Raw genomic sequence first — 120,989 nt, 5'->3', positions numbered from 1 at the left:
AAATTGGCAAGAGTTCGTCACTGGATACCGTTCCTAGTTTTGGAAAAAGGAACACCAGGGCACAAGTCCCAGACCACCTAGGGGGTAGGCAGTGGTAAGAGTGCTGCAGAGAATTAGGCATTGGGAATGTTTGGGCAAAGGGGCTGTGTGGTAGACTAAGGGTTAAGGGATTATTACAGTCTGCAGAGTCCAGTATGCCTACAAAGTGTGTTCCTTAGGAGTTAAAGCTGTCTGTGATATGAGAGAAAGATGTTGGAGAGTCAAGGGGTGGTAGTGGTACTTGGCTCAAAGCAGTTGAGTGAGGCCATATAATGATGGTTGTGAGTTTGATCGGGACACACAAGCAGCATTCTCCAAAGTGGCCAGACATTGTTATTCCGTAGCTGATATGCTGTGTGGAGCTTAAGGTCTGAAATGAGATAGAGTGAACACGACGGGGACAGAGAAGTTGAGTCGGTGTCATGGGAGCGGGGGCTTTATGGAGGTAAGAACCTTTGATAATGTTGGATTTGCATCACATTTTCTTTTTCTATACCTAGATGCTGGGAGAGTGGGATGTACGCTCTTTTTGTTTGTGCCCACTGGGTGCCTGCTGACCAGGTCATAATACAGTTTGTCAGTGTCTCAGGTGTCTTGAATATAGAGTTAGAAGGATGCTTCCTGTGTATAGACGAGAGGTGGGTAGGATGGTCCAGATTTGTTTCTTGGAATTTGCAGGAACAATACGGCCAACCTCTCTAAGTTTCCGCCTACTTTTACAGTCATCTCCCATTTGGTAATAGAGAAACAGGCATGGGGGTAAGCCCTGGTGAAGGAGAAATGGATAAGGGAGTTAGAGAACTGAATCAGCCCTTGACAGCCTGATAGAGTAATTTCCTAGCCAGATCAGAATGGGCTGTTGGTTAGAGGTAGGAGTCTCTTGGACACTAAACATCCAAATGTGAGAGCTACCCCGGACAGGTGTAGATAAGGAGAGGAGAGAGAGCAAATTTATATATAAAAGGTTTTTGAATCATTTGTGCAGTGGCAGAAGTTGCTACAATTTGGGAGCGTGTAAAAATCAGGTGTTTCATCTTTGGCCATTGTGTTGTACTGATGGGCCATTTATACTGAGTCTGTGGAGTCGAAAGGGTCACAGAACAAACTCCACCAAAGTGAGTTTCATAAGCTCCAAACAGGAGCTGAAAGACAAGAAAGAAGCCCAGGAGGGCACAGAGAAGCTGTGAGACTTCCAGAAGGGAGCTGAGGGACGGGGTGGTGGTGGGGTGGGGACAAGGTCACAGGGGCCCAGAAGGGTTTAAAGAAGCTGTGGGACTTAGCAGGCAGTTCCTAGCATGGAGGAGGCAAGGAAATAGGAAAGATTCCAGTAGAGGGAGAGTAAGTGTCTTAGTAACTAGAAGAGTTGCCCACATGGTGGAGCCCTGGTGGGTGTAGCAGGCTCCAGAGACCAGAGAGAGGACACTTAAGTGCCTGAAGAATGGACTCTAGAATTTGGAATCAGATATTGTGGGTGGGAGAAGCCAGAAGAAATATGATCCCTACCCACCTTACGAGAGTCAGATCCACAACTTAGTTCAGAGCAGCCAAATTCCTTTGCTAGTTGGGAGGCACAGGTCAGAGCTATTAATCTGGTCTGTTGCATAGTGGTTTGGGCTGGGAGTGGTCACTAAAGCCGTGGGGTTTGGTGAGGCTGGTAAGGTGTTCTCCTACCCCAACAATAGGCAAGTGAGAGATGTGTCCCTCAAACTTCATCAGGACTGAGAAAAAGTGGCCCTGGTGTCCAGAAGGAAGGACATGGATCACCCGGATACTGTGCAGATTACCTAAGGCTCCCTGTCAGAAATGCCAGTGGTCATGCCACCCTCAGTCATCCATGGCCAGACCTAGGTCAGGTGGAGACAATCTGGGCTTGATGTCCTCAAGCCACAAGGGACACGAGAGCAGTTAACAGCCCAATAACCCTCTTGATGACACATTGGACATGGTCTGGGTGATTTATGAAGGTTCGGGTAGACACAGGCCCAGTGACCCTCCTAACCCCATTTGAAGCAGGGTCCTGAGGTCCTCAGGTTTTGGAAAGCAAAGGAGCCTGGGCAGTTGCTTGGACAACTAAGCCTGAAGCCACAAGAAGGGCTTTCTCATATCTTCATGGTACACCTTAAATAACACTGTCTATGGCATTAGGGGCTCCCTGTCTAGATGTTTAAGTTGGCCCTAAAAGCAAGAAAATAATGAAAGAAGTGGCACTTTAAGAGCAGGCTTAGAGACAGGCCAGGAGGCCATCGTCTGGACTTCACCTGCACGTGCCTGCTCCCAAATTAGCCTGCATTCCTTGGGTAGATTTTCGGTGAGAACCATATAGATGTCATGTAAAGTAAGGTTGTACAATTGGCTAATATGTTGGAATTCTTTAATAAGGGTGTAAGAATTAGCAGTATAGGACCCCAATCCTTTTCTATTTGAGTATTTGCTTAATAAATAGTGGACATGTACCCTGACCAACCACTCACCCCAGTGACTTCCTGAAAAGGGAGAACAGTGGCCAGGTTAGACCAAATAGGGGAGGTAAAGGGGGTCCCATGGCAAAATAGGAGAGAGTGGCAGTGAGATTAGGGTTAGTGGTAGGCTAACAGTAGGCAAGGAGGACTGATTTGGGTGGCCTGTCACTGAGACGGGAGAAAAGAACAAAGAGGATGGAGAGGAAGAGAAGGGACTGTGGGCAACGAGAGAGAGCCTGGGGAGCTTGTTAGTGTGACTGAAAATGGGAGGAATCATATGGTTTGGGCTTCCTAATTAGGAGTTGTCTGCTCCCCCCACCCCGCTGGTTGACTTATACCATGGTCACTTTTATCAAGGTGGGAAGGAGTAAAGTCACATGGCAAAACCCATCCTTTCCAACCATAGCAAAGATGGCTGGCAGTCATATGGCTGCCCCCATCCCGATGGGGGGGAGGGGCAGCTAAGATGACAGCAAACCACATGTGTTCTTTAAGATTACCTATGTGTAGATTTTTAATTATCAACCCTGGTGTTATGGATTTCAAGCTAATCCTTTTGTTAGGGATTTTACAGATTTTTAATCAAGCCCTGTATGCCTGCCACTTAGCTGACCCAGCTAAGATCAACAGTCACTCATTCTTCTGCAACTTCTGATCCCATTTTGCATGTGCTACATACTCACTTATTTGTCCCTTGTTTTTAAAAGCTGTAAACATTTCCTTAACTGAGTGGGTTGAGGGGTAAGAAAGGCCAATAGGTCTACCTTTCACACTGCAATGAGCCAAGGGATGAAACTCACAAATAGAAAACCAGAGAAGGAACATGAATACAACACTGTATTCTGTACCTAATGCTCCGAAAACATTTTGATGTTCGTAAAATCAATAGCCTATTTTTCAAGCCTACAATGTTTAAGTTACACATTCTCCTCCATGACTCTCCATCATTGTGACTCATGGGGCACATTTAAGTCTTCTTTGTATATATGGTCCATGTTTGTGCACACATATGAAGGTCAAAGTCTGATGCTGGGTGTCTTCCTATGTCACTCTCTACTTTATTTCTAAGGCAGCATCTGATTCTGTAAGACAGTCTGGACAGCAAGTGCAGAGTAGCCCTGGACTTGCCCTCCCAGCCCTGGGTTAGACACAAACCACAGCGCCCAGCTTCTATGTGAGTGCTGGGAATGTGAACCCAGGTCTTCATGCTTGCAAGGCAAACACTTTACTGACTGAGTCATTTCCCAAGGCTTCTCTTCTGAGAATTTGTTAGGTAAAGATTTCCACTTACTTTAATAAACAAGTCCCTAGTCATATTTGAGCAGAGGTTCTTTTCAAAACACATGTCACTAGAGAAAACAGGAGTTTAGAAATATCAGGTAAGAAACAGTGTCTATAAAAAAAAAAAAAAAACACCAGTAAGCAATATGGTAGCAAGAGGCACACTTTATTAAGCTTCCTATTAAGTTGTTGGGGATCATTTGCTGCTACAGTGCAAGTTACAACTCAAATGATATCAGGAACAATTAGGATACAAATCAAACATTTTCTGAGAGCAGCTTCTGTATCTTGATCACTAAATGGAATGGTTCTTCAGAAGAATAGTCCCTTACCCTATATATACAGAAGAAGAGAAAGTAAGGATGCCACAGTGGTATTTCTCAATGTAACCAACAAACAAAACACATTTTATAGTCAACTTTGTATATAGCATTGACATGTAAAAATTACAAATGAATTTGCAGTGAGCATTTGTAAAAGAACATTGCATTTAGGAGAATAAATTCATTTTGAATATGTCAAAAAAACCATTATAGAGTTCAACTGTTAACGGTGTCATAAGGAAATATACTACATAATCACATCTCACTATATAATCTCATCCCCAAAATAACACTCAATCCCTAAATGCTAAACCTGAATTTTAATACATGTAATTCCTTTGTTTCATTTCAGAGTCTATTTCTATGTATGCAGATAGAGTAGACTAGGAGAAATGCAAAGCTGGGGCCAAAGTGAGAATGCTGCATTTCACTAAATCTGCTACACACAATAAAATATGCACTTTCTATTCCAAAAATGTTCTGAGTACTTAGTGTCATTAGGAAAAAAGATGTAATTGCAATGGCAAGATATACATGACATCGTTATTTTAAACAAAATAGGTGAGAAAGTAGCCACTGGGAATGAGAGAACAGAATGCTGCTAATCAGGATTTCAGTGTAAATACAAATACTCGGAGTTGCTGTTTATAACAATATGCAGCTCCTGTTCAGAGCGGCAAACTCCCTCATTTCTGATAGTCCCTGAGAACAAAGTCTGCCAGGAGACCTCACATCTATAATGATGCTTCCTGACTGTCTTTCTCTCTTCTAACCTTGGATGATCACATGTCTGAGATCTTCAAGGTGTGTGCATACACTGTCCAGAATAAAGGTTTTAACATTAGAAGATCTTTGGATTAACTGCCCATGTGCATAATGATTACATGAATATCCATGTACCTTGGATTTATTTCCTAAAAAGAACAAAACTTGACTTTAATTTTTCTGTAAAGTATGAAAGCCTAACGTTCATGACAATTTTATGAGAAAACTATTCAGCTATTCAGAAACATGAACACAGGTTTGTTAAACAGGATCATTCGCCAAGTGACCTCAACCTAATAAAGGTCCTATACAACTCCCAACTTGCACCTCAGCAAAGTTACCACATCAAGTAGAAAGAAGTGTATACCCAATACAGTTAGAGTTCCTTTGGGAAAGGTAATAGTACAGTACTACCTTTCTCACCTCCCCCATGTGTGCTATCAATATTTTAAGTCTCTGGCATTAAAAAGCTGGTCACGAAGGATTAAGAGAAAGCACAGCTATTAAAAGGAGTCAAATAGCTTATTAAAATCTTAGACTACTCGTGCAATTTAGATACCTGCTTAAAACTAAAGAATAAAAAAAAAAAAAAAAAAAGAGGGTCTAATACAGACCAGGAAGGCCTTGAACTCCAACTCCAAACCCTTCTTCTTCTGCCTCCTCCACTGCCCCAGTACTGAGACTACAGGTGTGGCTACCACACCCTACATGCAGATTACTTTCCAATGTACACTAACTTGGCAGCTATGTTTTCTTTCTTTCTTTTTTTCCTTTTTTTTTCTTTTTTTGGTTTTACGAGACAGGGTTTCTCTGTATTGGGGGCTGTCAGTCCAGCCCGGCCTCGAACTCACAGAGATCCGCCTGCCTCTGCCTCCCGGGTGCTGGGATTAAAGGCGTGCGCCACCACCGCCCGGCAGCTATGTTTTCTTAGTGATCTTTAGGACCTGATTTTTAACAACCATGAAATGTGGGACTTTATGTGACTAAACCTGATTTTTATTTTAGAGGAAGGGTATAGCTGCAGCAAATGTGATCAAAATAAGCCCTTTCCAGATGAGCACAACTACTCTAAGTACCACAGCAACAAGACCTGAATTATAATGTTGAAACTAAAAATCAGACACACACTAAATGAGAAGTGAAAAGATCGTTTATGGGACAGAAACCTTGGCTCATGTCTTCTGGCTGTCATCATCTTCCACTTAGCCGCACCTAAAACACAAAGAACAAGTAACAAGCAACTTTGTTTTTTTTAAAGAGCAGGCAACAGCTTTGAAGGTATAAGATGAATTGTTTCTAGTGGAAATTAACTTATTAAGTAACTATAAAATGAAGTCATGAAAACCACCAGAAGCAAAGCATTAACTACTGAGTGAAAACAACTACAAAAGACTTGAATATGCAGCATACTAGCACCAAAATAAAGTAAATCATGGTGGGAAAAATCACTACTTATATCATTAAGGTGGTTGCTGCACCCGTGATGCCTTATTTAAAAGGCCTCACTCTACCTGCAGATGAAAATCACCTGGTATTTATTTTAGTTAAGTCTAACCATGAAGAGACGGGGTGTAGATTCATAGGTGGCTTATTATCTCATCTATCACCTTCCTGGCTGTGTAGTTCATTTCATGTCTTTATATGGAGCATAACCCACCAGGAGAATGCTGCTACTCTGATATTCCATTCTTGAATGCACCAAAATGTGCATGCTTGTTGTAATTAGGTGCCTGGGTGAATAAAAAAATCCCATTTACAATGTAAAAATAATATTTAACCCCCCAAAATTTTATCGTTCTCCATAATCTTCTGGAGATAAGCAGTAAATTTACCCACTCCCAAACAGAAAAGATTACATAGGACTTTGAAAATTCTCTTCTACCATATTAAAAATACAAATTCCTTTGTGTTGCAAAACCAAGCTGATTTACATGATTTTCTTTTAAATTGTTGCTAAATGTTTATCTACACATGCTGTCAGAAATAACCTTGTTAAGAAGGTGAAGCTGGTGTCTCAGCAAATCAGACCCCTTGGAGAAGGCGTCGAATGGCCTGTGCCCCGTTTTCCTTTTTCTCTTTCCGCACCATCAAAAGGAAAAGTGAGAAAATAGCAGAAACATTAGTTAAATCCTGAGTTATAACCCATAACCTACAGGAATAACCTCACTACACTGAAAGCTGACAAAATTTGCAGGACTTTTTATCTGGATGAAATAATTAAGATCCTAATTATTAAGAAAAATTTAAAAATCAGGCTAGACTAAGTTATATCTTTAGTAGGCAATAATTTCAGGAGAAAAACAAAGACTTTTTAACTATTTACAGTTTACCTGACTTACCAGCACTGAAGACAAAATCTTTTAAAAATGGCTACAAATGCCTTGTTCACAAAAGACTTTATTATCTAGTGATGCATACTGAGAACATACAGAAATCTGCACGGTCCACTTCCCATGCAATAGAACAATCTCCACTTTACAGTAAGTGAGTGTCAACTGTTTATGCAATAGACAACACTTTAAAGTCACATTTTAAAAGAAAAGCTTCATTTACAAAAGAAATAAAAGGTAAAGAAGCAATTACCGCTTTTAAAAAGCAGCTGCTTTGTTCAAGAGTGGAAGGTTTATGCCTGTATTGAAAGACAACATGATCACAAATAATGCAAACAATGAACAAATGAAAAACACTTTTACCATAAAGCAGTACACTTTCAAAATGACATACAAATAGTTAAAAATCTCATTATGTTGTCTATCTTTTAAATATGAGGACTTTCAGAAGTAGGCCTCAACATTTTAATTAGTAAATGAAAACTATGCAGTTTTTATGTCACTAAGAACTGTATTAACAAAATGTTTATAAAGTCTATAGCAAGTTGATTAAAAAAAAAAGTAAAGTTAATAAGAAACAGTACACTGAAGGCGCTCTATCCATCAAGCGCATTCGCTTCAAATTTTAAATGTGATGAACAGAACAGAAACTGTAACTATGCCACAGTCGCAATGCCAAAAATAAAACAAGATCAGTTATCACACATGCAGGAAATTCTGCCACAAAGCTATCCCTCATTTTCAATTATTCCAATAAAATAACATCTTAAAACACTGGTGATGTTGATGGTTTAGCTTACCTTCAGTGTACTGAATGTTGTACACAACCTGCTTTAAAAGAGGAGACATCCCTGCAGGCAGGCTCAAGAAGGAACAGACTCCCTTCGGCACTGACTACACCAAGGGCATGCTGCTGTGGCCTGCACACACACACCTAGGAAAACGTGAATATAAACAGCATTTATGCTGGCCATTGTATCTGAAGACCAAAATGAAGCCAAGTTTGCTAAAAACAAATCAACCACCCAGCACTGCTACTCATAACAGATGCTTTTGTCTTTTATGTGAACTGCAACCATATACATTAGCACTGTAATTTTGTGCAGTCTTAGCAATTAAAACATTTCTACAGTGAAATTTCACATAAGACACAAAACAGATTAACTAACATTTCTAAAAGAAATATCACCCTTGGTGTTAACTCAAATATATCATGCTTCCTCAAATTTGCTGCCGAAATATTTATAAGTTTATATACATTAATAATAAACTGCTGTGAAATTTCTTCAGTCTTTGTATTTAATTACTCAAACCCTTGGAGTTTCTTCATCTCGTTTAAATTTTTTCCTGGATGAATGCATGCTGCAGGGCCTGGTTGATGCTAATTCTCTTAGCTGGGTCCAACATTAGGATCTGGTCCAACAAGTCCTTTAGTTGGTGTACTTTTTTACGTTGATCTTCAGGAAGTCGCTGGCACCCAATCAAGTCAGCCAACAGGTCCTTAGTTGGATTAATGGTGCTCATGACAGTAACTTTCTCCTAAAAATAATTTTTACAATGCATAGCTCTAAATAGGTTACATGTATGTAAATGTAAATCAGACTTTGTCTATGAAAATATTGATATAAACAAGAACTTATGATTAATCATGGCTTTGATTAATATAGTTTTTTTTAATGTAGTTTCATCCTCCACAGCTTTTCAAAGAGCAATCAAGAAACTTAAATGGAAAAGACCCCCAATTAGCCACGAAAACGTAGTGAGTATCCGCTGCCTGAACTGTGCTTTCTCTAGTCTTATGCTTCAGTGGCAAGAGACAGTCTGAACCAGGTCAATACCAGGACACATTTCAGTGCTCTGACAAAGCAAGGGCTCGGGACTAGAGATCAAAAATCAGCAAATTATTACTTCATCCTGTAGGTTTTAGAAAGGCTGATATAGAATGTATTTCAGCAATGCTGGATAAGTGTGCTTAAGAGAGGAGGAAACTCAGGATATGATTTCATTCCTGGGAGTCTGTTGAGCAAAGGCACTGAGGTCTGCCGAAGCCCATGTGCTTCTCGGTCAAGAGTCAACTCACAGGGAGAAGGCAGAGTTCATGGAGAACTGGCTTGTAATTACAAAATTCAAAATATAGAAAATGTTCTCCAATAGCAATATAGAAGACACATGGGAAGTCAGACCAAGGAATCTAAGCTAGAGGTGGCAAAGGCCTACATATGGAAATGTCTTAAATCCCTTCACTGTTTTCATAGCCTGATGTGCTTTATTCAGGAATAGCATATTTTGTTGTCATTTTGAAATTAACCACAGCTCCACGCAGGACATGAATAATAAAGCATACAGTGTCAGGGATTTAGTGCAGTGGTAGATGTGAAACCCAATCTTAGTCCCCACACTGAAAAGACAAAATAGCAACAACCACAATGGCACTTAAGTCAGACTTACCCTCTCTGTTACTTTATCAACCTCTATGTACATGAAGTTCAGATTTTGGTCAAAATGTTGGTCTTTGAAAACACCTTTCCGAATCATCTACAAAATGGGGTGGGGAGAAGAAGCTTTAAAACTACTATAAAGCAGTCTGGCACAACACTACCAACTCTATGTAATTATTCACACAACATACTATTTAAGACTCTCCTTCTGGATCCCAGAAGCCCTTGTACCCAAAACCAAGAGTGCTAGCCAGTCTGCCATGCTTAGTTAGCTACCTTGTCTTACAATCAGCCCACTCCCTTACATGCTAACTAACTCATGTGCCACTCTTTTCATTACGTTCCTGTCTTTCATTCACTGTCTCACGGTTGCAATTCTTTCTCGTTAACGAAGGTGTCCTCCTCCTCCCATTACTGAAAAGGGAATTCCCTCTGATAGCTCTTGGCTGATCAGAACCATTAACTGAGACCCCAAAACAAGAAACGAGCTAAGGCATCACAACAGTCACCTACTCATGCCTCTGAGAGCTTTATTTTATAAGCTACAGTCTAGATGATAGTGTTGGGAGTCTCTTAAGTCTATTGGAAGGCATTTATCCTACCTTATTTGGCATCTTTCCTTTGAGATCCATGGCGAGCTTCAACATATGGTTATTAGTTTTGCCAGGAAATAAGATTTTTCCAGTATAGAGTTCATATAGGGTGCAACCTACAGACCACATGTCAATACCGTAGTCATAGCTTTTACCTATAACTAAAAACAAAATGGGGTTTTAATACATGAGGATAAGAACGAATGACTCCTTAACTTTGATTTCTAGTAATGGGGCACTAACTTAGCTTGGACTATAGCTACATCCATAATGTCTCAGTTTAGTTTCATGTTCTTTCCCACTAATTCTTAAGAGAAGAAACAAAAAACGCAAAACAAAAAATGCTAACACGTTTAAAAATGGGGTGGTGAGGAACTGGAAGGACAAGTGCAGATAGGTGCCTTCCTTCTCTTTCTCCTTCCACCTTTGCTGGAGGTGCTAGTCAACCTCAACCCAGGCAACAGGAAGAGAAAACCAAAGGTCCCACACAATCCATAAACGTGATAATCAGACCTTGAACAATCAAGAGCAGTCTTCTAAAGTCGAGGGTTTTCCACAACTGTTTTGCTACCCTTGCTCGACATGATCAAGACTCCTGTCACAACTACCTTCATTCCACCTGAGGAGGATGAACTTGCTATGGTTCCCTTCCTCATGAATGAACTGGTGCAGCTGCTGAAGTGCGATGGAAAACGGTGCTTAGACATTACACATGCTGCTTCCACCACAGAGGACGGCCCAGGTACAGGAACACTCTAAGAAACTTACTGATCTCCGGAGCACGGTAAAATCTACTGACAAGATAAGGCGTTATGTCATTATCTGCAACATGTGAAGCCGATCCAAAATCGCAAAGCTTTAAAATTGTCTTTGATTCATTAACCTGCAAAACATTTTTCAAGGAAGTTCAATTCATGCCAGGAATAATAATGCAAAGTAAAATAGTCTTTAAAAATTTGTATTACTCTTAGTACTGAGAACAAAAATCACTAGTTTAAAAAAATTCCTTTTCTATTATGCAAATTCATAATTATGAGCCACCATATGGTTGCTGGTAATTGAACTCAGGACCTCTGGAAAAGCAGTGAGTGCTCTTAACCTCTGAGCCATCTCTCCAGCATCAAGTTCCTAATTATGAAAAGGTGCTTTTAAGAATTCTATCACAACTAATGAGACTTTTTTTAAAGAAAACATGGTACATTTTATTTTACTTAATGGTATTTAGGATGGAGTCGGGCAATGAGATAAAAAAAATCTCACTTCATGAGGCAAAGCATTTCTAAGCTTCCCTTGAAAACCTAAAGTCAAGTTACTCTCTAAGAATGTTTATTAACAGAGAAAAATTTGACTAAGTCAACCACCAGCTGCCAGACAATTGCAATGGCAGTGAAAAGAGGATGATACACTCAACACTAAAATGATTGATTCTTCATCTGGCTACCTGGTTTACATCATCTTAAAATGCTATCACTTTTAAGTCTGAAAAGTACCAAACCCCAAACGTATCTGACAAAACTGCTAAACAAGAACTCTGCATTAGACATCTGTTATTGTCTCCTTAGTAATACTTCCACATACACAGTAACAGTGACATCTGCTGAGAAAGGCTGGAGCTGCTCCCATGACTTTGCCACTCATGGTCAGAAGCATGTGCCGGATTAACAAGTGACGATATCAAACTCCAGAGTCCCTTCCCCCCTTCAAAAGAGACACATACACATTCTGAGTTGGGACTTGAACTTGGCCTACTATTCCCATCCCCATGACAATTTATAATTTAACTGCTCTAGTACTCTTGGCAGGAAGGGGAGTTATCAAAGAATTAGTGCAACAGACTGGACTATCACTGGGACCACAGAATCGTGCTATAATAGTTTCTTCCCCAGAACCCAAGACAGAGTCTCTCTATGCAGCTCAGGATGGCCTGGAACTCACTCGTGTAGACCAGGTTGGTCTTCAATTCAAAGTCTGACTGCCTCTGCCTCTAAGTGCTGAGATTAAAGGTGTGAGCTACTAAAACTAGCCAAATACAAATAATTCTAAAGTATAACACAATATAAACACCAATTTTCTTTACTTTGGAGATCAGCAGAAAGTTATCTTAAAATGGTAAACACTTTTTTTTTATTTAAAAACAAAACAAAAGACCCAGCTACTGAGAAAGTTGTAACACCCAGAAAACACATGGAACTTTTTATTTAAAAACAAAACAAAATAGAAGACCCAGCTACTGAAAAAGTTGTAACACCCAGAAAACACATGGAACCATGTACCCGGGGAACTTCTGGGCTGGCTACAAAGCATTCCATGGTATCAGGACATCTACACTCACTTAGACAGTGAGGTTGCTACCTGGTGCTGGGAACAGCACAGAGCCCACATGTAGGCTAAGCATATGCCACTGTACCACCCCCTTCGGCACTGCCCCCTTTACTTTGCTATGCAACTTGTATTCCCTACCAGGGATGCTGCACATCAATCACACTGTGGCTAAAAGCACTGGATTGCCAGGAATGAAATCAGTTCTACGTGTTCTCTCAGAATTATTTTTCTTTTCAAGAAGGGATATTTAGTTCCCAAAATTAATGTGAAAATCTAAACTAACATTAAAAGGAAATGGACTTGCTAAAAAACAAAAAGCTAAGGTACTGCCAAACATCTTAACTGCAGGTGTTTGACATGTATGCCGTATTTCACAATTTTAAAAAGGTCAATATGAAGTAAAAAAATATAAAGTTGGCTACTTGATTTTTTAATCCATTTACAATATATCTACCATTTCACTAACTTCTCAGCAATTCCTCCCATTATAATAGACACATAATATGATACAATGAAACACAAACCAAGTATTAAGATAGAATGTGCATCATTATTAATGTAACAGACAGTGAGGAATTATTTTAAAATAGATGGTATACGTATGCCTCAGTGGGTAAAATGCTGACTTTACAAGTAAGAGGACCAGAGTTCAGACCCCAAGCACACATACAATATGAGAGTGGTGGTGAGCATTCACATTGTCAGCACTAGGACGGTGGACACAGGACATTCCCATTGGCTAACCTAGCTAATGGATAAGCTACAGATTTAGTGAGAGACTCCGTCTCCAAAAAAAAAAAAAAAAAAAGATGGAGAACAATAGAGGAAAGACATTCTATTCTGACCTTTGGCCTCTACATGCTCAGACAAGGGCACAGGTATCTTTATGCACACGTGTACATATTCATACACCACATACATATAATCACACAAAATATTTGTGAACTAAAAAGAGCTTCGAGGGCCATTAAACTTTATGAAATCCAGTTTTGGGGTATGGTACTGGAGAGCGAACTCAGGGTCTCATGCAAGCTGGGCAAGCACTCTACCCTACCTCTTAGCTACAACATCTCTGCCTAATCACAATCTCTTTAAGAAGCTACTTTGTCACATCTCAAACATGGATCCCAGTAAAGAAAATGTTATATATGTGACTTTTCCTGAGACATTATTCTAGAAGTGATTTTTAAAAAGTAATAAAAAACAAAAACAAAACAAAATAACAATGAAAACCTGGGGGTGCTAAGACTAGAGAGACAGTCCAATTGCTAAGAGCACTGACTTGTCCTTTCAGGAGCCGATGGGGGGGTGCTTGACTCCTAAAATCTACATGTCGGCCCACAACTGTCTATAATGTTAGTCCCCCAAAGGATCTGACACTTTATTCTGCCCTCTGTGAGCACAGAGTACATGCATGTACATACATACAGGCAAAACAAAAAGAAACATATGTTGTAAAACACATCACTGGCAGATAATCAAGCAATTCACCAAGTTGTGACTGTGCTTCAAACTATGATTACTACAGAAAGGTGAAGAAAGGAATCAACAAGGGAGAGGGATGCTTGTGCATTAGTGCTGCCACCCTGGCAATGTGTCTCCAAATTTCAAAAACATCAAACACACTGTGAAATCTGGTTACACTACAGCAGAAATCACTTAATAAGAGATGTCATGACTTCAAAGGCAGGCCTTTCAACACTGATACCTAGCTGGAGCTGAGCCTTACTGCTTGGGTTCCCAGAAGCCAGTTTCAATGGCAATAAAAAATAAAAGGCAGGAGACAAGTGTGGTAGGATGCGCTTGTAATCTCAGCATGAGATTTGGGGATCTGGGGGAAAAATAGTAAGTTTGAGATTGTATCTCAAAATATCAAACAAAACTAAACAGGCACCTTTTAAATTGAACTTCAAATAGCATTTCTTTAGTGTTCACAAGATCAGAGTACACTTCAACACAGTAATACTGCACAGCCTTCTTTAGCTATTAATGGAAATTATTACCACCATTCTTGGGATCACTGCATATTATAATTCCATCAATCAAATTTTTAAAAAGGGACAACACATTTCCTCCTCCCTCATACTTTTTATGAAATTCATACCTCAATTTCAAATGAAGATAAAATTTAGCAAAGTCAGTCATAATGGGATATTAGTATGCAGAATTATACGTTTTAAATGTTACTTTGAAGTAACAATAACCCTATTATTAGTTAGTAGGAAGAGATATGGACATACACACAAGATGACCTAGTTGCTTGACTTACCAGAATATTGTCTGGTTTGATATCTGCATGCAGGATGTTGCATCTTTTAAGGAGTTTCAATGCCAGGAACAATTGCTGACTGTATGATCTTACAGCCTTAATATGAAGACCAACATCCTTGCCATATTTCTTTAATACCTCTCGCAAATTCATACTTTAAGAAAACAAAAGAAAATGGGGTCAAAAATCAAATACAAAAAAAAAAAACCAATTTTAAGCATAAAGTAAAATCAAGTGAAAAATACAATTTATATAATTGTTTGAGAATTCTTAACCCTAATGCTTGATAAATATTTGGCACTGAGGTGGGAGAATAACAATATCCATAATACAGCTTTCAAATAAAGCTCAACTTTCAAAATAAACCAAGTAAGAGCTACTACACAGTAACTCCTACTTTACTTGAGAAAGGCCTCCCCTTGAAAATATAACTCAGAAGCCCTATTGCTGAAGGTAAAACTGGTATCTCTCCCCCCACTCCTAGTTCCATGCATCATAGACTGCTGACTTGGAGGGTACCTGAGGTTACTTACTGTCTGCCACAAAATACAGAAGTCACTTCATGTTTTACACATTGATAGTTTCAAGAAAATACAGTTAACAAAAAGAACCAGCAGGGAAAACCCTAAGCACTTCCCCAAATCTCCCCAGCATTTACCCAGAATGAGGTTGGTATAAGAGCGCTTGACTGCTTGGGTTTTGACACTTTACCTGAGAGGCTCAAATACAAGACAGAGGTGTTGCTTATGGTAAAAGTGTCTGAAGAGGCGCAAGCAATGAAACTTGTCATCAGGATCAGCATCATTAAGTTTTTTCAAGAACTCCAGTTCTTTTAAACCAGTCTTTTGCCTGCAATGAAAAAGAAAATTAGGATACAAGAATTTAGGAGTAACATCTGTAGACACAGCCTGATAAGCCATTGGTAACACACGTAAGTACATAAGTGTTACTTTTAACTTACTAAATTGCTTAAATCTTGGGACTGGAGTGATGCTCAGTGATTAAGAGCACTGGCTGTTCTTCCAGAGGACCCGGGTTCAACTGCCAGCACCCACATGGTAGCTCACAACTGTCTGCAATCCAGCTCAAAGTGAGTTAACACCCTCATGCAAATATAAATGCAGGCAAAACACCAATGCATATAAAATCAAAATTTTAAAAATTTAATCTCAAAATATCTTGGTAGAATTATTATTTTGGTTCTTTTAAGACTGTAATTGTTGAGCATGTCTTCTTAAGTATAATTTTGCTAGTGAAAATCTTGACTATAAATTGTCATAAGGTACATCTTAAGAATGACTACAGAATGACTACAGTACAGGTCAGACCTTCCCAAACAAATGTTATCTTTCTAAACTTAGGACAATTAAAGACTTCAACAAAAATCTTCAAGACTTCTAACATTTGAAGGCCAGTGAAAAGCTGACTCTACTACCAGTTCAGTGTGTGGTACAGATTTAAATATATGGGTATGGCAGTTACTTATGCTTATTAAAGAAAATAGCAAGAGATGAAGGACACAAATAATTCCTGTCAGTAGCTAATCAATCTGCTTTGATTTGCTGGCCGACATATGCTCAACAATCAATATAGTTTCACTTCTTCCTCCTACATTAAGTTGTCACAGAGATGGCATTAGGAGAGGGAGAAGGAGATCTAAAGACATACTGGTGCAGAGTAGGTTCTGAAATGAGTTCAGCACAATAATCCATGGTTCTACAACTCCCATGTAAAACATGGCTGTGAGTAAAGTCTACAGTCAGAAATCTCTTCTAAAAATTTTATTTAACTAAAGTTCATGTATTTTGTTGTTGTTGTTTTAGGTTCAGTTACTTACATGAGTTCATTGTTTCTGATGATCTTTACAGCCACTTCTTGATTGGCTCTTGCATTATCTCTGGCACGTACAACATTGCTGAACACACCTTGCCCAGTGTAGCCGTACACATTATAACGCTTATCTAGGACTTCCCCAATGTTCACACCTAAAACCGAATTTAAAAAAATAAGTCTTATTATAAAACCAAAATCAAGAAGTAGTTAACACACTGAAGGTTTTTTAAAAATTGGATCAAATCTCCACTGCTTCCGATACACAATGGAAAAACCAGTCACTGCCTCTGTTGTCCATTTATACAGAAAGTGAAAGCTACATGCTTATTTCAGACAACTTGAAGAGTTCTCGTGGTCCTATCAACTGCTGGCAACTTCATAAATGTGCTCAATGAAGTGTCTTTGGCTGTAGCACCACATGACAAATACTGTATGACTAGCACCTGAGTTCCTCTGTATGTTCTTCTCCTGACTTACAATGTAAAGATAGTCAAGTGTTAAACCCTCTCCTCTAGAGGATTCACTCATGGCTAAAAATATCTACACACAAATTTAAGCTTGCTTTAATTAATATGCAATGCTTCTGGGAATATAACAAAAGTTCTTATGCCATGACTGGTTGTGTCACACTTTTCTACTCAAGAGTTCAACAATGTGTGATTACACTGAGCAGTATGTGTTTATGAAATCGCACAATGAATTGTAAAGCTGATGAGGAATGCAAACTTACGGTAATAGCCTTCTGCATCTGTCCAATTATCTCTGAGGTTGGGATTCTCTTTGAAATCTTTCCCAATGCCAGCAGCCCGGAGACGAGCACTCTGAAATGAGGGATTCACATAAATGGTTATCAGGCAAATGTAAACTTCCTTAATAATGAAAATGGCAAAACTGACCATTTTATTAGATTCATTGATGGTTACTATTGCTTATATAAATTTTAGGTAGCCAAAGTATAATTACCAAAATGCCATATATTTTTTTAATAACAGGATTTCCAAAAGCTTTGGGGTATGATTAGGGCACTAAAAATGAAAATGAAAATCAGATCTGGTTTCCTTTAGCTGGTAAGACAGACTGGAGAAACCCCTATATACTTAATTCCATTAACTACCACAGTGTCCAACATTACCTACCGATTTCCATTTCTTTCTCTGCCTCCCTGTCCATGGAGACATTTGTACCCTTACCACACAGGCATGAAATGTAGTAATATTCACTGGCTGTACTAGGTTGAGCCTGTGTGGAAAATTAAAAATAACAACATCTATCTAGTATTTGTGAAGAACCCTATTCTATATTATTCTCTATAATACCAAGAAGGTCCTGCAATTAATGCTATGGTTTGGTTATTAAACACCCCCCACCCACACTCCCAAGTCTTTATGACAAAGGCTTTGGCTTCCCAGACTGGCACTACTGGAAGGCAGTGAAATTTTTTAAAGAGTTGACACCTAGTAGAAGTTCAAAGAAAAATTTGAGACCCAAAATCCTTCTCATTTTCTCCCCCTTTGTGACCATTTAGATGAGCAGTGTTACTTCCACCTGCTCCTGACATGATGTGCCCACTCATGGACCCAAAGCAGCAAGACTAACTGATTATAGACTAGAACCCAAATCAATCTTTTCTCTTTATAAATGAATTGTCCAGGTGTTTCATTAGAGTTAACAGAAAGGGAACAGAAGCATCACCTAGGTAAATGATGGGTGCTGATACTTCACTGGGGACAATATTCATTTCATCTTCTCTTAACTTATCTTCTAGTGTGCTTGTTGTGCTGTGGTCCATGTGATACATTACAGACTACTTAAGCCAATCATGTCTTCAGGGTCTCATATGCTGTTTATTGTCTCATTTTGATTTTTCTATAACATTTATCTTCTCTATTTCTTCTTACTAAGGCTTTGTATTTCTTTTATTTTTGGTTGTGAGCCTAGCCTTTAACGGCTGAGATATCCCTCCAGTCCAAGGCCTTGTATTTCTTAGAACCCTTGAAATACAAACTGAAAATGGTCCAAACTTTCAGGTCTATTTGTAGTAAAGAGTTTCAGTAAAAGGCACTGCTTAACATTAGAGGAAAACAAGAACAAAAACCCACAACAACAACAAACCAAACAAACAAAACAACCCCAACTAGTGACTAATGTCACTTAACCAACCCCGCATGGTATCTAACACATACATGTATTCCTGTTTATGTGATGAGGTGGGGTAAGTGTACACACACACACACACACACACACACACACACACACACACACACATATACACACACCAACCACATTTAGGCCTCTGGATAGGTGTGCAACTTTGGTAAAGTTCTCCAGTTCTGTCATACATCTTTTAAAAACTGACAAAGTTTTGGCCTCAGGGAGGAACAAAGCTAGTACATTTCAGTTCTGAGATGCTATTCACACAGCCTGTTCAGATGCTAATACTTCCTATGCTGTTAATGTGGACCTTATTTCTCTTTTTAACTGTTCATATGTACTAGTTAAACAAACCTTTTCCTAAGTCACTGACTTAAAATTACTCACATCAAAATAAGCAGCAAACATATCATCAGATTCTGTAAACATATCAGGCGCCAAAAGCTTCTTCTGAGATGAACCTTAAATGAAATATGCATTAATACTTGAGAAATAAAAACAGAAATTAAAATCTGAGTCCACAAAAAATCATTAGTATTAATCAAACTTCTTTTCCTTCTTTCACATTGACTTTCAACCAATAATTCAATTAAGAAGCAGCTTGTTACACTTGGTATAAAAATCCACTGCTACAAGTACACACCAGAAAGACTAACATCAACTTTTGCCACTGCCAATTTAAATAAATAAGTTAACAGCTACTACATGATGATTTGGGGTTAAACTGGAGTTATCCTTAAAATTTTCTTATTTAAATACCTCAAAGGCTTAACCTCCTCCTTTGGACAGAAACAGATCAGCATCCATCAGTTTATAATTTGCCCCTAAAATATCTAATAATTTAGAAAGCTATATAAGAAATAAGAAATACAATAGTTTTACACCCAACTCATAGTAAGGGAAACCTAAATAAAAACTACCATTAGGTACAAGTGCTTATGAAGGACAGTGGGTAAAATTTCAGAAGAAAATACTATATTAATAAGACCTTGGCTAAATAAATACCCAGATGTGGTTTATGGGATGGTAAGTGGATGGTAAGTTCACATAACTTGCAAGCTGCAAGAGAATTTAACAACATACAGCAAGAACGCACTCAAATAATCTACTCCTGATCCAGTAATCACACTTCTTACATTAAAGTAATACTAGAGAAATGAAAACAGAAACGAAAACCAAGTCAACAGAAAAACAAGTAGTATTAACCAAACTTCTTTTACTTCCAGCGCACTGGCTTTCCAAGAAACTATTCCAAAACTCTGTGGTTTAGCACTGAAAAGAACCTGATGTACAGTTAATGCTACTAAGTTGGTACACATCTGTCAGATGGCTGAATAAAATAGACATCCTGGACAAGAAAAGAGAATCAGGAGTCCTTGTCATGCCAGCACCACAGCTGCATGCACTGGGGAGACAGACAGGTGGGCTCCTTGGCCAGCCAGGCTGGTCTACTCAGCAAGTTCCCAGCCAGTGAAGGTTCATGTCTCAAGAAAGGTGAATGGGGCCTGAGAAATAAAATCTGGGGTGGTCCTCTGGCCTGCACATGCAACCCCTACCATATATACACAAAATAAGCTAAAAAGCATATTGTAGAGCATTACTTAAGCAGAGCATTACTTAAGCACAATAATCCTACTCCCTTTTATTTTCCCTCATATCTAATCATTTAAGGTTATACAGCTTAAACTGCAGAGAAAGGTATCATTAAGACTCTAACTCACCATTATTCTGTTCAACTGTCATTAGGTTATGCTTGGCTTTTACTGAGGCCTCAAACGTGTCAACATTCTCCCGCTCATATTCTTTTACATCAGCAGCCACCCGCTCCAAGATGTCATCTGGAGAAGGCGAACGTGATCTCGTACTGCTCTGGGGGCTGCTCGGCTCCGATGGCACGGATATGTTGCTATCTTCAGCAAGATATTTATATTTCTGTAATAACAATAGACACATAAGCTTCATTAAGACCAATTATCTAACTATATTACTTCCAACAAGCTGTTGCATTAAGACACTGGGAGTCACGCAAATATAAAACAACAAAGGCATCCACACCTGGCTTTCATCAGTTGCACAATCCCTACAAAATTCCAAATTTTACAAACTCTGAAAAGTATTTGTGTTTGGTGTACATTCACCAGGTGGTAAAACCTGATCATATGAAATTCTATTTATCATTGTTCTTTATCCTCTGGTATAACTACGCATGTAACTCATTTTAGAAATACTAATGTCTTGGTTACAGGATCTGTTTAAGTCCCTCAGAGGGTTCTAAGTGATATGCACAAATGTACACTATGCTACTGTTTTAACATTCAAAAATGTCTAAGTTTTGAAGCCCATCTGGCAAGAGTTGCAGTTAAGGGGTTGTGAATTGGGCTAAGAACAAAACAGATTCAACCAAGTTTTCAAGGGTATAAGCTTACTACTTTACTAGAGTGCCACTAAAAACCTTACAGGTCTGCCCTGCTTCCTCTGCAGTTAAGACCCTTTCCTTGGCTTCATGCCTCACCATTTGCTACATGTGGGTAGGTGAGCTGCCCTTATCTTTGTCCTTTGAGAAGGCACTTTATGAGGATTGTTGTCCCTAACTGTTCCAGTGGCTATACCAGGCTTTCGTCTCAGAATAGTCAAGGACATGTGGCTTATCTTTCAAAGTGCCAAAGTCTATGAAAGACTTTTTAAAAATTATTTATTTTATGCGTATTGGTGTTTGTTTTACTTGCATGTATGCCTGTGTGAGAGTGTCAGGTCCCCTGGAAATGACAGTTGTGAGCTGCCATGTGAGTACTGCGAATAGAACCTGGGTCCTTTGGAAGAACAGTCAGTGCTCTTAACCACTGAGCCATCTTTCCAGCCCCACTTCATGACTTTTGAGATCTGTGTAGAATACTTTTCTTATCCAACTTTCACAAAAAAAAAAAAACAAAAACAATTATGGGCTGGAAATCAAATTCAATCTCCAAACCAAACCCACACATGGAGAGAACCAACTCCTTCCAAAGTATCCACATCATCATACTCATGTCATGATTCGTGTACACACACACACACACACAACACACACACACATCAAAGCAAGATTGCAATTATAAACCTTGCCATTATCTTGTTAGACACTAAAGTGCTTTTTGTATAATAATATATCATTGATTTGGCAAAATGAACTTACCATTTATCCTACACTATAAGAATTTTCATGTTTGTTAAAAAAGAATACTTTAAATTCTCATATTTTATAAGAAGTTTACAATTCTATGTAAAACAAAGAGCAACATGACTGCAAGTCTCACAAACGTGTAAGCTCTTCTAGTGCCATGGTTACTGCCACTACTCCCCTTCTTTGCTCCACTGAAAACCTTTCTTCTGAGTACCAAACACTACAGGAACATCCCATACCTGCACAATCGCCTGCCTCTGTATCCTCCTCTGTTCTATCAGAGCTTCTTCATCCTCTTCCTCTACATCAAAATCTTCAAGGCTTTAAAAAAAAGATTTTCATACAATTTTTTTGCAGATTCCAAAACCATTAACTTGCACATTTTAAAATCAAAGTTAGAGCCACAGTCTATTCATCACTGCCGATCTGTCTCTCAGCACCTGATGGAAGCCTAGCAAGCTTTACCCTCACCTTGTTCATGGCACCAACACTAGAAATGAGAGATCTCTACATAAGCTTAGAGAAGGGTTTTTTTCCTGATCTGATCTGAGTTTTCTCATCTCTAAATAAAAGCTGGAGCAGGTAGGCTGTTATTTTTTTCTGGATCACAGAAAGCTCGAGGAAGTTTCTGGTCTATTTCCAAAATTTCAAAAATGCAAGGAGTCTGTGGTGCCCCCTGCAAATCCAGCAGAAACCAACATGAAAAACAAAAAAGTATACATCTGCTGGGTGATGGTGGCACATGCCTTTAATCTCGGAAGTGGCAGACAGATCTCTGAGTTCAAGGCCATCCTGGTCTACAAGGTGAAGTTTCAGGATAGCCAGGAGTATACAGAGAAACTCTGTCTCAAAAAACCAAAAACAAATAAATAAATAAGTAAATAAAAGTAGTATACATGCAAACACTTGACTCTTCATCAGAAAAGCGAGGCTCAATGCCCAACACTATTTCAACTGTTCACCCATATGCTCTTCAAGGGCCTCCCCAATCTTTATCACCGCCTCAGCGCAGTGCTGTCCTTTTAATTCTTAGTGTCTGCTGAGCAGTTTGTGACCCTAAAAAGTACACTGTAACTATGTCAGGCTCTATGCAGAACTCTCTTTCCAAATCCTCAGTCAGAGAACCAATTGGGACTTCTTAACCCAAGCACTACTGACTTGGGGGAAATGGTTAGTTTTGTGAGATGGAATTAGCCTGTGTATTGCAGGATCTACTATCTCTGGCCTTCTTTTTTTTTTTTTTTTTTTTTTTTTTTTCGAGACAGGGTTTCTCTGTGGCTTTGGAGGCTGTCCTGGAACTCACTCTGTAAACCAGGCTGGCCTCGAACACACAGAGATCCGCCTGCCTCTGCCTCCCAAGTGCTGGGATTAAAGGCGTGAGCCACCAACGCCCGGTTTATCTCTGGCCTTCTAACACCAGGTACAACCAAATGTTTCCAGACAGGAACAAATGTCTCCAAGGACACAGGAAGTACTATTGAGAAATACTCACTAAATTAGCTTTGATTTGGAGACAGTGTATTTAGAAACTCGCATTTTAAAACATTTTTAATACTTGAGAAAATTTAGTCATTCAAGTGTTTATCGTATTGTAACAGACACACTATCAACTAGTCCAAGTGAAAAGCAAACATGTAACATAAACTGAAAAGTCTAAATTTGTACAGACCCCTAAACTGGTCTGTTCTTTCTAATAAAAACAAAAGGAAGACTCAATAAAATGATGGCCCGATATGCAATTCAAGTCTAGACAAAACAGACCCCCTAAAATCAGAAGTGTTACCCTATGCCATAAGCCTACCTAATAACCACAGATGGTTAGCTTCTGCATGAAATTACGGATTCACTTATGTCATTTAGGTAGAAACTACAGATCACCAGCACATCAATTTTCCTATACTAGAACATGAAATGGGCATGGTTCCATTCTTACTTATCATCAGATGAAGACTCTTGCTCAACTTTCATTCCTTCAGAGAGGCTTCCTTTAAATTTGTCTTCCTTTACTTTGCTTCTGCTCCGCCTCCTATGGCCACCCCTTGATCGAGACCTTCTTCTCAAGCGTGACCTGCTCCTTCGACTCCTATCTCTATTTGAAGGAGAAAAAAGGGACAAGTTGTTAATGTATCAATTAAAGAAGGACTTTGAACTCTATACTCAATTGTAGTGTGAGCCCATTTGTCTCCAAAAGCTAGTCTATTAAAGAAAGGTGCACAGGCATGGTGGCACACCATAACCCCAGCACTAGGGAAGAGTCTGTGAGGACTAGGAATTGCAAGACACAGAGTCATTAAAAATTTGGTTTTAAAGATTTGTGTTTGTGAGGGCCTATGTGTGTGTGTGTGTGTGTGTGTGTGTGTGTGTGTGTGTACAACTGCTACCCACAGAGGCCTAAAAGGGCATTTGGTCTCCTGGAACTAGAGTTACAGACAACAGTGAGTCACCACGTGGGTGTTGGGAACCAAATCCAGGTCATCTGCTAGAGCAGCAAGTGTTCTTGAGGAATCTCTCTAATCCCTCACTTAAATATTTAAACAATTAAAATATAGTTAATACTTGTCAGATTAATTTTTTCCTCATAAATATGGAATTAAACTCAACAGAAACAAATACTTGTGCTTCTTGTTTCTTTGGTTGTTCTCTGGAGAGTGTGCTAGTCAAGCACTCTACTACTGAGCTACACTACCAGTACTCTCACAGCAAAGTTGTGACTCATGGGCTATTGTTCTCTACTGGATGTATGGATATATTATCTTGTATGTAGATAAGTGTGTGAAGGTATAAGAATGCAGAGACTGAAGCAGGATGTCTTTCTCTATTGTCCTCCATTTTACTTTCTAGAGACAGGGTCTCACAATGACCTAGAAACTTGACTTTTTAGCTAAAGTGTCCAGTGCTCGGCACCCTCCCGACTCTCCCCCAAATGCCAGTCATCGGCACAGGTGGCCATGCTCAGCTTTTTATCTGAGTGCCGGGGGATGTGAACTCAGGTATTCATGCTGTATCCACTGAGCCGTCTCTCCAGCTACACACTTATTAATACAGTAAAAATGGCATTCTTTTTGGTCTCAATCACACTTGTTCTCTAAGCTGTTTATGCCAGCTATGCTTATTTTAAACTGTATTGCTAATTATGTCAACTTCAAAAGTAAGAGTTTTCTGTGAAACCTAAGTTGAAACTCCAAGGACAGAACACACAGATGGTTGCTAGAGTCAAAGGAGATGCTGATTACCAAGAGGTAAAATCATCTTTTCCTAGACTGTGGTGACTAAATGTGCCTGTCACAACTTGTAACTTTACACACACCAAAAAGGGTGTATCACTTTATGAAGTCTTAAAAACTATTTACACTGGCATGTGTGCATGTCGAACAAGCATATGGATGGAGGTCAGAAAACAACTCTCAAGAGCTGTTTCTCAGTTGACATGCTCCAGTATCTGGGGATTAACTTAGGCTTTGTGCAAGCCTACCCTCTACCCCATTGGCCTAGTTATGTTTCAAGAAAACCAACTTAAAGGCTCACTACTACTCATTAGGTACAGGAAAGACAAACATGCATAAGTCTAATGTGAGCCTAAGGCTTTCTTTTGAAATATTAATCTATTTTTTTATAATGGAGTGGTAAGGTTGTGATCCACCATGTGGGTCATGTGGGTGCTAGGAACCAAATCCAAGTCTTCTGCAAAAGTATCGAGGGCTCTTACCAATGAACCATCTCTCCAGTCCAGCTCACTGTACTTACAGAGGACCTAGGTTCAGTTCTCAGCACCCACATCAGGAAGCCCACAACTTGCCATAATTTAATTGCCTGTAACTCCAGTCCCAAGAGATCCAATGCCCTATGGCCATCTAGGACACCTGCACACATGAAAAGATGACACTACAAACAGAAAATGGACCCACAACTGAGAAGATAAGAGAGCTGCCAGAGAGGATGGCAGCAGGAATGCCACCTGCCCTAGTCTGCTCAGGAAGGAGATCACAGCAATTATACACATTGACAGCTCAGAACCTAGGCAAAAGCAAAAACCTCATATGAACAGAAGCACTTTGACCATGTATTTTCATTTCTAGGAATATAGCTTAAAAAAGTCAATCATCAGAAACATGTAAGCCTTTGGTGTATAATCTTTCTAAACTATATTCAAACAACATTAAAAATCTGACAAAAAATGTTCATTCATGCATAAGTTCAGGTTAATGTATGCATGGATTTCAAGTCTTTTTGATTAGCCTATAAATAATGCATTTTATATAAAATGGTTTCTAATAGTGAGTTGAGATGTTTTAAGTCAGAAAATCCTAATCAGAAACCAAGTTATTCATACAAACTTTTTTTTAAGGTCTTGCTAGTTTAAAAAAAATCCTTATCAGCTGGGCAGTGGTGGCACATGCCTTTAATCCAGCATTTCAGGGGCAGAGACAGGAGGATCTCTGTGAGTTCCAGACCAGTCTGGTCTACAAAGCTACACAGAGAAACCCTATCTTGAAAAACAAAACAAAAATTCATTATCAATTTTAAAGATTCCTTTTGTTATGTGTGCCTTTATACCATGTGCACGCAGGTAGGCAGAAGTGGGCATTGGATCCCTTGGAGATGGAGTTACATGTTTTGATCATGTGACATGGATGTTGGGACCCATATTTGGATCTTCTGGATGGGCAGCTAAGCCATCTCCCTAGCCCATTAAATGACTTACATAAATTTCAAAGGAAATTGAACTAAGGAAAATGGTGTGTAGTACCACATGCTAGCAGAAGGTGGCTATGGGATCACAAATTAAAATGTTTCAGAGAAAAATGATTCTGTGGGACAACCTGCCAATACAACTAACTTAAATTTCAAAAAGAGCCAAAGGTTAGCGAATTATTTGTCCATCATATTTACCTTCTCCGAGGAGATCTGCTTCTTCTTCTTGGAGACCTGCTGCGTCTCAATGGAGAACGAGATCTCCTTCTAATGGGAGACCTACTTCTTCTTCGGGTTGGAGACCACCTATTGATGGGGCTGGCATCTTTTGATCGTTCACATCTACTGAGAATATCATCTCGAGGTCGCGTTCTTAAGGGGAACAAATGCAAGTTAAGAGAAAACAAGAACAAACTAAAAGAATCCTTTTGACATGTAAAGAGCATAAGATTCACAAACTTAATGAGGGCAACTCTGATTAACTTACTTTGAATTATCATTTAAAGTCATATGATCCCATTGGCATTATGGTGTTACAGAAGGCATACAATGAAAGTATTTCCTATGACCTCAGAATATAAAAATTTAAAGCTATTCATGTTAAAAAGAAACTAATTTTGGATGTACAACTCAAAGGAAATTTATCTAAATGGGTTATAATATCCTATTTTCTCATTTTGAAGTGTCTACATATTGATATTTCTGTGGTTAAGAAATCTTTTGTTTGTTCATTGTATGTATGTGTGCATGCCTGTGCCTTGGCATAGGTGTGAAGTCAGTGTTAACTTGAACTTTCTAAGATACAACTGTACACATAACAAGACTGGGCAAATTCACTTGTGATTATACTACAAAGAAGCTTCAAATGTAACCAACAGACATCTCTGCACACAACAGTGAAAAATAAATCCATTCAATGTTCATGAGCAAAATATGGAACAGTTACACTGGAACTTATTGAAGTTATAAAATATAAAAAAATGAACCTACATACTGTCACCAAAGCATTTCCCCAAAAACGGTATACCATAAGTACTTTGATATAAATTACAAAATTCCATTTGTAAGAAAACGCTTATATTTAACTATAATATGCATATGAAGTAAGCAGGCAGGATATAAACTTATGCGAGAGACTGTAGAGGAATAGGGAGGCCAAGAAGTTACATGCTTCTGCATTATTTGGCCTTTTCTTCAGCCTATATCTTTTACAATTAAAAAAAAAGGGGGTGCTATGAATATACAATATGTTTGGTCTTCTATAAAACTTTCAGTTTCCTACTGAACTAAAAGCAAACTGGGATGACTAAAACACTTCAGATAAAGATGATCAATAAAACTAACAGCCTCAAAGCTGAGTGCTGAAGGAACGGGAGATTCGAGTATTTTTCATATAAGGCTACTTAGAAGTGAAGAGCAACGAATCTATTAAGATGGCTCTTCGAAAACACTCTTGAAAGTTCTCAGAACGTGATGATTCGAACTTCAAGATTAATTTAGTTACACTGAACACATTAATATCAATAGAAATGAACTAGAATTCATATCATCTTTACAAGCCAACATCTTTTTAATAAACCTAACACCTATGGCAATTTCATAATGCACAATTCCTATATACACAATAGTTAGTTTCTAAAAAGCCTCTTCCATTTTCTCCAAATTTAGTTCTATGATCCTAATAAATTATTTCTTTGATTATATACTATACTGACTTAGGCCTGTAAACCCAGCAGTTAGGAAGCTGGAGAACATTAAGCCCAAGGCCAGTCACAGCTACATCATGAGCTCATACATCAACAACCCCCAAAATGTGTTCATAGAGGACCCCCACTGAGCTAAGATAATCCCATGCCGATATAATAAATTGCTTGAATTTAAATGGTTGACTGAACAAATTAGAGGCTAAATTAAGCCAAGAGTTTGAAAGAAATGGTCAAACTATTACTATCAAACACTCCAGTGTTAATACATTAAAATTATGAAACTCATCGCCATGTCATTTAAAATTATCTTCACACTATATTTTTTCCTCTAAAATATAAAGCACTATTAAAAGCTTGACTGTTTTATGAATAAGTTACCTTGGAGAAGAAAGTCGTCTCCTCTCTGGCTCTCTTCGTTTTCTTTCTAAGGATCGGCTCTTAGCCCTTCTACCTGGAGACAGAGTTCGAGAAGGTGATTTGCTCTGCTTAGATCTTCTGTCATTGAGAAGTGGAGACCTACTTCTTCTTGACTTGTCCCGCTGTTTTGGAGACAAACTTCTTCTTTTAGGACTACGGCCAGGTCTTCTACTAGGTGACCTATTTTCCTTCCCAGAAGAGGCATCTTTTGAAGGAGATTTAATTGGCTTCTTTTCTTTCTCAATTTCAGACCGTTTTGACTTTCTCTCTTTGGATCTTGACCTTCTGTCTTTGGATTTATCTCTTAAGTCAACTGGGGACCTGGATTTTTTAGATCGATCTCGGCTTCTCTCATTTACAATGGGAGATTTCTTCCTATCTTTTATTTTACCTTTATCTTCAATCTTAAGCTTCTCATCAGTAGGAGATCTGGCCTTCCCAATTTTTTCTTGGGAACGCCGTCTAAGGGGAGGGGACTTTGATTTTCTTGCTTGGTCTTGAGACTTGCTTCTTTTGGAAGGACTTGTGGATTTTCTCCTCTCCTTGGACTTACTCCTGTTTGCTTTCTCTCTCACTAGGTCAACAGTTCCCTTGCTTTTCCTTTTGTCTGACCTGTGTCTAGTCCGTTCTTTGGATCTGCTCTTACTTCGTTTTTTTGCACTATTTTTGTTGTCCGTAATTTCAAGTTTTCCCCGTGTACTGGAAGACCTGGTACTGGACCTATTTCCATTTCTTGCCTTTTCATGAATCTCTCCTTCTTCTTCGGAGCCAGACTCATAGCCTTGTAAAATGAGCCCCATTCCAGACTGAACTTTTCCCTCCATTAACTCATTATCAAGCTCAGCTTTAATCAAGGCTCTCTGTTTTTCCAAGTCTTCCAGCAAAGCTAAATCATCAAGTTTAGTTCTTTTTGCAGGCGACAGGCCTTCTTTGTCAGAAGCATCTATAACTTCTTTTCTTTTGTGTTTCTTATGCTTATGCTTATGTTTGTGTTTTTTATCCCTATCTTCTTCTGAGGAATGTTTATGTTTCTTATGTTTACTTCTATGTTTATGCTTCTTTTTTTTGTGACGACTGTGTTTATTTTGAGATTGGTCTTCTGATACTTCTCCATTTTCTTCATTCACACTCTTTTCAGAATTATCAGCATCATCCATTCTATAAATGTATGAAACATATTTTACAATCACAGTATTTATCCAGTTAAAACAATTATCAGTTATAACAATAGTAATGAAAAAATCATTTAACTGAAATGAAATCCAAAGCAGCAATAATAAAATCCCATTAATTTTAGTTACACAGAAGCTCCAATAATTTGATTTCAACCCAGCATTTCCCACAAAACTTAAAACAAAAGGCCCACTTTCTCTTTTACATACTGGGAAGCTCATCTCTTCAACTTGATACTCACAAAACTTGGTGTCTCTACAATAAGACTAGTTAGCAGTTTACTTGTTGTGAACACATCTCACCTAATCACCCCTCTTGAAAAAAAAAAAAAAACTCAAGGATTAATACTGAATGCTCCAAATAAGCAGTCGGTAACAATATAAACAAATCCCCATGGCTAAGACTTCGGAGAACTACAGGAGTAACGACTCCTGGTTTGTAGCTCCCTAGCTACAACCACAAGGAAAGACATTCTGGAGGTCAACAGTAATCTAATACCAGAAACTTTGCAGGATTTGATTCAGTATTTGTAGTGCAAATTATTCACTCTCTGAATTTCAAATAGAAACTGTTATCCCAAATTATGTTCCTATCACAGATGGATGCAAAAAAGAATGAACTAAGGGATATTCTGTGTTTTAAATGCTTTGAGTTTTACTGATAGTTTATGACTCTCAACTTATCAAGACTAAGTGTTCAGTAATTCCAGATTACTAGCCTAGCCACTGTTAATTCAAAACATTCTAAGTGAAATAACATGTTGAATGTACCAATCCTACCAAATGTCATAGCTCTGACAAGCAGCAAACATGTAAGTTCTCCCTCTGAAGGCACACCACCACTGCTGCCTACAAGATGGGATCCAAGGGCAAATTTGAGATAGTCTTGGGTTCAGCCTACCACACTAATTTGGAGGAAGACATAGTTCACCTGCCTCCAAATGACATATTTCTGGTGCTTTTGAGTAAGTTTTTTTGTTTGTTTTTTACAAAGGAAGAATCATGAATCTATGTATCAGTCTCTGAACATTTTTAAATGACCTACTACTATATGTAGATTTTTCAGCAAGGAGAACAAAAAAAATAAAATGTGCAAGGACATATTTGCCTCCCTCAAGGAGAGCACAGCCCAGTGGGAAAAACCACCACACAAACAACCATAAAACATTAGAGAAGAACCAACATCAAAAGACACAAACAAGGGGGTCTTGAACACAGAAGGATCACCTAAACCCATTTTTGAGAACAGACAAGAAGGGTGTTTTGTTGAACACAGGGCTAAGGAGGTGTGTGTGTATGTGTGTGGGGAATCCAATTCATTTATTAAGTGGGCATATTAAAGAAAAGATGTTAACTGAGAAGGATGTGGGCTAAAGACTAAAGATGCAGTAAGAGTATTCTAGAGTGAGCAAAGAATGGTGAGAAATGGCACCTGGAATACAGAAAGCGGGCAGCACAAGCACATCATGTAGAGAAAACCACACTCAGATGGCTGTGTCAGTGCACAACCCTATGAAAGACTCTGATCTAACAGAGGCCAAGATCTCAAGTGAAACACCTCTGGATGACAATATGTATGTGATTCTATAAGTGTCTGAGACAGAAGGAAAGGTCCACTGAGAACCCAAAGGCACAGAAACAGCAAGGTTAAAGTGCTGGCTTGGCTGTTCAGAAAAGCATGGCCATTTCTGGAGATTGCAGCAGGATGTGGGCACATCATAGTCTTGCCCTCTGGCAGGCCTCAGTTTCCTATAACTTGGTAGCAAGGGGCAAGGGAGACAGAATATATTTGAGTGAGAAACTATCAGTTGACAACAACAAAGGCTTGGAAAACATACAGCCGTTACATGGTATCAATAAAAGGAACCCTGAAATCTAAAACTTCAATTTCTGATAAGGTATTAAAGAGATATGCAGAGAAAACTGTCCTTTACGGTCACATTTCAATGTGGGCCAATTTCTTGCTAGTAGAGTATGAGGCGATACCGGCCAAATATAGTATGGTTCCTGAATCACAAATTTTTTCCATGAATCTTGACTGATTAGGGGGAAAAGCTCAAGAAAAATTACACTAATCTTTTTAAAGATAAAACATTCATTTTAAATGTAAGTATCCATAGTAAAGAATTTTAGTCACAAAAGTAACCATAAGTCACATGACACAAAATGCTCTTAAAATTAAAGTAAGCAGTCCCCAAGCTAGACTGCTGCAGTTAAACTTGGCTTCACTACTGTGCTAGTAGTGAGGATTTGGCAAGGATCCCTGCCCCTGCCCCTGCCCCTGCCACGGGCTTTCTCTATGTAGCCTTGGCTGTCCTGGAACTTACTTTGTAGACCAGGTTGGCCTCAAACTCAGAGATCCACCTGCTTCTGTGTGTCCAGTACTGGGACTAGGGTTTGGCAAGTTTACGGTGTCTGCAATTTCAGATGGGGGAAAACAACTGTACCTACCCAAAAAGATATTAAACCCTTAATTACAACAGAGTTTAGCATGAACTGACCGCTCAAAAGAAAGATATCATTGTATACATATTAGACAATTATACCTATGCAAACATACCCTGTCTGTGGAGATGACTGGGTAGTTATTGAAGGAATACCATCAAAAGGGGATGCTTCTAGAATCAAACCACCTGACTCAAGGTGCTGTCCCAACATAACACCGCTATTGTAACCCTGGGAAAGGCGCTCCTCTAATGCCATTTTCCTCAGCTATGAAAACTGGAAAAATCAGTAACACAGACAAATCACAGGTTTGTGCGACAACCACACACAAACTTGTGATTGAAATATGGTCACAGTAATTATATAAGAGCCTTACTTTTGCTTCCTTAGCAAAGAGTGCTTTTCAGAAGATTCTATGTGCACACATATTACTCCTTGGTACTTAATATGCAATACCTAAGTGATTCAAATCCTCCACACACACACACACAAAAAAAATCATGAGTTTTTTTTTTAATGGTGGAAATAGAATATTAAGCATAGCATTTAACTTTAGGTATGAAATAAGTTCCATTAGAAATAATGACATTAGGAGCTGGAGAGATGGCTCAGCAGTTAAGTGCACTAGTTACTCTTCCAGAGGTCCTGAGTTCAATTCCCAGCAACCACATGATTGCTCACAACCATTTATAATGAGATCTGGTGCCCTCTTCTGGCCTGAAGGCAGACATGCAGGCAGAATACTATACTTAATAAAATCTTTTTAAAAAATGACATTATCTAGCTTTAAAAAGAAATCTACAATTTTACAAATTACAGTTTCCTGATTTTTAAGAAATGTTACCTTGGGATAAACAATGTTAACTAAAATAATCCTATATACCCATACAACAGACTTCTATCTTCTTCAGTTGATCTTTCCAAACAAACTTCAGAAAACAAGCGTTATAGTTTATAGTTCCAAGGGCACTTCAGTGGTAGAGCACCTAACATATGTCAGACTTTGGAATTACAACAGTACCACAAGAAATGGGTATATAAATAAAGTGGCAAAAACAGCTTTCATTATCAACAGCTTTCTCCTAAAGCTTAGTAAAAGGCTGCTGGTTAAGAAAACTGGTTTACATGGACAACAGAGACACATAAATCTATTTCTTTACATTTGCATTTTACAATGTAACAAATGAATGTACATCAACATTTACAACGAGTATATTTTAAAACAAGTATTTTCTAATAACCTATAAGGACTGGTTAACATTTACTCACATTACCCAACATCAAAGCTCAATCTAAAACACAGGGGGTTCAGCAGTTTGCTCATTTGTTTTACCCTGTAAGCAGCCTAGGTCTTTGGAAGATCTGGCACAATAAATACAAAACAACATGAAGTCACTAATTACCAAGCATTGTTATTTTTAATATTTTTTAATAATGCAACCCAGGCTGGCTTGGGACTTTGATTCCTCCTGCCTCAGATCTCCAAGTTCTAGGATTATAAGCATGCACCATCATAAGCAGCTCAAAGTCAGCTCTGTCTGAGACAGGGTCTCACTATATACCCCTAGCTGACTTGAAACTAGGAGAACTGCCTCCCTAAAGGCAGAATTAAAGATATGTAACATCATGTCTAGTTAGCGTCAGATTTTTATTTTCTTTTTAACAATTTTTTGGCTTTTCAAGACAGGGTTTTTGTATAGGCCTGGGCTATCCTGAAACTCACTTTGTAGTCCAGGCTGGCCTCGAACTAAAGATTGCTTCCAGAGTGCTAAGGTTAAAAGTGGGCACCACCACTGCCCAGCTAAGGATAGTCATAATTTATTTTGGAAGGACTCAACTTATCCATTAGAGGCAAGCAATCTAGAAAACTATTTTTTAAAAGGACAATCATTAAAAAATATATTAATGTTGAGCAAAGTGAATGTAAAGAGAGTAGTTAAGTGACTTTCTCTTACAGACTGAAATACTTTTAAAGCAGAATTGATGTACCTGTTAGAATGGATCCCAAAGACCAATTAGTTACAGACCTGTCTTCTGCCCTATTTTCTAAATCATGATTTAGAAATTAAATTTTAATGAATTAAAACATAACATCAAAAATACATCTTAGCTGGGAATGGTGGGCATGCTTGGGAGGCTGGCCTGAAGGACATAGGCAATCCTCATGGGAGTTGGGTGCATCTCTGTGGTAAAGTGCTTACTTAGGCTAGCATATGTGAGGTTCTGAGCTCACTCCTAGTACCAGACCCTTCTCAATTATCCCAGGCTGAGAATGTGGCTCAGGGGTAAAGTACTTTTTCATTAACATGTGCAAAAGGGCTCTGAGTTTGATCCTTACTTCCTCTTCGAACCCTAAAAGGATCTTTCTGGGACACTAGCAAAAACTTATTTCAAGCCTAAGGGCAAATGAGAAGAGAGTCACGGTACAACCATCAGAAGAGGGTCTTTAAAACCAGATTGCACAATTAAAACATGTGCATCACAGTGTGATCTTGAGCAAACTATTTCTCCAGGTTAGTTTCACCACCCATAACAGCAATAACAGTATCTACCTCAACAGTATTGTTACAAGAATTAATGAGCTACTATTTGAGTGATTTGAATAGTACTAATGACTGCAAATAGTTTTGTTTTAATGAACTACAAGAAGCTGACAAACACACAGGCCATTACAACAAAAGCCCTTTGAGCCTTTGAGGAATTTTTAAACTCTGTAATACATGTATTCTTTATTTTTTTTTAATTTTGAACAGCTTCCCTGTAACTACAAGCTATTCAGTGTAACTACAAGCCATTTAGACACTGTTCGAGCACTATGGTCAGCAACACACATAGTGCCTGCTTTCATATCAAATTGTCACTTCATTAATTACTTTCAAATTAGTGAAAATAGAACACAGAAAAAAACATTCCACTTGCAAAATTTCTGTGGAGGAAGGGAGGGTAAACTAAAACTATCACCAGTATTATGTGCAGTTGCCAGAGCCTAAACAAATGTATGTTTATAACTATAGTATTATTTAAACATGCAAATGTAATAGAGTTGAATCATTCTGAAAATGAACTCTTCCCTCAAATTAAATAAATGGACTTAATTCTAGGAACTTTTCAGATTACTACAACACTCAGCTATACAGCCGAAGACATCCTTTGTACTGAACTGACATCCTGTAACTGCCACACCATGAACTCTGTGAGACAACAAGCTATGTCTACATAAAACCCTGTCTGTTTTCTGCTAAGCCAAAATGTCATAACAAAGCCTACTTAATACAAACAAACAAACAACAAAAAACCGCTGAACTCTCTGTCAAGCTGAGTAAAGCAAATGACAGGGGAACCCAAGACTAGACTCTGAGCAAAGAAGTCAAGTTATTTGATAGCAAAAGTTGTCCTCTATTACAAGTTGCTGGAGACGGTATCAAACGCTTTTCTAAGAAGGCTGGAAACACTAGATAAATGCAGATGTAAGAGGCGGGGGATGCTGTCGCAACACTGTCTTCAATGCCATTCTCTTTTAAGTTAAGCTTTCCTAGGATAAACATGAGAAGAGAAAAAACCACTAGTCTTTGCCTATTCAAGAATGTGTTGTTCACTTGGTCTCAACTTCCACATTAGCTTAATTATAAACAAAGCGTAGTACTGAAAGTAGCAATAATTCCCAATACTTCCCCCATGTGTCTTCTTCCTACAGGGATATAAACTAAGGCAAAAATTGTCAGGCCTCAAAACCCAGGCAGTCTACCTTCCCTTTGCCTCAAGTTTGAAAGTTGGAGATAAGCTGCCAATGGGCAGAGATCTACCGGGTTGTGGTGAGAGTGATAAGAGGGCGAAGGACTTTGCCAGCAAAGACAATTTCCGGTACAATCGAAAAGTGTGACCCTAGCACCTCCGTCTCTGCTTTTGCCGTCAGCAGGACCGCAGGGTAGTGTATGCATTAGGAAAGTGGGGCTTGGCCTGCCAGCCGCTAGAGCCCCTCGGGTGCCCCACGCGGGGGTTGCAGAGGGTTGAGACCAGAGAGCTCCACCGTCCCCGGGGGAGGAGCGGGAAGGCACGACCTCGGGGCTGCGGCGGCCGCCACGCGAACTGGACCTGTAGAGGCCGCTCGTGCCACCGCCTCCCGGGGCAACGACGCGCAGCAGGCCGCGCTGCTGGCGCCCCAACAGCCGCGGCCCCTGGGCAGCAAAGCCGGGGCCGCTCCTACGCCTCCCTCCGCACCAGCCGCGGCGCGCGGAGAGGCAAAGTTTGGCTGTCGCCGTTAGGCCTGAACTTTCCCGCCCGTCACGCAGGTCGCCGGAGCCTTCCGTCCGGCGGCCCGCGGGCCCGGCTCCGAGCCCCCGCACCGTCCACTTACTCCGGCTGCTCCCGCAGCGACGGGGGCTCCGCGGCGGCCATCTTGAACTTCGCGACTTCTCCGCCGCGCTGGCGGCGGCTCCGCGAACCGTGGACGCCAGGGGAAGCGGAGGAATAAGAGAAAAGCAGCCGCGCATGTGCAAAGCACGTAGAGAAAAGCGGCGCTCCGAGTCCGCGCTAAGAATCCGGATAGAAAAACCCTACGTCCGGGGGCGGGACGCGGAGGGCCTTGATGTAATTTCCGGAACCAGTGGGCGGAACCAGCGGAGATGAAGGCCTCTCTGACTTGAGCCACGGTCCGTATGGAAACTGTTTGCGCGGAGAGACTTGCGGGAGTGAGGGGTGCGGTGCTGGTCCTGAGCGTGCATTGCTGGGAGCTGATTCTCCTTGGGGCCCCGAAGCGGGTGAAAGCACCTCCGTGCCTTTTATTGCTGCTGATTAACCGAAAGCCTTTAACCCGCCCGAGTGTACCCCAGGTCCCCTTTTGACCTCCTGTTCTTTGTGGTGTGCTTTACTTGGGAACTAAGCCTTCCTATTTTTGGAAGGGATAAGTAGGGGGTAAATAATGGACGCTTATACCGAACTGTAACCAATTTCAGATTTACATAAATCATTCTTCAAAAAGCAGAATAAAGCCGTCTAAAGAATTTTTGCAAAAATTTCCTTTGAAGATTTTTCCCCTCTCACTACGTTCATTTCCATGCTATTATCCATTTGGGGGCAAGACAGAGAAGTGTAAGACATTCCAAATTGTTACTGTTAACAGTTAGTAAAGGTGAATCAGAGACATTAGCTTAATCGCTCAGGAAACGTTTACAAAGTGACAGACAGGCCAGACAGTTCCTCGGACGTTTTCCGCCTCGAGAGCCCTGGTGTCGGAACGCCCTCTACCGCAGCCACAGTTTCCGCGGACGGGGCGGAAGTGAACGCTCGGAGGCCGAGTCAGCTTCCCGGAAGTCTTTGGCCTGCTAGAAAGACGCATGCGTGCTTGCGTCCTGGGCAAAGCGTGGGCGTGTTCAAAGCGGGCCGCGGCGGTTGCTGCCTTCCTACTGCGGCGGGCTGGTCTAGGCGGGCCTTGCCGGTTCCGGGCTCCTGCCCAACGCGTCTGTCCCGGCCCGCACCTCTCCTCTGCCGGCAACGTCAGCGGAGATTGCGTCTGTGCTGTGCGCGTCCTTGCGGCCCCTAGGTTTCCTCCAGTAGAGGTCCGTCCTGTGGACACTGGAGACGGACAGCGCTCGGCACTCCGCCCGTAGACAATGCAGAAAGTTGAGGCTTTGGAGGCAAGCTCGTCTTTGTGAACGCTTCATCTTTTCCTACCGTCTGTGCTTGCTTCAAGTATTATTCTAAACGAGATGCCGATTCCTGAAATAATTAGGAAATACCTTTTAAGTTTATTCCTGTGGAAAGCTATTAAACTCGTACCTTCTAAAAGACACAGTAGTTATTAATCCCCGTAAGCTCTTAATAGGCTCATTATGACAGACTACCCACAAATTACGAGCATCGTGAAATCCTTTGATTCTTGCAGTTTCCAGGTGTCTTTGAGGAATGTAGAACGTCACTTGGAACAGCGCTTGAGTTTGGAGCTTTGTGGGAAGACGCCGAACTGATGTTAACTTGCATGAAGCGTCATGCCTGTCTTAATTTGACTTTTTGTTGTTGTTTTGGTACAATTATGAGAACGGGGCAAACGCAAAGAATAAATCGCCCTCCATTACCCACATTGAACCAACAAGAATATGTTGGTTTATTTTTACCCTTTTGCTATGTGAAATATATTTTCTCTCTCTTCGTGCACACAATGTCGTAGTTTTACTCATGTAACAGTTCTCAATGTTTATGTTATTCTGGTTTGACAAACATCTTGACATTGTTGTCCTTGTTACTAAGTGTCTAGATTGTATCCACTTTGCACAATTATAATATGAAGAGAAACAGCTAGAACAGTGTTTAGAAAAAAGCAAGGGGGCTGGCGAGGTGGTTCGGTTGGAAAGGATGCCTGCCAAGAGACCTGAGAAACTAGATTCAACATCCAGACCCCCTCATGAATTGTCTTCTGACCTCTATTCATGCGCACACAAAATAAGATTAATAGAATTTTTTTAAATGTAGAATTTATGTCAGTAAAAGGCTTCATCATTCACCGTGCAACTAAGAATAGCTCATCTTTTTATTTTTCTAGTTTTACCAATCAATAATATGGGGATAATAGTTCTCGTTGTAGAAAAATGAAATAATAAAATTATTTCTTGTGTGATATATTTTAGTGACATATGATTAATTTCTATATTCTATGTGTAAGTACTATCATTGCATGGTAACTCCACTAAAAAAAAACACTTAGAAAGTCTGTATTTCCTACTGGTGACTGCACAAAACACCCAAATCATCCAGCCCCAAGCTTTACCCTTCCTTGTCCTTTATGTACAACAATCACATCCTGGTTGACACACTTTGATTAACAAGAACAGTAAGGAAGATAGGTGAGTACATTTAGGGACTTCCCTGGATTCTGGAACCCAGGACTAGGTTTTTGATGGATTAGGTCCATGCTCCCATTTTGGCAGGTGTTGGAACCTGTGTGCTAGGTTCTAAAGTCAGAATGGTGCCTCCAATGTGGGTTGTGCTAAGGTCTGAGAGCCTGTTACCAAACTATATGTAAGGGATTTGATGGCTTTTCTTGTTTTGGTGTAACAAATGTTGGAATTACAAATTGATATCTTTACATTAAGAAATAATTAATTGTAACCTTTTCACCCATGATTATTCATGTTTAAGAATATCCTTTCTCAGATTTATGCACATGTGTATTATGGTTTTCAAACTAGAATTATAAATTTGGTTTAGTAGTTTGCTAAGGATAGTGAAGATGAAATTATGCTGGAAACTAGGGCATGATGGCATATGCATCTAATCCAGCACTCAGAAGGCAGAGGCAGGCAGATGTCTATGAGTTTGAGGCCACCCTGGTCTGCATAATTCCAAGACTATGTATAGAGAGACCCAGTTGAAAGGGAGAGAGAGAGAGTGGGGTGGTGTTAAAGATGTGGGGATAAATCTATAAAGAGAGCTGGTAGAATGTGGATTTCATTACAAATTTACTGCATGGAGTAACCTGGGGATCACAGAGTAACATGAGTAAATTTGTTAGAGAAGATTTACTTGGGATCTGGGTCACCTCAATGAAGAAGTAATCTAATTCTGGTAATCTCACTGAGATGGTGATCACTTAGATTGGTGTGAGAGTCGTAATGTGGTTGGATGGAGATAAATTTTGAAAGGACAGGTTATAGGATTTACCAATGTATTGGATGTAGGAAAAAGAAAGCCACTTAGAAGCGTTTTGCTTTCTGAGTGATAATTCAGTGATAAAGTACATGGGTAGCTTATATAAGGCCCTGGGTTCTAAGCTCAGTACTGCATTTTCAAAACTGTGTTAGCTTGGGCAGTGACCCTTAGTATTCAACAGCAATGCAAGAAAGGAAGAGCAGGTTCTGGATGCATGGATGGGGTGGGGAGGAATTTAGTTCTAGTCTTTTTATACCCTCAGAATAAAACATATATACATTGAGATGGCTTGCTTTTTCATGTAACAGTAATTTTTACTTAATTTTAGTTTCAGTAAGCATTTTTGTCCTTGTTACAAGGTATCTAGGGCTTTCCATGCTGGAGTTACTAATTTAGTTCCAGTGAGCCATGCAAATGATAGACACACTAAACAATACATATATTTATTATAATTATTGCTTTTACATCTTTTAAAGAAATGAGAGAACTAGCTGGGTGGTGGTGGCCCACACCTTTAATCCCAGTACTTGGGAGGTAGAGACAGGCAGATCTCTGTGAGTTCAAGGCCAGCTCTGGACTACAGAGTGAGCTCCAGGACATGTTCCAAAGTTACAGAGAAACCCTGTCTCAAAGAGGAAAAAAAAAAGAAATGGGAGAACTGAAGATGGCAATTTTTGTTGTTGTTGTTATGTTAACTTTATCCTCTAAGATTCTGTTTTGTTTCCTGTGAAATTCAGTTTGCCATCTGAGGTAATTTCTTTTTTTCTTTTTTCTTTTTTCAAAACAGAGTTTCTCTGTATGGCTTTGGAGACTGTCCTGGACTCACTTTGTAGTACAGGCTGGCCTCGAACTCACAGAGATCTGCCTGCCTCTGCCTCCTGAGTGCTGGGATTAAAGGCATGCGCCACCAACGCTCAGCTCATCTGAGGTGATTTCTAAAGCTTTGTTCTGCTCTGCTCTGTATCAATTTCATCCTGGTTGGAGGTGTGGTGAAATATTGTTTATGATTTATTAAAGCTTGCGTGAGGTAGGCAGCCATTGTTGGACTAGCTGGACCATAGCCTGTAAGCCACTCTGATAAATCCTCTTTACTTACATACTATCTGTTCTGTTCCTCTGGAGAACCCAAATACTGTGTTCAAATATATTCCTGCAGTTATCTCTTGTGTGACTTGTCTCTTTCTGACCTTGCCTTGTTCCAGACTATTCTCCATCCAGAAACCAGATTCCACTGCCAAAGCACAATGAGATCATGTCATCCTCTAGCCCTGCCCCCAGAACAGTAATACTTCAAATAAAGTCAAACTTGCTAGCATGCCTTGTCAGGGCCTTGATGATTTTAGCTCTGTCAATGTTCCAGTCTCAACTTTCAGCCACAGAATTCAAAGAAACATGAATGTGTACTTATGGTAATCCTAAATTTGCTATACTTTTTCTTCCTTGGAGTCCTACAGTTTTTCATATTTTTCTTAAGCAAATTTATCATAGCTACTACAACTCATTCTTCAGACACTGTCTTAAACATCATTTCCATGTCTTAAACATCAGTTCCATGCCTTCCTGATATGCATGTGGACCTATCTTTCCTATACTTTCTTTAAAACAATTGGTTGTTTTCCTGGGCTGTTTCACCGGGCTGTAGCCAGAGTCATCAGTTAAAAAGATTTATGTTAATTTTGATTGGCACCTGGATAATATTTAGGATCACTATGGAAACAGGTCTCAAGACATGCCTATAAAAAATGGTTAATTAAGGTGGGAAAACCCACCCTAAATGTGGGTAGATCCATTCCAGGAGCTGGAGTCCTTCGCTGAATAAAAATGAGAAAACAAGCTGAGCACAAACATCTATCTCCCTCTGGTTCCTGGCTGCATGATGCAATGTGATCAGCTGCCTCAGATTCCTGCTGCCATTCCTGTCCCACGATTAACCCTTCCTTCTATGCTTAATTCCTTAAGTTGCTTTTGTTAGATATTTTGTCACAGAAACAAGTAGAGAAAGATTTATTTTGACTAATCTCATGGATTTCACGATGCAGTCTTCGGCTCCTTGTTCTTGGGTGTTTGGTAAGGCAGAACATTAGGATGGAGGGGGTGTGCTATAACAGAGCTGCTCAGTGGGGAGAGGCGGACAAGGGATGGGCAAGAGCAAGATGTAGCCGCCAAGGCCCCTTCCATCACCTGGGCCCTGTCTCTTAAGTTTCTACTGCCTCCAATCAACCCATCTAATTGTGAACAGGTTAGTCCTTTGATGAAGTTGAGCATCTTTAGGATTCAGTCACTTCCCCAAAACTCTTAGCTAGCATCCAAGTCTTTTGCGCATGGTTTGGAGTGACATTTTAGCAGTATTTCCACTTGTATGTTTATTTCTGTCTTACTAGACTACAAATGAATTTGACATTAAACCATATCTCTTCTATTATTCTGTATGTAGGTTCTGACAATACTGAACACAGCAATAGGTATCCATGAAGTACATTCGATGAAACCATGGAAGAAGAGAAGAACCTTGGTTACATGATGTCATTGAAAACGTGGAGGACTAAATTTCATTTTATCTGCATATGAAACTTAAAAAGGATAAAAAATCAAAAGAAAAGAAAGTAGGAAGGAGATATGAGTAGCAAGCAAAGCTCTTGAAGGAGGTGACAGACAGGTGCAGGACCCAAGACATAGTTTTGGTGATTATCCAGCAAGTTCTTGCTTGTTTTTGTTTTTTGTTGTAACTACCTATGTAGATTTTTTTTTTAGTTTTACGAGACTGGGTTTCTCTGTATTGTTTTGGAGGCTGTCTGTCCAGCCCAGCCTCGAACTCACAGAGATCCGCCTGCCTCTGCCTCCCAAGTGCTGGGATTAAAGGCGTGCACCACCACCGCCCGGCCCTATGTAGATATTTCATAGATGTTTTTTTGATAACTGGTTAGGCCTGCTCATTTCAAAGTTCAGGCTATCTGATCTTCCCTAAGAGAGATGATAGCCACAGCTAACAGACTAAAGACAACTGGAAAACCCTCAACCATCATTTTCACTATTTATTAGATTTCAGCTTTTAATAGGATAATGAATGGTGCTCAAAACAAAATATTAAACTGAAGTTTTAGATAATATTAATTTCTACCTTCCTGTATATAAACTGGCTACATGATGTAATTTAATGTAGTATCAAGTAAATGTGATGACTTGTATGAATTTATGTGCTACAAAGATTTTTAAGATTTATATTTCTATTTTATGTGTATGGGTGTTTGTTTGCACATATGTATGGGTACGTTGTGCTCATGGAATGCTGATGGAGACCGGAAGAGGATGTTGGATCCCCTGGACATCGAGCTATAGATGGTTGTGAGCTGCCACATGGATGCTGGGAACCCAACCTGGAATCAAAGAGGATACCAGAAAATGGAAAGATCTCCCATGCTCTTGGATTGGTAGGATCAACATAATAAAAATGACAATCTTGCCAAAAGCAGTCTACAGATTCAATGCAATCCCTATCAAAATTGGTATTGGCACAAAAATAGACAGGTAGACCAATGGAACCGAAATGAAAACCCTGATTTTAACCCACACACCTATGAACACTTGATTTTTGACAAAGAAACTAAAATTATACAATGGAAAAAGAAAGAATCTTCAACAAATGGTGCTGGCATAACTGGGTATTGGCCTGCAGAAGACTTCAGATAGATCCATGTCTATCGCCTTGCACAAAACTTAAGTCTCAATGGATCAAAGATATCAACATAAATCCAACCACACTGAAACTCTTAGAAGAGAAAGTGGGAGATACTCTTCAACGAGTTGGTACAGGAGACCGCTTCCTGAACACAACACCAGTAGCACAGACACTGAGATGGACAATTAACAAATGGGACCTCCTGAAACTAAGAAGCTTCTGTAAGGCAAAGGACACAGTCAACAAGACAAAAAGGCAATCCACAGAATGGGAAAAGATATTCACTAACCCCACATCTGACAGAGGGCTGATCTCCAAAATTTACAAAGAACTCAAGAAGATATTCTCAAAAACACCAAAGGATCCAATTAAAAAGTGGGGTACAGAACAAGAGAGTTCTCAATAGGGGAGTCTAAAATGGCTGAGAGACGCTTGAGAAAGTGCTCAACATCCTTAGCCATTAGGGAAATGCAAATCAAAGCAACTCTGAGATACCATCTTACTCCTGTCAGAATAGCAAAAATAAAAAACACTGAAGACAATTTATGCTGGAGAGGATGTGGAGAGAGAGGAACACTCCTCAAGAGCAGCACATACTCTTAACCGCTGTTCCATTTTACCAGTCCCAGCAAAGATTATTTTATGGAGTGATTACTTATTTAAGTAAATATCAAATGTCAGTGAAGTTTACAGCTGTGTTCTACAAACACTCATCACAACCCTCATATGTCTTAAGTGCATTGTTACCTAAAGCTAAAATGAGCTAGACTATGTCAGCTAAGGCAAATGAGCCCAGTTACTGGTTGGAGCATCCCGGTATCTACATGCATCCATCAGAGGGCAGTAAAGGACCGGTGTGATTTTGTTCTTATCACGTAATCTCAGCAGCCATTGGCCCATTTTGTAAAAATGAAAATATTCAAAGAGAAGGGGAAAGCATAATACACAAATACCATTTTTCTTCATCCCTGGGTTGTCTTACATGGTCTATTGTAGGTTTTATTATTTCCTGAGGACTGAGATATCAGCTAATCTGTTGATTAAATGTTTGGTCCTGAGTCAGTAGTCAGGGTTTGAATTCTGGAAGAATGATTTAAGGGCTTTGAAATATGGAAGATTACTTGTGCTTTCTGAGACTGTCAATCTGGGGTAGACACTTTTTACTTTAGGAAATCTCCCCTTGTAATCCTGTAAAGAAAAGAATAGGCTGTTAACTCTGTGATAACTTGTATTTTTTTAGCTATGTCACATACATCTATATACTGACCAATTTGCTCATGTGTCTCCAAAGCTCATAAAATAAATACATGTGAGTACTCTATTAATTAATGTATTATATCAAATGGCATGTCTTAATTTGGGCACATTTTTAAAGTTTCTAAATGAATACATAAAAAATAATATTGAAGGTTTGTGTCACCGTCTTTTGTTTTGTTTTTGTTTTTTCAAGACAGGATCTCACTATGTAGCTCTGCCTGGTCTTGAACTCACAGAGATCCTCCTGCCTCTGCCACCCAAATGCTGGGATTAAAAGCATCCGCCACTATGTCCAGCTTTGTTTCACCTTCTTTTAATTCTCAGAAATTGATTGTGGTAATTGGAGTGTCTCCTGAAAGTTGCTACATTGCCTTTGTTAAGCTTTCTTATTGTTTCCTTTAACTGTACAGTTTTATTGATTAAATTCTCTTTTTCAACCTGTTGTGCTTATATTTCTACTAGCCATTTACCTTCCTATCAATAATCAGTATCTCATCTTCTCCAACTTGCAAAGAAGATGCTTAATGTAGCCAGGTTTCTTTTTCCATCTTTTCTTTACAATAAAACTATTTTAAGAAACCTTTAATCTGAAATTGTTATTAGTTTTAATTTTCATCTTTAAAAATCATACTTCAAGTTGTACACAGAGGTAGATATTCATAACCTTAGGTTTAGAACAGATTCCTGTTAACAATCCACACAGGCCTTCGTGAACACACTCACATTAACAATCTCTTCAGGCCCTTGTTGACACACTCACAATATCAATCCACACACACCCTTGTTGTCACACTCACGTTAACAATCCACACAGGCCCTTGCTGACACACTCACGTTAACAATCCACACAGGCCCTTGCTGACACACTCACGTTAACAATCCACACAGGCCCTTGCTGACACACTCACGTTAACAATCCACACAGGCCCTTGCTGACACACTCACGTTAACAATCCACACAGGCCCTTGCTGACACACTCACGTTAACAATCCACACAGGCCCTTGCTGACACACTCACGTTAACAATCCACACAGGCCCTTGCTGACACACTCACGTTAACAATCCACACAGGCCCTTGCTGACACACTCACGTTAACAATCCACACAGGCCCTTGCTGACACACTCACGTTAACAATCCACACAGGCCCTTGCTGACACACTCACGTTAACAATCCACACAGGCCCTTGCTGACACACTCACGTTAACAATCCACACAGGCCTTTGCTTATCTTTCACTTTAGCACTGGTTGGTTATCCGTGAAAGTGCTGACACATTCAACTTTTCAGTCTTGCTGCTTACCATCTTTGCCCCTTTATTCTTTTCCTTTTTGCCATTATTCCTTTGACTTACAGGACTTATCTTTATCTGTTTCCTAAAGTATTATTAGTTTAAATCTTTTGTTCTTTTTTTAACAGAATTATTCTATATGTAATCTTCTAAGATTTTATGATATTTTGGATACCATGCTATGGTGTGAATATGCCAGGATATATTTTCCATTCTTCTACTAATAGATACTTAAATCATTTCTAGGTTATTATGGCTTTCTGCTGTGCTTAAGTTAAGTGATAATTTCTTTTGGGCTTGAAGCCAAATGATAATTTCCATGTATGTTCAGTCAAATATGTATGTATAAATAGTACTAAATACTTCCCAGAAGTGTTGCTATCATTTTTAGACTCTCCTGGAGTCTAAAACTCTCCTGGAAAGGCTAGGAGATTCAACAGTCAGCATCTTCTGTACCATTTGATATTCTCATTTGAAAGAGGGTTAAAAAATTACCTTATATTTGTCTTCACTAATACTTTTTTGCCACTAGCAAGGTTTATTCTTGCCTATTGTTCTTTTTTGCCTGTTCTTTATTAATTTTGAAATCTTTGAATATTGATATTAGTTATCAGTCATGTTGATTCTAAATGAGTATTTGTTTGGAAGTTTTAAAAGGTACCATGCAAATGTATTTTAATGAACAACAAAGTTTTTTATTTGAATAATCATGACAGTTAAAAGGGTGTTGTAACTCAAAACTCAAAAGAAATCCCAGCACTTTGGAAACTGAAGCAGGAAGATTACTGTGAGTTCAAATTCAGGCTGGGCTATACAGAACTTCCAGGCTTGGTGGGCTACAGTGTGAGATCCTGTCTCAAAGTGGGGGTACGGTAATAACAATTACAATAACAATGGTTAATCTTGAGTGTTGACTTCATTGGATTGCACTTCATTGGATTGTGAGACACCTAAGAGAGTACTGAAGCTCACCTTCTGAGTGTGTCTGATAGAGTGTCTCCAAGGGTCACTAGATCATGAGGGCTCTTATCTAAACAAAGTTTAATCCAGTAATAGGTTCAAAGTCAGGGTGGTCTACTTTTGCCAGCAGCCAGTACCAAAGCAACCTCTTTTACATTTCTTCTTGTGAGAAAGTGTGTGGATGAGAGAAAGAAAGAGAAAGAGAAAGAGAGAGAGAGAGAGAGAGAGAGAGAGAGAGAGAGAGAGAGAGAGAGAGAGAGAGAGAGAGAGAGAGAGAGAACAAGCTCATTATATAGCTCTGGCTGGCCTGGAACTTACTGTGTAGGTTAGGCTAGCCTCAATCAAATTCACAGAGGCCCACCTGCTTCTTTTTCCCAAGTCCTGGCATTAAAGGTCTGCATCACCACTCCCAGCTAGGATGTATAGCTCTCACTTAACTATATAAGGGAATCACTGATACATGTTAGGGTTTTCAAAACAGACACTTAAGTTTGGTGTATAATATTGAGTTTAGGAATCAACACTTTAAAAGAAAGGTTGAAGAAGTAGGGTCCAAGAAGAGGAGTTATGATGCTGACCCAACAGTGTCTCCCTAGAGTGTTGTTGGTTATATTTACTCTTTGCTCTTGGGGTCCAGCCATCCAGCTCCCAAACAGATCACACAGAGGCTTATTCTTATTTATGAATGTTGGGCCTTAGCTTGGCTTATTTCTAGGCAACTTTTCTTTCTTTCTTTCTTTCTTTCTTTCTTTCTTTTTTTTTTTTTGAGACAGTGCTTCACTGTGTAGCTTTGTAGATCAGGCTGCCTTTGACTCACAGAGATCCGTCTGCCTCTGCCTCTTAAGTGCTGGGATTAAAGGTGTGAGCTACTACCCGGTTTAGCCAACTTTTTTAACTTAAATTATCCCATCTTTACCTTTCTCTATTTCTGTATATCTTTTCTTTCCTTCTTATTCTGTGGCTTGTTATGGAGCTGGGTGGCTATCCCCTGACATCATCCTCCTTTTCTTGTTCTTCAATCTTCTCCCAGATTTCTCCTTCTATTCTCTCTGCCTGCCAACCCCACCTATCCTTTATCCTGCCTTGCTATTGACTATTTAGCTCCTTATTAAACCAATCAGGTGTTTTACACAGGCAAAGTAACGCAGCTTCATAGAGTTAAACAAAGACAACATAAAAGAATGCAACACACCTTTGCATCATTAAACAAATGTTCCACAGCATAAACAAATATAGCACATCTTTAACTAATGTTCTACAACACTAAAGTTTATATTTCTTGGTACTATTGTTCTATATCCAGCTCAAATGGTCCTGTCTTTATGCCCACTCCATGATCAGTTACAGATGTGGGCTGGCCTAAGCAAGTTACATTGAACCCAGTGTTTCTGGGCATGCCTGTTTTGTGCTATGGTAACAGAATATCACAGACTGAATAATTTCTATGAATACAGATTCATTTTAGAGAATGGGAAGTCCAAGGACAAGGGACTACACCTAATGACAGCCTTTGTGCTGTGTTTCCCCCATGATACAAAAAGAAAACATGAAGGTGGAAGGAATCAGAAGATTGAACTGGCAGCCAGGAGCACTGTTTCAACCAACGTTAATCCATTCACAAGGGTGGATCCATCATGACCAACGTACTTCCCTTTTAGTCCCAACTTCCAACTCCGTTTCTTGGGGAATATGCTTTCAACACATGCTTTTGGGAGGGGCACCTTCAAACTGTAACAGCAGCTTCTGTGTCTGCCATGATCCACTCTGAACTTCACCTGGACGTCTTCTGTTTTCATTCCTTTTGTTTTTAGTATGCTTTCAGTATCTTGTCTACAATCACCACCATAACTTCTGCTTTCTTAACTATAAAATGGAGGAACTACAACTCACTTACATTTTGTGATAATGATAATATGCATTCCTATCAAGGATATCTGACAAACAAAGCTTTCTAAATTCCTAGGCTCTCATGTATCTGTACAAAATGCCTCAGATCTTATGCTAAATGGTCCTTACCCATGACTCAAAAGTCTCTAACAAAGTGTCCCACAGTACTCAGAGTAACTGAGTGTACTAGAGATGTTCATTGGTTCAAAATCCATTTCAACCTAGCTATGGTTGTAAGATACAAAGATAATTTTTCACCAGATTACTTTCAATACTGTGATCCTTCAGAAGGGTCTTACTATGTAGTTCAAGTTGGTTTTGAACTCATGATCCTTTGCCTTAGTCTCTCAAGTACTGGGATTATATGTGTGCACTACTATGCCCACCTGTGATGGTTATTTCTTCATATTCTTTTTTTTATTAAACATGTCTTATTTTTATGTGTCTGTGTGTTTGCCTGCATGAGTTTATGAAAACATTATGTGTGCAGGAACCTATGGGGGCCAGGTGAGGCATCAAATCCCCTGGGCTGATGTGGGTGCGGTGAATTGAACCCAGGTCCTCTGCAAGAACAGTAAACACTCTTAACCCCTGAGCAATCTCTCCATTCTTATTTATTTCTATTCTAAAACATCTGTTTTGTAAGTGTAAGCTAGAAAATTAGTTGGTTCAGCCATCTCTATCTTAGATGGGAAATCATGAAATGCTAACAAAGGTGATTTTCTTCTTTTGTATTCCTTATAGTTTATAGAGCTGTTTCCTTCACTTGTGTCTACTTTGTGCACCATCTTTCTTAGAAATTCATGGAGCCTATTCCTATTTCAAAACCATTCTGTTTTCTGTTCATATGCACAGAGCCCTCTTTTTCAACATGGTTCACACCTCTGGATCTCAGGCTTAGCTCAAGGACTCCTTGTCAGGGACCATCCAGTCTGAAGTTGCCTTCCACTCATAACTTACAAACATCGAATTGCCCCGTTTCATTTCCCTTTCACTACTTATGACTATACAGTATATAACTGCTTCTTTTTTAAATTAAGTTTTTACAAGTTTGTATAAAAGAATGAGTTTTATGATTACATTTTCATACTTCTATCATTATTCACTTTCCCTGTTATTTCTTTCTTTTAATAATTGGCCACTAAATTAGGTGTAAGTAGTAAAACACCAGGAATCTTGTCTATTTTTTATTAGCAGATGTTTCCTAGCATCTGATAATACTTAGCATGGCAGGAGTATGATAAAAAATTTTTATTAATTTCAACATGTGAGTCTATACTTTAGCTTCTTTGATAAAAAAGCCTTATATTTTTACATGAATTTATGCAAGTCCTAATTGTTTTCAGTTATATATATACATACTAAGAAAGAGCTATGTCCATTGTAGGACTACTCCTGTTTCAACCATAATCTAACCTTTATTTAGGATTTAAATGTGTCCAATAGATAGGAACTGGATCTACACACTAAATAATTCTCCTTATAATAATTTGAGGGCCAACAAGATGGCTCAGCAGATAAAGGTGCTTGCCTCATAAGTCTGATGGCTTGAGTTTGATCCCCAGATCCCCACAGTAGAAGGGGAGAATCAATTCCTGAGAGTTAGCCTCTGACCTCAGCACATGTACCATGGCATGAATACACCCTTCACCCCAATAATGATAATAATCTTAAAAGAAAATTTTAGACATTTGGTTCGTTTCCACGGTTGTGAACAAACATTTAATTTAATAGAATAAAAGAATCTTGCACACACCAAAAGCAAAGACTGCATCTTAGAGAGACATTTCTTTCTGTTTTGGAAAGGAATCCCTGCCAGCTTCTATCTGTCTTAATGATGCTGAGTTTGGAACTCCTGGTTTCCTGTGTTTTCTGGGCTTTGCAGATCTGTTTAAGATCTGTGTTTTTGGAGGGAACATTTCCATGGTTACACTCGTCTCTTCTTTCACCCTTGAAAAAACAAGAGCAAGTAGAATGCCCAGTTACAGATCACCACTAAACAGATGTCTTTCTATCTGCCCACACATGACATTTTGGGGCAAGTTCCATTTCCATGAGTTTATTCCCTCCAATGCTTCTTTTAAATGAAGCAAGACTTAGGTTGCTTTAGGCAAATTAAACAGGCAATGGTCTATGTTATATAAATAGCCTGAACTCATGTAGAATAGATTTAGAGGTATGGTATATGAAGGGAGAGATTGTTTGGGAAGCAGGACTAAATTATAACTCCAGGCAACAAACACAAATGTGTGGAGAATTAATTCTGTGTTCAGAAAAACTATCCTGCGTTTAAAAATGGTGTTCAGTATTTTAAATATAATCTCATGTTAAACTGCTAAAGTAAGCATGTGCGTTTTCACCCCTGTAAAGCAGTTCCTTGTATCTGAATGTTGTTTACTGCTGCTCCACCTAATCTGGTTGCAGAGTGTGCACAGTCAAATCCATACATTTCTTCCATGAGCATTGCAGAACATTTGCATAGATATTTTTGAGTTTACTCTCATTAACTAATTCCAAGATTTATTAGGGGGAAGAGGTAACAAATACTCACATGGAAAGGAATGACCAAGGAAATAATTTTAAAATTAAACTTTAGGGACATATATATATATATATATACACACACACATATATACATTTACATACATATGTATATATGTCCCTAAAGTTTAATTTACATACCAAATGTTGTGTATATAGAAATTAAATCATATGCATTTATAGATATTAAAATTAAATTATATACAAATAAAATTAAATTATATGCATATTAAAAACTTTAGGTAAATATTATATACAATATATTTATATGGATATATAGATTCATATATATGTGAAGATATATACATATATATGTATATATTCCTTAAAGCAAATGTGAGAAAAATGGCAACCTTATAACTCTGGCTGCCTGGAATGCACTGTGTAGAACAGGCTAGATCTGAACTCACAGATATCTAGCTACCTGCCTCTGCCTCCTGAGTACTTGAATTAGAGGCCTGTATTTTCATGCCCAGCCTTGGCTCATATTTTGAGGGAATATGGTCCATCATATGGGAAGGCATTGGGGCAATCATTTCCATGACTGTGAGAGGGTGTGGCTCTGATTCCCCACCTCCTCATGTCTTTGCAGATTTGAAAGTACAAACCAGACAGAAAGCAGGAACAAGGTGTAACTATTCAGGCCATTCCCCTCTGGCCTACTTTCTCCCATAAAATTCCATTTCCTACCCATTCTAAACCACCACAAACAGCCCCACCATCTGGGGACCATTCAAACATGAATCTACCGGAACATGTCTCATTCAAACCATGAAGACTCAAGTGTGAACACTGTCAACAATTTTAATACTGAAGCTTTAAGGTCTCCAATGAAATTTAAAGTTGTGTGTTGGAGAGAGGATGACTTCTTGTCTTTGCATGGTAACAAAAGCTAGCCTATTATCACAATGGCCACAAGAAAAAGAATTCATATGGGTTTTATGTTCTCTACATGCTCCATTATTCTCTTATAAAATGTGATACCGTGTCCTTGGGCTCTTAAAAAGGACAGATATTTAGAAGGAAAGATTGGTGTAGATACTTGGACTTTGAAAATATTTACCTCAGTGATCCACTGGCTGTATTTATTATTCTACAGTGTTGACAACAGCAGTGTTGCTAATCATTTGTCACATTTATACTTTCAGGAACATAATATGTTTAATTAGTTCCTTTGAAAGGTATAATAGCATTATTTTGATTGAGCATGAATTTCACTTCAACAAACTCAGTAAGGAAAAACATTTTTTAATGAAGAAACCAGTGAGCACTTTATGGGCTAATGAATAGGATGAATCTTTCAGTTTCTTAGATGCAGAAAGCCTCAACCTTGAACTCTTGATACATTAGGAAAAGCTACTGATATGCAACATGACCTAATTCTTAGCAATGTTTAATAATCCTCCCTACCATGCCTGCCTTCCTTCCTTCCTTCTTTCCTTCCTTCCTTCCTTCCTTTTCTTTTTCTTTCTTTCCAAGACAAGGTCTTGCTATGTACCCTTGGCTGGCCTGAAACTCCCCAGATATACCATACTGGCCCGGCACTCATAGAAATCAGCTTGCTTCTGCCTCCTGCTGATGGGATTAAAGAAATACACCATGCCCAGTGGAGTTTAATAATCTCTTGATGGAGGTTGTAAATAATGTGGGCTTTCTAAGCTGTTATGCAACTAAAATATGTCTCATGACCAAATCTCATCTCTTGATGTGATCCATTGAATAAAATACAAGGCAGTTGCCTCCAAAGCCCTTCTATTTATTGTATTCCTAGTTCATCTTCTCATCTTGATTCTTTTTGCTCTCTTATACCATCCTCCTACCCAGGAAAGATCGTTTATTTGGGGCTTAGCCCTACAAAGCATAGTACAGAAAAACAAGTAAATACGCAGAGGAGAGGCTGCTGGGGTGCGATTGGTTCACGGAAGGTTCAGGCACTGCTCAGAGTGGTCTGTGATGCTGACATCATATGTCAACCCTGCCTGGCAAGCTCCAGTCTGTGGAAACTGATCTGTGCTGCTGTCCTCGGTGCTTCACTTTAGGACCAAATGATGAGGAATATTCAATCTGAAGAGTCACTCATATTTTATAAAATTGTGAGTACAATTTTTAAATGAGCATACTGTAGGGGCACATATAAATGGGATACACTTCAGAGGGCAGAGCCAACACAGTAACCCAGCAAATGCTACTTGAAGATTAACTTTGTAGATGACTTTTGGTCCCCTCAAAACACTTAATATTCATTTTATAAGTGCCCCTCCCCCTGCATGCTGGAAAACTCTTTACCACTGAGCTATATCTCCTGTCCTCTCTATTGTAACATTTTTATTCGTTTATATATTTACTTATGCCTTGCCTTAATCTTAGTCATTCTATCTCTGTCCCCTGAGAGCTGGGTAACTGGTGTGTGCCACCATGCTTGGCTGATAATTCCATTTTTTAAAATGTCATAGAGCTAGCATGGTAGTTCATGCTTTTATTCCCAGCACTGGGGATACAGAGGCAGGCAGATATCTGGTTGAATCTACATAGTAAATTTCAGTCCAGCCAGGGCTACATGGTAAGACCCTGTCTCTCTATATATTTGTATACTGCTCTTGGAAAAGTTCAGTTCATTTAATGGTCTGGAAGTCCAGCTCCCTGGCCACTACACAGGGTAACTCAGAGAATGCTTCTCAAGAGTGGGGATTGAAAGATTTCTATAACTTTGCACACAATCTAAGGGTCATTTTTTATTCTTCTTTAATTCTAATTCTCTCGTCCTAATTGTCTATGATTTCTTACATTCTTCATTCTTCTACATCCTTATTCTTATTTCTCTCCATTCTGCATTCTTATCCCTCCACCACTACAAAATCTCAAGCATATACAAATCCATTCATTAGCAACTTGCTAATTAAAAAAAAAACCTACAAGGCAAATTCTTAGGGACTCAGGCATTCTTTGAAGATAGGTAGCAAAACTTGGCTAGTTTGTGGCCTACTGCCACTGTAGCTGTGAGGAGGTTCCAGCCATTTCTAAAAGGGGTCGCTACAGGTTACAAACGGAGAAAACTAAACCATTGATAGATCTAAGGAAAAGGCAAAGAATACATACACTATTTACAATTCTTAAGTGTGGTCAATGATATCTGGACACAGTCAGTAAATAGCCTTTTCTTATCACCTGAATCTCAAGACCTAAACAAAAACAGTTAGCCTACTGAATCTAAAGTCCTGCATCAAAAACTGTTACAAAGTGTTAATTGCTATTTTGAGACAGAGCAGAGGGCTCCAGCAAAGGAAACTTAGAGCAACATAGGTGCTATTGATCTCTTGAAGGACTATGATATAACAAGGCCAGACACATGCAATACCACCCTAATTCACCATAAATCTTCAAATAATTTATATTTAACAAGGCCAGACACCTGCAATACCACCCTAATTCACCATAAATCTTCAAATAATCTATATCTAACAAGGCCAGACACCTGCAATTCTGCTCTGTGAAAGTTCCTCCTATGATCACTCCACAAGGACATTCTGTCTGGCCCATTTGCCCTGTCAGTCAGGCTATTGACAGAGAACAGGCTTCAAAGTTTCTCACCATAATATGGGACAAAGACTGGACTACGACAGCTTGCTTTATATAGTGTAGAGAGAAAGAATCTTCCTGACCATCCCCAAATATATGTACCCATAAAATTGGGATGTCATCATGAGATTACATGTACACATTATTTGAAGACACATGGTAATGGGGAGGTATCATAGCTGTTATTGTACAAGTGAAATTACAGATGAAAGCAACAGTTTTCAGAGTCAGTGACCCTGTAGGCCTTGCCTGGCAGGGTTTCTCCAACAGAAACTGTCTGGTGGGTTGATATCTGAATTATAAACTGCTGTGAGCTGTAATTTGCATCATGGCCCACAATAGTTCGTGACAAATGCTCCTAACAAGTTCCCTCTCCCATGTTAGGCCCCTCACAGCCACCTGTGACACCAGCTTCAGGGAGATTAAAAACCTTTGGCCTCCACTGGCATCTGCATTTATGTGCACATACCTCCCCCCCATAATTAAAAATTAGAGTGAATGACTAAATACGTTTTTTCTGTTCAAAGCAGATAGATACTTTCATTTCTTTTAAGTGAAAATTGATTCAAGAGCTGTAGAGTTTTCGTGCAAATTTAACAAAGGTACCCATTCTCTCCCTGCTATGCAAAGAGCTCAGCTGGATTCAGACACAGCCTTCCTGGGATGAGCATGTTCACGTGTACCACCCCTAATACAGTATTTCACTAGCAAAACAATTCAAACATCAGCCTTCAAGCTTGCAAGGCAAGTACTTTATCCACTTAGCCATCTCCTTGACCCCAAATAATTTTTTTTCTAAAGTAATTTCTTGCTTGTTGGGACCTTAGTATTTTCCCTGAGTCTATGGTGTTATTTCTGGCTTTATAAGCTTATTTTCTACAGCCTTGCTACTCAACGTGGGGTAAATAGGGGCAGTGTTGATCCTTTTATGACTATCCGAATCAGACAAGCCTCCTAGTGCCTTCAGCACAGTATATGTGACACACACTGTTCTGTGCCGCTTGCAGGAAAATAGTGGAAAACATATATATACCAGTATAAGCTCAAAATCCAAACAGGAAGGGGATTCCTAAACAATTACTTTTTTGTTTGTTTTGAGACAAGGTCTCACTCTGTAATTCAGGCTGGCCTGGAACTTCATATGTACACTAGGCTGAACTTAAACTCACAGAGCTCCCTCTGCCTGGATCTAAGACCAACACCTCCAAAACAGTACTCAGTATATCACAGTCATTTACAGATATGTAGAGTTGCAAAACCTTCAAATTGCTCAGTGCAAATTCTAGATGAGCTGAATTAGGGTGGCATGGTCGTTTCTTGTTCCAGCTTTCACTGTGAACATCTGCTTGCTATTCTGTACCATGTTTCCCATTTTTGTTCCTCTTGTGGCATTTCACTATTTCTAGTGGGCCTCCAACATCATGCTGAGGTGCTGGTTGCTGTTTTCCAGTACAGGAAGATTGCAGCATGTCTGACAGATGTGTTTGATAAACCTCTTCAGGCAAAAGTTTAGAGCTATGACAACAAACTCAATGTCAATGACTCAACAGCATGGAAATTCTCGGAACAGGAAAAGGAAATGAACTTCATTTGAAGCCCATTCAGCAGGTGCTAATATGACATCAACACAGTACAATGAAACTAGGGGAAGGACAGAAAAGCAGCTTAATTTGTACATTCGTGAGATGGTTTCTGATTTTATCAAAAGAGGGCTGGGGATGTAGCTCAGTGGTAAAGTGCTTGCTTTACATGAATAACAATATGTATATCTGCATATGTTAATGTATACATATGTATGTATTATGATTAATATTGCCAACTTTGCAGGATCTAGAATCATTTAGGAGGTACGTCCCTTGACATACCTATGAGGGATTGTGTAGATTAGATTAGTTGAATCAGGAAGACCCACCTTAATGGTGAGTAGCCCTGGTCAATGGGATGGGATCCTGGATTGAATAAAAATAAAAAAGGAAGCGGATTACTTTCTTTGATTCCTGATGATGCACACATGTGGTCAGCTGCCTCAAGCTTCTGCTGCCATGGCTTCCCAGACATAATGGATTAATAGATTGTATGGATTAATTGATTAATTTGTACACTATAAGATGAAGATTACCATATATGAGATAGGGATGCCGTAGGTATTTGTATTGGGGAGAAATCACTTACATGAGAAACTGATAACCCAGGGTCATCGCTCCAAGCCTCCAGTCTCCGCTGCCCTTCAAGACCTGACCAGAACCCTGAGAGAGAGATCACCTCCCCATCCTCAGGCCTATATCCCACATGCCCCAAATGGGCATGGTCAGCACCACAGGTGCCTAGTAAGATCTCTCCCTATAATTCCCCTTTTAGGACAAAGATGGCAAAAATCAAGTATGCGCTAGGAGAAGGAAAAGTATGAACATACTCCCTCAAGATCTATAGCCAGTAAAACAACCAGAGCAAATGGCAAGAACTACATCTTCAGTTCTAGGGTAAAGACATAACAGAGATTACTATAAAGCTGTTCTAAGCTGGAAAGTTTAAGTCTTGTACCTAATATTTCTATCTAGGGAGAGAGAACAATAATTGTGACAGTCTAATCTTCAACCTCATCAAAGACCTTAGAAAGATGATAACAATACTAGAGTAGGCAGGAAGCCCAGGTGAGCAACTTCCAAAGGTGCATCAAAGACAGAGACAGCAGGCTACCTGGACAGTCACCCAAAGTCTCACAGCAGTGTAGAGGCAACCAGCTTTGGCTAAGGCCTAGAGTATCAGACTGACCAACACAGAAGCAGGGAGGTAGAAAGGTTGTCTTACCCTAACTTGGCAGGGCTCAGCAGTCTTCTAAATTATCTCCTGCAAGCACAGTAGGACAGCATGTCCAAAGTCAGCAGTGGAAGTGGGGGCCAGTTCTTTGCCCAAGAGGCCATTAGCTGAGGAGAGAATAGACTCCAGAAGGAGTGGCATCGGTGCCCAACATTTTCTCTGGAATAGCTTGGTGGTGTCAGGAGCAATTGTGTCTCATGTCAACAGAGTACTATTATCAAAACATTTAAATGCCATGTTCTGCAGGTCCATGAAGTGTTTAAAGATCAAAATCTATGTCTGAGTAATCTCATAGATATAAGAATGTGGGTGAAAATATCTGTAATTCTCTGGAGCCTAGTTGTACAAAGGTTTAAGCTTCCTAAATAATTTAGTGAGGACCAAGATTACAGCAATATAACTATATATACATATATGTGAATCTCTAAAACAGAGGTAGAGTTGAAGTGTCTTAATCAGAGGTAGAATTATATAGTGCAAAATGATAGAGATATACTAAATTATGCCATTACACAAAATATCTTAAACATATGTAAAAGGATATATACATAGAATATGATAAGGATATTTGTGCACCAAATATCATAAATAGAAAGAAATCATAAAGGGAACCCTTTTCCTTGAGAGAAGCCTTCCCGCCAGCCTGGTTCCAGAGCCGCATCAGTCCCAAATAAACACACAGGAGGCTATATTAATTATGAAGCTGTTGGCCTTGCTTATTTCTTACTGGCAAGCTCTGACTTAAGTAATTACCCCATAATTGTTAATCTATGTATGTCTCTTACCAGAGAATAGTTCCGGGCTTCCTACCCCATGGCGTTACATCTTGACTCTCTGTGTTTCTCCTTCCCAGAGTCCTCCTGGACTCCTAGTCCCACCTATCTAGATTCTTATTGGCCCAACAGTGCTTTATTGACATAATCACAGGACTTCCCACATCAACCTTATACAGTATGGCAAATGTAATATACAAATTAATAAAGAAAAGAATACAACTTGATCGTAGAAGTTACATCATATGAGGATCTATAACAATATAAGTTGTTTGTAGTTAATAATTACTAAGGTAAATCACAAGAAGATATATTAATCTACCTATAAATCTACCTATATCACATCTTAACCATACCTTTCCCATTCATACCCTAAACTTATCTAAAAGAGATACCTGAGTCTGAACACCTCCTTCCAAACCCAACCCTAAAAAACTGAAAATCAACCCTTAGTGTTAACAGTAGGGAAAAGTGGCATTGTATTCTTAGAATTACTTCCTGCTGAAATGGGACAATGATAGCCTCATGGGATCCTGTAGGAAGAAAGTTTTAGAGTAATGAACGTCTGGAGAGGACTAGCTGTAACATTTGTACCTAGCGGAAGATGTTTGACTGAAGTTCTTATCTGATGCTCTGACCAGACTATAATAATAGGGTGCACCATTTCAACTAACTAGCCTGGAATTGTATAGAGCAATATAGTTCCAAACCAGTTTTGGGGCATCAAATTGGATCAAGTGGAATTGATGAAGTGTGGCCCTATTTTCTTTCCAGAGAGTTCAAAGATTGCTGTTAGGAAATTCTTTGTTCACTATGGAGGACTTAAACATTAATATCAACACAGAAATTTCAACTTTTATAGGTATGCATAATGGACTGAGAAAGGCAGCAATAAGGAAGATAATAAATATGAGGGAAATTATGCTTTCAGAAAAAGGTCTGAGTTTAGACAAATGACAGTCCCTAGATTTTGTTTTCTTCTGTCTTACATCAATTCGCTTCTTGATATAATACAGAAACTCTGAATTTTATTTTAACAATATGCTTGTATTTAGAGGATGAAAGCCAAATTCAACTCCAACGAATTGATATAAGTGAATTGGAACTAAACGGGTATTAGGAAGTGAAGAGAAATAGATTTTTATATTGATATAGTTCCAGAGTTTACCACATGTCAGGTTCTCCTTTGATGGTTCTGTTTGGATAGCTGTCCTCTCTTCTTTAGGCATCTACACGTTCAGTGTCTTTTTGCTTTTTGGAGATAGGTTTTTCTGTTAAGACAAGAATAAAACACCCCCACCTTCCTTTGTGAGGTCTCTATACAACTTGTGGGATATACCTTGGTAGATGACCTGTCATTTCTCCTCATCAAGAGGTTTCTCCTGTTCTAAATGAACCCTGATCAACTTTGATGGTATCCAAAACACTTCTTCTCCTGTGGAAACAAAGGCAAAACCCCTACCCCAATGTAACACATATCCTGGTTTCCATACAAAGGTCAATACTTTCTTGAAGTACACCAGCTGATTTAGTTCAGAAGTTTTTTCTATTGGCCAGTGTCTTTCTGAAGCTGTTTATTCTTTCTCATTAACATTAAGAAAGTTTGATGTTAGTAAAGCATTATGTAATCTGTGTTTGGAGGTCCTTGTTCCCCCTACCTGTTTATACAGCATTTGTTTTAAAGTGCTATTAGATCTCTCAACCACTGCTTGTCCTGTAGGATTGTGTGGTATATCAGTTATGCGCTTTATGTTATAATATTTAAAAACTGTTCCAATTTGTGTGCTGGAACATTGTTTTTATTCATGCAGGTATACACATAATGGCCATTACCTCTAATAAGAGTGTGATAACAGAATCAGCCTGTAGGGGAGATCTCACATACCACCCATTGGAGGCATGGACAGAGGGACATGGGAAAGGCCAGAGATATAAGAGGGAGAGAAAGGAAAAGCTGTCTCTTGGATCCTGGCCGAGGCTCAGAGACCATAGAGCTCTGAACTGGCTTCTGATGTAAGTGATTGCTCTCTCTAAATAAATATCTTAGACCCTCCTTTCCCAATATTTGTTGCGTGGATCAGTTCCATCTTCATCAGCCTTTTCAGAGCTAAGAGCAGTGGTTCAAGAGCATTGAAACCACGAAAATGTGTCTATTGTATGGTGCACGTATTTTAATTTTCCAAATTCAGCAAAGTGAAACATATTCATTTGCCAAATTTCATTTCTATGTATACCTTTGGGATTACTACATGCTAGTAATGGAGTTTGGTTATGGAATGAACAAGTAGGACATTTCTTTACTATTTCCTTGGTTTAGTACCAAGTGATGGAAAGATCCTTTATTATCATTATCTTTCCATAAGAAGGAAATTTCCTCATTAGTTAAAGGTACTATAATTTCTGCTGGGTCCCTTCCTGTCAGTTGACAAAGTTTTATTTGCCCTTTAAAATCAAATCAGAGGTCTTTTTTATATATGTTTTTAGTTTTTTTATTCTGTTTATATGGTAGAAATATCCATTCTAATATGATATCTTCCCTCTGCATCAGAATCCCTGAAGGGTATTCTCTAGATGGTAATATAACCTGAATACAGTCTAGTTCTGTATCTACACGGTCCACATGTGCTTCCAGTATTCTTTTTTCTACCCATTCTAATTCCTTTTCAGCTTCAATTGACAAAATTCATGGACTATTTAAGTCCTTGTCCCCTTTTAGGCCATTTTTAAGTTTTTCAAATCATTCCCTTCTACTCCAATAATAGTCTGTAGCTGAGAAATCTCTCCCAGCAATTTTTGAATATCATTATGAGTCTGGTAACAATGTCTCCTGATCTTTACTTTTTGTGGTCTAATTTTTTGTAGACCTATTTTATAACCTAAATAATTGATAGAACCTCCTTGTAATTTTTCGGCAGCAATCTGTAAACCCCAGTGAGGTAAAACTTCCTTTATGTCTCAAACATCTTTACTAATGTTCCTTCCTTAAAATCAGCCAACAATATATCATCCATATAGTGGTAAATTATGGACTGTGGAAATTGTTTACAAATTGTTTCCAAAGGTTTTTGCATGAAATATTGGCACAGGGTGAGACTATTTAACATTCCCTGTGACAGGTCCTTCCATTGATATCTCTTAACCAGCTGAGAATTTTTGTAAGTAGGCCATGAATGCAAAAATTTCCCCATCTTTTTCTTGTAAAGGTATAGTGAAGAAGCAATCTTTTAAATCAATGACTATAATAGGTCATTATTTATTATCAGAGAAGGCAAGGGCATCCCATATTGTAGAGAGCCCATTGGCTGAATTACTTTATTGATGGCTCTCAGGTCTGTAAGCATTCTCCATTTACCAAATGTCTTTTTGATAACAAATACAGGAGAATTCCAAGGGCTAGTAGCTTCTTTGATATGTCCAGAATTTAGCTGTTCCTGAACCAGCTTTCCTAAAGCCTCTAGCTTCTCAGAGGTCATCAACCCTACCCAGACAGGTTCATTTGTTAGCCATTTTAAGGGTAGGGCTTTTGGTTCCTTTGTAAGTCTGGTACTTACATTCTGTTAATATACAGCCTGGATAGTTGGTATCTGTTTTCTATAGTGCCTTATGGCTTCATCACCTCACTAAACTCAAATGTGGGGGCACTGGGTGAACTTAACTTCCCCAAGTCCCGTGAATATCTAACTTCTGACACAAGATACAGGATGAAGATTGCCATATATGGGATAGGGATATTGTAGGTATTTTTATTTAGGAGAAATCACTTACATGAGAAATTAATAACCCAGGGTCAGCTCTCCTAGCATCGAGTCTCTGCTGCTCTCCAGTACCTGACTGGAAACCCAAGAGAGAGATCGTCTCCCCCTCCTCAGGCCTATATCCCACACACCTCATATGCACCTGTGGCCATGCCCAAACTGGTATGGTCAGTGCCACAGGTGCCTAATAAGATCTCTCCCTATAGTACACTCAAACAAACTCTTTCTTAAGTGATTTTTGGTTTTTGGTTTTTTTCTGAGACATGGTCTCTATATATAGCCTTGGCTATCCTGCCTCACTCTGCAGACCAGGCTGGTCTCAGACTCACAGAGATACACCTGCTTCTGTCTTCCAGATGGCATTAAAGGTGTGTGCTACCACCACCCAGCCTTAAGTTTTTTTGTCAGGTATTTTGGTGCAACAATGAGACAATGCTAACTAACTAACTGACTGACTGGACCAGAAAGCCAAAGAAGTTTATAGTCATGAGACTGCTAAACCTTTCTTGCTCATCCTGGTTGGCTCCCACATTTCAAAAGGTGTTATGACATTGAATTTTCTGGAAAGGTATAACATCATATTAAGAGCTGGGGAAGAACTTGAAGCAGGGTCAGGTAGGCCTTGAACTCACAATCTTCCTGCCTCAACTTTTTGAATACTAGGATTACAAGAGCTGGATCTAGGTTCAGCTTTCTGACAAGAGATTTTACTTAATAATCACTGCTACCCAACTCCTGGAACTAAAGATCGCTATTCCTGGAGATGAGGCTGCTATTAAGAAAAAAATGGCTCCTTCAGCCTCTCTTGCAGATGATCTGTCCTGGCTCAGTCTTTCCATTGCCATACTTTGCCTACATTGTGCTTTTGTCCAGACTGAGGGTGGCATGCAGAGACTGTGACAGGTCTTTGCAAGGGAGAGCAACTTTTCCTCTAACTTCATAGATTCAGTGTCCACAATCCCACAAATTTGACTACTAAACAGATGAACAAGAGAAAATGAGCATGCATTTTGCTTTATGTTCATATTGAAAATTTTACATATACCTATGTGTATTATTCAGGGCTCTCTAGAGTCATAGAACTTATGAAATAAAATTTTCTCTCTCTCTATGTGTGTGGTTTGTATGTATGTGTGTGGGTGTATATAGGAATTTGTTGGAATGACTTATAGGTTGCAATCCAACAATGGTGTTAGCTGTGAACAGGAAGTCCAACAGCCTAGTAGTTTCTCAGTTCCATGAGAATATGTGTTTCAGCTGATCTTATGTATATTCTGGAATCCCAAAGAAGTAGGTCCCAATGCCAGTGGAGGAATGGGCATGCTGACAGGACAAGGGCAAGCAGCTAAAGACTGAACAAACCCTTCCTTTTACATTGTCCGTATGTTGGCTTCCAGTGGAAGGTGTGGCCCAGATTAAAGGTGTGTCTTCCCACCCTCAAGATCCAAATTAAAGGTATGTGCCATCCTACCTCAAAATCTAGATCAAAAGCCTGCGCCTTCCAGCCTCAAGTTCCTGATCACAGGTGTGCCCTCCATCCCTGGATTGTGGCTCATTCCAGATATCATCAAATTGACAACCAAGAATAGCCATCACAATGATATTCTCAGAGAAGGAAGTAAAGACCATAAAATGTGGTAAGATATCGGAGTCTATATGTACCATTCTAAAAAAGGATGATACATGTGTAGGGAAATAGCAAAACAGTAGGCATCTGTAAGTGGTAAATATGTGGTGAAAAGCAATGATATGTAAAGGCAATTTGATAAGGTTCATTCACGTGAATTTAGGCTTGTCCTACTGATAGACTTATCTTCTCTTTGGGATGTGGACAAGGAAAGGGTGATCCTTTATTCATTTTATTGCTTATTTTTCCATGTGCATGGGCACATGTGTATATGGAAACATATACATGTGAGTGTGTGTTTATGTAGAAGCCTAAGGTCAGGAATAATTCTTGATGACTTATCCACATTATTCATTGAGGCAGGCTCTCAATCAAACCAGAACTCACCAATATGACTACAATATCACTGCTCTTGCTAGACAGCTTGCTCTGAGGATTCCCATTTCTGCTTTCCAAGGCAGGACTTACAGGCAGATCAACATACCCTCTGTCTTAGTTAGGGTTTCTATTGATGTGAAAAAATGTTGGGCCTAAAAAAGGTTCAGATGTGAGACCCAGTGTAAGCTCCTGAGCCTGGCTATGGTTTGGCGACCTGTCTCTGACCTGTAGCCTTCACATGGGGGTGACTCAGCCAGACCTGATGTAAGATTGTCCCCACCTAGCTACCTGCCAGCTTGGTGGAATATTATTGGCCATTACTCCTCAAGTCACCTTACCCCATCCTAAGATTCCCATTCCCTACCTCAACCCTATATAAGTTCACACCTGCTGAAATGAATTGAGGTCCTGCTTCAACAGACTCCCGACTCAGTGTGTATTCCCCTACACACACACCTGGTAACTAATGGGGGGAGGGTCTGAGTAGTCCACACTCACCATCCTGCTCAGCCCTGGGAAGAGACAGGCTGGACTGGCCCTTCCCCCACTCTACCTGCTGGAGGACCCCGCAAAGACACCATTTAATTGAGATGGATGGCTTACAGTTCAGAGGTTTAGTCTATTATCATCACAGCAGTGAGCATGGTGGCTGGGAGTACGGCAGCATACAGGCAGCATACAGGTGCTGGAGTGGGAGCTGAGAGTTCTTATATTTTGATGCGCAGGCAACAGGAAGTGGTCTGAGACACTGGACAGTTTCTTGAGCATATATGAGACCTCAAAGCCTGTTTCCACAGTGACACATTTCCTCCAACAAAACCACACCCACTCCAACAAGGCCACATATTTTAATAGTTCCACTCCCTTAAGGGGGGCATTTTCTTTCAAACCACCATGCCCACCAAGCATTTATATGGGTTTTGAGGATCTGAACTCAAGTGCTCATACTTACCTTGCAAGCTCTTTAATGGCTGAGCTATTTTGCTAGCCAAAGTCTCTTTCACAGAGGGAAACGTATGATCTAAATTTAGGCAGAGAGTGGGAGGGTAGGAAGTTTCATGGTGGCTGCTGTTTCTCAATTCTCATCAGCAGACTACCCTGTGTCAAAGCTGCATAATTTGGATGTCATACTTTCATCTTATTGGAGAGGATCCTATTTCTTTCAGCAGTTACTTTTCTTCCTGTCAGGCAGAGACCTCCCATTAGTCCTCTTCATAACATGGGAGTCATGTTGTGAGTGCGCTCTCTTGTGGCCTAAGTCTCCTTAATGGCACTGGTGAGAAGAGAAGGCCCCTTTCCTTGTAAGGTCTATGGCCATAAGATGTATTCATGCCTCATAGTGAGCAATCCTCTGGAAGTAGTTGAGGTTCAAGTCAGTCCTTCCAAGGAAGGTCTCTGAATTACTGCATCCCACCCTTAATCCCCAAGGACTGTGTTGATTATCCTTTGGGCTTTATCTTTTGACCTAGTTGAGTGGAAACCTTCTACCTTACCTCTACAGCCTTCATGGTCCTTGTACTAAAAGCAGAATCTCTTTTCTAAAGTAACATGTTCTTAGAATTAAATTGTGAGGTCAAGGCATTTTTAAGATATATAAATCGGATTAATACAGCAATATTTATAATCAAAGGTCTGTTAGCAGCTGTTGCTCTTTCCTCGGCAATCAAACAATTTAAAGACAACACAAAAACATACAGTAGCCAGACTCTTTGTATATTTTCCATCTTTATGTGGCTTTTTTTATTACTCCATTTCTTTACTTTTTTTTTTTTTTGGTTTTTTGAGATAGGGTTTCTCTGTGTATTTTTGGCTGCCCTAGAACTCACTCTGTACACCAGGTTGGTCTTGAAATCACAGAGATCTGCTTGCCTTTGCCTCCCAAGTGCTGAGATTAAAGGTGTGTGCCACCACACCCTGCTACTCTATTTCTTTTGTATGGACTTTCTCTACCCTTCTTTTCTATCCCAAGCCTACACATTTTTTAAACACACTGTAAACCCTTTAGAGGCTTTTCTTCATCTGAATCAGTCTTTACTGTATGTCTTATCTGCTATAGCATGGCTAAAGCGGCAGCTGGGCCCATTATATTCCTTGGCTTTCTTAGAGTAGTTTTGCTGCTGACGCTGAGTCAGGAAGCCTCTCTTAAAAGAGCTGCGAGCCTCTGTTTGCCTCTAGCAAACAGAGCCCTCCTGAGAAAATGCTGCTACCAAGAAACCGTGCTTGTCTCTGTTCTTTTGTGTTTAAAATCCCTTTTTAAGTTTTTGTCAGGTTTTACATGGAAATTCTCGCTCGTGTGTGGGTGCCATTTTGTAGGCTGTGGTTCTGTTCCACGTGGTCCCGCTACCCAATCAGGCCCAAACACATACACTGAAACTTCTATTAGTTATAACTGTTTGGCAAACAGCTCAGGTTTCTTACTGACTAGCTCTCTCTTAATTATTAACCCCAAACTATTAATCCACGCATTTCTACATGGCCTTATCTTACCAGAGAATGAGCAGCATATCCTATCTTCCCGGTATCTACATGACATCTACATGGCATCTCCTTGGCAGCTCCTCTCTGTGTCCTCTCCCCAGAGTTCCCCTCATCTTGTAGCCCCACCTATATTTCCTGCCTGGCTACTGACCAATCAGTGTTTTATTCATCAACCAATAAGAGAAACATATACCCAGAAGGACATCCCCCATCAACTGCAGCTCAACTCAACTCAGCTGCACCCTAGCTCAACCCTGTAACCACACCTCCCAATTTGACTACGTGGGCCGGCAGCTCTTCAGCTGTGTTCCTTAAAATTTAACCACTATATCAGCTCTCTGCCTCTGCCTCCAGTAAAGCCTCTTTGAACTTCTTGAACTCTGCTGTGCATCTGTAGCCCTTTTGAAGCCATTCTGTACTCTACATGCATAAAACTATAATTACTGCGTGGTGTCTAATGTATGATCTGAGGGTTCATAGAGTAATTAATATAGGAATAAAAGAGACCATGTTTGCCAATGGCCTTCAGCCATTGGCATCTACCTCTGGGGGGCCAGCCTCTAGAACCACAGGGCTTTGACAGGAATCCACAGAATTGGTGAGACTAAACTTTTCTCTCTGAGATAGGTAAGGGAAAAAGGCACTCACAAACTCTTTATTGATGATTTCCTTCTTTATTCTCTTCTTTCTTTATTCTCTCTCTCATTATTCTCTCTCTTTATTCTTTCTCTCTTTATTCTCTCTCTTCTTTACACTCTCTCTGCATCCTCTCACGTTTTTTTTTTCACAGCTTTTATATCCCAACAGAATCTTCCAGGAAGTGAAAGAGTCAAAACACTTGCATTTCATTTCTGAAGTGAATGATTGTATGTAGAAACATGTTTTCATCTCCATTACAAGATTAAACATTTTATGTATTACAGGTAAAAAACAAATTATTTCAAGAGCGCACATATGTTCATACCCAAGCAACTTGTTATAGATTAACCATGTGGGCAAGCAAGGTGTTCTTGTCAGGTCTTTTACTGGCAGGCTGCATTTTGCAGTTACAAACAAAGGGTCAATTATTTTATTTAGTTATCTTGAAAGGTAATTTTATAAAGAATCTTAAAGGAATCACAAACCTAAACTTTCATATATGAAAAAGAATCATTCAGCTCTACTTTAAATCTTTTGAGTACATATCCATTCACACATATATACATACATACATATCAGGAAATTGAGGGCAGAAATGGGTATAAGGAACTAATCATCACCTTTGGTCATCAACCAAGCCTAGCAAGGAGAATAAATCTGCCAGTAATAATTAGACTGTTTCATTCTTGTCCCCTGACCTTAAAGAGCTTCACATTTAACTATGTGCCTTTCTAAAAATTTAGATTGTTTTTTTTTTTGGGTTTTCACCTCAAAGTTATTTAACAAAAACATCTCAGTCTAACTTTGTTATTTTCAAACCTTTGTTTCAGCTGTGATGCACTCTGATACCTGTGAACACATCTCCAGACATTAAGGTTGAAAGAATTTAAACTAGCTGGGCTACTGGGACTCCATTGTTAATCTTTAACTTGAGCTACAATCCATGTAGCTCCTTAGGTGAAACTCACAGACCTGGATTGTGAAACATATCCTTGTATTTATTTTTATTCATAAAAACTCTGTATAAATTATCATTATTATTATCAAATTAGTAGAATTTAGGGAGGTGTCATCTTCTTGATAGTCCACAGGTAAAAATGCCCAGTATAAGGGGATGTTTCCAAGAGATAAGCACACTATACTACAGGCAGTGGAGACCTCCCCACATCCACTCACACCATGCTCGATACCAGAGAAAGAGAGCTGCAGCAATCATGCAAAGGCACAGCAGAAGCCAAAGACATTCAGGGTCTGTGTAGTGAGATATCCACCCTGCCCGCACAGGTAGCACTGACCACAGGTCACAGGTGCAGATGTGATGGGGTGAGTTTAGGTCTGGGTTTGGGACAGGTTGCTTCCAGTCAGGTCACAGAGGGAGTCTGGGTGAATCCTTGGAGCTGGAACTTGTTTTGTTCACCTGCTTCTTGTGTAAGTGCATTCTCCCTGAATAACCTTCACTTAACCTGTACTGAGTCTAGTGAATCTTGATTCCCACACAATAGGTCTGCAGTCCCATGGTCTTGCCTAAACGAGATTGGCCCATCAGATAATTCCCTTCTGGTGGGAACTTCAATTGTAATTCTGGTGGGAACTTCAATTGTAATTCACTGCTCCTCTGACATGGCCACTGGGAAATCCCATTAGAAAGGATCCTATTTCTTCAAACAGATACTATTCTTTCTGCTAGGCAGAGACCTCACATTAGTCCTCTTCATAACATGGGGTCATGTTGTAAGTGGGCTCTTGTGTGGCGAAAGCCTCCTCCTTGATAGCAGTGCTGGGAAGACAAGGCCAAACTTTCTAGAGAAGTTGGGAGTGCTTGTCAAATTGCTACCACAGAAACTGACATAGTTTATGAATTTACCATCATTCAGCACATTCAGACATCTTGCAAAGAAATCAATTTATTCACTGTTTCTGGATTGGCCGCCCCAGTGCCATTTTCAATCATTTAGTGACCCTGTTGCCTGACTCTCATTTTTCTTTATCTCAAAAGGAATTAAAATTTATCAACAAACAACTAGCTTTTGACCTGTTAATTGTAGTGTGTTTACACCTTCATAAGCCAGTGTTGTGGGACAAAACCTCAGATCCTTTATAGGTTACCAGGTTCCTGGGGTTACCAGTTTCTACCACCAGCAGTAAAGGCAGTCCTTCCAGCTCTGATTTACATTTGCTGGGTTGGGTTCACTACTCATAGACTCGCTTGTGATCCATTAAATCTCCGCCAGTCCAGGTTCATAAATGGGCACTGTTCTTACTGTTACTATCATTGAACTGGCAATGCAATTCTAGGCTTTATGAGAGATGCAAAGGGCCCCATAATTCTTAGCAATGAATAGATGAATTATGTTATGGATACAGACACTTACTATAAAGTTACAGGTTTTATAGTAAGTATTAGGAAACAAGAAGAGGCAGTAGGCCACAGTCCCACAGGCATCTATATTTGTGAACATGTGAGTCTATGACAAAGAAAGTACTATATAATAGTGATAAGAACCCAGGAAGATAGTAATAGGTGTTGATTATCTCTGTGTGTAACAAAGTGTAGCCTTAGTGTGTAAATCAACTGTAAGCTAACTTGGAAGTATGTTCTTGTAACAGCTCACTCTCTGCCAATCATAATAGTCTAGCTCCAGCCAACCACAGGCTACCAATTGACTATACCATGTCCATATAGGGCAAGTGTTGACTATAGCCAAACAGTTATTTTGTTAAATCATTTCTTTTCCTCAGACTATAAATATAACCAAATGGGAGGAATTCCGAACCAGTTACGTTCCGGATTGCTGCCCCAGAAATGTTTGTGCTAAAATAAGCTTCCTTAAATTTAACTCAGATTTGTCTCTATCAATGAGCTCATCAATGGGAAAGGTGGTAAGCTCAAAGACATCATTGCAAACATCTCTAATCAGAAAAGAGGGAAAGAACAGAGGGCAGAGAGCTGATATTTTAAAACCAGAGAGCAATGAAAAGAATGGGTAGCATATACATCATGGGACCAGCAAAGGGCAAGAAATTGGTAGAAGTGATGAGCTGTAAGAGTATGAGTATTATCAGAAATAACAGCTGAGGGCTTCCTACATTTAATAATAAGCACCACACCACAGAGCCCACAAGACAGGAAGCAGAAAAAATAAAAAGTATATACATGTAGGTTTGTTCTGAAGAAGCAGAAGAAAATCAAAGAGAAAGGGAAAACCTCAAAAGGAGCCAGAGGAAAAAAAGACAGATTATCTACAAGGATGAGGATGAAAATTACATCAGATTTCTCCAAGGAAACCATGGAAGGAAGGACAAAACCTATTGTTATGGCCATATTTCCATTACTAAAAAGAAAAAGCCTATGATTTTGACCTTTCCAAAAAGAAGAGGTCAACTTTGGCTTAGTTGTGGACGTCCAGCCTGCCCCTCACCAGACCCATTGCTCTTGGGTCTGTGGTGAGATATCATGTCAGGGCAGGAATAAGCAGCAGAGCAAAACCACTCACTTCAAGGTAGAACAGTAACAAAGAAAGGGAAGAAGGCTCCACAACCTGCTGAGGTTACACCGCCAATGACCACGATAAATAAGTATGCCCACTGTAATATCATCATGCCAGTTACATTCAGGCATCATTGTGAAACAAGCTACTCAGGAAAGGAACTGAGCTACTTTGGGGTGTATGCAAGCTAAGCCACTTAAAAGTTAAGAAAAAAATTCAAGCTAGAAATGCAAAAGAACTAAGGCATTGTGTGGACTCTAATTTTAACACAGGAAGTATTAAATGCCACAGTCCTCATAGATAATGCCCTTTGGTTTCCTATTTTCTTACTTTCTAGAATGTAGAGGATTCTTGAGATAAGGAGAGAGAGAATCACTGTGAATTATTGCTAACCATGATTAACTCTTTTCTAATTTCCTTTTCAAAATAACATTTGTGTGTGTGCGTGTGTGTATGTACATGAGAGCATGTGTGTGGAGGTCAGAGAACAATTTACATCATGTAGAGGTTCAGACCTGGCAGCAAGCACAATTACTCTATAGTCCATTTCAGCAGGCTCACACTTCTCTTCCATCTTTGGCCTCTTAAAGACCTACTATTAGGGAATCCCAGTCACCGACAAAATCCCTAGCTGGGCTATAGCCCCTTGAATCTGGAATGCTGATATTTTGTGACCCAAAAGACTTTGTTCCTTTTGTATTTTTCTTTAGATTTCCCCCTGTACCCTTGTCTATTTTGCTTTTCTCCCCTCTGATTTTCCTTTTTCTTATTTTGTAAACAAACAAAACAAAAACACGAAACAAAAAAATTCTATCCTTCACTCTTACACTTTTTTGCTTTTTATTGTTTTTTAAAAATTCTTTTACTTCTTGGTTTTCCTTAATGAATTTTGCCTTTAAAATTTTTACTGTATTTTGTTTTTCATTTGTTAGTATTATTATTATAACTAAACAATTATAGCCACAATACTTAGCTGAGGGAAATACAATATAATAATGATTGAATGTGACATTGAGACCACAGACTGGAGGGAGCTGTTGTAAAGTGCAGTGTTTTGGTATGTGATTAAAGTTGTCTTGAAGCCTTGAGTAGGAAAGGACCCTCACAGGCTTATGCTTGCTTGTTTTTTTTCATTTGTTTGTTTGTGCTCTTTAACTTACTGTGAGGCTCATTTATTGAACACTTCATCCCCAACTCGTGGCATAAGTTTTGAAAATAGTGAAAAAAAAACACTTTTTTTGGGGGGGTGACTTTCCAGAGGCAGTGGGGTCACTAGGAACCTGCAAGGTTGGTGCTGAGGAGACAATGTCCTCCAGGCTCACAAAGCCACAGAAGTCTGTCTGTTGAATTTCAAAGAGCACCCTAGACAGGCTAGAGACTGTGTCAATCAGTAAACTTCAAGTGTATTTTCCTGGGTGGGTGTTTTGTTTTGTTGTTGTTTGTCCCCCTCCCCACGTGGCATGAGACTCAATATCAGGAGGAAACTTATTAAATTCATAAAAACGTTGACATCAGATAACACTGGCCTGAATGACACAGGATTTAAAAATCAAATGGTAAATCAATAATGTGGGGCAAACAAGGACATAGAACATACCGGACTTATGGGAAGTAGTTCTAAGAAGGATGTCTATCCTAACAAGCAGATAGTTAAGAAGCAAAGAGATCACAGATAGTGACTGTTGAACCTCAAAGGGTAAGTGTATATCTCAGTGCTAGAACATTTGAGGCTGCAGGTCTGGTCCCCAAATTGAGAGTATCAAGTCAAATGTCAGTCAAAAACTCCAAGGATCAAGAAAACAAAGAATGAAGAAAGTCCAAATGTGTAGGGAATAAGAAATATCAGCATAGATATAAATGAAATAGAGACTAACATGACAGGTTTTTTTTTTAAGATTGAACGGTTCAGAAAGATGGAAACATTAACAAACTTTGAGTTCAAGAGTAAAAGAGAAGATAAGTAAATGAAATCAGAAATGAAAGCCAGCAGAGGAATATGAGAAACTATGGACAGTGGTGTGCCAACAAGCTGGACCATCCAGAATGGAAACATTCTGGGTAATAATAACTTACACAAATACTAAACAGATTAAAATCAGTTAAAGACATTGGATCTGATATACGTTCCCCACCCCAAAAGTAATCTCAGCACTTGGTGACTTTACTGTTGTATTATTCCTCCTCAAACCCTTCTAAAATATTAAAGAGGACAAAATATTTTCCAAGTCATTTATAAGGCCAGCATTATTCTGGTACCAATTATAAACAAGGACTCTATGAAAAAGGACAATTACTGATCAATATTTCCGGTGAATACAAATGCAAAAATTTTCAGCAAAAGGCCAGCACTAAATTCAACAGTACCGGAAAAAGGCTGTCACCAGGATCAATTGCATTATGCCCATGATTCAAGGATGGCTCGAGTACACAGATCAATAAATGTGGCTGTGCCACATCAATCAAGTGAAGCATGAAGCCACATAATCTTATTAATAGATGCAGAAAAATCACTTGGCAAAATTTAACAACTTTTTAGGGCGATGTATTTTGAATGTGGGCTGAAGAGATGGCTCTGGGGCTAAGAGCAGTTGCTACGCTTGCAGAAGTAAAAACTACTTCTACTCTTGGTTCCAAACATCCTCATAGCAGTTCACAACAAGATCTGTAACTCCAGTTCCAGGGGATCCAATAAGCTATTCTGGACTCTTCAGATACTAGGTATACATGTGATACACACACACACACACACACACACACACACACACACACACACACACACAGGCAAACACACAAATAAAATAAAAAAACTTTAAAAAAATTGAAAGTCAAACCAGGCATGGTGTGCCTTTAATCCCAGCACATAGGAGGTAGAGTTCAAGGTCATCCAGGTTTACAAAGCGAGTTTCAGGATTGCCGGAACTTTTACATAGAAACAATTTTAAAACAAAACAAAAACAATTTAAAATTGAATGCATGAGGTAAAGAAGGAACATATCCCAATGATGATGGGGGGGAAAATGTTGATGAATAAAGCACTGTTGGTCTATAGGGAAGCAAGATAGACGGGACTAGGAGTCGAGGAGGATTCTGGGAAACAGAAGCACAGTCAGTTACGATGTAGGATGCCAGAGGAGTAAGAGATCCGGACCCTTTTTCCGGTAAGGGAAGACCACATAGAAATACTCAGATTAGCAGTTATGGGTTAATATTTAAGTAAGAGCTAGACAACAAGAAATCAAGCAATGTCCAATAGCTTCATAATTAATACAGCGTCCTGTGTGCTATTTGGGGGCTAACGTGGCAACAGGACCCAAGTGGCTGGAGGGAAGACGACATGTTACATAACACAATTAAGACCCTATGTAAATTCATACATAATTAGCTAACATCTGGTGCTGTACTCAGTAGTGAAAAGGGTAAAGCTTTGATTATCCAGTCAGGGGGTATACAATGACACCCCCAACTGGCCAATTCTACATTACACTGGGTTCCTAGCCAGGAAGTTAGACAAGAAAATTTTAAAAAATGTTCACATTAGAAAGGAATATGTTAAGTCATTTCTATTTGCACATGACATGTGCTGTAACCTACAGGCTCCACCAAAATCTGCTAGAACCAATACACAAATCAGATAAGATTGCAGAATATAAAAATCAATGTTTAAAAATATGTAAATAAATATGATTTCCATATACTAACTATGAACTATTCAAAACATTTCTCACCTAGACTAACATTAAAAATTAATATACTTAGGAGTGAATTTATCCAAAGATGCTTTATACAAAAACTATACTAATAAAAGAAATCAAATACCCTAATTAATGAAAAAAGACATTCCATGTTCAGAGATTAGAAAAATAACTGTTGTTAAGATGACCTATAGATGTAATGCAATCTCCATCAAAATGTCAATAATACGTTTCACAGAAATAGGAAATAAAATCCTAAAATTCACATGACCCACAATAGACCTTGAATAGACTAAGCAATACTAAGCGAATAGAACAAAGTTGGAGGTGTCATGTATACTGGTCCTCAAATCTGCTACAAAGTCATCATGATCAAAACAATATGGTACTTGCATAGAACCAGACACACAACAGTAACTGAATGTCCATCCTAAGTCAGATCACATTTAACAAGATACCAAAAGGGGACAGTACAGAAAGAAGAGTTTTCTCAGTAAATGATGCTAAGAAAACTTGGGTATCTACTTGCTAAGGAGTAAAATTGGATCCTTATCTTACACCATGTGCAAAAATCAACTCAAAGTGAATTAATAATGTAAGATCTAAAAGTCTAAAAGTTCTGAAAGGAAAAGCTTTTTTTTTTTTTTTTTTTTTTTTTTTACGAGGCAGGGTTTCTCTGTATTGTTTTGGAGGCTATCAGTCCAGCCCAGCCTCGAACTCACAGAGATCCGCCTGCCTCTGCCTCCTGAGTGCTGGGATTAAAGGCGTGCACCACCACCGCCCGGCAAGGAAAAGCTTTTTGACATAACTCTTTGTGATAGAGTTTTAGTAAGGACAATAAATACTCAAGACAACAAAAACAAAAAGAGGCAAACGTTACTATATCCTGGGGAAAAAAGAAAAAGAAAACCTTTCACACAGTGTCTTAGTTAGGGTTTCTATTGCTGTGAAGAGACACCATGGCAACTTTTATAAAGTAAAACATTTAACTGGGGTGGCAGCTTACAGTTTCAGAGGTTTAGTCCATTAATATCATGGCAGGGAGCATGGTGGCATGTAGATATGGTGCTGGAGTAGTAGCTAAGCAGGCAACAGGAAGTTGACTGAGGCACTGGGTGATATCCTGAGCATAGGAAACCTGAAAACCCACCCCTACAGTGACACACTTCCTCCAACAAATCCATACCCACTCCAGCAAAGCCATACCTCCTAATAGTGCCATTTCCTATGAGATCGTGGGGCCAATTAAATTCAAACTACCACACACAGCAAAAGGAAGCTGTCAGGACAATGAAAGGCACTTTCCAGATTGGGAGAAAATGCTTGCAAACCAGTATCTTATAGGGGGCTAACAGAAACAAGTCAATATTATAATGACATTTTTACCTCATACCTGTTAGCATGGTATAATGATTATCTAAATTATTCTATTAATAAAAACTCAGGAGTCAGATATGGGATAAATCTGATTGATCAGAGAAATGGAGGAACAGCAACCAGGGATCTCCTCTCTTTCTCCTTCCCCTCTCCAAAAGGCCCTCGTGTATTTTTCTAAACCCCTCCATATTAATTCTGTGTCTCTCTGCATGTCCTGAGTCCTCCAAAACTGCTATGGCTAATTTTGGTGAGCTAGTAGCTTGTTCTGCCCCATGACTCAAGGTAAGCTTTATTGGTAGCCTTGAGAGTATCAGTGTGTGATAAAATATTTCCTCTTTTTTCTCTAAATAAAAAGGGAAGGTTTTAACTATATACAACAAGAACAATTATCAGGTAAAAATTCATTCATAATGTCCAGCCCATTAGTATTTGACAATTCAGAGAAAATATTCCATTTTCTATCCTATCTTGGTGAGCTCAAATTTTTGCATCTAATTTACTTTCTTTCAAAACTACAGAAAATTGTAGCTATAGCTATCTAGTCTTCGACACCAGCAGAGATCCGAGAAGGATATAATATTACAGAGTAAATGGGAAGTGCAGAGCAAGCAACTTCCAAAACTATAGAAGTGATAGAGATATCTAGCTGCCTGGACAGTCACCCCAAGGGTTCTCTGCATCTGCTAGTAAAAAGGTAGCAGGTTCACTGCCCTGGTGTGGTTTAATAATGCCACATTGGATGCCAGATGTAACGATGATCTAAATTATTCTATTACTATTGAAAACTTTGGAGTCAGATATTGGGATAAGAAGCTGAATGATCAGAGAAGTAGCAGAGAAGTGACCGGTGACCTCCTGTCCCTCTCTTTCTTCAATCCAAAAGGGCCCATGTACCTTTCTAAGCCACTCCATACTACTTCCCATGTCTCTCTATATGTCCCGGGTCCTCTAAAATGTTTATGGCTAATTTGATCAATAAGTAGTTAGCTTCACCCTCTGATTCGGGGCAAAGTTTATTGCAAGTCTCAGGAGTGTCAGTGTGCCATCAGAATCACAACAATATGGGTTCTTATCAAGACAAGAGGCACTAAGTGTTGAGAGGGATTGGAGAAAAGGTGCCCTCTTCCTGTTGGTGGGAATGTATGTTGTTGCAGTCAATGTAGAAAACAGTACAAAGGTTCTTAATTTAGTAGAACTGCCAGCTGACCTGGCAGTCTGGGTTTATACTAGCAGTGAATAAAGTCAACACCTCATAGAGATATCTATGGATGAATGGATAAAGCTTTTTCCGGCATGTGCACACACACATAGTTCAATATTATTCAGCCTTCACATGGAATTTACCCAGACTGTTCCAGTCCCAAGAACATTAAAAAAAATTTCCTTCAAAGTCTCTGTCCTGACTCTGTGACAGGGAGAAGAGAAGAAAAACAGAACAGCCCAGGAAAGACACTTTGTGCTTGAGAACAACAAGGACATAAATTATTTCCCATCAAGGTAACAAAGCACAAGTTGTTTAACTCTCCGAGACCCCCCATTTTTTCTTAATTTGTTTGCTATCTTTAAGCTTTTGTTGAAACTTTATGTATTTTAGAATTTGTAAGTTCATTGGTATGATTTAAAGGGGATGTATAGATAATCTTAATTCTTAATTTGCTATAACATACTATATATATAACTCGAATTCAACTCCTGTTTAGGAAAAGGGCATGTGTCTGATATGTTCACCTTGGAGTGCCATGTGACTTGCCACTATCGTGACTGATGACATAGGCTAAAGGCCCCTGAGACAAGGCATTCTTCTTGGAGGCTGAGCACTAAGGTTGTGTGTGATGTGCTGGTGAGGGAGAATCAGTTAGTTCTCCACCAGGAGCAGCTCAGATGCTCCCCAGTCACCTCCCTCCCTCCTGCGACAGTGATGCTGTGTATCTTGCAGCAGATAAGGAATACCACAAGCAAACATGAGTTTCTCTGTGTTTCTGTCAAAACAGACCTTAGGTTCAAAGGAATGGTTAGATTAAAGCAGCAAGGTTGGTAAGAAATAAAAGGGCTTGCTCCTGGGTAAGAGACTGCCAAGGTGACCAGAAAACAAGGGCAGGGCTTTGGGAAACAAGTCTGTCTTGTCAGGGTCTCCCACAAAGCACACACCACCTTCAACACCATTGAGACACTATTACCTTCTCACACATTCTTTCTTTCACAGTGCCGCCACTTTGTGCACACGTGTTCATTCTCTCACTTGTGGGTTTGTGGGGGGGGGTGTATTCATATATGCGCATGCGTGGAGGCTGTTGGCTGACATTCAATGTCTCTCCCAATTGTTCTCCACTTTATTTATGAGACAGTGTCTCTCACTGAGCCCAAAGATTCCCAGTCAGCTGGACTGACTGATTCGGTACACCCCAGAATCCTCCAGTCTCCCCCCTCCCACCCTAGTAATGGGCACTGGGAATCCTAACTCAGGTCCGCGTGCTTCAGCAACTAACACCATCCACTGAACTTTTTCTTCATGTCCCTGCCATCCCTTAAACAGGTCTTTATACAGAAAGTCTCCACCAGGAGTCAGAGGGAGAGATCATTTTTTTGAGCAGGGGAAAGCAGTTTTTCTTCAATGATCCTTAACAAACCCAGATACTGCCACTTCCTCCTTTTCATATGATATTCTATCCCTGAAGAGGGACAATTGTGATGCTTCCCTTTTGATAGGTATTGGATCCGGGCAATGCAAAGCAGAGCACTCCCAGGTGATTCTCAGGAAGGCAAGAGGGAGCATGCCCCATGACTGGTCTATGGGCTGCATCTTAAACAGCTTGTGGGTGGTCTTTCTCAGGGGCTGGGTGGAGCTTCCAAACACCTGTCTTGTGTGTGAATGGAGAGAGAGAGACAGAGACAGAGAGAGACAGAGACAAAGAGAGAGACACAGAGAGACAGAGAGAGAAAAGGACATGACTGCTCCTAGGTAAAGTGGAGGAGAGAGTTTATTGTAGATAAAAGGGAGAGATAGTCAGAGACAGGGACAACTGAGAGAGCCCACAGTGGGCATGACCAGACTGAATTGGGCCTTGTGGGGAAAGGGGGAGGAAGAGAGGAGAGAGGGAAACCAGGTGCAGCAGCCAGGAAGCCAAAGGTACATAGGGAACAGAAAATCAAAATATCTGGATTATATAGGGAAGAGCCTCTAGGGGATGGGCAATTGAGTCCCTGGGCAGGGGAATTCAGGGTAGAAAGCAGGGCATTCAAGTGTACCCTGTAACAGGCACTGAGGGCTGCTGGGAGAACTGGCCCGAAGGCCTGCTTTGATATATTAAATAGGCACCTCAGCCATTTGTCCGGGGTTTGAAACTTCACAGTGTGTTAGAGAAAAGGGAGGAGGGGTCTGAAACTGATTAGGAGGGGGCTATCCTCTGTGGCCTGCTGGGCTGTATACTTCCTACTGCCTAATGGCATCAAGTAGAGCGAGGCCTGCTTATGTGTACCAGTGGCTCTAGGGACTCTAGAGGCTGAGACAAGAGGGTTGCTTGAACCTAGGCGCTCAAAAGGGAAGTGGGGGTGGGGAATATGGAATAGTGGTTAGCTGTGGAACTAGAAAATCATTTATATAGACTTTACATTAATTTACATATCAACCTCTCTTAATCAACTCAAATATTCTTCTATGAATTCAACCAATTAGAGCAGCTAACCAGTGTTGCAGTCCAACCAAGCACAGAGAGCTTTGCACACACAAAATTCTGAATAGATTTGCAAAGTCATAACCATGGAATCGCAAATCAGCTTAGGCCATTCACAAATGCAGCCGGCAGCAGCTGTTTCTCAGTCCTAATGTGAGCTCTCTCTCTCTCTCTCTCCCTCCCTCTCTCCTCTTAACTAAGAGCCTCATGAATGCTAATCAAGTAATCAAGCAGTCCCCAAATTGAACTACATTCTCAGCCCTGCTGCAGTAATATCTCAACTAATGAATTCCAGGAAAAGTTGTTCCTTTGTAACAGCTGAGTGTTCAACTACTTTTTTTTTTTTACACAGTTCATTCATAGGACATTTGAGAAAAGACAAAATTAAATGGGATGGAAAATGACCGGTGATGTTAAGGGTGCTCCAAAGGGTGTCACAGAGAATGCTGGGGGTGAAGAAACTGTGGTGGTGGTGGATACATGATTTTGTAAACTTGTCAAAACCCAGAGCACCATATAAAAATTTCACTCTATATAAATTTTAAAAATTCATCAGGATTTTATCACCAATAGAAACCCCAAGAAAAGTCCTTGTCCACAGAATTAGGGATATAGTTCAGCCTGCAAGATGTTTGCTGTGAAGGCTGAGAACCTCAGTTTGGATCCTCAGCTGCCACATAAAAGCTAAGTGTGACAGCATATGCCTGTAACCCCAATGTTGTGGGGATAGAGATAAGTAGACCTCAGGGCCTCTGACCACTAAGTCTACCCAAAACGATGAGTCCCAGGTTCAGTCACAGGTGTGTCCCCCAAACTAAGGTGTGTAATGATGGGAGAGACACATGACAGTGACTTCTACACATGAACATATACCTGCTCACGCATGTGCACATGTACATATGCATACTAGATGAGGCCTTGCCTATTTTCTCCTGTATTGTTCTCTTCACACCTCAAAGCATCTTCTATGATGACTTTTTCTCTTTCCTAGCAACTATAGCAAACTATAGTTTCTGCATAACTTGCCTTTTGCCTCCTGACTTACTGACATTACTATACCTCAAATTTTCATAAAGAAAGGAAGAAAAAATGAAAAGAACATTGTATTTTAAGATAGTGACCAATTGACACAGTGAGAAATACATGTCTTGACCTCAAAGTGACATGATATGGCATCAGATTGCTCTTGGTTTACTGACTGGTACCAGCAGTGACAGCAAGATACCATGGGGTAAATTCCTCCTATTGAGTGGTGCTTAAGTCATAGCTGCTGGTTGCCCCAAGATAGTAATGCTATTAATGCACCATTGGGGATATCTTTCTATGCTGCTTATTGTTGTGGTTCATAGGCATTTCACTTCCTAGAATGATACAGGCCTGCATAGTGCTGTGGTTCCAGGGTTTGTCTCCATTAAAACTCAATCTGCAGCTCAGGTCCTCAATTCACATGCCAACATAGTTGGAGCTGAAACTTTTAAGAACTGGGATTAGATGAAGTCACAGGAGGGGAACCCCAGGATGAGGTTTAGTGGCTTTCAAAGTTGTTCTCACTCACATGATACGGCAGTGCTTGGATAATGTCTAAGTGTGTCCTCCAAAGTTTCATGGGTTGAAATCTTGTTCCTCAGCCTGTCACTATTAAGAGGTGTGGGATCATTAAAAGAATCCAAACAAATGGTCATTAGGAAAACTGTTCTTGGAACATAAATCTCCCAGAACTCCAGTGACTCTTTGGATTCCCATCTCAATGTATAATCTGTTACATTCAAACAAGTTCCCACCATGATGCTAAATATCTGGAACTCTGTCCTATTAGGCTGTTCCAGATTAGGAGCCCCATTGGGACTATAATACGCCAGGGGGAATTTTGGCTAGAGATCAGTTTACGACCTGCCTCATGGTTGATCTACATAAGGCTGCCTTAAAACCAATAAACTATGAAAAGCTTCTAGATGTAATTCAGGACAAAAAGGAAAATCCCTCTCAGTTCCTAGAATGCCTTACACAGGCCTTCCTATAGTACACTAACCTAGACCCTGAGGGGACAGAGGGAAGACAACTCCTTATGACATATTTTTTTCGTCAGAGCTATCCTGACATTAGAACTAAGCTTAAGCATCTAGAATTGAAACCCTTAACTCCACAGGCAAAGGCTCTAAGAGTGGCCTTCAAGGTATACCATGGGAGAGATAACAAGGCCCTTAAGCACAAATACCAGATGCTAGCCAAGGCCGTCTGACTGGTCTCACAGTCTACCCAGGATCCCTTGCCCTCCAGGGCTCGAGGACCGCAGCGTCCATGTTTCAAATGTGGTCAGGAAGGGCGTTGGGCCTGGGTTTGCCCTAATCCCTGTGTGCCTCCCAAACCATGTCCAAAATGCCACGAAGAGGGCCACTGGTCAGTGGCAGGAGGACATCAGATACAGCCCTCTAGCTGACTTCCTAGCCCTGGCCATGGACGATGATGATGAGTGAAGGGTCCCGGGCTCTCATGACTCCATCGCTGTCATCTCTGACAGGGAGCCCTGAGTAGACATTAAGGTATCAGGGCCACCCATCTCCTTCCTTTTGGACACCAGTGCCACATACTCAGTCCTGAGGGAGTTTTGGGGACCCACCTCTTCTTCTCATCTCCCTATTGTTGTGATGGGGGACAGCCTTACCTAACTCATCAGACTCCACCACTCATTTGCATTTTCAGAGGAATTCCCCTCACTCATTCCTTTTTTTGGTTATACCGACTTGTCCTGTGCCCTTTCTGTGGAGGGATCTTTTAGCAAAGGTGGGAGCTTCTATTTCTTTTGCTCCTTACATCTGCCTAACTCCTAGCCACTCACCACTCACCCTATGGGTTCCAGTATGTCGTTTCTTCTACCAGCCTCTCAGGTAGACCCCAAAGTCTGGGCCACCCAAAACCCTTCTGTAGCTCAGCACCATCCCCCCATTGCCATTCAGTTACCGGACCCCTCTAGGTACATCACTCAAGTCCAGTACTCACTCCCACTCTAGAGCCTTACTCCTATTATCTCTGACCTCCTAAGGAAAAAGTTATTTCATCCCACATCCTCTCCCTTTAAAACCCCTATACTGGCAGTTAAAAAGCCTAATGGGACTTATCTCCTGGTTCAAGACCTCTGGCTCATTAATTTTGCAGTGGGCCCCCTCCATCCTGTGGTACCTAATCCTTACACACTCCTCTCGACTATCCCCTCAGGGACCTCTCATTTCTCAGTTTTGGATCTCAAGGATGCCTTTTTCTCTATACCCCTTGGCACTGAGTCTCAAAATATCTTGGCTTTCACCTGGACTGACCCTGACACTCATGCCTCTACACAGCTCACCTGGACCTTTCTACCTCTGGGCTTCTGGGACAGCCCACACTTATTTGGCCAGGCTCTGGCTTCTGACCTGCTCTGTCTGTCTCTCCCCAAATCTAAGTTCATATAATACAGAGATGATACTTTACTTTGCAGCCAGTCCTTAGAAGTTAGCCAGACTGACACCTCCGCTCTCCTAAATTTCCTGTCCTGCAGGGGTTATAGAGTCTCACCTTCCAAGGTCCAACTGTCCGCTCCTCAGGTCACCTATTTGGAACTAACCATCACCCCAACTCACAAAACTATTACCTTAGACAGGCAACACCTAATCCAGTTGCTCTTACAGTTCCTTCTACTAAAAAGGAGATTTCATCATTTCTAGGAATAGCTGACTTCTTGAGCTCCTGGATCCCCTCCTACTCTTTCCTTGCTCATCCCTATATGAGGCAGCTCTTGGTTCTCCATATGGAGCCCTGTTACTGAGCCCTTTCAGAAACTCACACAGGTTCTTCCCCAGGCCCCAAGCCTTCATCTTGCAGACCTAACTCATCCTTTCTCCCTCTATGTAGCAGAAAAGAAGGGGCACGCCCTTGGAGCTCTAGTGTGGGAACACCAGACCTTGAGCAGAGACCCACTTCCCCTTCTGCCTGGGAGTAGGCAGCTGTAAGACAATGTTTACTAAAAACATGTTTACTAAAAACAATACAATGCCCTGGGGCAATAAGTTCCTGGAAAAGGCCTGCCCACAGAAACCACCCTGACCTCGACCTTGTCCAAAGACTAACCGCCTCTTCTGACACGCCCAGATCAGTTTTTGGTGTCAGAGAGAACCAGCCAGGGTAGAGGAGAGAGCAGAAGCTTCTCTGGTGGGAGCTTTTCTTAGGAAGTTTTCTTGAACCTTTTTGGGGCCTGCTTAAAGTTTTCTTTACATCGTTGAACAAGTCTCTGTGTTGTCAATCCCCGACACCCTCCGCACCTTCTCGGACACAGGCCGCGCAGCAGACACGACAATTGGAGGTCCTACCGAGATCGTGAAAGCGAGGTAAGTGGACTGGGTCGTCCCTTTTGCCAGCCAGGGACAGATGGAGGAAAATAGGAAAATAAACAATGGGAAATAGTCCCTGGAAGTTTAAATTACAGTATCACGTAAAAAAAGTTGCTTGAAGAACAGGGGACTACAACCATGGCAGGCTTTTTAAAATGGATTGAACGAGGGAGCCCATGGTTCATTAGTGGGGAAGGCTTAAATGTCCCAGATTGGGAGGATGTTTGCTATGATATTCAGAGAGCCGGGTGTTGGTGGCATACGCCTTTAATTCCAACACTCGAGAGGCAGAGATAGGAAGGAATGAGGCCATCCTGGTCTATAGAGCAAGTTCCAGGACAGCCTCCAAAAGTATAGAGAGAAACCCAGTCTCAAAAAAGAAATGAAAAAAAAAGGGTAAAATAAGAAATAAAATAAAAAATCTCCAGTCTTTCGCCTGATCCACTGAGGTCAGGAAAGTAAAGGGGAACTGAGAGATCTAAAAGGCTAGCCAGTAAGGCTATGTGGATGTGTTAAAAAGGGGTACCAAGCTAGGGGTACCGGATTAAATCTCCAGGCCTTCGCCTGACAAAGGTCAGGAAAGTAAGGGGACCCTGAGAGATTGCCCTCAGATGGGGGGTGGATTGGATTAAATCTCCAGGCCTTCGCCTGACAAAGGTCAGGAAAGTAAGGGGACCCTGAGAGATTGCCCTCAGTTGGAGGGGGGATTGGATTAAATCTCTAGGCCTTAGCCTGACACTAAGGTCGGGGAAAAAGGGGAACCCAGAGATTGCCCTCAATTGGAGGGTGGATTGTGTAAATCTTAAGGCTTTTTGCATGAGGGAACATCCTGGGTTGAAAGTTGGATTGAAAATGGGTGAATAGCCGGGCGTTGGCAGCACACGCCTTTAATCCCAGTACTCGGGAGACACAGGCAGGCAGATCTCTTGAGTTCAAGGCCAGCCTGGTTTACAGAGCAAGTTCCAAGACAGCCTCCAAATAATACAGAGAAAAAAAAATTGGTAACAAGCTGGGCGGTGGTGGCACACGCCTTTAATCCCAGCACTTGGGAGGCAGAGGCAGGCGTATCTCTGTGAGTTCGAGGCCAGGCTGGACTGACAGCCTCAAACAATACAGAGAAACCCTGACTTAAAAAAAAATGGGTGAAAAAAAATTTGTAACAGTAAAGAGGTACTGGTATTAAGTAAAGAAAGAAAAAGACAAAGGTATATAGAATGGAAATTTTTGTTTACATTTAAGTTCTATTTTGTGAGTCATCTCTAAAAACTTTTGGCCAAAAGCTTGGCCTCTCCACCTTGCATCTACAGTTACAAGGAGTAGGTACGGCTGTACCCCATGACTGTAGCTCAAATGGAGGAATGATAAAGAACATACAGGACTTTTTAACCTTTTAGTTCAAGGATTGGCTGGAGTTGTTCTTTTACATAGATTTCAATTAAGGAAGCTTCATTGCAACAGACTAATCATGACCTAGGGAAAAAGGATGACTGAAAGATGCATGTATGTTCTGAATGTATGGTGTGGCCACACCGGTATGTATGAAATGTGATTGTGAATGCGTGAGTGTGAACTGCTTATATGATTAAAAGGATACTTAAATCCCTTCAAAAATAGTTAAGAAGCTACCTAGATTGCTTTAAATATAGCCAAAAGGAACATCCAGCCAGTCTGTTAATGTTTTAACAGAAAAATTTAAGATGCAAATGAGGCCTTGTCAGCTAGTGAGAGCTCTACAGGTTAGATTGGGAAAGACTGCTCACAGACTTCAAATAATTTTCAAAAGTTATTTGGACACAGTATAGTTTACAATCTTTGAGTGATTTTCAGAAGTTTTTGGGAAATATTTAATGGATATGTCCTTTTTAATGGGCATCTACAAATAATCTAAGTAGTAATCCCAATTTACCTAGATAGTCAACCAAGGAGGGTAGACAAATCCTTCTACTATTATGGTCCAGCTTCAACAGTTCAAAAAAATTTTTTTAGAAAATAAAAAAGGGGGAATAATGTCCCCAGTCCCCATATGACTCATCAAATAATACACTCCTCATTTAAAAATTTTATAATGTGAATGCCAGTGAGCTTCAGACAGATTCTGGCATGATGGAACTTGAGCAACCATTGCTCAGGTCAAATGGAGACATCCATGCACTAAACAGTGGAGAAGACCCTAATTTGGGGTCGAGGGCATGTTTGTGTTTTCTTGTAGGAAAAGAATAAAAGCTTCGGCATGGAGCAGAGAAAAACTGGACCTGAGACCATGGGAGCCTACCTAAGCCAGTTTGAGTGAGATCTCCTAAATCAGTGTTCCTGACCCTTGCTGTCATCGAATCTAGAGCCCAAGAAAGAAAGAAAACAGTCGGTTCGAGATTTCCAGTTTCTCAACAGACCTGCTGCATCAACCTTCCGGACCCATGAGTTTTCATCGTGAAGCCAATAGAGAAAAAAGGACCCATTTAAAACATTTGGACATTGGTATGGACTGTGATGAGGGGCAAAAGCCTCTTTTCAGTAATTGAACAGGACATGGTCACTTGAAATATCAGACTTGATGGTTCCTGTTTCTGGAATCACGACTAGGCCAGTGTATTTTTCTAGAGAGATGCAACTTGTCCTAATGCGACAAAAAGGAGACTTTGACTCAAGTCGCATAATCAGCTGACGTTAAATCAACAAACTGCATCACCACAGGAACAAATTGGTGCTCTGTGGATAGTGCAACAAGCCTATTGTTCATATTTTTCATAATGCTACATGTGTAACATCAATGATTGTACCTAATGTATCTGTGCAAGTGCACTTTCTAAATGCTTTCCTGAGCAGATCTTGGAACAATTGTAACTTTATCAAATTGTAAATGTAAATCACATGCGGGTTACCCTTGTAACAGAATGTAAATCACGTGCATGTTACCCTTGTAACAGATGAAGGCTGGTAGAATGTTATGGCCCAGATCTGGTGATGAGTACGGTGATGGAGAGGCTCTATGTCAATGGGGGTCCTGAAAATGGTGGCAGTGGCAGTAGGCATTCTGGCTTTATGCTGAGCTCAAACGTGCCTTGTTCCAGAGGCAAGAGATCCGTAACCAAGTATTGCTTAGCTTAGCCCATGGCAATCCAGATAGCCATGAAGGTTGGTTACAGATGATTTAAAGTTGGGGCGCTCTGTTGACGGGCAACCTGTGGGGAAGACCCCTCCCGCCTAAGACGGGTTCAAGGTCCCCCAAGGACGGGAAAGGGAGGGTGACCCTACTTGACCTAAGCCAGGAGTGCCTCATTTAAAAATAAAAAGGGGTGAATTGTGGGAACACCAGACCTTGAGCAGAGACCCACTTCCCCTTCTGCCTGGGAGTAGGTAGCTGTAAGACAATGTTTACTAAAAACATGTTTACTAAAAACAATACAATGCCCTGGGGCAATAAGTTCCTGGAAAAGGCCTGCCCACAGAAACCACCCTGACCTCGACCTTGTCCAAAGACTAACCGCCTCTTCTGACACGCCCAGATCAGTTTTTGGTGTCAGAGAGAACCAGCCAGGGTAGAGGAGAGAGCAGAAGCTTCTCTGGTGGGAGCTTTTCTTAGGAAGTTTTCTTGAACCTTTTTGGGGCCTGCTTAAAGTTTTCTTTACATCGTTGAACAAGTCTCTGTGTTGTCAATCCCCGACACCCTCCGCACCTTCTCGGACACAGGCCGCGCAGCAGACGTGACACTCTAGGTCACCAGCTGGGACCTTCCTTTGCACCCATAGCGTATCTGTCAAAGAAACCAGACCTAACTCCCCAAGGGTGGGCACACGTGGCTTTAGCAGCTGCCGAGCTCCTTATGCATGAGTCAAAGAAGCTAACCTTTGCGTCACCCATCACTGTCTTTTCCCATCACAACCCGTCTCATCTCCTAACTTACAGAGGCTTACAGACTCTGCCTCCTTCCCGAGGTCTTTCTCTGCAGGTGGAGCTGGTAGAGGATGCCACCCTTACCTTCCAATCCTGCCCGCCCCTCGATATCTCAAATCTTCTACCTCTGCCTAACACTAACTATTCTCCATCTCATTCCTGCATTGAAACCTTAGAGGAACTATTGCCCCATCATTCCTGCATTGAAACCTTGAAGGAACTATTGCCCCATTCTTCACACACACAGGAGGGCACACTACCTCAGGCCACTTATACGTGGCACACAGATGGCAGCTCCTTTTCACACGAGGGGACCCGCAGAGCAGGCTACAGCATAGTATCAGATACCAGGATGGTGGAGGCATGAGCACTCCCTGCCTACACTACCAACCAGCAGACTGAATTAATAGCTCTCACCTGTGCCTTCCATTAGCACAGGGACATTTCCTAAATGTTTACACAGACTCCAAATGTGCTTTTCATATCCTCCTGTCCCACGCTGCTATCTGGAAAGAGTGCGGGCTACTTACTACAAAAGGAGGATCCATAGCTGACTCAGGTTATATTATGGCCGTGCTAAAGACCTCCCACCTCCCCAAAGCTATAGGGATCATTCACTGCCGGTCTCATCAGACTGACAGCTCCATCATCTCTAGGGGCAACAACCGGACTGATGAAGCAGCTAGGGCTGCAGCCCTCCGAGACCCAGATCTACCTCACCCACCACAGGAGTTCATACACTACAACCCATGTCCTCACAGTCACCTCCTGACACTCGACAAATCCTGTCCTATCTACACCAGCTCGTCCACCCCAACAGTAAAGCTCTCTCAGTTTGTCAAGGCTCACCTGCAGCCCACTTCTGAGGACTTACATTTCTTTAAAACCATCATTGCCTCTTGTAAAACCTATCAGATGTCAGACTCTAACTCCAGGTATTATAGTCCCACTTTTCCCAGCCACCAGACCAGGGGCTTTGTCCCAGGGGCTGACCGGCAACTTGACTTTACCCACATGCCCACATTCGGATGAGTCAAATATCTCCTGGTACTAGTTGATACCTTCTCAGGGTGGGTAGAAGTGTTTCCAACCACTAACAAAGAGGCCCAGACAGTCTCTGACATCCTTCTCGGGGAAATTATTCCCCAGTTTGGTATTCCAGCTGCTCTTCAGTCAGACAATGGTCCTGAGTTTACCTCTCAGATCTCCCAAACCCTATCTAAAGCTCTCAACATTCCTTGGCATTTTCATATTCCATATCATCATCCCCAGTCCTCAGGGAAGGTAGAGCCAACTAACCGTTCTTTAAAAAATGTTCTTGTTGCCGGGCGGTGGTGGCACATGCCTCTAATCCCAGCACTTGGGAGACAGAGGCAGGCCTATCTCTGTGAGTTCAAGACCAGCCTGGTTTATAAAAGGTAGTTCCAGGACAGCCTCCAAAGTCACAGAGAAACTCTATCTCAAAAAACCAAAATAGAAAAAAAATGTTCTTGTTAAAATGCCATAGGAACTTCACCTTGACTGGCTAAAGCTCTTGCCTCTGGCTCTTTTCAAGCTCATGGCTCTCCTCAAATGACCCCTTTTCATCTCACCCTTTGAACTCAGGTATGGGCAGCCAGCTCTAACACCTGACCTCTCATCTAAACTCTCACCTCCCCCTGACCACCTGCTTACATCCTTACTTCATCATCTTTGTTCCCTCCTATGGGACTTTACTGATTACTCCCTACCTCAATCATGTGCCAGCCCCTGTACATCCCCAATTAATATCGGGGATCAAGTCCTTCTGTCTCTTCCAGACCAATGCCCCTTGCCCCTGTCCCCTAAATGTCAGGGTCCCTTCAAAGTGATTCTTGTCACTCCAACAGCTGCTAAGCTTGAGGACCTTCCCCCACTGGATTCACCCCTCATATACAGCTACTGCAACAGGACCTTGTTCCTTTAAGCCTCGGAAGACACTGGAACCAACTACTTTGCCTCCCATTTCAGAAGAATAAGGCTCCACTCCTACAACCACACTCTGCCAGACTGGGTACCCCATATGCTTTTCTTCCTGTCCTCAGGCTGATTAAATTCTCCTGTTTCTAATTACACCCTGCTCATCAATCTCCAATGTATCCCACAATAACTCATTTAAAACTTCTAATCCAACCGATTGTTGTTATAGGAATGCCAGCCGAAAGCCACAGATCTAGAGACACAAAGACCACCAAACATCTGTGCCTCCTCAGTAAAGGTAACCAGAAAAATCCTGGTTGACAGCCTAGATGACAATGAAACAACAAGCTAATAAGCTATTAATCCATTTCTAACAGAGTACTAAACACCAAACAATATGATCAAAATTACAAGCTCAAAATTACAGTGCTTTTTATTGTACTAAAAATATCTGTCAGCTTTAAATGTTAATACTGTCAGCCAAGTTGTCTCTAACATAAATGTGCTGATAGTGTGTCTAATACGATTTCACAAATTCAAAGGATTCTTGTAAGTTCCAGGGAGCTGAATTGGACCCATCCAAACAGGTCAGATTCACTCCAGATATTATTCAATATCACCCTGGTCCCCGGACTCCCTTCCCTCATCTTGGGACCCCTCAGGAACCCCTCCTTCATCTTACAATCCTCCCCTCAAGTACCAGGACCTTATAAAAAATTTTTTTCTAAACCTAACCTTGTCCTCTACTCTGCTAACATCTTGCAGGATCTGCAGAGATGCCAGAGTTCCAAACAGCCAGGACTGTGATGGAGCAACCAGCTACTCCAGGACATGGCAACACCCCAGCTTTCTCAGATCCCCTGAAGATGGTCAATGCCCCCCAGGTCAACAGGAAGCAGTCTTGAGAACTGGATGCCCTTATTCCCTAACTTGCCACGCCCATATCCCCACCCTTTTAAAAATAATAATAAGAGGTGAGATTGTTGGAACTAAACACCATGCTGACCCCTGTTCCCTGACAACAGGTGGGGCATGCACAGTGATGTGGCTACGTCATCACTACCTGGTTAGGGGGCTCAGTGCGCATTTGAGCTTCCCCTTTTTAGCTTGCACCTTCACACACACACCCCACCCCCCCCCCCCCCCACCCCCCCCACCCCCGCTTCAACTGGCCAACCCCTAACACCTCTTTTTTCCCCTTCTACCAATAAACTCCAAGTGGGTTTGTTGACTCAAGGTTTGTTCTTCATTACCAGTCGCTGCAGCAAAAAAAAAACAACAGCTATAGATACAAGAGAGAGAGAGAGAGAGAGAGAGAGAGAATTACAATAATTGGCTAGGCAGTACTAACCAGTGATTGATAAGCCTGCTTAGCCTACTCCAGTAAGTGTTAGGGTCCATGAGAACTCCCTAAAAGACCACTGATATATTCAGCAAGGGCATTTTTATTATACCATACGCATGTGTAGTAAGACACACCTGTACAAAATGGTAACCACCTTGAGAGGGATGAGTAACCTCATTTTAAGCACAGCTACAAAAATTTTAAAAGCAGTGTGGCCATTCTACTTATGATTGGTTTATCCAAGTGGCAATCATATTAGTACATTTCCAATTAGCTAGGGATAGCAGGGGTGAGCTAAGGCTATAGTTTTTCCATTCTTGGACACGTCCCAGGCTTTGTCCTTGTTAGGTTATCACCTGGAGGGGAGGGTGGCCCAGGCCTAGTAGCTGAAGGAACTGAGGCCTAGTTCTTAACTGAGTTATTAGGGGCTTGTCATGATATTTGTCTGGCCCTTTCTAAGAGGAATAGCTGCAGAATGACTCCTATGGTGGCATCTGTGTGGGTACTAGGATCCCAGGTTTGGAGCCCAATGAAAACAGTGCTCAACACAAAAGGAAAAAGAGGAGGAACTTCATTAACAAAATGTCAGACTTAGCTACACCTGAGATTATTTGTTTCAGTTAGGGTTTCTATTGCTGCAATGAAACGCCATGACCCAAAAGCAAGTTGGGGAGGAGAGGATTTATTTGACTTACACTTCAGCATTGCTGTTCATTGCTGAAGGAAGTCAGGACAGGAACTCAAACATGGCAGGATCCCAGAAGCAGGAGCTGATGCAGAGGTCATAGAGGGGAGCTGTAGCTCTTGTAGCTCTTGGCCCACTCAGCCCACCTTCTTATAGAACCAGAACCACCTGTCCAGGATGGCACCACCCACCATGGACTGGGCCCTCCATCATTGATAACTAATTGAGAAAATACCTTACAGCTGGATCTTATGCAGACATTTCTTCAACTGAGGCTCCTTCTTCTCTGATGACTCTAGCTTGTGTCAAGTTGACACACAAAACCAGCCAGTACAATTACTAAGTGTAAATATTGAGACCCCCTATAGTCTTCAAAAAAATTAATATGAAAGAGGGAAAATAGGTATGATAAATTTAATTAAAATTTTCTTATAATCTTACATAGCATCCAGAGACCTAAAATAGCCTGCATTGGGCATAGAAACTTTAAAACAATGAGTGATAAATTCAAATTAAATTACGTCATTGGCAATTACAAGTTAATTTGATAAATGGGCCCCACAGGCTCTTAGTTAAAATAGTAAATATTGTCCAATGTTAATTAAAATGGCCTGTAGTAATTAAAGCTTATTACCTAATATCTAATTAAAAGGAAATGGTTATCCTACTGCTTACCTGTTTAGTAGCCCCAATTTTTGTTTTGCTAGTTCTTGAAGCTGAACAAAGATAAGTGAGAACTCCTGGGAGCTCACAGCATCCTTAATACTGTGGTTCCTTCTACTACTGCCTCCAGGACCCAGAACTATTAAAATTACCCATCTTATCTCATTCACAGACACAAGTGCTATTTATAAACTTGGCCAGTGTGTTCTGTACACAGCCTCCTGAAACAGCCAGCCAGGCACAGTTTGTCTTCTCTGGAGAGATACAGCATACAATGGGAACCTCAACAGCTTTGCTGCCATGAAATATCTTACCCACATCCCCCTCCTTCATCCAGGGCACAGGGATGGCATTATATTAATGAAATATTCTTACAAGTTGACCCATTTAACACACTCATTAAGGAAAAGCAAGTATTCAATGAGTCCTCTGCGGATTCCAGTGGCAACATATTAATCACTCATAAATCCACATGAATCTAAGTGATGTGGCTACTTACAAAACAGCCTGCCTTAAATGGGGGCATCTCCCACAAAAGGCTCTGAAATCTGTCCAAACTTTTAAAATAGAGGCTGGGAACTGCTAAGTTTCAAAACCATGACAAATGGTTAAGGTGCCTATTTACCATATCAAAGCAGACCTGGCTGCCAGGTTCTCCCAGCATCCCTAGGTTCCTACCTGTTACAGGGTATGGATCACAGCCTACCACGTCCTCTACCCTGAACTCCAACTTGGGTGCCTATTTAACAGGAGTGCTTAAATAGTGGAGAGCTTGCCAAAACAGGTTTGGGGGAGGAAAGAGTTTATTTCATCTTGCAATTATAGTACATTATCAAGGGAAGCCAAGGCGGTAACTAAAAGCAGGAACCCGGAGGCAGGAACTGAAGCAGAGACCACAGAGGAATGAATGCTGCTTACTGGTTTCCTTTCCACGGTTTGCTGAGCTTGCTTTCTTTTATGACCCAGGACTACCTGCCCAGGGGTGCCAGCGTCCACAATAGGCTGGGTTCTTCCACATCAATCATCAATCAAGAAAACCCCCCTAAAGATTTGCCTACATGCCAATCTGATGGAGGCCACTTTTCAGTTGAGGTTCCCTCCTCCCAGGTAATTCTAGTTTATGTCAAGCCAAAAGAAGCTAGCCAGCATACCTAGTATGCAGGAAGCCCTGGAGCCCAGGGCCATACAACCTGAGTATGGTGTGCATGCTTTTAGTTCCAGCACTCAGGAGGTAGAATCAGAAGCATCAGAAGTTCAAACTCATCATCAGTTAGATATCTAGTTCAACACCAGCAGAGGCTACATGAGACTGACTTGAAAATAATTAAGTCAAATTTAATAATTAAAAAATAAGGAGCCGGGCCGTGGTGGCGCACGCCTTTAATCCCAGCACTCGGGAGGCAGAGGCAGGCAGATCTCTGTGAGTTTGAGGCCAGGCTGGACCGACAGCCTCCAAAACAATACAGAGAAACCCTGTCTCGCAAAAACCAAAAAAAAAAAAAAAAAAGGAGGCACTTCTATACTTCTATTAGCCTCCCCAAGGAGGCCCTAACACCCTCTTCTTGTGTTTCCTAAAGTGCCTCCCAGATCACCTTCTATGGCCACAAGTCATTCGAGAGCTTCGAAGACAAAATACAGTCCCTCTCAGACCAGTGTTGTACACTACTTAAGTGAATGTGGCCGGTATGCACAACACTGTCTTGGAAATATTCTCTCAGACCATATCTGCCTGTCCATGGCCCTTTGTAACATAGAAATAGCCACGAGGCTCACCAGTCTACCATGTCCTCCTGAAGACAGGATGCAAGTCACCTGGCTTGTAAGGGCTAAGAACCTGCTCCAGCCCCAACCCAGCATTCCAAAGGTGAAATGCCTCTTGGGGGCAAAGGAGGGGGTAAGGATTTCTATAGTAACTTCACACACAGCCTGAGGGTCATGCTCTTTATTTCCTGTGCTCTTCATTGTTCTCTTTCTGCTCCAATAATCCTGTCCTACTTCTAACTTCTCCATGCATCTTTTATTCTAAAAACCTTCTCCTTCACAAGCCTTGAATAAAGAGATTTCTCTCATTAGTCAAAAGCACATTCCTGGAGCAAGGGATAAGGAGCTGAGCCATTTACCATGACTACACAAGGGTCCAAGGCCATAGGATCAAATCCTTGACTAGACAGGGAGGGCACAGTGCCCAATGACAACTTTAAGACCCAAGTCTATTGTTAGTAGACTGGAAAGTGAAGAAGAGGCATGGTTTCCTTAGTAACCTTGGTTGGACATCCGTGGCTCTGATCTTATACCTAGCTGTGAAGTCTCAAACTTAGGCTCTATATACAAAATGCCTTTAGTTTGAACTCGCTCTGAGGTGAAAGTGAGTGTGCAGTTAGTCTGAGTAAGGGCACAAAGCAGGCTATTAAGAGTTAACACTAGTAACACCTGCTGCATCTCTCATGGCCCCTGACATGTGCCCCCTTTTTTTTGTTGTTTAAAAAGCATATAAGTCTCTCTAGAGCAGAGAGTAATGTGGATAATTAAAAGTCTGAAGATGATTGGAAGAATGATAATGATTTTGAAATTAATAATCAATAATTTATATTGATATTTAATCAGTATTTACATCTATAATTGATATTATAATCAATGACCAATAGCTACAATCAATAATGTATATCTATAATTAATAATCAATAATATGTATTTATGGCAAATTGAGAACTATTTTAAACTCGTAGGTGTAATTGTAAATGACTTTAGAATATCTGGGAGGAGTAATTCAAGATACCAATGCATAGGGGAAAATGTGCTCAGTAAATGAGTAATACACTACTGGGGTTATAGGGATGAATCCCACCACAGAAAGGGAGCATTTGGCGTTACTGGGAATTTACAGTAAGGACAGTGATTATTCATACAGCAAGTACTCCCCCGGCCCTGCCTGTGGGCCTCCTCCATTGGAAGGATCCAGGTGGGTTAGCTTTGTGATTTAGTCAGCTGAGCTCTCACTGATAATCTGTAGCATGGGGTCTTCTTGCATATTCCACCCTCAAGAGGTGATCTCATCTGTCTTCATTTCCTAACCAGATGCTACAGTACCAGAGTAAGTCACCATCCCTAGACTGCTTCGCCACTTGAGGACTCTCTTGTGGCTAAGAGATGCTTTGGGAGCTTAGAAGATACCGAAAGAGACTTGCCTTCATCAAAAAAAGTAAGTGATATTCCCTGGCCAGCACACTCCTGATGAAAGATGGGGCAGCTTCAAACAGTTGACACTTGAGGCTTTGGACGACAAATGGCTGACCTTCATGTTTATTACCAGTTGTTGGGCCATTGCCCAAGAGTTTCCCACCAACCCCAGTCCCCTTCCCAGTCACAGGCGAAAGCCTTTGAAAATCTCTTCCACCATACATTCCCTATATGAAATCAAAACCACAGATATTTCTGAATAAATTAAGGCCACAGCAAAAGGCCTTGCTAGGACATTTCTTCTCCCCTTTTAAGTCATAGCTGTCATTCATAAAAACTCTGGTCATATATCACTCTCAAAGTATACAATGCTACCTCTTTATGAAGGTCTCCATAGAAATTTCATATTCATGATGAGCCTCCCATAGCAGCTTTAATTGGGACGGGGGAATATAGCCTCAAGCGGTGTCTTTCAAATCCTAGCTTGAGAGTGGGTGTCAGTTTTATCTAGATCTTAACTCAGTTTATTCAGATTCTCTTGTCCCGCTTATATAACTTACACTAACTTTTAAAGACATCCTCATCCCTCTTCCTTACATTTGAAGGATGTCACATGTCACCTCTTTGTAGTTAATAGCTCATTATAGGGAAGATACCTTCTATATGTCTTAGTGATCTCCTCCTGCAAAGGCTGGAAGTGTTGTACTCCTAGGATATCCAGGGAACACTCTTGTCTGCCAGGTGGAACCAGGGAGCAGTTTTCTGTAAGGCATAGCTCTACAAATGAAAAACAGAGGGACAGGAGAAGTTATGAAACTTGACCCAAAACCCAAATAAACAAATATCTAATGTGGAGGCTAAATCAGGAAGATGCTGCAAGTTTGAGGTCTGCCTAGACTATTTAGTGAATTTTCGGTTAGCCTGGGCTACAGAGCATGATGCCGTTTTCAAAACCCTGCAACAGCATTGGCATTAAGGAACTTAAAATGTGTATAGCATTAATATTACATCTGTAATTATAACGCCAAATTGTCTTTGCTTTTGTTTGCTATGAAATTATATAGAAAACTCTCCTCCCACCAATCCATATTACTTTTCTCATTCCTGTGTCAGAACACCTGGCAGAAAGAACCTAAGGCAGGACAGTTTAATGGGCTGTAGGTTAGTCCATCATGGCAGTCAGGACAGCGTGGCTTATGTTAGTAGGAGCTTGCAGCACCATCTCGGTCAATTAAGAAGCAGAGAGCTCAATGGGAAGACCAGACTAAAATTCTCAGAGGCTCACTCCAAGGACCCCCCTCCTCCAGCCATGTCACCTACCCCAAAGGTTCTACAATCTCCCCAAACTGGTGGGGACCAAATGTTGGAACACATAAGCCTGTGAGAGTCATCTTAGACCTAAACCATGGCAATGAAGTCCTTCCATCCATGCACTCAACACTGCTTTTTTCAGTATCTGGCTCTGTCCTGGTTCAGAACCATAGTCCAATGACACTGACTTCATTGTTTTAAAAGGGCATTTCTACTTGTCTGCACATGTTTAAAAAGAATATGGATACAGAATTCCTTCTTTCTTTGAAAAAAAGCATTTGTCTCCAGGCTGGAATACAGTGTATTGGTAGAGTACTTGCCAGTCCTTGTCCCCAGTACCACACGATGAAGAGGAGGAAGGAGGGATTTGCACTTACAGGATGGTAGTAAAATAATTTCCTGGATTGTCACAAGGAAGGAGGTTGAGGACCCCAAATAAGACTTCACATCAGATGTTCTTCAGTATGGCACCCCCATTTCTAAATAACATGCTGGAGCCCCAGAGTTTCTGGTTTCTTTGTTTTTATTAAGGAGTCTTCTTTGCTTTCTAGATTGGGAGCTTTACTGTTTCCCTTCTCTTCCTTCTCTTCTTTCCTCCCTTCCTTCTTTCCTGGTGTGTGTGTGTGTGTGTGTGTGTGTTCGATACCAGCCTTGTGGAAGTCACAGGATAGAGTCCTTTCTCTCCTTCCACAGTGTGGGTCCCAGGGATCAAATTAAGTCTCCTAGCTACTTTATCTGTTAAACTTCCTGATGACCCCATTCCTTCCCTCCTTTCTTCCCTTTCTTCTTTCTTTCATTCCTCCATCTCTCCCTCGTCTTGAAGATTTATCCTTTCTGGAAGCTTGTTGTGATTTCAACTCCTCCTTTGCAGGAATGGGATTGGCTGAGCACTATGTCTACTTTTCTTTGTGTCTCCAGGGTGCTTTAGACTTCTGCCTGGATGCAGAAGGGGGATCTTCATGGAACAGGGCACCCTGTCCCCACACTTTTATGTGCCTTCAGATACCTCACCATGCAGTCTAATGAGCTGTAACTGAGCATCTTCATCACCCAGACTCTCCAAGTTGGGTTTGATTCATGGTGTGCATTGGCCTTAATCTTCAGACTCTCAAGTAGCCACCAAGTGTTGTATAACAAGACCATTGCAAATAAGGGACGCAGGCAAACTGGCTATTGTAAAAGATCCTTAAGATATCCCATTAACCAGTGAGTGCATTTTCCATGAATGACAGAGTGCTTATATTCCTTATATAAAATTGTCCTTTACAATTTCATACATATGTACAGTGAAGTATCATCATATCCCTTTCCTTTTCCACTCTCTGAAGATGGAAGTTTCTTTCCAGTCTGGTCCCATAGCTGCTTTGCCCCAAGTAAACACATGGACACTACATTAATGAATGTTAGCCAATGGCTAGGCCTTCTTACTGACTAGTTGTCTCTTAATCATTAACCCATAACTACTCATCTATGTATTTCTCCATGACCTTATCTTACCAGAGAATGTCTGTCAAATCCTATCTTCCTAGTATCTACATGGCGTCCCTCCTGGTGGCCTCCCTGCCATCCTCTACCCAGAATTCTCCTGGTCTCATAGCCTCGCTTATACTTCCTGCCTGACTCGAGGTCAATCAGGGTGTTTTTCATCAACCAATAAGCGAAACATATATACAGTAGGACACCCCCATCAATTCACCAATCGTAATCTTTTCTTAACATATCCCCACTTCCATCTTTACTTAATGTCTTACAATAGGAATTAAATTTGGGCATGCATAATGGTGGGGACATTCAAACCATGGCAGGAGTTGAGCAAATTTCTGAGTTCTAGTGCCAGTCAGCAACAGACTAGGATTCAAGGTGGCCCTTACTCTTTCTTTACTCCCTCATTCCTCCTGGGTCTCCTACCTCACGTACTAACTCACTCCTGTAGATAGTATGATGGTTTGAATAAGAATGGCCCCCATGGGCTCATATATTTGAATGCTTAAACAGCAAGGAGTGGGACTGTTTGAGAAGGATTAGGAGCTGTGGCCTTGTTGGAGGCAGTGTGCCGTTGTGGGTGGTATTTGAGGCTTCAGAAGCCCAGGCAGACCTAGTTCCTTTTTTCTCAGCCTAAGGGTCAAAATGTAGCTCCAAGCTACTGCTCCAATGCCTCCCTGCAAGCCACCATGCTCCCTGCAGTGATGATAATGGACTAAAATTCTGAAACTGTAAGCAAACCCCCAATTAAATGCTTTCTTTCGTAAAAGTTGCCTTGCCATGATGTCTCTTCACAACAATAGAACAGTGACTGAGACAGGTACTGTGAGTTGGCATACAAACCAGGCTGAAACTAAGCATAGGGAAAGATACTTAAGAGGGTCACAAAGAAAGGTTTGTTCATTCCATTTGTCTACTGAAGGCAAACTTCCAAGTACAATATGAAATTTTAAGCTAGGCTCTATAATTATCGTAAGTCTTGGGGGAGGGGCAGGTTTTCCCTTAAACACCAGTTTCAAATCTAGGTGGTTTGGACCACTCTGAGTTGCACTTATCTCTCTAAATCCATCTTTATATTTCTGGGCAGCATGCTTCCAAGCTGGGCTCTTTGGGTCTGGAGTTTGCTTTGCCCTGGCAGGTATCAATGGTAAGCATTCGTACTTGGCATACTCAAATGGTGAGTGAGAAAAAAAGCAAGCTGTATCCTTCGTCTGGTATCCTGGAACATGGTTGCTCTGTAGATGTGAGGTGTCACTGTAAGGATAATGACCTTGACATATCAACTTCAAATTTTAGCTCCCATATAACTGTCTTGGAACTTTCAAACAATTGAGGAGTTGGCTGCTCAGTGCCCTGGCTCCTCCAGTCATATACTGTCACTTGCGACTTGCTGTTTCAAGTCACATTGAAGAAAGCATTTATTTAGCTGACAGCTATCACAAGACATCCTCCTGCACAAAATGAACCAATTTATAGTCATACTGACAGCTGGTTTGGAGGGAAGGCCATTTGCCTTCGTTGATTACAAGGAACAGGGATTGATTTAACTCATCAGTCTATAGTAGCAGATGTTAGAAAGGATCCCATTGTGTCAAGCTCCCAGGTCTTTGGAGACTGATTTGTCTCAGCATCAGAACTTGCTGGGCTTGGCATGGCCCTGTGGAGGTCACTTAACCTTCCCCTCACCCTTCTGCTATTTTTAAGATATCGAAGGAAAAAAAGTTAGCATTTCTCCTTGGCAAGGAGCAGTTAGGGGAGGGGAAGGGAATTCAGTAGCGTCTCTGTCTTAGAATGTTATGAACATCAGAAAAGAGATTCTGCTGCCAAAAGTGCCCAAAAGGGACAGTGTCTGATACTACAGTCACAGAAGATATATTGTTGTGCCCAAATTCTGAACCCCCAAATCACCAAGAAACCCATTTCCATGCAAAAGCAAAGAGTCTTATATTGTAGTTAACGAACTAACCCCATTAGCTCAGGCCCTTCATCCCTCCACTGCAGCGGGTGGCTGGAGAAAGACCCCGAGAAACCATGAGGCAGGGCAGTGTAAGGTGAGTGTCTAGGGGTACACAACAGTCTCAAGATTGGTGTGCTTCCAGACTTGGACAACCTGCCCTGTGTTGATTGGTCAACTGGTTGTTATGGCCCATAGGCCCTCCCAGGGCGGTTGCTATGCTCTGCACATCACTGTTGTGCACTGTCTGTAAAGCACACCCAGAGCCGTAAAGCACAGCCCTGCCAGCTAACTTCTGATTTGTTTCATGCCATGAGGAGGGCATCTGACCACTTAGTGACCAGGACAGGAGGAGCAAGGTCAGGCAAACACGTGTTAGCTGTCATGGCTGCTAAAACAGGGGGCACAGGGAGCTGGTCCCTTCAATATAATGGATATGGTGAGGCTGGCTTTCTCTTCCCCTTCTTTGCCTTTAGTGGTGAGAGGAGTTGGTATAGGAACTGGTGGCATAGTGGCTTGAAGCTTACCTCTAGAAGCTTCCACAGAGCAGGAAATCCTTCCTTAACACCTGCCCCAGATGCTCTGCACTGAGGATAAACTACAAGGGCCATAGTCAGTATGACCTCTAGAGCCTTGCTTTGGAGCCAGGATTCCCCCAGGGAGCCAGGGGGTAGGAGAGACCCAGGGCATTGTGAAGGAAAGAAGAAGGGAGATTGGGAGAACAGAGGAGTCTCTTCCAAGCACTGGCCTGAATGGAGTGATGGTGACAGAATAATAGGAGATGATGGATATACACTCTCTTTCTCTCTGTGATACAGTCAGGGGGTGAGTCCCCTGTGGTGACGCACACCTGCTAGACCCACCTAATGCTGTGAATGTTGCTATGTGGATTTGCTGGCCACCCCTCAGGGTTCTTTCACAGGTTAGACCACACTGCAACATCTGAGCCGTTTTGGGTGGGTAGGGTCCCTGGGAGGGGAACCTTGGAGGTGGTTGAGTGTTTTGAGACACTGTTCTTGGGGAGTACCTGAACAAATATCGCCTCACCCCACTCAGGGAACCAGTGACAGACTAGGGCAACAATACCACCAAGTTCAACTTGGTGAACCAATAAGTTTACAGGGCTTCTTTATAGGAAAAGAGAGGACACAAAGCCAGGTTGCCTAATGCCATCACAATCAACTTCATGCAGTTTAGAAATACATTTATCTGTTGCCCTCTCTGAATCATGCATTTTAGGACCCTCGCATTACAGATACAGAGACAATAGCTTGGACAACAGCTTGGCCACAGTGGGGTGTGAGTTGTGCACCCAAGGCTCCTGGTTCCACAGCTTCTGCTGTGGTTCTACACACTGCTGAAAGGAAGAAAGAGCCTTTGTGGATGAGACACTGAAGTTTTGTGATGTCATCATGGAAGTTCCACTGCAAATTGTGTGACCCCTCCTCTTCCCTCAAAGGCTGACATACTGACTTTTGAACTTGTCAAACACCTGTGGTGGGGAAAGGAGTGTTAAAAAGAGATTGTTCCCTACTTCGGGAAGTACACTGACTTGTATGTGCTCCAAGCCCAACATTTTCACAGCCCAAGTGCCTTTCAGGGATCAAGATTCAAGGACTGCTGGCCAGGGCTCTGCCTCATGCTTCCCAGAAAAAGTATGCTGCCCTGAGGAACAGCTGGTTTGTCTCTACCTGCACAGCCGGGAAGGTTCAAGAAGCCACATCCCCATGGCTGGGTCAGCAGCAGCCTCTGAGGCCTCCCTCACACAAAGAGAAACACCCAGCTCACATGTTGCTCCCTGGTCCGGGCAAGCCTTTGAATGACAGACAGAATGGCCAGGATGCAGAGGCCTCTTCATTTGGCCCTTGTGGCACACATTCGGCCATGTTCCCCAAAGCAACCACTTCCCACCACTGCTCAGTGGGGTGTCACACCTTGGCCTCAATCTGCTTAAAAAGAGAACCTCCAGAGCGACGGGAAGTCACTTCCTGAAAGAGGGTGGGGAACACGATGGACAGGGTAGCTGTCCATCTGGCAGTTACTTGTTGTCAGAGGGTTGTTTATGGGGTTGTCTGTCCCTACGAGGGCAGTGCCAATTAATGAGTTGTTCCAAGTGGCTCAGGAGCCAAACCCAAGGCCGCTTCTAAACCCTCATCCCGTGACTGTTTAGCCAGTGTGCTGAAGCTGTTTGATGAATGGATTTGTTCCCCTTCCCCGGGAAACGGGAATAAGAATGTCAGCTCTCTCCCGGTGCCTTTGGCTACAGGTCTCGTGCAAGTCACTTTCCCAGCCTTGCCCAGCAAACAAAGATGCTTACATGCTCTCTCATCGCAAACAACCTTTCAATGGCAGCTGGTCCTGAGATTAGGTCCCCCTCTCCCTGCTCTGGTCCCAGGGTAAATCCTGAGACAGGAGGTGGGGTTGGGGGAGAGTCTTTCCTTCCCTGCACACAGGCTCTTTGTAAATGGAAAGAATCCACAAAGTGTTACCCTGGATCCCCGGAGAATCAGGAGGGGAGGTGTGTGTTTGCACCCAGCCTTGCATACAATACAAGCCAATTCAGAGAACGGGTGACCGTGCCCAGCCATGTGGATTCTTTCCAGAAATTGCTGTCGGTTCCTTTCAGAGACTTAGTTACTCAGCTAAGTCTGAAGCATCTTTTGATGTCTGGAGAGAGCTGGGGAAGCAATCCCTGATAGCCACAGCATTGACAGACAGCTCCACCCCTGACAGTGAGTCCAAGAGTGACTCTGTGTATCTATGTGGCTGCCCTGAACCCCTCTTAACTGCTCAGCTGAGACTCACAGAGATCTCCATAGTCAATAGCGACCAGATACCTAGGCAACAACCACCCCCACCCCCTCCACCTCCCCAACCCCCCACCCCCACCAAGACATCCAGCATTTTTGATGTTGTTATCTCATAGTGTCTCATTCTTCATCTAGGCAAAACCCAGAGGACAGGGAAAAGTCTCCAGCTGAATTTGGATACAATCTGGCTGTTTTATTAGTATTACCTGTGTGAAGTTCCCAGAAACAAACACACACACACACACACACACACACACACACACACACACACACACACACACACACACGGGGTGGGGGGAGGGGGAGAGAGAGAGAATGAGTACCTAACAAGGCCAAGTAACTAAAATTTAAGATTATGGAGATCTAAAATATTTCAGGCCAGAACTAAATTATCTAGGGCTATTTTTAGTTCTTTTGAGGGCCATTCATTGCCCACAGCTCCGTCTGACCCAGCATTCTAGGCACTACCAAATCTTACCATGTATTCTTAGCTGATCCCTAGATTCTACCAACCAAAAAGCTCCAGTTATGATAGCCAGCACCTGGAGCTGTACCACACCTGTGGCCCCCACCAATGCATTCTGTAACACTCTGATTTATGACAACATTTTTGTTCTGTAAGTGATAAAACATCATCCTGTCGCCACTTCCATGGTGGAGGCGGTATTTGGGGGGAAGCTTGAATTGTGTTCCTGGGTCTGGTCATGCATATCAGGCTCCAGAGGGAACTGCCTAACACCTGTGGGTCAACATCTGAGGGCCAGGTGTGGTGGCGCATGCCTTTTATCCTAGCACTTGAGAGGCAGACGTCAGCCTGGCCTACATAGCAAGTTCTAGGACAGTCAGCGTTTCACAGAGAGACCATGTCTTGATGAATGGACAATTGAATGAATGAATATGGAAATCATCATTTGAGTCTTCTATGAGCCCCTGGTACAACCAAACCAGCAACAATGCTGTGCTCAGCACGTCAGAGCAAAGCCTATCAAACATCTTTGTGATTCGAATTCTCACAGGAGTTTTCTTCGATCCTCCCTGTGCCCAGGTGGAGGTGGATAGCTTTTCCCTATGCCTTTTCTTCATGACAGGGCTGTTTCCTGTTCCCTTACACAGAGAGTAGCTTTAATGGCTTACCTTTGTATGGATGTTTCCTATTCTATGAGGTATCTTGGACTGTACCAAGTCTGTGCTACCATGATAAAACACCTTAGCCTGGCCGGGCATTGGTGGCGCATACCTTTAATCCCAGCACTCGGGAGGCAGAGGCAGGCGGATCTCTGTAAGTTCGAGACCAGCCTGGACTACCAAACGAGTTCCAGGACAGCCTCCAAAGCCACAGAGAAACCCTGTCTCGACAAAACAAAACAAAACAAAACACCTTAGCCTGGGCTATGTGTACACACACACACATACACACACCATAAATTTATCACTCAGTTCCTAGGTTCAAGAGAGTCTGAGGTCAAGGCACTTACAAATGTAGTGATTGGTAATGGTTTCTCTTATGAGGATGCTAATCTCAGGGCTGAAGTGGTGGGGTGCTTGCCTAGCATATATAGTGTCCTGTGGTCAATTCCCAGCACTGGGGGGAGAGGAGGCACTAATTCCATTTGTGTGGCTTCATTACCTAATCACCTCCTAAAGTCTCCACACATTAATTCTACCATATTATAATTAAGTTCTGGCACATGAATTTTGAAAGGACACCAATATTCACACAATGGCAAGCATATTTTATTTGTTCATGGTGTAGATGGCTTGTTGTAGTAATATGAAGTTGTATAGCTCACCTATACAAATGAAACTTTGAAAAATTAGAGTGTACATCATGCAAATGCTTTGTAGAGCAAGCAGTCTGTCACTTTCTCTTAAGAACAAAGATGCCCTGCTGTTGCTCCTCAGCATCTGTGGAGGAGTTGGTCCAGGACTCTCTCTGAACACCAGCATCTGGAGATGTTTGCATGCCTTACATAGAACAGTGTAAGATTTACACATAACCTATGCATACCATCCCCTACTCGTTAATCATCTCCAGGTTACCCATAATTCTTTATTCAATATAAGTTTTTGTAAATAGTAACTACGTGAATAATTATTGTACAGTATTGTTTAGGGAATAATGGCAAGAAAAAAAAAAGACATACACCAACAAACTCCACACGGACGCAGTTGTTTTTGGAGTATTTTCTATGTGCAGTTGGCTGGATGTGAGGTTGTGACACAGAAGACAGAATACATGTCAGGGTCCAGTAAGTCCTTATACATAAGAAGTCACTGCAAGGGCTTATGCAAAATGGTTTGTAACACCAAAGCAGCAGCAACCTAACCCTCCTTGGAGAGCAGCAGGGGTGGGGTTGGGGGGTGGGAGAGTAAGCTGGCTTATTCACTTGGTGCATCAGTTAGAATGAAGGTTTTAAGTCTGGGAAGATTTCAACAATGTCTGGGTAACATGACACCAAGAGGAAGAAGCATCTCAGAAACAGCAGAAATAGCAGTAGATGCCAGATACGTGCACAATCCAGTAAAGAAACGGGACACTGAGATGGCACAGTTGCCACCTTTGCATGCAGGTGGGGGATGGGCAGCCTGGGCTCGTGCTTTTGTTATATCTGTTCTTGTTTATTATTTTGAGTCTGAAAGTGGTACCTAGAACCTTGTGCATGAGAGTTCCTATTCAGCTACAGTCAGCTCCCATGTTTTAAATGGAAGAGAGCATGGCACTGATATTGTAAAATGGTAATATTTTTATTTTGGTTGGTGAGATATAGTTAGATATAGTATATAAATATGTTATGTTACTTTTAGAGTATCTGAAATGTTTCATAAATCAAAAATATAACTTCTATATTTTTTTAAAAATTAAAAACGGTAAAGAAATGTATCAAAGCAGTCATTGTTACATGTGGCTGCAAGGAAGGAGTGCGTGCCTTCTCTCTTCTTTGATTTTCTACATTTTATGACTGTCACTTTTACAATGAAAAAAGATTTCTTTTAAAAGTAGTTATATGAAAAGCAAACACACTACCATGACAGAGTTTCTGTGGGTTTGTATTGGCTCCTGGCAAATAGTGAGCCCTTTGAGAGGTACGATTAATAAAACCTTCAGGGCAGAGTGCTAGTGGGCTGTATGCCAGACTCAAGTCACACAGTGGGCACAGTGTTACCTACACTGACACCAGAATTTCCTTGAGACCCAATTGATAGATTCTTTCTGAATGCATCATTTATGCCAAATGGAAAAAAGTTCATATTGGCCAGCTAGCTCCAAGCTAGAAAGGAACAAACCAACTCTTATTCAGATTTTACTATTGCCCATTTTAAGCCAGCATCCTTGTAGTAACCATGTTAATGCAACACAGATTTTGCTGCATTAGGTCCTGGGCCTACACAAAGGTGCATCTAATTGTCTGTTACCTGCTGAGGTCATTGGAGGCCCTGAGATATGCATAAGGGTCCTCAAAGCTTCAGAAAACCAGCATCTTTTGGAGATTTCCAAGAAGGATGAGGATCCTTTTAGAGTCTCCCATCATCTCTAGCTGCTGCTTCTGGAATTCTTTCCCAAATTACCCCATAGGTAGGGGTGCAAGAAATGATGTCCCAGCATCCCCAAACCCCTAACAGTAGACATTATTTAGTCATTATATTTAGGGTCCTGTTACAAATCCCTCTGTTCTGCTTGTGTCTGGAACCCCTCAGCAGCTCTTTAATGGCCTGCTATCTGCCTTATGACTCTCAATGGTTTCAGTGACTTTTGAACAGCCACCATCTGAAATATTAAGTGGAAAATTCAGAAATGAGCAATCTAGGAGCTTTGAACAACTTTTCAGTACAATCTATTTTTACAGCTGTTCTATTTACTGTTGTTATGTATTTTACCTCTTACTGTGCCTGTTTATAAGTCAAACTTTATCATACTCTAGGAGTTCAAGGTCAGCCTGGTCTACAGAGCTAGTTACAGGAGAGCCAGAGCTATTACATAGTGAAATGTTCTCTGTCTCTGTCTCTGTCTCTGTCTCTGTCTCTGTCTCTGTCTCTGTCTATCTCTCTGCCTCTCTCTGTCTCTCTATCTCTCTCTCAAAACAAAAGAAAGAAAAGAATAATAAAAGGAAAGCAGCTGGGAATATTCCAAGTATTCTGTTGGGGAGATGGCTCAGTCAGTACAGCAGTTGCCATGCAAGCATAAAGCCATGAGTCTGATCCCCCAGAACCCTTGTAAGGAGCTGGGCACAGAGGTATGTGCTTAGAAGCCCAGTGCTGCAAAGGTGAAGATCAGAGGGTCTGCAGTCTAGTTGAATAGCTGAGTTCTCGGTTCAGTGAGAGACTCTGTCTCATCAAATGAGGTGGAGAATGCTTGTGTAAGACACCCAGAAGTGACCACTGACCTCCACATACATTTGTGCATATTCTTGCACAGTTGTACACACACACACACACAGAGAGAGAGAGAGAGAGAGAGAGAGAGAGAAATCAAACTTACAATGTCTGAGGAGTTTCTGGCAGGACTTGGTCATCGTTCATCCCTTGACTCCACTGCATCCTTGATTCTTAAACACAGAATATGAATTTGGCATTGTGCATGGCCCTTCTGCCATTCAGCTCCACAGATCACTGCCCCAACAGTCTCAGCTCAGATTAGAGTCTATTGTAGTCATGGAGATCAGTGTTTGTGTTATACATGCAAAGATTTGTCCTTATCCAAACATAGTGGTTTAACTGTGGACAAAAGACAGTGTTTTCCGACAGGCATTCCTCAGCATATGAATATCAAATTAGTACCTCTTTAGATTGGACACAAATGTTTGGTTTTAAAAATTGCTATTTGAGTTGTTGACCTGAGTTTCACAAAATAATTGTGAAATAAATTGTGGCTTAGGATTAGGGCAGAATTTCCGATAATTTCTGAAAATGACTAAACATGGTGTTGTTCTCTTGCAGTATATATTTATTCAAAGCACTGTTCTCAGCAATGGTGATTATTAAATAAATATATGGAGCAACTCTGAAAACCATTGATGGTGTTTTGCATCCTGTAATATCAAGCTTGCATCTGAGAATTAATTATTTAAGTAAACTCAAACAACACACTCATCTCATTAGAACACACATTTGCTTTGTTCATTTAGCACAGCATATATGTGCACATGGGTGTTCCATTTTCTGGAGCATAGCTAGCCTCTCAGGGCTGTATCCCCGAAGATAACTGACTCTCCCTCCCCTAGAATTTTATCAGTTGCCAATAATGTTTCATATGGGGGTGGGACTTCATGAACCCCTGCCTCTTCCATGCTGGAATTTTGGTTGTCTTGATCTTGTGCAGGTCTGTGCATATAGTCACAGCTGCTATGATCTCATGTTAGCAGGGTCCCTGTCATGTCTGGCAAACATTCTTTCAGTGCAGATATTCACTGCCTCTGGATTTTATAATCTGTCTACCCTCTCTTCTGAAATGATCCCCAAGCCTTGAGGGGAAAGGTCATAACAGAGATGTCCGAGTTACAGCTGCATATGCCACAGTCTCAGTCTCACAGGTTGATCAGTAGGAGGGGGTGTCTCTGAATTAGTTGCCATCAACTGCAAAAAGAATCTTGTCTGATGAGGGCTGAGAGATGTACTAGTATATGGGCTTAAAGATTAAAACTTGAGAGGCAGTTTATTACTATACCTATTTAGCAGTGTTAGGTTTTCCACTCGAGTCTATGACTGATCCAGCCACGGACTTTTTGATTCAGCTAACAGTACCAGACATGAATTTCTGTAATCCTTTGGATCATGCCTGTAATCCAATCACAAAATGATTGGTAACTCATAACATTCATGCCACTATTACACACGCGGATATATCTTGCCAGGCCAGTCATTATTATAGCTTACAGGGTTCTCAACTCAGTAAAACTGTTGATGACTTTTCTACTCTGGTAGAATGCACAGAACCTGACAACCCTAAGAAAGTTGGCCAGTCCCACCTTCATTTCTCATGTCCCATGATTCAAGTATGTAGTATGCTTAGCAATAGGTCTCACCATATACAGTTATACAGGCAACCAAGAACAGTGGCAGCAGCCACTGTTTGGGGAGGGTCTATGTGACCTTCCCAACCAAAAAGTCAAAAGAAAGCAGCCCATACTTGGCACTGGGCTTTCTATAGTATATGGTATGTGGGGCGTAATTTTCCCACCTGCTATACGGTAACTCTACTTAAACTCCATTCATATATGTTTATGTATATATTTTAGGAAGTTTCTACAGTAGTACATTCAATATGCTATTATCAAAGGTCTATATTGTTAGTTATCTCACCCTATACTGCCCCTCCACCCCCATCCTATTTAACCCTTCCTATTCCACTGTTGTCCCTGCATTCTATACCCCTTGAAATTAATCATTTCTATCCCACCTGGGAATAAACTGAGGGAATATAGGGCTATAGGTCTATCCATAGTGAAAAGCTACATTGTCTTTTCTGGGTATTAACTGGTCATAGTGCATAATTTCTTTCCCACCTCCTTGAGTTTTCCTTTTCTCTCTCCATATTTTGCTTATCTTTGATAAAATTTCTATACTGACCACAGGTAAGATACAATGTATAAAGCCACCTAAATCAGTATTTCTTAAAACCTGGTCAGTAGGCATCAGGTAATACTGCATCACTTTCGTAGGCTGAGAGGAAATGAACAGATATCACAGTTTAAGGATGAAGAAAGCCACACAATACATACAATTACATGAGTTAGAGGGCAGACAGAGATTTGAGTCTGACAGTGTCTGCTGCCATGGTACTTTTTTGTGTCAGGAGTAGCCACTGGCTTTTGGCAAAATGAGGCCATTTGTTACATTAATTTTGACAATTTCACTTTCATTAGTTTTGTCTTTTTTTTTTTAAAGACAGGATTTCCCTGTGTAGCTTTGGAACCTATCCTGAAACTAGCTCTTGTAGATCAGGCTGTTCTCGAACTCACAGAGGCCTGCCTCTGCTGGGATCAAAGGCATGTGCTACCACTGCCTGGCTAGTTTTGTCATTTTATACTTAATAAATAGTAGAAATAAATTTTAGATGTATAACTATAAAATAGCTAGATGTAATATAATAAAAAATTTAAAATCCACAGATTTGTGGATTCTTTTTGCCATTTATCTAGAAGGCATTAAACTCCAGTTTGATGGGCAGTGATTACAGTGGATTCCATTGGTGCTGACCTGACATCCATTGTATCCATGTAGGTCTGTCTGGATACTATAACAAAACACCTAGGGCTGGGAAACTGAGGAACAGAAGAAACTTGTGGCTCATGGAGCCCTCAAATATGAAATTCAGTTCCAGCAGATGTGGGTGTGATGAGAGCTGCTGTCGCTCACAAATGGCACCATCCTACTGTGTCCTCACAGTGACAAACGGCCTTTCTTCTTGAAAGAAGCAATAACCGTGTTCAAGGGTCCCACCTCTTACCACTACTGTAGCAGGTCGTGGTTTTCCAGTGTATGGATTTCAGGGAGATATAAACATCCAGTCCACGAAGTTCACCTTTTCTGCTTCTTTCTTTCTTTCTGTTTGTTTGTTTGTTCTGTTTTTGTTTTTTACTTTTTTGAGAAAGGGCCTCTCTTTCTCTGTGCAGCCCTGGCTGTCCTGGAACTCACTCTGTAGACCAGGCTGGCCTTGAACTCACAGAGATCCACCTGCCTCTGCCTCCTGAGTGCTTGGATTAAAGCTGTGTGCCACCACCATCCAGTTCTTTTCTATTTCTTAATGAACTAATAACTTTATTTAGCTATTCCATACTCCCTGCAGTTACTTGCTTAAAGGAGACTGCCACCTCCATGCCCCAAGGTTCTGACAATTCGAAGACAGTCATGGCAGCCCATGTTCTTCGCTAGTAATTGGTTTAAAATGAATCCATGATGGATTTTGTCCGTAAGCCCCAAGGAACAGGCTGGAGTCTGTTTTCGGAACTATTTTCCACTGTTAGTGAGATGCACTCCCTTGCTGTTAAGAAATGTTAAGAAATGGGGGTGTCTGGATAGCTGCAGCTATCTCACAAGCACGGGGATGGAGCTAGAATGTAGAAGGCAGAGGTGCAGGAAGATGAAATGAGTCCTGGATGGTCCTCTGGAATTCCTGAGCCCTGAAAACAGTGAGAATTGGAGCACCTCTGGCCCGACTTCTCTTTTCAGGAGAGGGAGGGGTCTCTCTGCTCTTTGAGATTGGCAAGGGGTCTGCTTGAGGACATGCTTCTTGGCCCTCTCCCCTTTTGAGGTGTGAAGTTCCTGTACGCCTGAGGATCCAGCACCTAACACAAGAGTGACCACCAGAGGGAATGTGTGACAGATTGTGAGTGAAGTGACCCAACCTCCAGACTACATAACAGGGCAGAGGAACCCAGTGGATGCTCTTTAGATGCAGAACCAACGCTGGTGTCCACAAGCTCAGGCACCATCTACCGGAGGGAAGCTGCCCCTAACTGAGTTACACTGGAAGTCATCAACAGAATGACAAGTATTCGCGTAATGAAAGCATATTAGAATGATTAATAGGAGTGTAATCAGAAGCTCTTTGGAAACAGTAAGGAACAATAGTGCTTGGGCAAACTCAGGCTAGGCTCAATAGCTGGATTTTCAATGCATCAGGCAGTGTGCAACATTGACAATTCACACCAACAATGGCCGGAGAAAATAGATATGATTTTACTGAACAATGAGCCTAACTAAGCAGGCAGATTTAGTTCTTTTCAAAACGGAAGGCGGGAACCACAGCTGAATAAGACAATGTGGCCACTCCGTTCCCAGCTGGCGACTTAGAGGAAAACAAGAATGAATCTCTCTTTCTCATGTTAACTTAGTAAAACCAGCTTTTATTCACAAAATTGATGGAGAATGGTAATGGGAGATACTGCTGCTGTAACCAGAGCTGTGCAGCTATGCCCTGTAAGAACTGCTCAGTGAACTCCATGGGGGTAGAAAGCAATGAATATCATTATTTTCCTTTCCAGTGAAACACGAAGAGACTGTATAGATGCCTCATTTGTAAGCATGACAGCTTTACAGCCATAAATGAATCTCTAATATGGCACAGAATTAAAATAACCAATCCCAGAGTCCTGACCTGCCAAAAAGAAAAATCACACAATCCCTCTCCCAGTGGGTCTTCTTTTTATTAAAAAGTCAAGGCATGGGAAAATTTGTTCAGACAGACAGACTTCAGACCAGAATCTGTCTGGAACTCCAGAGGAGGTAAGGCTATGGAATTTGGTAAAGACCAATTACCTGGCCTCTTTCCTGATCATCCTAACTTTTGATGGAGGAAAGATCCAGCTATTCACCCAGATCCTTCCTGAAGGAAAGACACCACAGGTGGTAAAAATTGGGCCCTGGAAGTCTAATATTGAAAATTATATCCCTCAAATGGCCTAAATCTGAAGGGTCCATTAAGGAGGTGCAATACCTCAGAAGTGAGAAATTTAAGACACTGAGAAAAGAAATTGAAGAAGCCACCAGATGCTGAAAAAAAGTCTATGTTTCTGCAGTGTGTAATTAATATTGCAAAAATGTCTATATTACAGCAATATACAGATTCAATGCAATCCCCATAAAATTCCAAAGGCATTCATCCTAGAATTAGAAGAAAAGCCTAAAAATCATGTAGAACCATAATAGATCATAACTAAGCAGAAAGACACTGCTGGAGGTGGCATGTGTACCTTTCCTCAACAGCAGCAGCACGGCACCGGCACAAAAGCGGACAGCGCAGAGCAACAAAACAAAACGGGACCCAGAAAGAAGCCCACATAGCTATGGCCACTTAATTTCTGACGGAGGCATCAAAAACATAAACTAGAAAAAGGCCTAATGAAGCTGTCAAAATTGGATACCCTGATAAACAAATGATGTTAGATTTTTTACTCTCACCCTTCCAGGAATCAATTTGAAGTACATCAAAGAGCTTAATTTCAAAACTAAAATTCTGAAACTTCTAGAGGAAAATATAAGAAAAAATACTGTAAGATATAGGCATAGGCAAGAACTTTCTGAATAGGACTCCAGGAGCACAGAAGTAACCCCAAGGTTGACAACTGGCATTACATGAAATTACAAAGTTTCTACACAGAAAGGAGACTATCAGAACAAATAGCCTACAGAACAAGAAAGAAATCTTTGTCAACTGTAATTCAAAGGGAGTTAATGCCTAGAATATGTATTTTTAAAATTGTATAAAGTTAACCCCCCCCAACGTAAAAAGTATAATATCCTTAGCCATTGAGAAGGTGCAAATTAAAACTAGCTCTTTGGGCATGAGTCACCTTTTGTGGATAAGTGTAACTACTATTCCTCATTAAAGAAGGCTCTCTTTACAGCAAGTGAAAGCCACCAAAGAAAAACACAACTGGACACAAGGCAGAGATCAATGGATCAAGGGGAGTCCAGCCCCAACAGTTACAGCTACATCACAGCTCTCGAATCTATGGCTCAGGGAATATCATGGAAGGGAGGGCAGAAAGGATGCAATAACCTCCCAGGAAGTCTACTGTGGAAAGTGTCTCCTAGAAATGACTGCATAAATAAGACCCCAACAATGACAACATCAACTGACATGTTAATGTAGAGAGGGGGAAACTTTGTGGGGTCATACGGAAGGGACCAGGCCCCTGCTTTAGCAGCCATGACTCAACATATGTACTTGCCTAACTTTGCCCTTCCTCCCAGTCACTAGATCAGATATCCTCCTCGTAGCAAGGAACCAATCAGAAGTTAGCTGGTAGGACCGTGTTTTCTGATTCTGGGTGTGCTCTACTATAAAAGTGCACATCAGTGACACACAGAGCATAGCAACCACCCTAGGAGGACCTATAGGCCATAACAATCATTGACCAATCAATACAAGACAGGTCACCCAAGCCTGGAAGCACACCAGTCCGGAGACTATTGCATACCTCTAGACACTCCCCTTGCTCTACCCAATATATTCCCTGCCTCGTGGCTTCTCGGGGTCTTTCTCCAAGTATCTGCCATTATGGATGAAGGGCCTGAGCTAATGGGGTTAGTTCGTTAAACAACAATAAAAGACTCTTTGCTTTAGTGTCGAAATGGGTCTCTTGGTGATTTTGGGGTTTCAGAATTTGGACACAACACTACCCGTAGACAAAGAACTATGGACAACTAATGACTGATGGGAAAAAGATAATTTGAGATCTCTTCCAGGGATGAACCTTCTTATTGGTTGCCCAATGCAGAGTTGTCAGACCTGAATCATATACACGCAAACAATAAAAACAGACTCAGTTACTTGTATTATATATGTTTGTGCATGCACATGTATATAATCAAAGAAGAAAGACTATCAACTTGAGAGTGGGGGTATATGGGAGGGATTGAAGGAAGGAGATAGAAGAGGTAACATGATTTTATTTCAATGAAAAACATTTTGAACAATAAAATAAAATTATAAGATAGAGTGAGAAAAATAAAAAAATAAAGTTATTTAAACTGCTTTGGAGTTCTATCTCACCCTGTGAAAAGGCTGTCAAGAAAACAAATGCCATCAAATGACATCAAATGCCGGTGAGGATGTGGGGGAAGGGACCTTTGTTGATTGCTGGTGGGAGCCCCTGTGAAATTGTCAGGAGGGCTCTTTAAAAACTAAAATATAGCTACCATATTATCCAGATATTGCTCTCTTGGACATGTACCCAAAATACTCCATATCCTGCTGCAAATATATTTGACAACCATATTTATTGCTGCTCTACTAACCACAGCAAACAAATCGAATCAGCTTTGGTATATATCAATAGATATGTAGATAATGAAAACATGGTACAAGAAACAATGGAATTTTATTTGGCCAAAAAGAAAAACAAAATTATGAAATTCGCAGGAAAATGGGAGGATCTGGAAACTATTATGTTAAGTGAGGTAAGCCAGACTCAGAGAGGTAAATACCACATGTTTCTCACACAGATGAATCCTAGCTTTTAATTTTCATGAATGTGTGTTTATGCGGCTGAGTTTGAATATAGGCCACGGAACTGGAAAGGGGACCCTGAAGGACGAAAGGGGCTTTAAGGAAGATGGAGGGAAAGTAGAGCAGGGGTGACACTAAGGAGACAACAGAAGGTCAAAGGGTGCTGGGGACAAAGGGCTGGGTAGGAGGAACAACGGAGGAAGGGCCAGCCAGAGTGTGTCTGAAGTGTCACAATGAAGCCTCTTACACTGTATGTGAATTTAAACAAAATTCTTTTAAAGAAAGACTCACTCAAATCAAGCCTGATGTCTGGCCTTGTGGGATCTCACAGGGAGGGGCACTTGGAGTACTCATTCTCCCCTGCCTTCACCCCCCACCCTCAGGCAGGATGCTTCTGTCTCAAGATCATTTGCATAATTAGCATGCGCAGCTATGGGCTGATTCACCAAGTTTTGAAGGAATTCTTCCAGCTGTGGTTTTATAATACAGTTGTCCCTTAGTGTCTTTGGGGGATTGAATCCCAGGATCCTACTTTGTGGGATAGATGTTTATCCTCAATTGTTCTCTATGTTGTCATTGTTATTATTTGACATTTGTTTAGTGTGTATGTATGCATGTGTGCATGTATTCGTGTGTGTGTGTGTGTGTGTGTGTGTGTGTGTGTGTGTGTGTGTGTGAGAGAGAGAGAGAGAGAGAGAGAGAGAGAGAGAGAGAGAGAGAGAGAGAATGCCATCGCACACATGTGGAGGGGGTCAAGGGGATTGAACTAAGGTTGTCACCTTTGGTCACCATCTCACCAGTTCTCTACATGTTTTTTGGAGACAGAGTCTCTGAACCTGGAGTTCTCTGATTCGCCTAGCTAGACTAGCTGGCCAGCAAGTCCCTGGGATCCTCCTGTGGTCAAACACACACAGGACGCCATGTGCATCCATTTTAATAGATGCTGGGAATCTGCACTTAGTTCCTCATGCTTGCACAGCAAGCACTTTACAGATGGAATCATCTTCCCGGTTGCTTTTATGCACTTGAAATAATTTCTATGTGCCCTATAATGTCTGATATAATGTAAATGTGGTGTGGACAACTCTTGCAAAGTATTGTTTAAGGAATAGTGGGAGAAGAGAAGTTTGTACAAGAGAGAGGGAGAGGGAGGAAATGGGAGGGAGGGAGGGAGGGAGGGAGGGAGAGCAGGGAGGGAGAGAGAGAGGGAGGGAGGGAGGGAGAATGTGTTTATTTGTGTACATGCCTGTGCAAGCATGTGGAGGCCAGAGGTCAATGTCAGGTATCTTTCTTGACCTCTCTCCATTTGTCTTTTTAATAAAGGTCTCTCTCTGAACCCAAAGTTCACTGATTCAGCAGGGCTGGCTGGTGAACAAAACCCTGAGATGTTTCTGTCTCTGCCTCCCCAGCATTGAGATCACAGGCATGTGCCACTCCTGTCTTTTTTTTGTGTGGTTGCAGAGGGTCCTCAGGCTTCTGTGGTACTTACTTTACCAGCTCAGCCATCTTCTGTGTCTGAAATAAGACTATTTTCTTCTGAACATTTGATTCAGTTGGTTGAGTCTGAGGTTATGGCCAGAACTTATTTTTAGTGTTCATACGGGTCATCTGGTAAGTGTTCTGCTTGTGTTTCCATAGGGTCACAATTCCAAGCCATGCAGGGCACGCCACCTCTGGTGCTATTCTCCAACTCCATTCTCTAGAATGAAGAGGAAGAAGCTTGGTTGTTAGAAGCTGCCATAAGGTGCCTGGCTACAGAAGCCCCAGCACACTCAGATTCTCAGCTGGGCAGAGCCTTGTCCAAGGAAGCTGCAACAGAACATGGCAGTGTTGACATTCAGACCCAGTTCCCACACTGTCCCCCAGAGCCCATGCTTATAGCTTGCTGAAAGCTCACTGCTCTGCTTTTCACTGGGTGGTTATATTCCTGGGGGTAGCTTCTGGAATCCGGCATTGCCTAGTCAGCCTCAGTTAGCCAGACTACACATCTTAGTCCTAATGAACACTGCCTTAAAGGAGAGGCACTTTATTATTTCCATTATTTTGTTGATTCTGTTTTTCTGAGATAGGATTTTGCTGTGTAGATTTGACTATCCTGGAACTCACTCTGTGGACCAGAGAGATCTGCCTGCCTCTGCCTCTCTGAGTGCTGGAATTAAAGGCCCGTGCCACCACCACCCATCTTATTTTTTTCCATTCTTAAGATAACATCAAAACAAATAATTGAGTCAGAAAACAGACTCTATCTAAAATCTTTGCCAAAGTTCAGATGCAGACCAGAAAAGTCCATTATCCTTAAACACAACAGCAAAAAACATCCACAACTGTAAGAGTCTGGTTTCAGGGCCAGGCAAGTGGGATAGGGACATGGAGGTCATGAGCCCATCCCAGGGCAGAATCCAGGAAAGAACTTCAAGGTTGGTCTTCCGCACTCTAATCCACTGCACGTGGGTCATCTGTGGCCTGGCCTTGCACCCCCAGATGCATGAGCCTCTTCCTGCCCAGCAAATCTGTGCTCGAGTCTCAGGAATCTTTGGTCACCAAGCAGGTCCTTATATACCCCTGTGTTTCATTTTGTGATTTTGTTGTTCCCGAGTTGCCCTGTAAACATTCCCATTGGAAAATTCCGATCTTGTCTCAGATGAAGTAAGAGGAAAAGCCATGTGTCCACACCCAGGCCGGCCTGGCCAAGGAGAGCAGAGGCCTCCGGGACTGGCTTTGTCAGTGTGACCGCAGTGTGGCTCTAGCTGGAACTCATCAGGAAACTGTGGGGGCTATGCAGTGAGGTGAACACTTGGTGTCAGAGACCCTGGGGACCTTGGTACATGATGACGTCAGCTGTTCTACAGAACCCAAACCTCTCTTCACCGCCAACATTTTTGTCCTTGCTGTGTGTTTGTAACCACAACACTTACCACTCATCTTCCTATCTGCCTCTGACTCCTCACTGCTCAGGCCCTCAGAGCCCAAGGCAACTCGTGTCAGCATCTGCAATGCCAAGGCAGAAAGAAACATACAATGAAAAGGAATGTGTTGTTTTTATAATAAATGGTGTGACACTGGGCTCTGAAATCTGTGACTTGTGACTGTTTTAAGTGCAGAAAATTCTGAGAACCATTTTTTCACAAAGTGTTGTTTGGGTCCAAGTTTGAGAAGGGGTGTTAATGTGATCCTACTGCCACCACCAGCAACATCTCCACCAGGTGGCGCTCACCTCTTGGTCGCAGTTCCTGCCATTAAAAATTTATACTGGAGATTGATGACTATCTTATATGTAATTCGAGAGTCTTCATCCAGTGGTTGATGGAAACAGAGGCAGACACCCACAGCTAAACATTGAATTGAACTCCTGGAACCCAGTTGCAGAGAGGGAGGAGTGATGACCAAAGGGGTCAAGACCAGGCTGGTGAAACTCACAGAATCAGCTGAACTGAACAAGGGGGAGCTCATGGACCCAAGATTGATGGCTGATATGGATATCAGTGGATGCCAGTGAGGAGGCCTCGGCAATCTATGGGGCCTCAGGTCTACTACCTGGCATAGGAATGGACTTTGGGAGCCCATTCCATGTGGAGGGATACTCTCGCAGCCTGAACATATCAGGAAGGGCCTAGGCCCTCACTGGATGATATGACAGACTTTAGAAATCCCCCATGGAGAGCCTCACCCTCCCTGGGGAGCGGAGGAGGATGGGGTAGGGGTTGGGGAGTTGGGGGAGCTGGGGAGGAGGGGAGGGAGAGGGAGCTAGAATTGACATGTGAAGCAAGATTGTTTCTTTTTTTTTTTTTTTTTTTTTTTTTGGTTTTACGAGACAGGGTTTCTCTGTATTGTTTTGGAGGCTGTTGGTCCAGCCTGGCCTAGAATTCACAGAGATCCGCCTGCCTCTGCCTCCCGAGTGCTGGGATTAAAGGCGTGTGCCACCACTGCCTGGCTGCAAGATTGTTTCCAATTTAAATTAAAAAAATTGTTACTTCAAAATTGCTCCAGAACAATAAAGATGCTGACTTCTTTTAGCCCAATTGTAGGTTCTGAACCTACCTTAGAGATTTGAATGCTGTTTCCCTGGGAACACAGGACCTGGTAAAGTGAGCCACCTTTGATACTTAAGTTTGTCCAGCCTGTTCAGGGACACAGTGCCATGTGTCCCACAAACAAACCCTGTTTCCTTAATTTGGGCACAGCTGGTGAGACAGTGACAAGGGTGAATGCTTGGAGAAACTTGCTCTGTTGGACATTCTGCCCTTGGTAGCAGGGCTGTTGTCAGCTTTTCTGTTGTGGCTGTGACTCTCTGCCACACTGACCTGGTCTCTGTGAACACGACCAAGTTGTGCTTAAGAGAGGAAATTTACAGGAAAGATTTTTCATCCGTGGGATTTGTGGGGGAAAAAAGTCTCAATGGAAATACTCCAGATGGGCAGTCCCATTTGAGCCAGGGGGAGAATTCTTGATTGATTCTTTATGTTTTTTCCCTCCCCTGTGACTGCTTAAGGGGTGTACTTACTCTTTGGGCTGGTACTGTTATCACAAATAATATGTTGCATCAAATCAATTTCCTTCAGTACAGTCTTCTGATGCTCTGCCACACTTGGCCCCAGGCGCTGTACAGGATAATGAGACAAATGCCCAGGTTGCTAATCTGGCCCATTGGCACATCTCCAGAATCATTGGGTCAACCCAGTTCTCACCAGCTTTGAGAACACCTGCAAGGAGCCATCTTCCCCACTTCCTCCCTTAATATGGCAGGCCTAGATCCTCCAGGACTGGAAATGCTTGTTTGCTCAAGGGTAGCAATAAATACATTTCCTATGAAGCCTACAGGGCAGATGATTCCAAAGTGCTACCCCAGAAGTAGGCCTGAAGTTTGGGTTTACCCTGGGGCAACACCTGACTCCTGGAGAGGCCACAAACTGGGACCACCTGGGCATCACCCAAGAACAGACCATCCAAGGGGAATGTACCTAACGTTTTCCAAAGAAAATTCCTAATGTTGCAGCCATTATAGAGAGGAGTATCTGATGTTCTGTAGCCTAAGTACACACCCATACCCTTTCACCAAGACACCACTACACAAATGTCAGCCAATTAGGGATTTGAATCCTGAAAATCCCACTCACCCCAAACCTCTACGATGACAAAAATCCTACTCCACCTGGGCTGGGCACTCTGCTCCCAACCGCTGCATCAGACAGACGGAGAGTCCAAGCTCGAGCTTGAAAAAAGGCTGTTTGACTTTATATATAAGAGTCAGTCTCCTCATTGATTTTGAGGGACTCCAAGATCTGTGCATAACAAGATCTTAGGGTACAGAAAGTAGGAAGGTGGGGTGGCCAGGTGCTTGCTTTACCGGGTACTGTGGCTTCAGTTTATAGGATTACTGTCATTATTCTGTACAGTGATGCTTCGCTCCCTATGGTTTTACTTTCCTTGGTGTAAGGTATGTGAAGTCAACAGTGCGCAGAAAATGTTAAATGAAAGAGACCAAAATTTTGCAGAATCTTTTAA

At 41.2% G+C, this 120,989-nt stretch overlaps 1 protein-coding gene and 2 long non-coding RNA genes across 12 annotated transcripts; 1 reads left to right on the top strand and 2 right to left on the bottom strand.

Moving 5' to 3' along the window:
• Nucleotides 1-3,926: 3,926 nt before the first annotated feature.
• Nucleotides 3,927-36,939, bottom strand: Prpf4b (pre-mRNA processing factor 4B). 10 transcript variants are annotated; one of them, XM_021225012.2, is made up of 19 exons: nucleotides 36,750-36,938; nucleotides 28,740-29,936; nucleotides 26,854-27,027; nucleotides 23,897-24,052; nucleotides 22,203-22,284; nucleotides 20,525-20,735; nucleotides 19,191-19,264; nucleotides 17,383-17,473; nucleotides 16,657-16,804; nucleotides 15,531-15,668; nucleotides 14,820-14,973; nucleotides 10,997-11,111; nucleotides 10,238-10,389; nucleotides 9,646-9,732; nucleotides 7,998-8,736; nucleotides 7,451-7,496; nucleotides 6,856-6,942; nucleotides 6,034-6,079; nucleotides 3,927-4,112 (listed from the first exon to the last, which is right to left on the bottom strand). In XM_021225012.2, the coding sequence occupies exons 1-15, from the start codon at nucleotides 36,788-36,790 to the stop codon at nucleotides 8,533-8,535; spliced, it is 3,024 nt and encodes a 1,007-aa protein (XP_021080671.1). In that variant the 5' UTR covers nucleotides 36,791-36,938; the 3' UTR covers nucleotides 3,927-4,112; nucleotides 6,034-6,079; nucleotides 6,856-6,942; nucleotides 7,451-7,496; nucleotides 7,998-8,532. The 10 variants fall into 10 exon arrangements, with proteins under 10 accessions (XP_021080671.1, XP_021080665.1, XP_040611747.1 ...); XM_021225006.2 differs by adding an exon at nucleotides 6,525-6,597 and having other exon boundaries at nucleotides 6,856-8,736; XM_040755813.1 differs by having other exon boundaries at nucleotides 6,856-6,940; nucleotides 7,451-8,736.
• A 393-nt stretch (nucleotides 36,940-37,332) lies between these two features.
• LOC121143601 lies at nucleotides 37,333-108,155 on the bottom strand. Its single transcript, XR_005880853.1, has 3 exons — nucleotides 108,015-108,155; nucleotides 96,637-96,757; nucleotides 37,333-38,110 (listed from the first exon to the last, which is right to left on the bottom strand). It is a non-coding gene; the product is annotated as an uncharacterized LOC121143601 (long non-coding RNA).
• LOC121143600 lies at nucleotides 74,298-117,587 on the top strand. Its single transcript, XR_005880852.1, has 7 exons — nucleotides 74,298-74,338; nucleotides 77,664-77,746; nucleotides 90,340-90,408; nucleotides 90,876-91,084; nucleotides 93,770-93,910; nucleotides 95,879-96,002; nucleotides 117,126-117,587. It is a non-coding gene; the product is annotated as an uncharacterized LOC121143600 (long non-coding RNA).
• Nucleotides 117,588-120,989: the final 3,402 nt, after the last annotated feature.

Source organism: Mesocricetus auratus, unplaced genomic scaffold (genome assembly GCF_017639785.1).
Source record: "Mesocricetus auratus isolate SY011 unplaced genomic scaffold, BCM_Maur_2.0 Super-Scaffold_100013, whole genome shotgun sequence".
In the NCBI taxonomy this organism is placed as follows: Eukaryota; Metazoa; Chordata; class Mammalia; order Rodentia; family Cricetidae; genus Mesocricetus; species Mesocricetus auratus.
This window is presented reverse-complemented; position numbering and strand designations above follow the sequence as displayed.

Bases quoted from the DNA above. Each gene is read 5' to 3' on its own strand.
- Prpf4b (XM_040755811.1), bottom strand. From the start codon at position 36,790: ATGGCCGCCGCGGAGCCCCCGTCGCTGCGGGAGCAGCCGGA. The intron at 29,937-36,749 runs GTAAGTGGACGG...ATACATTTATAG, and splicing joins TCGCTGCGGGAGCAGCCGGA to AATGGATGATGCTGATAATT. The intron at 9,733-10,237 runs GTAGGATAAATG...CCCATTTTGTAG, and splicing joins AAGGAAAGATGCCAAATAAG to ATGATTCGGAAAGGTGTTTT.